At 40.9% G+C, this 144,179-nt stretch overlaps 2 protein-coding genes across 4 annotated transcripts; both read left to right on the top strand.

Moving 5' to 3' along the window:
- The first annotated feature begins 3,758 nt into the window (after nt 1–3,758).
- Nucleotides 3,759–4,316, top strand: LOC148790381 (uncharacterized). Its single transcript, XM_088892278.1, has one exon. The coding sequence runs from the start codon at nt 3,759–3,761 to the stop codon at nt 4,314–4,316; it is 558 nt and encodes a 185-aa protein (XP_088748404.1).
- A 20,151-nt stretch (nt 4,317–24,467) lies between these two features.
- LOC104587870 (GTP-binding protein-like protein) lies at nt 24,468–107,616 on the top strand. 3 transcript variants are annotated; one of them, XM_088891366.1, is made up of 11 exons: nt 24,468–24,782; nt 25,303–25,491; nt 25,621–25,674; nt 30,978–31,088; nt 31,760–31,822; nt 31,955–32,209; nt 44,827–44,973; nt 45,062–45,089; nt 45,658–45,728; nt 65,023–65,082; nt 107,551–107,616. In XM_088891366.1, the coding sequence occupies exons 1-11, from the start codon at nt 24,552–24,554 to the stop codon at nt 107,554–107,556; spliced, it is 1,215 nt and encodes a 404-aa protein (XP_088747492.1). In that variant the 5' UTR covers nt 24,468–24,551; the 3' UTR covers nt 107,557–107,616. The 3 variants fall into 3 exon arrangements, with proteins under 3 accessions (XP_088747492.1, XP_010243927.1, XP_088747491.1); XM_010245625.3 differs by lacking the exon at nt 107,551–107,616 and adding an exon at nt 82,443–83,051; XM_088891365.1 differs by lacking the exons at nt 65,023–65,082; nt 107,551–107,616 and adding an exon at nt 82,443–82,840.
- Nucleotides 107,617–144,179: the final 36,563 nt, after the last annotated feature.

Here is a 144,179-nt window from a genome sequence, read left to right as displayed (position 1 = left end):
AGCAGCTGATCCTAAATCAGCAATAGTCCATCGACAGACTAGAGAGCCAAATAAAACAGCTGGCGAAAGCCAAGGCGATGAGAGAAGTAGGGCAACTATCGAATTAACCGATTGCGAACCCTAGAAATCAGCCACCGGGTTTTCCTCCACAGTAGATTCAACCACCTCCTAGGAACCCTGAGGTTGAAAATACTAAGGTTATTATAACCTTAAGGAGTGGGAGGATTTTAGAGGACCCGTGTGAGGAAAAGAGAATTAATGAAGAAGAAAAAGAGAAAGAAAACCATAAGTTGGGGGGGAAAGAAAAAGGAAAGGAAAAAAGAGACTCGCAATGAGGAGAGCAAGGAAGTCCATATTAACTTCCCTTTCCTCAACGCGATCCAACAGATCCCGGCTTATGCCAAGTTCTTGAAAGAGCTATGTACTCAAATGATGGAGCCATGACCAGACCCACAAAAAGTGATGCTCTCGGCAAATGTTAGTGTGACACTCCTAAACCAACTTCCCCGAAAGCTAAAACACCTGGATGCTCCTCTCATAAACTGTGTCATCTCTGGAATCACCTTCGAGCATGTCCTATTGGATCTTGGCGCTAGTATAAATCTGCTTTCTTCTATTTATGATAGGTTCAGGATCAGAGAGTTAAAAACTACTCCGATAATTCTGCAATTCGCTGATTGGTCGGCCAAGACTCCTCAAAGTGTTATCGAGGACATCATTGTTAGGGTAGAGAGTTGTCACATTCCATTGGATTTTATCATCCTAGACATGCCCCCAACCGAGGAATTGAACCATATCTCGATAATTTTAAGATGTCCGTTTTTAGTAGTGGCCAATACAAACACCAACTATAAATTGGGAGAAATAGACATTTCATTTGGAGAGCAGAAAACCCTGTTAAAGGCTTTTATTGCCTCTAAGCATCCAAACCTAGGGGAAGAAGAGTGCAAGATAGATGTAGTTGATGATCTTTTAGATGCCCTGTCTGCCCCTTGGTTAGTCCAGCTGAGCCCTGTTTGTATGAAGATTAAAGTGAGTCAGACAGTGTAGATGGAAGAAGTGTGTGAATGTGTCCGACTAAAGACATTAAACTTAGCGTTGGTTGGGAGGCAGCCCAACGTAATTTTTAGTTTTTCTTCTTTTAGGATTTGAGCTTTTTCTTTTCTTGATTCCAGACCAGGTGGTAGACCTTGAACCCCTCAAGAAAACCTATTAATTGTTCCCTTTGGCCCAAGCCCTTTTTACATCAGTCTAGTTATGCCATTGGGGACATTGGCATTTAAGTTGGGGGTAAGGAAAGAGAGAGAAAATTAATACATATATATATATATTGAAAAAAAAATTGTAAAACTAAGCCTTAAATTTGTAGAATTAAAATTTCATTGAAAATTATAAAATTTTTCCATTAAAAGAGATTCCCAAACGGAAAAGGTTTAGGAAAAAGATAAAAGAATAATGAATTCTGTAGAAATTAGTAGCAAGTGATAGGAGTCAAAATTTGATCTTATTTTAATATTGTCGAAACCGTTTAGAATTTTGAATATACTCCCAAGTTTGCCCCTGCCAAGATAAGAAGAGAGAGATTGAGAAATTAGACAAAAACTTCTTCAAAATTGTTAGAGATAGTGAACTATCCTGAACTGTGCTTCTACAAAAAAAAATAAAGAAAAAGAAAAAGAAAGAGAGAGAGAGAGAGAGAGAGAGAGAGAGAATAAAAGGTCAATGGACACCCTAGACTTAGTAACCGGGTCTCTTCACCTAAGTCAAGTGTCGAGATTCGCGTCAAATGGAAAAGGGAATGCCAAAGACACTCACCTAACACTTAGAAACCGGGTCTCTTCACCTAAGGCAAGTGTCGAAATTCGCGTCAAACGGTAGAAGGTAGCAATAAAAAAAATGTGCAATCAAGTTCAGGGGTAGAAATCCACTGTAAGAAATGATAAGAAAAACACATGTCTGATTTTAAGAATCAATCTCAACTTATCAAGACAATCTGCAAACGAAAGGGTAAATAATATTTTTAAGCCAAGTTTCTGTAATATTCAAAACATGACAGTTTTACCCCTAAAACCCAATACCGATCTATATAGAGTTTGAGAATGATGGAATCAGGATGCTTGACTAATTCTGTCAGGGAGGATCTTGAGATGGGAAAGATCTCTATGATCAGTGTAATTATAAGGTTGCATTGCTAAGGGACTAGCAATGTTTAAGTTGGGGGTGTGATAACTCTGCATTTTGATGCCTTAAGGGCATCAATTCAAGGGTATTTTCGGACATAGAATAGTCAAAATGTATTCTTTTTCCAATTAAATGCAATGTTGTGGCATCTAAGGATCTTTTGTAAATTCTGGGGAAAACTGGAAAGTTATCATGGCTGAAATGCAGATTTTGGGAAGCAGGTGTGAGGTCTAACTGAGAAAGGGGGTGCTTTTTGTGAAAAACTAAAAACATGAGAGCACCTCCTAGCTGCTAAACCCAGTTTGGCGCCCCTCTTACTGTATTAGCATGCTCCCCACACCTTAGCAAACCCTAGGACGCCTTTTAACCCATTCTTTTCACTCTTAACAAACCCTAGCCACCCTTAACAGATAAATCCTTACCTTCCATCCCTTCTAATCTCCACCATCCATTCTAGGGCACTCTCGTTTTAGCATTCTAACCCTAGGAGCCACCTAACTTCTAATCTACATCATTCAGCCTTTAGACATTAAATCTCAACCTTACATAATATCAAGTGCCTTCTCCATTTCTTCTCAGCCTTAGGAACACCCTAGAACCATACTAACCCTTCATTCTAAACCCTAGGGCACCCATATTTTTTCTAAAACCCAACTTCCACCCCCGTATTTCTCTATAAAAAGGACCCCAGGGGCCCTGGAGAAGGGGTTGGTCAATTCACCCAGTTAACAAGCCTAAGGTTTCTTGAGGAGTTCAGGGGTTCTAGAAGGGGAGGGTGCCCAGATCTTGTCAGGAGGGGTTTCTGCATGTTGTTCAACCATTCTGCAACTACTGCCACTGGATCTGATCAACCATTGTTTTCTTTTCTTTATTTTCTTTTCTGTTATTTTTATTTCTACAATCTTTTAGATTTAATTAAAGTTCATTTCTCTGTTTTACAGATCTGAATTCTTTCGGTTCAAGGCTAAGGTGTCTCGAGGGTTTCGAGGGTTGTAGAAAGGACGGACGCCCGGTTCTTGTCAGGAGGGGTTTCTACAAGCTGTCTGGCCGATCTACTGCTACCACTACCGGATCTGGAATCTGGATTGTTTTTTTTATTTCTTTTATTTCCCTTTTTGATTCTCATACTTTATTAAATTCTAATTTTTATTTGTTTTATTTAAATTTGAACATTTAATTTCAGAAATAATAGATTTTATTTTCATATTTTCTTCCATTACCGACCGCATTCTCTTGTCTGGATCTAAGCATATATTAATTTTTCACTTGCTTCCCTGTGGATACAACCCGTTCTCACCTATTTACTACATTAGTAGTTGTTTGAGAAACAGAAAAATTTACAAATAATTAAATTGGTGTTCCGAAGTGGTTAACGACACTCTTTTGGACACACCAGGGAGCTATTCAAATAAGTCCACATTAACGTCCCTCTCCTTGATGTGATCCAACATGTACCGGCCTTCGCCAAGTTTCTGAAAGAGCTATGCACTCAAAAGAGGGAGACACGATCGGCCCCACAAGAAGTGATGCTCTCGGCAGATGTTTGGGCGGTCCTCCTAAACCAACTTCCCCGAAAGATGAAAGACCTAGGTGCTCCTCTCATAAGCTGTGTCATCTCTACAATCACCTTTGATCGGGCCCTATTGAATCTTGGGGCCAATGTAAATATGTATTCATCCATCATTTATGAAAGGTTCAGGATCGATGAGTTAAATACCACCCCGGTAATTTTGCAACTCGTTGATCGGTTGGTCAAGACTCCTCAAGGTGTTATCGAGGATGTCATTATCAAGATAGAGGATTGTTATTTCCCTGTAGACTTTGTTGTCCTAGACATGACCCCAACCGAGGAACTGAACCATAACCCGGTAATCCTAAGACGTCCGTTTCTAGAAACGGCCAATGCAAACATCAACAATAAATCGGGAGAAATGGACATTTCATTTGGGGAGCAGAAATTCCAATTAAATGTTTTCAATGCCTCTAATGATCCAAATCTAGGGGAAGATGAGTGCAAGATAGATGTAGTTGATGATCTTTTAGATGCCCTATTTGCCTCTTGGTTAGATCAGTCTGAGCCCTATTTGTATGAAGAAGAAAGTGAGTCTGAGAGTTCAAATGAAGGAGGTGAATGAATGTATCTGGCTGAAGACGTTAAACTTAGCGCTGGTTGGGAGGGAACCCAATGTAGTATTTTTTTTGCTTTTAGGATTTGAGTTTTCCTTTTCTTGATTCGAGACCAGTTGGCAGACCTTGAACCCTTCAGGAAAACCCTATAGATTGTTCCCTTTCGCCCAAGTCTTTTGCAACATCCTAGTTATGCCATTGGGGACAATGGCATTTAAGTTGGCGGAGAGGAAAGAGAGAGAAAAAAATTTTCAAAAAAAAATTGATTCAGAAACTAAGCCTTTAAATATGTAGAATTAAAATTTCGCTAAAAAAAGTTAATATTTTTTCTATTAAAAGAGATTCCCAAACAAAAAAAGTTGAGAAAACTAATAAAAGAATATTGAATTTTGTAGAAATTGGTAGCAAAATAATAGGAGTCAAAATTGGTCTTATTTGAATATTGTCGAAACCATTTAGAAATTGGAAAATACTCCTGAGTTTTCCCCTACCAAGATAAGAAGAGGAAGATTGAGAAATCAGACAAATTCTTCAAATTATTAGAGAAAGGGGACTATCCAAAACAGTGTTTCAAAAAAAAGAGAGAGAATAAAAGGTCAATGGACACCCAAGACCTAGTAACCGGGTCTCTTCACCTAAGTTAAGTGTCGAGATTCGCGTCAAACGGAAAAGGGAATGCCAAAGCCAATCCCCTAACACTTACTAATCGGGTCTCTTCACCTAAGGCAAGTGTCGAGATTCGGATTAAACGATGGAAGGTAGCAATAAATATATAGTAGAAATCCACTATCATAAATGATAAGAAGAATACCCACCTGATTTTAAAATCAATCTCATCTTATCGATATAGTTTGCAAATGGAAGGGTATATAAGATTTTTAAGCAAAGTTTCCGTAATATCCTAAGCAAGACAATTTTACCCCTTAAGCCCAATACCGATCTATATAAAGTTTGAGAATTCTGAAATCAAGATACTTGGCTAACTTTGTCAACGATGATTTTGCAATGGGAATGATCTCTTTACTCAGTGTAATTTTAAAGCTACATTGTTAAGGGATTAGCAATGGTTAAGTTAGGGGTGTGATAACTCTAAAGTTTAATGCCTTAAGGGCATCATTTCAAGGGTATTGTCGGCCTTAGAATAGTCAAAATATCCCATTTTCCCAGTTAAATTCAATATTGTGACATCTTAGGGTCTTTGTGCAAATCTTGGGGAAAACTGGGGAGTTTCAAGGCAGAAATGCAGCTTTTGGTAAGGTTGTGTGAAGTCCAGCTGAGAGAGTGGGTGTTTTTGTGAAAAACTAAGCACAGGAGGGCACCTCCTATCTGCTAAACCCAGAATGGCGCCCCTCCTATTGTATTAGCATACTCCCCTCTCCTTAGAAAACCCGAGGATGCCTCTCCACTCATTCTTTTCATCCTTAACAAACCCTAGCCGCCCATAACTACTAAACCCTCTCCTTTTCTTTTCAGCATTAGGATCACCTTAGAACAATCCTAACCCTCCATTCTACACCATAGGGTGTTCATATTTCTGCAAAAACCCAGCTGTCGCCCCCTCTTTTTCTTTAATCCCAGTTTTATCTGTCCTTCTCTATAAATAGGACCCCAAGGGCCCTGGAGAAGGGGTTGATCAATTCACCTAGTTCATAAGGCTAAGGTTTCTTGAGGAGTTCAAGGGTTGTAGAAGGGAAGGATGCCCAACTCTTGTTAGGAGGGGTTCCTACAAGACGTCCAGCCAATTTGCAGCTACCGCTACTGGATCTAATCAACCATCCTTTTCATTTTCTTTCATCTTATTTTTATTTCAGCAATCTTTTAGATTTAATTTCTATTCGTTTGTGTGTTTTGCATATCCGAATTTGTCTATTCAAGGCTAAGGTGTCTCAAGGGGTTCGAGGGATGAAGAAGGGAAGGGCACCCAGATCTTGTCAAGAGGGGTTCCTGCAAGCTGTCCTACAATTCTACAGCTACCACCACTGGATCCGAATTTTGGATCACTTTTGTTGATTTTAGTACTCTTTTAATTTCTGAATTTTAATTATTGTCTAGTTTAATTCCAAACCTTTAATTACAGCATTAATAAATTTTATTTTCTGATTTTCTGCAATTTCCAATTCCATTTTCTTTTAATTTGTTTGGAACAAGGAGAAATAATAATTTTTCCCTCGCTTCTCTTTGGGTTCGACCCCTTCCTCACCACATACTACGTTGTTTAAAGTTATGTGAAGATAGGAAAAATTTATAAATATCTAAACTGGTGTTCCGAAGTGATTAACGACATGCTTCCGCCAACACCCTAGATGCACCACATACAACATTCAGAATGTCAATTGGGAACTTCTACTATAAGATTATGCCCTTTGGCCTGAAGAATGCTGAAGCCAAATACCAGAGAGCGATGACGAGTGTGTTTCATGACATGATGCACAAGGAGATTGAGTGTTATGTAGATGGCATGGTGTTGAAAGCAAAGAAAAGATAAGATCATTCCGATGTACTTAGAAAAGTGTTCACTAGATGCAGGGCTTTCAACCAAAGGCTCAACCCACTAAAGTGTGCGTTCGGAGTATAGTCTGGAAAGTTTCTGGAGTATAGAGTTTACCTAACCGGGATCCACCCAGATCAGGTAAAAGTGAAAGCAATACTGGATTTACCCCCTCCAAACACTAAGTCACAACTAAAGACCATCTTAGGGAAGGTTTCCTACCTTAGAAGGTTTATCCCCGGCCTAGCACATGCAGCAATGCCCCTGCTAAAGTTGACCAAGAAGTGCATAGAGTACAAATGGTTAACAGAACATTAGAATGCATTTAACTAGCTGAAACAAACTTTAGCCAGAGCACCAACCATGTCACCTCCAAAAGGTGGTCAAGAGTTTAAGGTGTACATTGCATCACTCAAAAGCCGTAGGATGTCTGTTAGCTTAGGAAAATGATGAGGGTGTTGAGTGTCTGATATACTACGCCTGTAGGACCTTGAAACCGACAAAAAAGAGCTACTCCCATATGGAGTAGCAATGTTTGGCGTTAGTATTTGCCACCCAGAAGTTCAGACACTACAATGAGCAGTCCCATCAAGTATTTCATAGATATACCTCCACTCTCAGGAAGACTAGTCAAATGGATGATGTAATTAAATGAGTATAGCATTGAGTACACCCAACCAAAGGCGGCTAAGTGCCAAGCGGTTGCAAACCTCAAAGCTGCCTTCCCTACCAATGACAGCTTCCCCATCACTAAAGAGGTACCTAGAAAACTACCAATCATTGTAGTAGTAGAAGATGGAAAATGGACCCTGACCTTCAACGAAAGTAGTACAAACACCTACATAGGAGCTAGAGTCATAATGACTTTGCCTACCGAAGATACTAAAGCCAATTCCTTCAAGTTATAGTTCCCCTGTTTGTACAACATAGCAGAGTATGAGGCATTGGTATTGAGCCTAACAGTAGCTAGGGATTTTGGGGCAAAGAAAGTAAAAGTAATAGGGGACTCTAAACTACTGATTAGGCAAATGGATGGAAGCACCACAATAAAGGAATTGATGATCTTGCCATATCGAACACTGATCCAAAGGTTAACCAGGGACCAAGAAGTAACCTATGAGCACCAAAAAAGAGCAAAAAATATATATGCCGACGCATTAGCCACACTAGGGTCAAAAATACAGCCTGAGTGAGAATCCAATCAACATAACAATCCAAATGCACTGTAAACCATCAACAGAAAGGTTAGGACACTGGGTTGAAACAAAAGACAACATTAAAAAGGATGATTGGAGACACTACATAATACAAAAGTTGAGTAACCCAACAGAGGCGATATAGGATGGCAAAATCTTACTAAGGCTCAGTTTGGAAAGAGTACAAATGCAAATATGTACATCGTAATACAAAATAAAACAAACTCAGCCTAAGGTTCCAACTAGTGAGCGGGGTGTCATACCATAGAAGAACAGGTGGAGTCAGGGAAAGATGTTTGAGACCCAAGGAGGCAGAAGTAGTTTTAAATGAAACTCACAAATCTTATTATGGAGATGTAACTACGACACTTTATAGGAGACTTCAGAGGTTGGGGTATTATTGAGCAGAGATGAAAACAGATGTAGCCAAAACCCAAAATGATTTTAACAAATTTATACCAAAGGCAGACAAGAACATGTGCCTTACAATAGGAGATATAGATTAAAGAAACATGTACATAGATTACATTGAAAACAACACCACACCAGACGACCCAATTATGAGGAGAAAGCTCTTAGCAAAGGCTAAAAGATTCTATGTACATGATGGAGTGCGTTATACAGAAAGTCTTACACTGGGAAACTTTTGCGATGCATAGCCGATGAGGAAAATGAAGAGGCACTGGATGCAGCCATAGCTCTGAACAAGCCTCACACCAAGGACAACTAGCCTTACACAATCACATCTTGCACCTACGATTCTATTGGCCAACAATGTTGGAAGACACCCAGAAGCATGGACGAAGGTGCTACAAATGCCAAGTACATGTCGAACGAATACATCGACCAACCAATGACCTCCGCTCCATTATCACATGGTGGCTTTTCCACACCTAGGGGTAAACCTGTTAGGCAAAATACACCCACCTTCCAAGGGAAGGGAGATACATCTTATGGATGGTTGAACCATGTAGGAAGGTTGGGCGAGATTTCAAAATTTCTTTCTCCCTTCCGAGAATCCTATTCCCAGTTTTAAAAAAATTGCATTTTTCAATGATTGTTCTTGAAACAAACCGAACCAGATCTGAACCAAAGATTAGGGAGAGAGATACCTGATATGGAATCCACGCAAATGCTCCTCCCAAAGTAGGTGCTCACGCCCAAAGAGAGTGTCAAATCCATCCTCCACTGAACATGACACAGCTTAAGATCAGGCAGGATCAGCAAGGAGGTTCTTTAATAAGAACTCCAATTCTTCAGCAAGAATCACTTCAAGGATGTGAGCACACCTTCAAGATTATTTCTTCTAGCAAGAAATAATATCAAGATCAAATCTTGATCAGTCCAAAATGGAGAACAAATAGGGTAGGTGGCGGCAAGAACAGAGGGAGAAAAGCATAATTGAGAATGTTGAGGGCTCTGTGAAAAGAATTTGCCCTCCTATTTATAATCCTCTTTTGGATCAGCTTCCTAATCTGAATAGGAAAGAATTCCTTTGATTGAAGTCTGTATTTGAATCTGGACTCTTGAATGGATAAGACTTATCTTATCCATCAGTTAATCCAATTCTGATTATAAACCCAATTCGCCACCTTTTATTCAATCTAATTAAATATCCAATTCGATGTGGGCTTTTAAGGCCCATTAAGCTTTCAGGCTCACTTCCTTTAACTGCTAGCTAACTTGGTACTCTTTGTATGCTGTGGGACCCTAGCATTGATCTCCACAAAAACAATATAGGTTCAGCCCAGCCTCTATTACAAGGCCTGGCCGAATAAACCCCTAAACCCATTAATATATGCTCTTAGTGGGCCCAACATCTACACTAGATGGTCCCTGAGTCCAACCACCTTATGAAGGCTCAGGGACGGACTTATGTGAGATTATCCCATTAGGTTTATTATCCCTAAATGGTCTTACACTTAGCATCTCAGCCCTTAAGGATCAAACACTGCCCAACAAGAGACGACCTCTCCATTGGCTGCAATGTATTGTGCTACACTCTCTACTCACATAGATCCCGAGAATTAAAACATTTTGCAAACAATTGGAAACCATAATATATATATATATATATATATATGTATATCTCTATATAAATATATTTTGCAAAAACAAATTTCAAACACATTTGAAATTCACTGCTGCTAGTTTAGGTTTCCATCTGAGAGAGTGCATTCCTCGATCATTCACTTTGTCCAACAAAGGGGTTGATCCTGTCACTACGATCACCCACTCAGGTGAATTCTCGGACTGTCCCAACATACCCAGGTTTTGACCCCCTCTAAGGATCTCACTGATTGGCATATCAAAGACAGCCCAATCCGACAACTAGTGCAGTATCATAGTCGAGTGTAGGGGTCAGGTGTAACATTCCAGTTTTGCCCATCTATCTCCAAGGTCCAGGGCAATATTGGAATTTGGTCCAATTCAGGGTTTCAAGAAAACCAACACTAAATGTACCTCAGGTCTCACCCTGGCAGCTGAGATAAGCCACCCCAACCAACTTGGCGACACATCAGTGTCGGCCTTGGCTATGAAGATTCTAAACTAACACGAGTCTCATAAGTGTCCCCAGATCTGTCCAACGGCTATGAAGATTCTAAACTAACACGAGTCTCATAAGTGTCCAGTTTAAGGGTATTACACAGGATAAATCTCCTTTTGTGGGCATGCTTATTTCCTCTAATGGCTATTCCATAGCATCACTAGATTCTTGCATGTGTATGGGAGGCACATGGACCTCATCGTAGTATTCTACAATTTCTTTGTTCTACTCCTACTGTTTCAGGTCAATTTTAGTACCTTTTGTTTCTATTGTTAATTGTATGCATCAATGTAGCACGTCATACCATTGATTCTGATGTGCTCTATTTTGGTTGTTCACAGTCTTTTTTGCGATGAGATCGTCGCGATGTCCACTTGTAGAGATGGTGCGGAAAAATAGTTCTGCTTGAAACATCATCAATGTATCCATTTTTTTGAATTGTGAAGGCATATGCATTTTAGAAAGGTTATCGAGCCATATGTACAATGATCATTCTTGGTTAAGCAGTAGATGCATGCATAGCAGTTATGCGGTTTTTGTAGAAAAACGCATGTGTGGTAATTGAATTGATGATGGCAGAATAGCCTACAACAGATATCTAATGATATATACATATTTATTGACAAACATTAATTGTGCGATGATACCTCAGGGATGGCTCTCTTGGTGGCTAGTGTGCCTTCTCGCACTCCTCTATGATATAGTAGTTTTTTCCATCACCATCGGTAACTTTAACACATCTTATTCTTTTCTTCTTCTTCCGACGTGACAAGGGGTTCGCTCGTGTGGCTGGTCAGCTACACTCCATGTACTTGGGCCACTCACGCCTCACCTTCGTCAGTTAACTCGGTGTTGTAGATCACATCTAACAGGTTGGCCTCTATTTTGTCAAAAGGGATGTGTCGTCGGGATCCTCTCCACACACCCTCTGTGTATCGCCTTGATGCATTGGTGGTACGTGCATGGGTAACTCTGAATGGTTAACATTGAATGGTGAGGATCCCACATGCAATGTTAGGGTGTGTGGGATGCTCACTGCTCCATTGAGTTACTAGTTGCGATGGGATCCTCACCACAAGCTCTAAAAGGATATGGGTAACTCTAAATGGACGAGGAATGATCAAACCATACCTAATACAATCTGATTTCTTCTCTGTGACACACCGTTTATTTGTGGTGTAGATGGAGGAGGCAATTGCGATACAATTCCATTGTCCTTTAAATAGTCCATGAATTCATCAGAGAGATATCCACCTCCTTGATTTAATCAAAGGGTTTTGATCTGTTTCCCAACTGTTTCTCAACTTGTCTAAACTCCTTAAACTTTTCAAAAGATTCAAACATATGTCTCACTAGGTATACGTAACCATACTGAGAATATTCATTGGTGAAAATTATGAAATAACAATGTTGATTCCATGTCCTAATATTCATAGGACTACATACATCTGTATGTATAAGGATAAGTGTGCTTGTAATTCTTTCAAACTTACTTGTAAATGGCTTTTTACCATCTTGCCTTGGGGGCAAGACTCACAAGTTGGTAGATCTTCCACTGTGAGAAAATCTAGAGGACCGTCCTTCACCAATCTTGTGATACATTCTATATTAATATGGCCAAATTGATAATGCCAAAGGCACGTGGGATTAACTGTATCATGTGTTCTTTTCGTGAGGATGTGTTCCGATATAGTTCCGATCACATTTGTTTCTAGAAAAAGATGGAGAACATAAAGATCATTCTTAAGTTCTCTATGAGTAAGGAATTTGTTATTCAATTTAATTATAATCTTATTACTAAACAAAATAAAATAACCATCCTTACACAACTTAGAAACTAAAATCAGATTTTTTCTAAGTAAAAATGCATAAAAACAATATTTTAATGTAACAATTCATTCTCTTAATATTAAATTTATTGTTCATATAGCAGTAGCTGTAACAGTTGCAATCATCCCCAATTAAGCACAACCCCGTCATCATTTAGCCTTCTGCTTTCTTTGAACCCCTGCAATGTGTTACATGTATGATTGTAAGCCCTAGAAGCAATACACCATGATGCAAAAGTAACCAACATATTGGTTTCTATGACAAGAGATTTGAAATTAGCTTCTTTGTTCATACAGGATTCCAAATACTGTGGACAATTCCTAATCCAATACGCAGTCTACTTGTAGAAGTGACGTTCATCATATGACTTGTTTCTCTTCTACTTCCTTGGTTTGTTTCCCTTTTCTAAGGCCTCTTCTTACCCTTACTTTTCTTCCTTCCAGATTTTCTACCTTCACCAAGCATGGATATTGGCTTGTCCTTCTTAATATGTTATTCGGCTCTTTGCAATAAATTTTTTACCTCCTACAAGTTAACTTTTTAATTGTTCATGTTATAGTTCATGACAAACTGAATGAATGATGAGGGTAAAGAGTTAAGGACGGCATCAATCTTGGTGTCATCGTCAATGAAGGCATGAGAGATCTATCATATGGATGGTCGAACCCTGCAAAAAGGTAGGGCAAAATTTCAAAAATTTTCTCTCTCCCATCTGCGAATCACTTGTTGTTTTAGAAAACTGCTTTTCAAAAATCAATCTTGAACCAAAATCGAACCGGATCTGAACAAAATCAGTAGGAGAGGATATACCTGATACGAAGATGCAGTATCTCCCAACGAAGGTGTTCACGCCCAAAGAAAAACTCCAAAAACTGCTCCCACTGAAGATGACACAGTGAATGGTGGAGCAAAATCAGCAGGGTCCGTCCAACGAACCAAATTCTTCAACAAGAATTCAATGGAGGCAGTGAGCACGACTTCTGATCAACCTTTCTCCAAAGACTGATATCAACACACTTCTTGATCGCTCCTACAAAGGATGGAGATCGAACTGGCTATGGCGGCAATTGGAGAAAATCACAAGGAGAAGATGGCGCAGTCACACTATTGTTGTCTTCTCTCTGGGTGCTCTGAGATCTGATCTCTGAGATTTCTGGGATGGGCTGAATGGTTCGCCCCCTCCTCCTTTTATAGCCTTAAAGAGAGCTCCTAATCTCATTACGAGTTTCCTAATCCAAATCTTTATTTCGATAAGGAGTTCTCTTTAAGAGATAAGGATAAGCCCTTATCTTATCTGCAGATTAGATCAGCTCTCTCCTAATCTCATTAGGAGGTTTCCAGATCTGGATTCTCTGAGTGGATAGGGTTAAGACCCTATCCTATCTACTGATTTAATCCCAGATCCACCCCCTTATTTAACTAATCAAATTAGCCCAGTTCAAAATGGGCTTTAAGCCCAATAAGTTTAAGTGCTCAAACTGCTTCCAAACTGCTGCCCAATTGGGCTTCTTTGTATGGCGTGGGACCCAAACATTGATCTACACATCAGCCACATGGGTTCAGCCCAGCCTTTGTTATAAGGCCTGGCCGAATTCACTGAAAAGATAGTAAACCCCTTGAAGCCCGTCACATGGACTCCTAATGGGCCCAACACTTACACTAAGTGGTCCCTGGGCCAAGCCATCTTATAAAAACCCAAAGACTGTGGGCAGATGCAAGATTAGCCCATCAGGTATTACCCTCAATGGTCTTACACTCAACCTCTCATCCCATAATGATCATACACTGCCCGACAAGAGATGACCTCTCCCTCGGCTGCAAAGAACAGTGTTGCACTCTCTACTCACATGGATCTCGGGAATTAAAACATTTTGCAAACAATTTAAAGCCATAATATATATATTTATATCTATATATAAAATATATTTTACAAAACAAATTTCAACGATTGAAATCAACTGCCAGGAGTTTTGGTTTCCATCAGATAGAGTGCATCCCCAATCATTAACTTTGTCTAACAAAGGGGTTGATCCTATCACTATGATCACCCACTCAGATGAATTCCCGGACTGTCCCAACATACCTAGGTTTTGACCCCCTCTAAGAATCTCACTGATTGGCATATCAAAGACAGCCCAATCCGACACCTAGTGCAGTATCATAATCGAGTGTAGGGGTCAGGTGTAACTTTCCAGTTTTGCCCACTAATCACCAAGGTCCAGGGCAATACTGGAAATCTGGTCCAGTTCAGGTTTTCAAGTAAACCTACACTGCATGTACCTTGGGTTACACCCTGGCAACTGAGACAAACCACCCCAACACTTGGCGGCACAACAGTGTCAGCCTTAGCAGGATAAATCTCCCCAGACTTATCCAACGGCTGTGAACATTCTAAACTAACACGAGTCTCATAAGTGTCCAGTTTAAGGGTATTATACAGAAACACACCACTATAATATGAATCAAATATGTACTTTATTCATTTACAATAAATGTCATAATGTACATCAATCTGATTGGAGCTAAGGGCATACACTGTCTAACAGTCAAGTTGGCAGCCAAGAGCCTCCAATTCATTTATAAAACCTATCATCCGCATGACATGGTCATCAACTAGTGATGGGAAGAGAGATCCACCATATGGATGGCCAAACCTTGCTGGGAGGTTGGGCGAAATTTCAAAAATTTATTTCTATCTTCTATAAATCTTATTTCCTAATTTAGAAAACTGCATTTTCAAGGTTCGTTCTTGAAACAAACTAGACCACATTTGAAACTAAAAGAGGGAGAAGAATACCTGATACGGAATCCATGCAAAAGCTCCTCCCAATGTAGGTGTTCACACCCAAAGAGGTCACCAAAACCACCCACCATCGAAGATGACACGGCTTATGTTAAGGCAGGATCAGCAAAGGGGTTCTTCACTAAGAACCCAAAGTCTTCACCAAGAATCGAATAGGGAGTATGTGAGCACGACTTTAGGATGTTTCTTCTACCAAGAAACAATATCAAGAATTGTCCTTGATCACTCCAAGAGGTGGATATTGAACTGGGTAGGGCGGCAAGAATAAAGGGAGAAAAAGATTGTAGAAAAAATTGCTTCTTTAAGAAGAATTCACCCTCCTATTTATAACCTTCTTCGGATCAGCTTCCTAATCCAATTAGGAAAGAGTTATTTGATCCACATCTTTATTTGGATATGAACTCTTAAATGGATAAGACTTATCTTTTACCTAATCCTAATCAAATTATAAACCAAAATTTGCCCATTTAATTAAATCACTTAAGCCCAGTTCGAAATGGGCTTTAGGCCCATTTAGTCACATAGCTCACTTTCCCTTTAAATTCTGCCTAGTTTGGCTCTATTTGTATGGCGTGGGACCCTAGCATTGATCTCCACAAAGGCCATATGGGTTCAGCCCAGCCTTTGTTACAAGGCCTTGCCGAATTCACTACTGAAGATAGTGAACTCCTAAGTCTATCAACATGGGATCTTAGCAAGCCCAACATTTACACTAAATAGTCTTACACTTAACCTCTCAGCCCATAATGATCAAACACTGCCCGACAAAAGAAGACCTCTCCCTCGGCTGCAAGGTACAATGTTGTAATCTCTACTCACATGGATCCCGAGAATTAAAATGTTTTGCAAACATTTTGTGAAACCATAATAAATATGTATATCTCTATCTAAATATATTTTTTAAAACAAGTTTGAATTCAACAAACCATAATATATATGTATATCTCTAAATAAATATATGTATATCTCTATATAAATATATTTCACTTTGTTTGACAAAGTGGCTAATTCTGTCACTATGATCACCCACACTGTCTCCAAGGTGTAGGGTATAACTAGAAAATGGTTCGGTTTTAGAGTTTCAAACAAACCCACATTGCAAGTTCTTCAGGTCTCACCCTCGTAACTGAGACAAGCCACCCCAACCCACTTGGCAGCACATCAATATCAGCCTTGGCAGGATAAATCTCCTAGATCTATCCAATGGCTATGAAGATTCTAAACTAACACAGGTCTCATAAGTGTCCAATTTAAGGGTATTACACATAAAACACACCAACATAACATGAATCAATTATGTACTTTATTCATTTATAAAAAAAATGTCAAAAGGTACATCATTCTGATTAGAGCTAAGGGCATACTGATAACCCTTCATTTTGATGCCTCAAGGGCATCAATTTAGGGGCATTTTCGGCCTTAGAGTAGTCAAAATGCACCCTACCCTTTTCCCATTTAAAATCAATAATGTAACGTCTAAGGGTTTCTGTGCAAATTATGTAGAAAATTGTGAAGTTTCATGGCTGAAATGCAGTTTTTGGGAAGCTGGTGTGAAGTCCAGTTGAGAGAGGGGTGTTTTTGTAAAGAATTGAGAACAGGAGGGCGCCTCTTATCTGCTAAACCTAGTTGGCGCCCATCCTTCACTATTACCATGCTCCCCTCTCATTAGCAAATCCTAGGGGGCCTTTTTAACCTAATCTTTTCCTCTTTGGCTAGCCTAGCCACCCCAGATGTGAAATCTCCATCATCCACTCATTCTAATCTCCACCATCCATTTTAGGGCTCTCCTTTGTAGCTTCTTAAACCCTAGGGTGCCACCTATTCTGCTAATCCTCACCATTAAACCTCAGCCACTCCCTCCATCCTATATCCCAACCATTCAATCTAGGGCACCACATATTCTTTTAATCTTAACCATTCAACCCTAGATGTTCTTATCTACACCCTCCATTTCTGGGCGCCCAAATCTCAGCCCTACATAATATTGGGTGCCCTTTTCTTCCATTTTCAGCCATACGATCACCCCAAAACCATCTTAGCCATCCATTAGAAATCCTAGGGCATCCCTAACTTTAATAAATCCCATTTGCCCCCCGCCCCCCATCTTTCTCCCTATTTCCAGTTGTGTCCATCATTCTCTATTAAAAGGGTCCCAGGGGCCCTGTAGAAGGGGTTAGTCAGTTCACCCAGTTAATAAGGCTAAGGTTTCTTGAGGAGTTCAAGGGTTGTAGAAGGGGAATACACCCAGATCCTGTGAGGAGGGTTCTTGCAAGCTGTTTAACCACGCTACAACTACCGCCACTGGATCTGACCAACCATTCTTTTCTTTTCTATTATTTTTATTTATGCAATCTTCTAGATTTAATTCTTGTTTGTTTATCTGTTTTGCATATCTGAATTTTTCTGTTCAAGGCTAAAGTATCTCGAGGGGTTTGAGGATTGTAGAAAGGATGGACGCCCAGTTCTTGTCAGGACGGGTTTCTGCAAGCTGTCTGGCCGATCTGCAACTACCGCCACCAGATTCGGATTTTGGATTACTGTTATTTATTTCTTTTGTTAATTTCAGTACTCTGTTAATTTTTGAATTTTAGTTATTGTCTTGTTTAATTCCAAATCTTTAATTTCAGCATTAATAAATTTTATTTTATTATTTTCTGCAATTCCCAATTGTATTCTCTTTCCCGTATCTAAGTACGTAACGGTTTTACCCTTGCTTCTTTGTGGATACAACTCGCTCTCACCCATTTACTGCGTTAATAGTTGTTTGAGAATCAGAAAAAATTTATAAATGTTTAAACTAGTACTCTGAAGTGGTTAATGACACGCTTCTGAACACACCACATACACTATCTAACTACTAGTTGCCTTTCGGTCATCATCATTGTCATCAACAGTTTGAGGACATTTTTGTCTTGCAGAATGATTTTGCTCCTCATACATGGTTTTTAGACTATACAGGATATCTTTAAAGATATCAATTTTGTCAAATTGCTATCGATAGAATTATCCAAGGAGACTATGACATAACACCAGGCAAGAGAATTTATCTCTTTCTATTCATTATACTCCCTCCTTTTTGCCTCAAAAGCCCTATCACCCGGATGTTCCGATGCTAGGTTTTTGGAAACCTTGTCCAATTTCTCATACATGATCAATAGGTTTTGGTTATGAAACCAGTCTGCATAGTTAGGTCCTCTCAATTTGTTGTCATCTAACAATTTAGCAAACTGTCCATGTGCCATTTCTAATAAAAAGGCATAATTAAATAGCCACAACCATAATATTGTTTCATTTTATCTTTATAAAATGGACTTTTTTCTATGTTTCATCTCTATTTGTTTATATCTAAGATTTCCCTCCTATCTTAGTGACGATGACACAATTCATGTCCTTAGAAATGTGGGAAATCACATAGGTGCATGGGGCCAACTGTTTTAGCTGCATAATTCCACCACTTTTTGTGAAGAATCACATATCCACCCATCTAATGAGCTTTCCCTTTGACCTCCATCAAACAAGGTTTATCGCCATTTTAGGTTAAACCTTTCTAACTGGTAAGTACAGACCTGTCATATCGGGAGCCCCAAGATACCGTGGAAGAGTCTTCCATTTTAGGATAGGCCCCTTCCACTAGTCTATGACGCTCCTATCATTTCATGAAGCAATCTCACTAACTGTCTCAGTGAAATGGATAATCCAATTTTATGGTGCATCTCCACCAACAACTCAGCTGGTTTTCATGCTAATGATGGAAGGTTTTTACAGAAAATCATTTTATGATATTCCCTATCTCATTGCATTTATATTAATCATGAGGGGATGTATATATTAGCCCCTAGGTCATATTTAAGCCATACCATAGTGGTTCCCACTGACTTTCATAAAGTTAAATTCAAATGGGCCCTTAATGAGCTAGGGTTCCCGTGAGGTTCTTCTTGGGGAGGAAGCTATTGAGAGGGCCCATTAAAAAAAAGGAGATCATGTAATGATCCATGGGCATCATGGCAATGATGTGCATTTAGACATGATGTTCGTAGAGAGTCATATAAGTCAATACATGGGCCAAGCACTTATAGCCCATGAATGAATCACATACATTCAACACATCACATACACATACATAATTGATTTATATCAATTTAAAACTTGTAAAACCCATATCCATTTAGATTAACACATGATCATCTCTTCAATGGACCAAATTATCTAATAATTTTATATTGGTATATGGGTTAAACTACAAAAAGTAGTCCATGGTGAAATGGGATAATCTTTCTTTAATCTAACATAAAAGGGTTTTTAATATGGACTGAATTGGTCCATGCAATGGGCCATCAAACCCTTGGACTCAAATCAATTTTGGGTCACTGTTTAAGTGACCCAAGGGGTTGTGATTAGACCTCGAAGAACTATAGGTTCAACCCAACAAGATTGGACCAAAACTACGTTATATCAGCCTAGGGTTTGGTATCCAAAACATGCATCAATTCACATAGGTAATGTTATGAAATTCTCAGTTATGATTCACAATTAATATCAACAAATAAACATTAGATAATCATAAATAAATGGCTAGGGCTGATAGTGTGGTCCAAATCCAATCCGGACAAAAACTCCATCCCTACGAAACTGCAATCTATAGATCAATCTCCATCTGCAATCTCTATCATCTCTACAAGCTCCAATGATTTCTCTGATGTAAAAAAAAAAAACCTAATTTCTATTGCTTACATAAAAAAACCTAATACATTCTTTATAGAAAAGAAAAATAATTAATTACAGACCAAATAATAAAATTAATTAATTTGGTGTGCACCGACCTTGCCACCATCAAGAGTTCGATTTCTTTCACACTTTTAGCCCAAGATTTGAAGAAACAATAATAGAACAATTATACAATATATCAGAATATATCTATAAAAATTTCAAATCATTGGCCCACTCTAAGAACCGAATTCCTAGAGTTTTCTACTAACTACTCAAATTGACTAGACTAATTCTTATCGATTTGTGTTTTGGTTCAAATCTAGTTTGGTTCAGTCCAAAAGCAGAACCTAGTGCTATGATACGACTGTTTGAAGTGTTATGATCCATCATATGGATGCTTAACCATGCTAGATGGTTGGGCGAAATTTCAAAAATTTCCTAATCCTTCTAGGAATTGAATTCCCTATGTTTTGATTATTGCATTTTTCAGGATCGGTCTTGCTCTAAACCGGACCAGATTTGAAACCCATCAAAGAGGGAGATTTATACCTGATATGGATACCACAAATATAGATCCCAGGGTGGAAGTTAGGAAAAACTTATCTATATCAATCCTAGACACCTGAGGTCGAACTAGAAAAAACTAGGAGACAAAAGGGTGTGGAGAGAACTAGAAACTACAAAAATATGAAGTTGTCTGGATTAATTAGAAATATACCTTATCTTCTTATAATATTATGTGCTCCATACCCAGATCCAAACACAGATTCATCCCATGTCACATGACAACTTAAGATGCCATGTAATAGCATAATTAATCATATTAATTATGGGCCTTATGCCCATCAGCTATAAGGCTCACGACCCAAGGGTGTTGCATGGCCAACTTAGGCTTGATTTGTATGGCATGGGACCCCATGATGATCTCACATAAGTCCACATGGGTTTGGCCCACCCCTTGTGAAAAGGCTTGCCAAATTCATTGCTAAACGTAATGAACCCTTGAGCACATCACTATGGGTTCAATATGAGCCCAACATTTACACTTAAATGATCATTGAATTCATATATCCTATGAAGACCCAAGGATAATGGGCTTAAGTAAAATAAATCCCATAAGGTAATCAGCCCTTAATGGTCTCTTACACTTAACCTCTTGGCCCATAATGATGAAACACTACTTGACAGGGAAGGACCTCTCCCCCGGCTGCAAGGTACAGTGTCACACTCTTTGCTTAGATGGATCCCGGGAATTAAAACCTTTTGCAAACATTTTTCATAAAACATAATATATATATCATATAAATATATTTTGTAAAACTAAATGTCAAACACAGTTGATATTCACTACCGACACTTTAGGTTTCCATCAAAAAGAGTGTAAGCCCTATTATTCACTTTGTTCGACATAGGGGTCGATCCTATCACTATGATCACCCACTCAAGTGAACTTCAGATTGTCCCAACATACCTAAGTTTTGACCCTTAATGGATCTCACTAATTGGCATATCAAAGATAGCCCAATTCAATACTTAGAACAGTACCATAATCAAGTATAGGGGTTATGTGTAACTTCCAGTTTTGCCCATCAATCTCCAAGGTCTAGGGCATAACTAGAAAATGGTTCGGGTTCAGTGTTTCAACCAAACACACACTGCATGTGCTTTGGTTCTAACCCTAGCAGCTGATACAAACTGCCCCAACTTCTTTGGCAGTACATCGATATCAGCATTGGCAGGATAAACTCCCCAAGTCTATCTAATGACTGAGAGCACTGTAAACTAACATGAGTCTCATAAGTGTCCAATTTAAGAGGTAGTTTCACAATAAATGTATATCAACATGAAACAATAGTGTACTATTATTCATTTATAATAAATGTATTTATACATCAATATGATTGGAGATAAGAGCATACATTGTCTAACATCATAAGTGTGATATTGGTTATTAAGATTCTATTAAATTTTAATTTTTTGCTACATAAAGATTTACAAGATACCACTAGAATCTTTCATGATCATCAATGTGTATGATTATTTTGTTTTTTAAAATCAAAAGCAAATCTATACTCAAAGATCTCTAAGGTTCTTTAAATTTACCCAAAAATGTCTATTTTCTATTGTCCTACTTTTTTTGGGTAAAGCTCTTGTCCTACTTACTAAATATTATTATCCTCATGGTATCAAAATAGTATAAAATGCCTTTGTGTTTGTACATAATGTGTTAAAATAGCAATTCCATTTTTTAAACCCTAAACTTTAATCACATAAATTCAGAATAAGTACTAATAATTCAGAATAAAGGGTTCCTAAGCAATCCTAATGAAGGGGATGCTATTTCTAGATTTTATTAATAATTTAAAATGAAGTCAACCAAGAAGGAGAGACATAAATTCCTTACCCCTTGAAAACATCAAGTTATAAGGAGATCATCCCCTATATAATGCCTTGAACAATTGGATAGGCTTGAAGGTGGTTAGTGGGTTAGCTAAATTGGGTGAGTAAAAGTATGACAACTTAAGTGGGACATGATGCCAGTGACTAGACTTGTTATTTCGCAGGGTAGCCTGGTGGGTTGGCCCGACCTGACATGTTCTTGGTTGGGATTTGATAGCTAGGATTTTAGGTCCGCATGTTTGGGCTTGGGCACAAAACAGTAGGCCTGACCTTTTTCTAGGCCGGGTTCAGACCTTTCAAATGTTTTATATGATATCAAACATATTTTATATAATAAAAAATATATAATACATATGTTTTTCTTTGTTCCTCTTTTCTTTTCTCAAGCCATAATGAGTTCTTTCACTATTTGGGTTTTGAGGTAGTTTAATATAAATATATTAGTTTTATTATCAAGTAAGGATAAAAAAAATCTTCTTGCCCAATTTTTTAGTTGGGCTTTAGGCCTAGGTTTAGGGTCCAAACTTTATATGAGGGCCAGGTTCAGACTCAAGATCTAGGCCTGATGGTCGAGAAGCAAAGCTTGGTCCAACCCGTGAACATGTTTATTAGTGATGTGTAGAGATTAGGGATTACTTTGATTTTCTTATTTTAATAATAGTTCAATTGTATGCAAAGCATGTCTATAGTACTAGTGTTAGTATATGGATGAGTTTAGTGCTATCATCGGAAGATGTTCCCAATACACAGTAGGGATGTGCTGTGGGACGTTGTGGGGCGGAGATATGAATTCCCCATTTGTAGGGGGTTAGTTTAGAGAATCATGGGAAGTTGGAAGTCAATATGAGTCTATGTGAAAGTGAAGAATAATAGAGGTAATTTTAATTCTTATCTTTATCAATTGGACTGCATCACATGTGTGTCTCTATTAGTAAAGCATGTCTATAGTAGTAGTGTGTCTTTTTTTTTTTTTTTTTGGTATTTGGTGCAATGTATCATTAATAACTTCCCCTCGACACCTTTTTCCCCAAAGTGTTGGTTGTGGGATTTGATTCTGCATTGACGTTGGAACAAACCAGCTAATACACCAATGAGCCAGCCCTTGGTTGGTGTAGTAGTGTGTCCGTCGTTGGATGAATTTAGTGCCCTATTTGTAGGAGGTCAATTAGTTAAGAGAATCATTAGGAGTCAATATTATAAGGATCATTTTGAAAATTATAAATTCAAGAATTTTATACTTGAATCGTTAAATTTTATATTGTAGGTTTATTGTCTCCCTCAAGCTCCAAGTAGATCAAAATTGTTATTTTTTTTTATGAGTAAAGACCAAATTTCTACTACTAGGAACATAATAGACATAGAACTAATGAAATTTAGGCAATTCATTGAATAGCCAAGAGAGAAAGAGAGAATTAGTGGCATGATTAATTAGAACTGATTGGAGGAGTTAATGAAAAAGAGAAGGAGAGATAATTAATGGTGAGTCAAGGTTTTTAAAATCGAACTAGGCAATGAATCGGTTAGGGGTCCGGTTCCCAGGTCAAATGGTCCGAACAAACGGATGGCCCGTTATGACAAAATTAAAAAAACATTTAAAAAATAAAACCGGCCAAACTGTTTGAATGATTCGAATCGTTCGAACGGTTCGATCACCCGAGTCAGCGGTTTGCTGACCAAATCAACGATTTTTGGGGAAATAACGGTTATGGGGTAAAACGGATGACTGGTTCATGGTTTTCTGGTTCGACCTTCCGGTTTGGTTTTGAAAACCATGTGGTGAGTTAACGATCGTGCGAATTAAAAAATAAAAAAAATCATTGATAGTGTCATTATGACATGGAGTAAAAAAACTCAAAAAAGTAGACATTTCCGAGATCAAATAAGCCCCCCACAATGTCTCACAACATATCTCCACTTTGTATTGTATATTTGGATCTTTCGATGATGACATCATCATTTCTAATATTATTATGGGAGATATTCTCAATACATGGCGGAGATGTGCTGTGGGGCTGACATTTCCTTGCTATATACAGATATTTTATTTTTCTTATTTTTCAATTTCAATATTATTCAGAGGAGGCAAGAAAAATTTGGCTGTCTATGTTCGACAACCTGTGCTGTCCAAAGGTTTCTCCCAACGTGACACGTTAGTTTATTTTTAAGGCAGGGATTGTTTTCTGTAAGGTACGAAATGGATTTCTTTTCCCTCGCTTTTTTTCGGGGAAAAAATATCCCCTCCACACCAACACCGTGAACTTTGAAGCAACAATGGCGAAAATCGCTTGCCAGCACCTTATTCCCATTTTGGGTTCCCCTCTAAAGTATTCTTTCTGCAAAACCCACTTTCTACAATTGCGGAATTCCACAGGAAATGCTAATCTCATCGACAGACCTGTCTTTAGGAGGCGATTCTCTTCTTCATCAACGATAAGCATGAGCTTGAAAGCTGGCATCGTAGGACTTCCCAACGTCGGGAAATCTACTCTCTTTAATGCTGTCGTAAGCACCTTTTTCCCATCTCTCCTATCTCCTCGTTTCGAATTTCATCTAATTACAGGGATTATTGCATTCCCTTCTGGTTTGTTTCAGTGAGGCTTGCTGGATAGAAATGCTGTTTGAGTTATTTCTCAAGAAATTAAAGAAGTTTTGTTCATATCCAATCCCAAATAAAAAAAGAAGAAATACAAAGTACCCATTTAGATTTTCTGATTGAAATTGATAGGACAGAAATTGATAGTTTACGGTTCTGAAGTTGTATGTCTGCTGCCATTAGTTTGTATTAAGTTTGTGCCTAGATTCAATACCATTTCCTCTTTCTAACACACACACACACGCACAGTCATTTCGTAAAGTGGTTGTTTTACCTATTTCTTTCATGTATTAATTACCCATGAAAATAATTAAATGTTGTGCTTGTTCGTCATTGAATTAGTTCACTGTTAGACGCGTCTGTTAGGGCAGCATAAATAACATTCCTTGTTCAGTAATTCTAAAATGACTGATTTATAATACGATGCAGGTTGAGAACGGAAAAGCTCAAGCTGCTAATTTTCCTTTTTGCACCATAGAGCCCAATGTTGGGATTGTTGCAGTTCCAGATCCACGTCTGCAAGTGCTTTCTGATCTCAGCAAATCTCAACGTATTGTCCCTGCTTCTATTGAATTTGTAGATATTGCTGGGCTTGTAAAAGGAGCCAGTCACGGGGAGGTGACAACTTTTTATTGGGTTCTTAATTTTCTGTGGAATTTCCTGGTTTGGAAGTTTAGTTTTGCATTTTTCTGGTTAATCACTTTATTCTTTCCACTTTTTTGAGGTATTTCCTTTTTTCCATTACAGGGGTTGGGGAATAAATTCCTCTCGCATATTCGTGAGGTTGACTCAATACTTCAGGTTTGCATATCTTTTTATACATAGGCACTCCCAAGCAGCTACCTTGTTGGTGAATCCTGTAGTTGAAATTTTAGATTAGGAACTCCAACGAACAGGGTTTGTCTCATGCCCAACCACAATGGGCAACGATGACTTGCCTCGTCACAGTAGGCCATTGTTTTCTTCTAGGAAGAAGAGAAGAAAGGAAGAAGAAGAGAGAAGAAGGAAGAGAAGAAGAGAAGAGAAAAGGAGAAGATAAAAGATGAGGAATTACAAGCTTGCCCCTGGCGGCACACCCTAATAAAACAATAATAAAAAGCAGTAAACAATCTGACCACACTCTTAAGATTGACAACATAAACTATAACAACAGAAACAATTAACATATCTATCATGCCCAACTTGTCACATAACTCATTATGTCACAAGTATAGAAGTCCCTTTGTGAGAACATCAGCCAGCTGCTCCTTGGAGTTAACATAAGGAGTGCAGATTTCACCCTTTTCTAATTTCTCTCTTCTGAAGTGCTTGTCCACTTCAATGTGTTTTGTCCTATCGTGTAGGACAGGATTAGTAGCAATGTTTATGGCTACCTTATTATCATAATAGAGAGACATGGGGCTATTAACTGGGAACCCAAGCTCTCCCAGTAAATTCTTCAACCAAAGTGCTTCAGCCACCCCATGTGCCATAGCCCTATACTCAGCTTCAGCACTAGATCTTACAACCACATTTTGTTTTTCACTCCTCCACGTCACTAGATTTTCTCCCACAAAAGTGCAGTACCCACATGTAGATTTCTTGTCATCCACAACATCTACCCAATCGGCATTTGTATAGACTTCCACTTTTAGATGGTTGTGCTTATGAAATAGCAAGCCGGTTCTTGGATACTTCTTTAGGTACCTAAGAATTCTTTCTGCAGTCTCCATATGTGGTGTCTCAGGAGAATACATAAACCGACTTAGAACACCAACCGGATAAGCTATGTCCGGGCGTGTTATGGACAAGTAAAGCAATCTTCCCACTAGTCCTTGAAATTGCTTCACATCCCTTAGAACTTCACCATCATAATCACCCAATTTATGATCAACATCCATAGGGGTGTCTGTTGGTTTTGCACCTAGCTTGCCTATGTCTTGTAGCAGATCTAGGATGTACTTCCTTTAAGAGATGAAGATACCCCTTTTTGAGAAGACAACCTCAATCCCAAGAAAGTACTTTAGGGGACCCAAATCTTTCACCTCAAATTGGGAGGCCAAGAACTCCTTCAACATTTGTATTTCAGAGCTCTAGTTCCTTGTAATGATGATATCATCCACATATACTATCAACACAACAACTTGTTCCTAACACCTTTTAACAAAGAGAGTGCGATCAAATTGACATTGTTTCAATCCTACCTGTTGAACTGTCATATGAAATCTGTTGAACTGTGCTCTAGGAGATTGTTTTAGGCCATAGAGAGACTTTCTCAACTTGCACACCTTATTCTCATTTCCTTTTGCACAGAAGCCTGGTGGTTGGACCATATAAACCTCCTCCTCCAAATCACCATCTAAGAAAGCATTTTTTACATCAAGTTGATCCAATTCCCAGTCAAGGTTTGCAACCAATGATAACAAAACTCGAATTGAATTCATCTTTGCTATAGGGGCAAATGTCTCATCATAATCAATGCCATAAACCTCTACTACCTTTGCTTTGTATCTTTCTACTGTTCCATCAGCCTTGTGTTTTATTGTAAAAACACCCACTTGCACCCCACAGGGTCTTTCCTTTTTGGAAGATCCTCTAACTCCCAAGTGTGATTCTTAGTGGGTAATGGGGTGTTTGGTAGTACATGATCTGACTCCCTTTCTGTGAGCAATCGGGATGTCAAGATCATCCACAATCGAAATGGGAATAGGGGAATCAATAGGGATAAGGGTGCCCAACACATTTGGACTTACCTCCCGGGAGTCTAATGGCGTCGGTTACATAGAATCTGGTAGCTCTACATCTTTAGGACACTGTTGGTCTCTATGATGTGTATACAGAAAGACCCAAAATGGAGCTGGATCTGGAAAAGAGGGAAGAGAGACTTGGCGAACCTACTTTTCCTCCTCTGTACTACTCTCCCCCTGAGGAGAAGCAGGGTAGAATGGTTTAGACTTGAAGAAAGAAACATCCATAGACACTGTTGGTTTCTACGATGTGTATACAGAAAGACCCAAAATGGAGCTGGATCTGGAATAGAGGGAAGAGAGACTTGGCGAACCTACTTTTCCTCCTCTGTACTACTCTCCCCCTGAGGAGAAGCAGGGTAGAATGGTTTAGACTTGAAGAAAGAAACATCCATAGAAACTGTTGGTTTCTACGATGTGTATACAGAAAGACCCAAAATGGAGCTGGATCTGGAATAGAGGGAAGTGAGACTTGGCGAACCTACTTTTCCTCCTCTGTACTACTTTCCCCCTGAGGAGAAGCAAGGTAGAATAGTTTAGACTTGAAGAAAGAAACATCCATAGAGACAAAGTACTTATGACCAACAGGATCAAAACACCAGTACCCTTTTTGAGAGGAGGGGTACCCAAGGAAGATACACGGAATAGATTGAGAGTCCAATTTCCCATGAGAAGGAGACAAATCATGGACAAAGGCATGACAACCAAACACTCTCATAGGGATGAAAAACAGAGGGGACTGAGGAAACAACAATTGATGGGGGGACTTGTAGTTCAATACTCTAGAGGGCATGTGATTGATGACATATGCAAGCAAGAACAACATCTACCCAGAAACGTTTTTCCACATTCATATGCAACATCATGCCTCGTGCTACTTCAAGAAGGTGTCTATTCTTTCTTTTAGCAACACCATTTTGTAGCATTTTGTTGTGGTGTTCTTGGAACTCCTGTGAAGGGTTCCATGGGTTTCTTGCACAGCAACACCAACTAGGGTTTCCTTGGTGTTACGGCCAAGAAAGAACCCAAAGAAATCACAGTTTGAGATTTCTGACTAGTTTGATTTGGTTCTTGGCTTCTCGCGCTTCACAGTTCAAGAAAAAAGTAATCTGATGAGAAGAGATGAATTCTGAGAGAGAAGAGTCCTCCTATTGCCTAGAAGTATGCTCTGATACCATGTTTTCTTCTAGGAAGAAGAGAAGGAAGAGAAGAAGAAGAGAGAAGGAAGAGAAGAAGAAGAGAAGAGGAAGAGAGAACAACTGTTTGGGAGCCAAAAACTTAGGCTGGCGACGCTTAACCTTCTATTTATATTAATAAGATGAAAAATAAAAGATGAGGAATTACAAGCTTGCCCCTGGTGGCACACCCTAATAAAACAATAATAAAAAAAAGCAGTAAACAAGCTTACAACACTCTAAGACTGATATCATAAACTATAACAGCAGAAACAATTAACAAAATTCAAACAACAGCCATGTCACCAAGACATTTCATTATCCTAAGAACTTAAGAACCTTATTCCTAACATGTGACTGTGAGCAAGCTTGAAAAGTCCATAGCCAAAGACACACCATGTGAGAATCTTAAGTAAAAGGGGAATCCTAATCCCAAAAGATCCTCATTGGACACGTGGGAAAACCCTAGTAAGGCTTACCTTCTAAGCACCAGAGAATTGTGATCCACTTTCCTAACGAGAAAAGTCTTTATTTATATGTTTCTCATTATAGCTTTGGTAGCCTCTCTATAAAAGGGAGAGATTGAAGGTCTTTGCATGAGATCAGTCTCAAGAGTCCCTTGCCCTTCTAGCCTTCTAACTCCTTCCCTCCCGCTACACTGCAATTCCCTTTCCTCCGATGCCCCCCTTACACCCTCCTTCATATACATCCCTGGTCATCCTTTGTCTTTCAAGGAGACTATCCCTTGCTGCCTGACCACCCTGCTCACATTAGAATCTCTGGTTTAACTTGATCATGGAGATGGCCGCCAAAAGAATCGACCTTTCCCTTGGTCGAGAGGAAGAGCCTATTGACAATGAAGGATTTACCCAAAACATGGGAACTGAAGTGCCTATTCCCCTAGAATCGAACAACCACGCAGACATAGAATTTGTGTCCCACAAAGTCTATGACTTTGAGGAGCACTTCGTTTGCATGGAACAGATGCAAGCCAAGATGAGACACACACTACAGTTGCTCTTGCAATGTACAGCCGCACCGGAGAACCCTTATTTCCCCCAGTCGGTCCATCCACTTAGCCCTCCGTCCATCCTAGGACCACTGAACTAGAACCCCATGACCTTCTTCAGCAAAATACACGGGTCAACCCTACCCACGGGAAACACTGCCCGGACACTCCATCCCTCCGGCTCTTCCATTCCACCCCATTGGTCATGACTGAGAATGCTACCCCTCCTGAAGCACCTATAAGCCGCACAGAACTGCGATAGCATTTGGCGGCCATCTCCATGTGGTCATTGTTTTTGTTTGATATGGTGGCATGAAAGTAAATAATTTGATATTTGGTGATAAATATAAAAGGGGAAAAGTATAATAATGATTACTTTTGTTTCATATGGGGTGTTTTTATTAGTGGGTTTCTGTTCAAGCCTAGCTGAGCTCCAACATGAGTTTTTGAGCCAAGCCAAATTTGAGCTATAGCATTTCTAGCTCGAATCGAGTTTGAGCTCAAACTTGAGCCCTATTGTTTTCTGCTGAGACGAATTCAGCTCGGCTCAGCTCAAATCCATATAGTACTTCCCTTCTATCTCTATTCACTCTAACATTCTTAAAGGGTAAAACACACTTGAGGAGATCGCTCTCTTGGTGTGTTACAATTACAACCCTTAGTTCTTTTATGCAAATTTTTCCTAATCATTGCTGTGTTAGGAACATTTTTTTTTTCCTTTTTTTTTAGTTTTTAGATCCCTATATGCTTAAGAATATCACAAAAAATTAGGAGAAAAGACAATCCATTTGTGAGATGTATCTGTTTCACTTAAAATGTTCAGAGTGAACATATTTTAATCTCAATTTTTTGTTTTAATGACTCAAATGTTACAGCTAAATTGATGTTATGATAATGTTTGCCCCCAGTGATCAAAGGTCCTGGATCTGCCACTGTTTGGGGGATTAGAAGATGGGTAATGACTAAAGAGACCTTATTCAACTATTTATACTTAATGTAACTGGAGAAAACATTATAAAAGTACCTCCTAGTTATATCTTAACATTACTACAAGTCCCATTTGCATACCGGCATGCCATTTTCATTAATGAACTTTGTAGTCAAAGCTATGTTTTCAGACCTTTATTCTTTTTGTTACCTGTCCGTTTGATAGTATTGATTCATAGATGTCAAGACAATTATATGATGTTTCAGGTAGTGCGCTGTTTTGAGGATAATGACATTGTTCATGTAAATGGAAAAGTTGATCCAAAGTCCGATATTGATATCATCAACTTAGAGCTAATTTTCTCAGATTTGGATCAGGTTATAACTTTCATTGCACAACCATAGTTAATTTCTTCCATAAAATCTATTTGCACAACCATAATTTCTTCCATAAAATAATATAAGATTGTCTACCTACTGAATGGCTCCTGAGAGAGCAGGTTCTAACTTCAGATGATTTAAACGTACTCCCTAGTGAACACTACCTGCAATAACATTGCTACTCCACATATCTACTATATTGTCACCAACTTATGTTATAACACTATCTCTTGCACTCCACTAGTGCTAGTAGTGTTCACTAGGGAACATGTTGATTCCAGTAAAATTTTGTGATGGAAATGGAAATATGTTGTGGAAATATTAGGAAATTTATAGACATTTTAAACCACTATCCTTCCAGTAGTATTTTCTCTGGTCATTTATTCAAAAATTTTAGACAAAAAAACTCAGTTTATCAAATGACTGAGTTCACCACATGTCAGTGGTGAAATGGCATTGTAATTTATGCATTGAAAAATTACATTCCTTTTATATTAATGGATGCTTTGCATCTTTTTTATTTTTTCATCTTGGACATATTTCAAATATCTCCTTAGTGTTAAAATGAAAAAGAAGTTAATGCTAATCCCTTCTATTGATTTTGTGCTTAGATAAAACCTTCTTGGATAGTTAACTGATCTAATTTAAATCTCTTATAAGAAATGCAGATTGAGAAAAGAATAGAGAAACTAAAAAAGGGCAAAGCAAAAGATTCACAATCAAAATTGAAGGTAAAGTCTTCATCATTGCATTCAAGATACTCTGTAGGCAGCATGTAATCATTTTTTCCTTGGTTTATACATATTCAAGTGCTAGAATTAAAGAGCTTCTTAGATTTGAGTGCAATCTTCCATAATTTTCAGGAGGAAGCAGAAAAATCTGCTTTGGAACAAATTAGGCAGGCACTTATGGATGGAAAACCGGCACGTGCAGTAACTCTAACAGATTTTGAAAAGGAATCCATAAAGAATCTTTGTTTACTCTCAATGAAACCAGTCATATATGTAGCTAATGTAGCAGAATCTGATCTTGCTGAACCTAATGATAATCCTCATGTCAAAGAAGTGACAAAGCTTGCATCTGACTTACAATCTGGACTAGTAACAATCTCAGCACAGGTATGACATATTTGGAATTCTCATCTCTTGGTTCTTAATTAGGAGCATTGTCAAATGCATCCTCAATATTTGTGATATACCCCTGGTATTTGCTCCTTTTTACAGTATATGATCTTTGTGATCCCATCATAAATTGAAACATCCACCCAGAAAGTAGAAAATAATTTGAAAACTAAACAATGGCCAGACATCTTCACAAGAAGGGACATGTAGAAGAGTAAGCTTTTATGTTTATATTTGTTGGGTATTAGTGGGCTGTTATGTTTCTTTGTTGGGCCTGTTACTTATAAGACATTTTAACTGCTGTCTCTTAAGCAGGGGCAGCCTTGTAATTCTGCCTTTTATTGTATAAAGTATATGAGATGGGGTCTCCATTGAGTCCTGCGATCTCTTCTTCCCAATCTCTCTTCTTTTCTCTCTTATCCTCTTCTCTACAGTTTTCTACTTAGTTTTCAGTGTTGCAACTACTTCTTTTCTGATTCAAATACATAAAAACTATCAAGACTGAAGTGTTCTTGGATTGACAACTTCATGTTTGCCCTGTTAAGGCTGTTTGGGGGGGGGGGTCCTATTCCTAAAATCAAATCTTTTTGCTGGGAGGTGGTGCATGGAAGGATCAATACTTGTATCTTGCAAAAGAGAAGGCTGAACTGTTGTATCTCTCCTAGCATTTGTTTTCTGTGCAGGGATAGTAGTGAGAATGCTTGACAATGCTTCGCACTTGCAATTCTCCCTTTCCTGTGTTGATGCCATTTGGGATGATTTCTTCTCTCTTTTTGGTTGCAGGTGGTATCCCTCTTCAGATGTAATTTTTTTTTGGTTCAGCTCCTCTTTTTTCTCGCTTCTTAAGAAGAGGGGTTAGAGATAGGTGAATTTTTGAAGATAAAGTCTAGCTAAAGAGGTCTTAATTGAAACCATTATGATTAGAGTCGGGTATAAGTGTTGAACATATTTGAGTTGGTTTCCTATGATGACATTGAAAGAAATTGGCAAATCATTGCTGGCTCTTATATGGCAAGATCAAAAGAGTGTATTCCTTGGAAGTCTCCACAGTTCCCACACCTGAACCTGAACTTTGATGGCAATCCAGGAAATTCAGGGGTAGGAGTTTTTAGGCACTGTGATGGATCTATAGTAGCCCTTTGTTCGGGGCCCATTGGGTTTGGAAACTCTACAAGCGCTGAACTCTTGGCAGAGTTACAAGGCCTGTTGTAAGGGAGCTTAAATTTCAGAAACATCATGGTGGAAGGGGATTCTAAAGTAGTAGTGGGGTGGTTGAAGAAAAATGCCATGGGAACTTGGACATACAGATAGATAATAGTGGGGATTCTAAAGTAGTAGTGGAAGGGGATTCTAAGAGAAGTCAGGGCACTAGCGTCAGAGTTGAATGCTACTTTCATTGGATTCCAAGGGGTGGCAACAGGTTAGCTAGACAAGGGGTAAACAGGGAAGACTTGTATTGGGTAGAGATCCATGGGGAATCTTATGTTTATTGTCTTTAGGATCTTCCTGTCATTAGGAATTGATTCAAACTCTTTAGCTACTGCATCTTCTGCCTCAATAAACTGCCCAACTCTAGCTGAATCAGAAAAAAAGTTCAAAACTCAGTAATATATCTCCAAAATATTGCTGATGTTTGTCTTGATTACTCATTACAATTACAAATATTAGAGGATGTCTAGGAAAATGTTGCTGTATTGAGATTTTTATTGAAAATCTTCTTTAAGATAAATCCCAAATCAGAAATTTCTTTTCTATTCTTTTTTCTTGTTTTTCTTGTTAAGCTCTAGAGCAAGTATCAACTACTCCACTCTGATACTATTTTGGTTAAATGATTATATTTTATCTAAAAATTGATTGAATTATTTACTTCATCATAAAATATTAAAATGTGTTATTTTGCGGTTTACCCATTTTATATTCTTATTACAAAAAGGTAATTATGTCAGTTATCTAAGTACTAAAAAAACTATTGACCCTCTGAAAATGTCAATCATATTTCAACCTCTTTAATAAGATGGCTAGCAATGGGTCTGGACATGCCAGAATTGAGCAGGAAGTGGGTCATAGAAGGAACTTGAAGATGGATGATCAGAAGAGAAGATATTCAGTTAGATTAAAACTTTCTTTGGAGACTGTTGTGGAACTTGAAGACCAAGTGGTCATGTATCTTGGGCTTTCGTTTTTTTACTTATTTATTTATTTTTTGGGGGAGTGGTTTAATTGAAGAGACATAAGAAGAGGATAGGATGAGGCATGAAAAGGAGGCTGAAGCTTATCAGAATTAGGGAAGCTGAGGCAAGTATGCAATCTTCTAGCATGGAACATGAACATGGCAAAGCCTAGTTGAGAAACTAGCCAGAGGAAAGCAGGAATGCGGCTTGTGATGTTTTGGACCATAGTATTGATAGAAGTAGAGGCAATAGCTAGTTTGATAGAGGAATTCTGAAGAGTTTAAGGAGTAGGGGAAGAGGTGGTAATGTGAAAAAGGTGATTGATCTGAGCGTTGGTAGAAGGGTCTGTTTGTCAGGGATGTGGCTTGGGTTTAGGATATGGGGAGAGATTCAAGAAAAATTGGTGTCCTACTACAAGAGGTTGTATATGGGGAGAAATTGGACCTGGGTGTCAATGGGAGATTTAGAGCCAAGTCAGCTAAGTGGCAGCTCAGCAGTCTGGTTAGAAAGGGCCGTTGAAGTAGCAGAGGTAAAGGAGGCATTGAAGAAGATAAATGGTGACAAAGCACCAAGTCCAGATGGATTCAACTTCCAACTTCATTAAAAGCTGCTGGTACTTCTTACAAGAGGACTTGGTGCAGATGTATAAAGAGTTCTGGGAAACTAAAAGCTTAGATAGAGGAGTAAATGTAACAAGCAGGCTGAAGAGAGTGATCAAGGAGGTGGTGAGGGAACCTCAGATGGAATTTGTAGAAGGAAGGCAAATTCTGGATGGGATTTTGGTGGCTAGTGAATGCATTGACTCAAGAATTAGAAGTGGAAGACCAGGTCTGGTTTGTAAGTTGGACATAGAGAAGGCGTATGACCATGTGGAATGGGGATTTCTGGAGGAGATGCAAAGGTTGATGGGGTTTGGGGAGATTTGGAGGGGCTGGATGTATGGGTGTATTTCATCAGCTTCTTTTTCTTTGCTCATCAATGGGGTATCATCTGAGTTCTTCCAAGCCTCTAGGGGTTTTAGACAAGGGGATCCAATCTCCCCTTTGCTGTTTTTTAGTGATGGAAGCTCTAAATCTGATCATGAAGAAAGGAGCTCAGAGGGGTTGGATTGAAGGCTTTAAGGTTGGACCCGAGGGACCTTGTATGTCTCACCTTCAGTATGCTGATGACACCTTAATCTTCTTAGATGCTTCAGTGAACCAAGTCCTGAACCTCTCAGAGCGATCCTAACTAACTTCTTAGATGCTTCAGTGAACCAAGTCCTGAACCTCTCAGAGCGATCCTAACTAACTTTGAGATGCTGTCTGGACTGAAAGTGAATCTAGAGAAGAGTCTACTGATAGGGGTTGGAGATATAAGTAGGGGGGGAGATGGATCAATTTGCAGGGGTGCTGGAATGCAGAGTAGGGGAGCTTCCTTTTATGTATTTAGGGCTTTCGGTGGGGTCAAAAACAGCAGCAATTAGCATTTGGAGGCCACTATTAGAAAGAGTAGAGAAGAGTTTGGACAGATGGAAGGCTAAGTACCTATCTTTGGGTGGGAGAATCACACTTATAAAGAGTGTCTTGGCTAGTTTCTCAACTTACTACCTGTAAATATATGTAGATCGATACCATGGAATTTATGATAAGAACCATGAACAGTAGCTATGCAAGGGATCCTATTCGCGATGAACACCACAACCAAATGAAGTAAAGTATCTGTGAAAACCATGACAACGATCATTGATCAAGCTATCAGTAAATTTGATGAGCCTTTGCAATAGCACGGGAGCATTCTCTGAGGCAGATATAAGTCGTTCACACCTGCGATGAGCATAAAACATCATCCACAACACACGAAAACCACAGTTAATCTTCTTGCTGATCACAATGAGCTGCGATGACTTGTTCTGAGGCTATTGCCAAGCTGTTTGAACTCGTCGATTGTTCTGAGATTCCACTTATGACATGTGGCCATAGGAAGACCCGAGAGGAAGTAGCGAGTGCGCTCCGTGCATGACCCCTCAAAGAAAAGGAAACCATGTTCTTAAAGGATCTCGCTTAACATGTGGTGAAACCCCAACAGGGTCTATCCAATAACAAATAAAGAGCCGAGATTCCCTTACCCAATGAGAAAAGTCCTCTTTTGGATGTTTCTCTTTATAGTCTCGGGATATCCTCTATTAAAAGAGGAGACACAAATCACACTGTACGAGTCTTTGACCCCAGAATCCTCTGACCGAATTCCCTAGTACTTCCCTAAAGTCTCTTTTCTTCCTCAGTAAGCCAAACTCACCCCCTATACATTTGACCATACCCCAAGGAGACCATCTTCGTCCTTCAAGGAGACCAGCTCTTAACATCACACCATATCCCATCTACATTAGAATCTTTGGTTCATTCCTTGATCACAGGAGATGGCTGCAAGGAGAATCAACCTCTCACCAATCCCCGAGGAATAGCATGCTAACCCTGAGAACCATAATGTGGACTCTAAGGAACAAATTCTTTAAGAGTAAAGTAACCATGTTGACATTGGAATCTTCTCTCACAAAGTTTATGAATTTGAAACCCGGTTAAATCGCTTGGAACAAACGCAAGTTGAGATGAGGGACGCCCTACAATTGCTTCTTCAGTGGACAACCATGCCAGAAAATCCACCCTTCACTCTTCGCTGGCCCATCCACGCTACCCTCTAATCGCTTAGGGGATCCCATGCCTGAGGTACCCAATCTTCATCCACAAGGAGGCGGTTACCCTCCCACAGCTAGCATTGCTCAAAGACCCTAATGCCCTTGTCATTCCTGATCGGATGCCAACAACTATGGTCGGGGAGCGGAGTGTCGCCTCCGTTGGGACACCTGTCAACCGAATGGAAATTCGAGAGTACGTTCAGGGTCACATAGAAGCTAGCTAAAACAAAACCCAATCCGCCTATGTCCTCTAGAAACCTTACTTAAACCGAATCCTACACTATCCTTACCCTATTGGGTATGCTCCCCCATAACAATGGCCCTTGTACAACGGACAAAAGGGAAGCCTGCAAGAGCACATGAGCAAGTTCGAAGACGCCCTGGGGGGCTTCGCCTTGGATGGTGACCTTAAGGTTCGCGAGTTCTCAAAGCCTCTTACTGGGCCAACTTATTCATGGTTTGTCAATCTGACCCTTGGAAGCCTGGACTCTTGGGGGGAGCTTACCGCTAAGTTCATGTCTAAGTGGTTCACTTTGGAATGTAGGCTCACCATGGCTGATCTTTGCAACATTGAACAATGTCTAGGAGAAGATCCTTTGGTTTATGTCATGCGTTTCCAGAAGCTTATCCTCACCGTGCTTGATGAACATGCCACTGAAAGGGGATTCGTACTCGGATGCATCCTGCTTACCGGATCGAGATCGAGAACATTGAACTCGATACCTTTAGCCAACTCTAGAAGTGTGTGGAAAGGACTGCAAGAACTGCCACCACACCTGGACCTCAACAAGCTAATCCCAGCTTGACCTACCAGTGACATGAAGCATACGCCATTGATTGCAAGCCACGAAATAGCTGGGGACCCAGTCACACTCCATATTTCTGGCCTGGTAGCCAAGGGCATTCATCCTGATGACAACAAGGTCAGAGCAGCCAAACTCACCCCAAAGTCACAACTCCTAAGAATGATTCACAACTTAAAACCTTTCTAGGGAAAGTGTTGTACCTTAGGAGATTCATCCTAGGGTTAGCACCAGCCACTTCTCCCCTCAAGCTGACCAAGAAAGCTACAGAGTTCAAGTGGTTAGAGCAGCATGAATAGGCATTTGAACAGTTAAAGCGAGCACTAGCTAAGGCTCTCACAATATCTCCGCTGTGAAGCGGATGAGAGTTTCAACTCTACATCGCATCTAATTTGGAAGCCGTAGGATGCTTACTAGCCCATGAGAATGAGGAAAAACAAGAATGCTTGATTTATTATGCTAGTAGGACACTTAAACCGGTGGAGAAGAATTATTTCCATATGGAACAACAGTGCTTAGCCCTGGTGTTCGCTGTCCAAAAGTTAAGATATTACATACTAGGATAGAAATTGATACTTGTAGCAAGAAATGATTGCACCTTGGTGTTCACTATCAGGAAGACTTGTAAAATGGATGATACAGATAAGTGAATACAACATCGAGTATACCCAACGCAAAGCCATTAAATGTCAAGCTGTAGTAGACCTTGTAGCAGTCTTCCCCACAAGCGACTAATTTGCTATTTCTGAAGAGATACCTGGAGAATTGACACTCATCACAGCAGTAGAAGACTCCTTCGCTTACGGGGTATCCACACCCTAGAAACCTTTGCCAAGATCCATCGCCTTCACTTCTTGGAATTGCTTAAGCAATTCCACCGTATCCACAGTTCGAACATAAGAGAGAAACATACAGACTTCTTGGACTGATTTCTTTTGCTTACGGGGTGCCATCTGATCAACAAAACCCCAAACCCTTGAACAAGAACTCGAAGCAGTGGAAGAAGGGGAAGCCTGAGATCAAAGTGCTGCTTGCACTGTTGATTATAGAAAGACAAAGTGGGGGGGATACTGTCCCCACTTCCCTTTTTAACATCAAGCGACGGCTCTTTGGGTCGAGATTACCAAAATACCCCCCAAAAGGCACGTATGCTTTTAAACACTTAAATAAAAGCTGCAACCACTGCTGTAGTACCAATTGGCCTATCACAGTAAACCCAAACGGACGCTAATCAAAATCAACCCTTACAACACGAATTTAGGCAACATGTCCTCTCCCCCAACCAATCTGATACGCAGGGGGGCTGAAGCTTAAAAATTTCATTTACACATCTCTACTCCACCCCAAAGGCACTGTTGATATTACATACACAACTTGAAAGATTTGTAAAACATTACAAAACAGAAATACTGGCACCAGCAAAAAAAGAGAGAACTGTTTTAATTTTAACTTTGACAAAAACGCAGAACCATCAGAACCATTTTCTGATATTCGCGAGTCCTTGACTTGCGATGGGATAGCCAACCCTCTCATCCTCAATTCCTTAACTACAAAAAACTATATCATGGGATAAGAGAAAAAAATTGCACGATTTGCTGGGGGGGGCGCTAATTGTAAGTATATGTAGATTGATACCATGGAACTTATGATAAGAACCATGAACAATAGCTATGCAAGGGATCCTATCCGCGATGAACACCACAACGATCACTGATTGAGCTATCGGTAAGTGCGATGAGCCTTTGCAATAGCACGAAAGCATTCTATGAGGCAGGTATAAGTCGTTCACACCTGCGATGAGCATAAAACATCTTCCACAACACACGAAAATCATAGTTAATCTCTCTGCTGATCACAATGAGTTGCGATGACTTGTTCTGAGGCGATTGTCAAGTTGTTTGAACATGTCGACCGTTCTGGGATTTCACTTTGATGTGTGGCCACAGGGAGACCTGAGAGGAAGTAGCGAGCATGTGTCGTACAATACCCCTTAAGGAAAAGGAAACCCTATTTGGTAACAAATAAAGAACTGAGATTCCCTTCCCCAATGAGAAAAGTCCTTATTTGGTTGTTTCTCTTTATATTCTTGGGATCTCCTTATAAAAAGAGGAGACACAAATCACACAGTACCTCCCTAAAGTCTCTTTTCCTCCTCAGAGAAGCTGAACTCACCCCTTTATACCTCAATCTTGACTCTGATCATATATCATCTTCGCCCTTCAAGGAGACCACCTCTTACCATCACTCCATACCACATCTACACTACCTTTCCTTGCTAAGAGTCCTTAATGAAGTGGCTATGAAGATTCAGAAAATTCAAATAGACTTTTTATGGGAAGGTGTGGGGGGAGCCAAAAAATATCACTTGGTCAAGTGGGAAAAAGTGTGCAAGCCAAAGGAGGGGGGAGGTTTGGGGCTGAGTAGGGTAAAATTAATAAACAAAGCGCTTCTAGGGAAATGGCTGTGGAGGTTTGGGCAAGGGAGAGAGGGAGGCTCTATGGAGGAGGGTGGCGATTGGGAAATATGGTGTGATAAGATTTGGGTGGGAATCAAGGGAAGTAAGTAGTTCCTATGGGGTGAGTGCTTAGAAAGGAATCATGAGCTTCAATCAAGAATTCAGAAATTTGGTCAAGTTCAAAGTGGGGGAAGGCTCTAGAGTGAGGTTTTGGGAAGATGAGTGGCTTGAGATCGGGAAGTTAAGTGAGGTGTGCCCAAGATTATACAAGTTAACAGAACAACAAGTTTCAATAGCCCAATGCAATGAGTGGAGAGGGAAGCAACTGATCTGGAATCCGAAATTCAGAAGGCCTCTATTAGACTAAGAAACTGAAGAGTATATTATTCTTCTGGAAAAATTAGAAGGGACCAGCATTTCTAGATGTGCAGAAGATGGTCTTGGGTGGAAAGAATGTAAGGAAGACAGATTCACAGTTAATTCATTCTACAAAGCATTAGTAAGAGAAGAAATGGGTCCAGACCAGATAAAAGGAGTATGGGGTAACCCAGTTCCCCCAAGGGTAGAAGCTTTCGCCTGGCTGGTGGCACATGACAGCATTCTCACCTCTGATCACCTGAAATCTAGGGGATTACATCTGGCCAACTGGTGTTATTTATTCAATCAGGAGGAAGAAACAGTCCTCCATTTGTTCTCATGCAGCATAGCAAGCTTCATACGAAAGTTCTTTTCCTACCTATTTGGGATGAGTGTCTTCCAACCAAGACTCCAGTAGAGATCTTCTCTTTGTGATCAAAGCTCAGAGGCAGTAAGAAAGCAAGGATTATTTGGAGTTGTGTCCCGTTTGCAGTATGTTGGTCTATTTGGAGGGAGAGAAACAGAAGAGTTTTTGAGAACAGGTCAAATAGCATGGTAGCTGTAGTAAGCAATCTGATCTTAGAATGGATCCTCAGACTCCCAGATTTTGATCAAGTCTCCAAAGCCGATTTGTTGGAGAACTTCTGAAATACCCTTGACTTACAGCCTTGTAATGAAGAATGCTTTTCACTTTGAAGTTATGAGAATGTATCTAGTGTGTCATCTAGACAACCAATGGTGTTAAGATGCAATTCTTTTTCTCTTTTAAAGAAATTTCTTCTTGATTCTTCAAAAAAAAAAAAGAGATGAAATAATGGAATTAGAGTTCATTTTGATGTTACCTGTGGGTAATAGTGTGATACTTATACTTTCTCTTTCTTTTTTCTCTGTTCTCTCTTTTTCCTTTAAAACTAAAAATGCACTCTTTCTTCTCCTTCTTTTCTCTTTTCAAATCTGAATTTCTTCCTCTTATAATTCAGATCCTTATTTTTTTTTTTGATAAATAAATTTCATCAACTTTCATAAGAATCAAAGAATAACATCTGTTACAAGCATCCCAGTGCGAGGCGCGAGGTGCAGCATCACTCTTTAACAAAAATATATAACAGATTTACAAATGGGCCCAGTACATCTGATCCCTAGTTACCCCTTGCTTAGCTAGAAAATCAGTCGATGCACTGGCCTCCCTTTCCACCCACTGTATAGTTAAAATCATTTGTTGTGTGAGCCATTTCAACTTCATTTCATTTCTGTAACACCAAATCACTGAATCTGGGTTCTTTAGCCAACCCACCACCACCTTGGAGTCCCCTTCTATCATCGATTTCTCCACTCCTAAATCTTTTGCAATCTGAATGCCTTGTGGGGCTGCATATAGTTCTGCCTTTAAAGAATCTCCATGTCCCATTGGTCCTGAAAATATAGCTCTTAAGTTTCCTTGCTTGTCTCTTACAGCCCCTCCTATGCCAGACGGACTTGGGTTGCCTTGGCTGCTCCCATCAAAGTTTAGTTTCAGCCAATCTTCAGTGGATTCCAAACCGACCTTGCTTTGCCTTGGCTGGTCCCATTCAGATCCTTATTTCTCCCTCTTGTTGCTACCATGTTCATTCTGGTAGGACTTTCTTCTTGTGCTATGTCAATCATGTATTTTGGTTTGATGGTCTGCTAATCTTGCAATATCACATCAGAGAGGCTAGAGCTTTGTTTTCAAGAATGAAGAACTTATTCCAACGGATTCCAAAGTAGACTAACTTGATGTCAGATGCCTTAGTTGGGATTGGGATGAGGTAGAGTGATGCAGTAGGCCTGGAACAAACTATCACAAGAGAGAGAGAGAGAGAGAGAGAGCTGGAACAAACTCTTCATCTCTGCCAATGTGGTGATAAGATATTCACTTCTATTTTCTATTTGTTGCTCAAGAGTTCTCCACCATACTTAAGCAATACCTGCACATTTCATGCATGCAAATCTAAATCTTTGTTTTTCAGACATATCATGCCAATTGAAATATTCTAGTATAGCAATCCAATTAAAGAATGCTTGCCGACCTTCATCTCCCTTGAAATTAGGCACTTCCCTTTCTCTTCTAACATTCTTGAAAACCTTACTCCTATAGCCAACATTACCAGATCTACTTTCTTCCACCAATTTCTCAAGTAAATCAACCATAAACCCTTCATATTGTGAGTGGTGTGGTAAGGCTACGTACGGGGGTCTCCTTGAAGGACGAAGGAAGGCTGAGGGCAAAAGAGTAGGCTAAAGGCTCTGAGTGACAGAAACGTAGAATGATGTTCTCGTTATGAGTTAGACCTCTATTTATAGGGAGAGATCCTGAGGTCCCGAAAGGGAGGAGCCAAAAGCGTTTGACTCCCATTAGGAAAGGGAATCTTCGATCCGGTGTCAACTGTCAGGGAACACCGCTAGGGTTTTGCCACGTGTCTTATGAGATATCTCAAGGACGAGCTTTCCTTTCGTATGAGGATTCTCATAATACACGTATGCTACTTCCTTTTGCGAGTCTCCTAGACTGACGTGGCACGAGTGACGTCAATACTAATCTCACATGTCTTCTAATCTCATTGGTTGCTCCATCACGTGCGGCGTTAGTGGATCATGTGCATTTTTGTTTGTCTCTGGCCTGCGATGGCCTTGAGCTCATTGCAAACTCGCGGTAGTTTTGAGCTCATCACAGGTTCACGACGACTTTATGCTCATCGCGAGCCTGAGGTGGATCTGAGCTCATCGCAGCCTCGCAATAGCTTTATATGCTCATTGCAGGCTCACAATGGTTCTGAGTTTGTCTTTGTCGTTGCGGTTTTGGATCTATTGCAGGCTTGCGGTGGTCTTGAGTTCATTGCAAGCTCATTCTTGTGGCATCAGTTTAGCACCTTCTGTGCCACCATAGTCGTGGCAATCAACATATACCTAACATATGGCTCAAAAACCCTATCATCATTGATTCTAAACCCATGGGGTTGTTTAAATGATACCCTAGGCCCATAGTAGTCAGTTTGTGAACATGGTGACTAACCATTAGCTCTGATACCAAAACTGATGCAATAGGGCTGGAACAAACTATCACATGATAGATATAGAGAGAGGGGTGGAGAAAGAGATAAGAGAGAAATCCCAAGGAATCATTCTAGAGTTTGTAGGAATCACTCCATATAGCAAGTGAGCTCTAAAGAAATCTTCACTCATTCATTAGCTTCAAAAGGAAGAGAATACATCTATTCATAGAGTGACTTGTGTGGTCCGGAATACTGTTTACCATAATTACAAAAAATGCCACTCCTTTTCTTGTGCATCAAGAAACACAATAACTTTCTATCTACTAATGCAAATAAACTTAAAATTGAAAGACAAACCCTACTAAACCAGAGGAAGAAGATGTTATAGCCTAGGCCTGCACAGGACTAGTTAAGATGACGTAAACACCCATACTGTCCAAATATACAGAGATACAGAAAATTTCAAATCTGATTCTTCAGCTCCCGCATTAAAGAGTGATTGATTTGGAGATCTACTTCTCCCAGCTAATTATCTTTTTTCTTTTTACTGTGTATGTGTGATGATCTGTTTTTAAGTCTTTTAATGTTTTCTTTCTAAACAGACGAAGTGGTGGCCAGAATTTTCCATTTTCTTTTTCCAGAATTCCCCTGGCCCCATCCCCATTTTAATTTTCAATTTGTCTAGAAATATTTGCAATATACACCCAAATTATTCCTTTTTTTGATAATTACCCAAATTATTCCTTTTTTTTTGATAATTACCCAAATTATTCCTATTTCCTCAGGCAGCATTTTCAAATATCAAGATTTCAAACCTTGATAAGGAGACACTTGTCAGATGACCATTTACTTTTCTGGTAAAGGGGAAAAACCTTTGAAGGTTATCATGTAATCCTTTTTCTATGACCTACAAGTCCAACTCTTTTTGGGATAAACGTGTAGAAAGGTCATTACACTGATCCCAGCTATTGAGGGTCTTGGAGGGGTAGACTGGATATGCTGAGACTAGATAATGAACATGTAAAAATGCCATTATGCAATATTCTGATCTCTTTCTGGAGTGAATATGTAATTAACATTAATGTTGCACTTGCTATTGAAATTCACCAAATATTTTGTGCCTAGATACTAATATAATTGCAGGTTGAATCCGAGCTTACGGAACTTCCAATTGGAGAAAGGGTTGAGTATTTGAAGTCTCTTGGTGTAAATGAAAGTGGTCTTGGAAATCTTATTAGAGCAACATATGGCCTGTTGGGGCTACGTACATACTTCACATCTGGAGAGAAGGTGAAATGGACAATCCTGCAAAGCCATAAAATCAGTTATCCTTGACTTCATCGAAACCGGTTAAAAAATTTGTTTCTTTTATTTGCAGGAAACAAAAGCATGGACAATACTTGCTGGTTTGTTTTATTTGCTACTCTTTGCGTTATACAACAAAGATTAGAACATTGGTAACAGTGAACTTTACTAAAAAAGGATAAAAATATTGGTACGAGATCATTTGAATTGTATCATGAGCAAGGTTCAAAGTATTGCTACTTATCTGTGTGTATTCGACCAATGTGTATCAGTTTTCAGGGTCACCGATACACTTGGTATAAAGAATTTAAGATGTTTATGTTTTCAAGACTCTAATATGTGATGTCAGGTCTCCTGTCAAATTGTCAGACCAAAAAATAAAAAGAAACTCTTGATACACAAAATTGAGAATATCGATACTTTGAACCTTAAATCATGAGTATGAATGGTTAGATGACTTGGTGAAGTTGGTTATTAATTGAGAATTTTTTTGACTTGGACCTAATCTAATCTAAGTTTGAATTGGCTTGTATCTTTATATAAATGAATGCTAGAAAGTGTGATGCAAACCAGAAATGGTGTTGACTATATAATTTTTTTTGTCATTTTTTTTGAATCCTTCTCTTTGAGTAAAATCTTTTCTGTCTGTCATATTTCTTTGATCTACAGGAATGACAGCACCTCAAGCTGCTGGAATTATTCATTCTGACTTTGAGAAAGGCTTCATTCGAGCTGAAACGGTTAGAGATACCATAGTTTTCTTTCAATTTTATTTTAATTGAGCATTAGGCAGGTTTTATTTTTATATTTATCTTATTTTCATACACTATTGTGATTTTCTGATTATTGAAAATGAAAAATGAATACATTTACATATGAAAACTGCAAAAGATAAATCGTCACTCTAAACTTCTAAAGTGATGCACATGTTTGAGAATGTATATGTAGCTAACCATCTATCCCACTGAATTTTAAAGATCTAATGTTATTCTTATTCTCTTATTGTATCTGATACTTAAGGTAAAGTTCTGACAAAATTTGAACTAGCATACATGGCAGTTGGCCCCAAGGACATTTAAGGAAAGAAATAATGAGGAATAATTCAGTCACTCAGTAGGCCTTCACATAATTCTAGAAATTCTGTCACACAAATGGGATCGTTGAGGGGTGTTTGGGTGGTATCAACCATCACCAGTAGCTTCAACACCTCCATCTTTAGAGTCATCTCATTGGACGCAGATGGTGGGAAAATACCAAATGATAGGAAACTGTTGAGTCATTGCCCAGTACAGGAACCACTTTGAGGGGGTTCACCTCCACAGAGAAGGAAAGAAGAAGAATCAGAAAAATCTCTCTCGCATGCTTTTATCCTCTCAAGACTACACTTTATACTATTTTATTACAACCATTATTTACTGATTGGTTCATAACCGATTCTGACTTCCCATGTGCAAATTCCAACTGATTAAGCTGATGTGTCCTTCAGCCTCCGAGTGTACACAAAATTAATAGGGCGACGGGCCTGGGTCTCTCCTTCTGCCGCTGGGTGGACATCTGCATGGGCCTTCTCTTGGGCCTGAGTCTCAGCTGGGGATGGTGGGCCTTGTGGGCTCCCAACAATTGCCTCCCCCTCGAGAGCAACCTTGTCCTCAAGGTTGAAAGCAGGGTGCTGTTGTTTGATGTGAGAACAGGATTCCCAAGTTGCACCATCCAGAGGAAATCCAGACCAAGCAATTAAAACCTCACGTATAAACTTCTTGCCCCTTTTGACCCAACGATAATCTAACACCTGGATATTTCTTCTTTTTTCTTCTGTTCTGTTTTGTTAATGGGCCTGTTAACATCAATTTTATTTTGTTTAATTAGCTGGCCGCTCAATTAAGGGCTTACTTGTAATTCTTAAAATTTAGTGATTAATTTTTTAATGAAAGGATTAGGGGAAGGCGGGGTAGTACGGACAACTCTTCTCCTCACTCTGCTCACAACTAAACTCTTCTTCCCTCTTCTTCTTCTTCTTGCTGCTGCTGCTTCTATCTCCTTTGTTTTTCCCCTTCTTTTGATCAGTTTTCTTATTCTTTTGGGACTGTTTTTCTTCTTGGTATCAGGGCAGGTCCCTTTTTTCCTTTCCTTTTTTTTCCCATACACAGTGTGTGTAGAGAGCTGAATCAAATGGTGGATTGAAGAAGATATATAGCCTAGTTGGTAGTGGTTTCTTGGAGAAAAAGGAAGATATCCTTTCATATTGTTAACAGTTTTGTTTTTTTGCCCCCAAATTCTAATCAACTAGAGAGTTCTAATTGTGGGTCCCATAGGAAGCTTCACCTTGACGCTCAGTGGCTGAAGGGGCTATTTTTGATTACCTTGAAGATCGATCCAAGCTTTGCATAGTTCTGTGAAGCCTACAAGGAGTGGCTGCTTTTTTTCTGTTTCTCCCAGGTTTCGAGTGAGATGCAGTTGGCTGTTAGGGATTTGTGAAGGTTGGTACTTGGTGTTTGTTATTTCCTATCTTCTTTATTTGTCATTTGAAACTGTTTTAGGAGTTTGAGGAAGATGGATGCTTCTGGAGTTGAAAATAAGATGGGCTTAGAGTTCGAACAGGTTCCGGGAGCACCTGTAGACTCTTTATTGGCTGTGACCACAGTCAAGTTTGATGGGACTAACTATCTAGCATGGTCATAATTAGTAAAGATACATGCTTGTAGTAGAGGCAAGTGGGGATATATTTCCAGGAGCAAGAAAGCACCGAAGGAATATGACCCATCTTATGAGAAATGGTTACAAGAGAATTACACTATTATTGGGTGGTTAGTGAATTCGATGCAACTGCAAATTAGTTAGCACTATTTGTGGATGTATTCTGCTAAGGAAATATGGGGTAGTGTTCCTTAAACCTATTCACAAAAACTGAATGTGGGTAGGGCTTACAAGTTAAGAAGTGATGTGAACAATCTAAGGCAGGGGGAGAAACCTTTAGCAGTCTACTTATCAATGCTGAAATCCTTGTGGCAAGAGATAGATCTCATGGAAACAGTTGTCTAGGAAAGTACAAATGATGTAGAGACATATAGAAAATTAGTTGAGAGGAATAGGGTTTTTGAATTCCTGACAGGGTTGAATCCAGAATTTGATATTACCAAACAGAAAATCCTAGCTAAAGACAATGTATATTTGTCTCAGACTTATGCCATGGTGAGTAGTGAGGAGAGCAGGAGGATGGTTCAAGTTCAAGGGACTATTCCAGTTGACCATTTTGCTAATATGGGGTTGAAATCTAAGATGACTACAGGTGGTATAGGGAAGAATGAGGTTATATATGAATACTGTAAGAAACCAGGACATAAAGGATAAATGTTGGAAGCTACATCTAGACCTTATTCCACCATATTTTCAAAAGAAGGTAGAAAATGGGAAGACCGGGAGTGCCAATGCAGCCACAGTGCCAGATAATGACAGGAGTGCCACAGATGAGAAAGCTGCTAGTGAGTAGTTAGCTGTTATGAAGGTGGAGTATGAGAAATATGGGAGGATGATCAACCACCTTGAGAGTGCAGCCACCTCCTCCAACTCTTCAGGCAATCCAACTACGTTTGTATTTGCTGATTCAGGTATATGTGCTACTACCTACCATGTAGCCATCTTAGGTAATCGTAGGATCCCTTGGATTATTGATTCAGGTGCTTTCAATCATATGGCCAACGTTTCTACTATGTTTAGCTCTTATGACTTACTTTTTGGCCATGATAAGATTACCCTAGCCGATGGCTCTCTTGCTCCTATCTCTGGCAAGGGAGTCATCAAGGCCACTGACTCTCATTCCCTTACTTCTGTCCTTCATGTCCCTAAACTGCATACTAATTTGATGTTAGTGAGTAGCTTAACTAAATCCTTAAACTGCAGTGTAACCTTCTTCCCTTCTTATTGTGTTTTTCAAGACTTGAAGTCTTAGAAAGTGATTGGGAGTAGCCATGAGACGAATGGAATATATCTGCTAGATACTCCTGGACAAAGCCAAGGACAACCTGAAAGAGTTGCTTTTAGGTTTACTTCTTCAGAGTCTTTTAGTCATGTCATGTTATGTCATTTTCGTTTGGGTCATTTATCCCTAGAGTTGTTTAAGGGAATTAACTTGTCTAGTCTTTATTATGAGTCATGTGAGTTATCAAAACATTGTAGAAGCACTTATCCTTTACGTAATAAGACAGTTGTGGCAAGATCAACTGCAAAATCTGAATATAGAGCCATGGCACATGGAGTTTCAGAGCTTCTCTGGAATCGCTCCTTGTTAGGAGAGATTGGTGTTGAGGCAGAAGAACCTATGATGCTGTACTGTGATAATCAGGCAGCAATTAACATTGCCCACAACCCAGTTCAACATGACAGGACAAAGCACATTGAAGTGGATAGGCATTTCATAAGAGAAAGGGTGACTTCAGGGGAAGTTTGTCTTCCATACATTGCTTCTGATTTGCAGCTTGTTGATGTTCTCACAAAAGGTGTTGCAAGGAACAAGTTGGAGCATGATCTACGCAAGTTGGGAATGTGTGACATTTACTCCCAACTTGAGGGGGAGTGTTGAGTTGGGCCGATTTCAAGTTATTGGGCCCAATCATTTATTTTATTTTTAAGTTGTTAAGTTAGGAAGTTATTGGGCTGTAGACCCATTAGTTTATGTTTTTATGTTGTGACTATTCAACTACTTAAAGTAGCCACCCTACTAAGGGCATTCTTGTAATATTTCATTATTTTATTTTAAGTATATAATTCCAAGAGGGGTTGGCGGCCAGATCTATTCAATTCTGGCTTCATCCCACTCTGTTTTCTTCTTCTCTCTCTTTCTCTCTTGCTGAAACCTTTTAGTATCTTCTACTTTTCTTCACAAAGTTTACATCAGAATTAGTTATCAGCAACTTCTACTACCATCAAATACCATGCTGATGGCACCATTGAAAGGTACAAAGCTAGGCTGGTTGCAAAAGGTTATACTCAAACATATGGGATTGACTATCTGGAGACCTTTGCTCCTATTGCAAAAATGACATCTGTGAAAAATGCATTTTTGAATGGAGAATTACATGAGGAGGTCTATATGTCTCTTCCACCGGGGATGTATGAGACATATATGATGGGAAATGTGTGCAAGTTGAAGAAGTCTCTTTATGGACTTAAACAGTCACCTAGGGCATGGTTTGAAAGGTTTCGGGCTGCCCTTGTTAACTTTGGCTACATACAGACTCAGTCTGATCATGCCCTCTTTGTGAAGAGGAGAGGTTCTTTGGTGGTATATCTTATTGTCTATGTTGATGATATAGTAGTGACTGGTACTGATGTAACAGGGATTAATGATCTTAAATCTTTCCTTCATACCAGTCCCCTTCTCTCCAGAAACCACTAACAACTGGGCTGAAATAGGTGTCTTTAACTATTCATACGATTCAGTTTTCCATACACACTGTGTATGGGAAAAAAAGGTGAAAAAAGGGAAAAATGAGCCTGCTCTGATACCAAGAAGAAAAACAGCCTTTTGAGAAGAAAGGACTGTTTAGAAAGATGCACAAATCAAAAGAAAGTAGCAGAAATCAGAGTTCAAGAGGAGAGAAGAAGAAGAAGAAGGTGGTGGCAACTTGGGTTTAGAGAGATATTTTCGAACATAATCTCTTCTCTTACACCCTTAATTCTATTTCATTAAGTTAAACTTCGGTAATTTACAGAGAAGCCCCTAGTTGGGCAGAAAATTAAAAAGACATAACATAAGAAAGAATAAGCCCAAATTAAGGTCCATTACAACAAAGAACATAAAAGATAAACATTCTATGGGCCATTCGGCCCATCTTCTCTACAAAAAACATAACAAGAAAGAAATAATAAGAAAGACACTAATGGGCTAGGGCCTATTCGGCTCAGTCTCTCCACAACCTCTATTAGGGAAGCACTCCCAATCCATACTCCCAATCCACAAGATGACATTTTATCATATCCCAATCCACAAGATAATAAGGTTTCTCTAAATCTAAGCACAACCCCACTCCTCCCCACTCAGCTTAATTCCCCTATACATTGATTTGTAATAAGAATCCAATTAATAGTTTGTCTCTCTTAAACAAAAATGCCCTTGGAAATGAGTTACGAGAAGGAAAGACTTTTTTACTTCTTAGGGAAGCACTTTGGCAATGATTTTATATAAGCTAGTAACCAAATTAATGGGCCTAAAATCCTTAGGGTGCCTTGCATCTAACTTATTAGGGATTAAAGTGATAAATGTTGCATTTATACTTAGAGTGACAATCCCTTGATGGTGGAACTCTCATTAAACACTCTTAACAGATCATCTTTCAAAATGTCCAACAATCTCAATAGAAGGCCATTGTGAACTTGTCTAACCTTGGGCCCTTGGACCTATTCCTAATGTCCTCCAGTACAAATTTCCATTCCAACACTTTACAATGTTCCCTCCCCATTATTGGCAAATCTAATCGCTCAACATTCCATCTTCCATCTAAATGGCCTTCTATAGCAGATTTAAAATGATCCATAAAAGCTTTGTCTACCTCCTCTTGTTGTGTGATGATTCAACTACCAACCTCCAACCTATAGACAAAATTTCTTCCCTTAGTAAAGTATCCTCCAATTCTATTTTTAATCTCCATGTCTCGCTACTTTGTTCTTCATTCAGTTGCCCTTACTCTTTCTTTTCTTGCCTCCAGCCTACCAAAGTGGGTTAGATTCCATTCCTTGATTTTTACCTTCACATTTTGTAATTTCCTATGTAATATCTTACCTTCCTATATTACTTATTGTCCTTGATCACCTGGCCATCATTTACTTTTTGTAGGAAACCTGGATGAGTGAGCCACTTTTTCTTAAACTTGAAAGGATAAGGTCCTCCCACATCCCTCAGTCGAAAAATGCAAATAGGTCAATGGTATGAAGTGACTTTAGGGTAGGAATGGCAATGGGCGGGGTGGAGCTGGGTTTCGCTTGCCCCGTCCCCGACCCTGAACTCAAATGCCCCACCCCTTCCCCGCCCCGAACCCCAGTGGGGCTGAAAATCCTAACCCCATCTTCGTCCCTATGGGGAATAGGGATCCTTGAATTTGTCTTTTGCCCTGGTCATTCCTACTTGTATACTTACAAATTTATTTATTTTTTATTTTTTCAAACCTACCTATAACTAATTTATATTATGTGATATAATATAGTATATAATATAATACAACATTATTAGAATATATTAATGATTTTATATATTATGTTATATAATATAGTCGGGGAGGGTTTTAGGCCAGGGTTAGGGCGGGGTGGACAAATACCATCCCCGCTCCGTCTCTGATCCCTAGAGCTTCGGGTTTCCTTTAACCCGGCTTGAACCCCAATCAATGGTCCAAAAACCCACCCCAACTAGGGCAAGGTGGACCGTGGATAATCTTTCCAATTTAGGACAAATGGGATTCTCTTGAAGATTAGACCATGTACATCGTGTTTGTCCAAAGGAAGTTTCCTTAAGCTCACAAGTCTCAATAAAATTATTGAACTTTTTCATGTTGGTAGTCACTGAATCTTCCCACAAACTGTTAATGTCTTCTAAATCTTCCCATAACAAATTTCTCTCTCTATAAGAATTGGGTCCATAAACATTTGTTAGTGAAAGCTGAACCACTGTAGTCGAAGTAGCAGAGAAGAGGAGAAGAAGAAGAGATGCTGAAAATGTCGAACTATTCTAGCCAGTCGACCAGTTCTTTATTTATAGATGAATATAGTACAAGGTACAAGAAATTACTGGGATGCCCCTGATTAGTGATGGGACACCCAGATGACTTAAATCATTAAACAGGATTAGGCCCATTAACACAAGCCCAGTTACAAGATAAGTTAAACATAAGAATGGGCTAATAAGAACTCTTATCAGCCGAACATCACTCTAACATTCTAACACTCCCCCTCAAGCTAAGCATAGATATCAATCATGTTTAGCTTGCCAAGTATGTCCCTGAACTTCGTTGATGCCAGCCCTTTAGTTAATACATCTGCAATCTGCATCTCTGATGGAGTATAAGGCACACAGAGTTCTCCTGAAATAATTCTCTCTCTGACAAAGTGTCGATCAATTTCAATATGTTTTGTCCTGTCATGCTGCACAGGATTGTTGGCAATGTTGATAGCAGCTTTATTATCACAATACAGCTTGAGAGGACCCTCTGTCTTGATACCAAGCTCATTAAGGAGAGTCCTGAGCCATAAGAGTTCAGCAACCCCGTGTGCCATAGCCCAGTATTCTGCTTCTGCACTTGATCTAGCCACAACATTCTGCTTCTTACTACGCCATGTGACTAGGTTTCCTCCCAAGAATGTACAATAACCTGAGGTTGATTTTCTGTCTCCAACAGACCCAGCCCAATCAGCATCAGTGTAGGCTTCAATTTCAAGTCTGCTGTTTTTTCTGAATAAAATTCCTTTCCCTGGGCAAGTCTTCAAGTATCTGAGGATTCTTTCCACTGCTCTCATATGAGGGGTCTTTGGTGAGTGCATGAATTGACTGACAACATGCACTGCATAGGCAATGTCTGGCCGAGTAAGGGAATAAGTATATCAGTTTTCCTACCAACTTTTGGTACCTTTCCTTATCACAGTATTCCTCACCCATTGATTCTTGTAATCCATGGCTTGGTTCTATTGGAGTGTCTGCTGGCCTACACCCCATCATGCCTGTTTCCTCTAGGAGATGTAGCACATACTTTCTTTGACATATGTAGATTCCTTCTCTTGATCTAGCAACTTCAATTCCAAGAAAGTATCTCAGATTTCCCAGGTCTTTGATCTCAAACTCTGAAGCTAAGAACTCCTTCAGCCTCTTCATCTCTCTCACATCATTTCCAGTAATCACCATATCATCCACATACACAATGAGTGCTGTAAGTTTGTCATCCTGTCTCCTTGTAAACAATGTATGATCTGCACTGCTCTGAGTGTACCCTACTTTCTTCATGGCCAAACAAAGTCTCTCAAACCATGCCCGGGGAGATTGCTTCAAACCATATAATGCTTTCCTTAGTTTACATACCTTCTTTCCAACATCATATCCAGGTGGGGGTTCCATGAATACCTCTTCATGAAGATCACCATTTAGGAAGGCATTCTTCACATCCAGCTGATGAAGTTCCCAAGAGAATTTTGCTGCTAGTGACAGTAGAACCCTGATTGTGTTGAGCTTTGCTACTGGGGCAAAGGTTTCCTTGTAGTCAATTCCTTCCCTTTGTGTAAACCCCTTTGCCACGAGTCTGGCCTTGTACCTCTCAACTGACCCATCTTCCCTGTGCTTTACTGTGAATACCCACTTGCACCCAACAGTGCCTTTCCCTTCTGGCAGGTCCACCAATTCCCACGTCCTTGCTTTCATTAGGGCTTTCATCTCCTCATTCATGGCTTCTTTCCACCTTGGATCAGATGCCGCCTCTGAATACCTGGAAGGGACACATACAGAGGAAAGAGCAGACACAAAGGAATGATAGGCAGGGGATAAGTGTGAGTAAAAAACATAATCGGCTATGGGATGCCGAGTGGTACAAGAACGAACAGGCTTACGGAGAGCAATAGGAAGATCCAAATCTGAATTGAGTGAATCAGAATTACCTTGGATTGCAGAGACATTGATCTGAGTTCAACTGGTTGCAATCATGAGGTTGAGGGGCCTTCTTCCTTCTACTGTATGTAAGTATCTCTTTCTCTTGTTTACTGGAACCTTCAGAAGTATCAGCCGAATCTGGAGAAGCAACTGGCACAGTGGAAGTCTCACTAGGTTGACCCGGAATGTTATAGCTAGTAGTAGTGGAAGGTGCTGAAATGGGAACAAAAAGGAAGGGAGAATGAGAATCCTCTTCCAACCCACTACTCTCCCCCTGAAGAGGATTCTGAGAAGACTCGAAATAGGGTTGAAACTCAAAAAAGACTACATCCCTGGTGACATATTTTTTCTTGGAGACAGGATCATAACACTTATACCCCTTCTGCGTAGGAGAGTACCCCAAAAATATTCCCTTTGTAGCCTTAGGATCCAGCTTGGTCTTCTTTGGATCTTTCACATGTATGAAGCATGTACAACCAAAAACCCGCGGGGGAAGAGGAAATTCTGGAAGAGTGGGACACAAAACAGAGAAATGGGTCTTCATACCCAGTACCTTAGATGGCATCCGATTTATCAGGTATGATGCAGTGAGAACAGCTTGAGACCAATATTGCTTGGGCACATTGTGCTGGAAAAGAAGGGCTCGAGCTGTCTCCAATAGATGTCTGTTCTTGCGCTCAGCGACCCCATTTTGCTGAGGGGTGTAAGCACACGATGATTGATGTAACATGCCTGCATCTTCCATGAATGAGTTCAGGGATCTTTCAAAGTATTCAGCAGCATTGTCTGAATGGAATTGCTTGATCTTTTTATCAAATTGTGTTTCAACCATCTTGCAAAACATCATAGTTATCCGGGAAACTTCTTCACGTCCTTTCAATAGATAAATCCAAGTGCACCGAGAATAATGGTCAATAAAACTGATGAAGTAACGGAAGCCATCAATGGAAACAATGGGTGAAGGACCCCAAACATCAGAATGAACCAAGTCAAAAGGGGCATGAATTTCATTACTAGAAATTGGATACATTGATCTACATTGTTTTGACATTTGACACACATCACAAATTAAACTTTGACTCGAAATGCCCTTACATAATTCGGGAAACAACATTGCTAAGGAAGAAAAGGACAAATGACCTAGCCTAGCATGCCACAAGTGCAGCCTAGCTATTGACTCCACACTCTCCGGACTAGTAGTAGAAGCTTGCATGGCTGAGCTGACATCTTCATCAAAGTAGTAGAGGCCCCCATACTCATGACCACTCCCAATCGTTCTCCTCGTCAATCTGTCCTAGAAGACACAATGAGAAGGAAAGAAAGTTATATTGCAGTTCAAGTTTTTTGTAAGCTTTGAAACAGACAACAGATTTGAGGTAAGACTAGGAACATGTAGGACTGATTTAAGAGAGAGATCCTTGCTTAGGTCAACCACCCCCTTTCCAGAGATGGTGGAGAGGGACCCATCAGCTACTCTCATCTTATCCTGGCCAGACAACAAATGATATGTGGAGAATAAGGAGGACATATGTGTCATATGGTCAGTGGCTCCGGAATCAATCACCCAAGAGGTAGAATTAATGGAACTAGATGCACTAAATGCAGAGGCTGTACCTGATTTGGCAAGAGAGGTGGAAGCTAAAGAATTGTTCTTCAGACGGGCTAATGCCCGACTGAGAATCTCTACCTCACTAGCTGTGAAGCCCAAAGTACTTGGTCCAGAAGAGTCGGCAGCCTGCCTTGCGGTGGAAGATGACACTGTCTGAATACTCTGTGAGTTGTCACTACTGTTGTTGGTGGCAAGATTCCCACTTGCTGTGTGGCCCTTCTGTTGCCTTTTGTCCTTTCTCAGAGCAGCTGGCTTCAGATGAGGGTACAGGACCCAACATTTCTCCTTTGTGTGTTTCTCACCACCACAATGTGTACACTTGAGGGACTTCTTATTTGAAAATCTATTCCCCTTAGTGGAGACTAAGGCTGAATGCTCTCCAGGTTGTTCTGTTGATTGTGTCTGGGAGTCAACTTGCATCTCCTTTCTCCTTACTTCTTCATTCCTCACCAGGTAGTAGACATGGTGAAGCTCAGGTAATTCATCTCTCCCTAGAATTTGTGACCTTATACCTTCATATACAGGGTCAAGACCCGCCAGAAACTTGAAGGCTCTGCCCTCCTCAATCTGCTTATCATGCCTCCCCTTATCATTAGCATTTTCCCAATCCAAAATCAAATGGTGGTCAAGCTCTTCCCAGAGGCCTTCCAGTGTTGCAAAGTAGGTTGCCACGGACATGTCTCCTTGCCTTGGGGCTGCAATGTCTTGGTTCAGCCTGTAGATTCTAGCATTGTTCTTTTTCTGGCCATATGTCTTAGATACTTTCTCCCAAATTTTAGCAGCTGTGGAGAAGTGATGAACAGTTCTGGCCACCCTAGGAGTCATAGAGGCCAGCAACCAAGACATGACTGTGGCATTTTCCTTACGCCACACGGTGTATTCAGGACTGCCAATTTCTGGTTGTTTCTTGTCTCCATCCAAATAGCCAGTGAGGTCACGAGAGGTAATAATAAACAGTCTTGCTGAGACAGACCACTCTCTAAAGTTATACTCATCCAATAGCACACTTGTAATCTGCAAGCTATGCAGATTAGGGTTCTCCAGGTTTGAAGACCTTATAAGAGGTCTGTTATCTTTAGAAGAAACTTCACTGGATAGTGATGACATCCTAACTTCGGTCAAGGAGTTATTTACAGTACTGTTGGTGGTTCTGGTTAGGGCTGGCCGAAGTAGTCACAGAGTTCACAGTGCTGATAGCACACAGATAGGCTTCACCTCAGAGTTCACAGTGCTGGTAGCACACCGGATAGGCTTCACTTGGACTAAACCAGTTCGGGTACAGCAGCAAGAAAAAATTCTGTAACTGAACCAGTTCACAGAGCTGGAGTAGGGCTGGTAACCGACCTGGAAATGATCAGTAACTGAAGTCGCCACAGTCTTGTAAAGGTTTTTCTGAACCAGTTCTGATGCAGGTTCTGATTAGCTGAAGTAACCTCAGCAGGTCCTGACAGCTCGCAACACAGTTTCAGACTTGCCGAGACTGTCACAGTTCTGAAGCAGCTCTGTTACAGCAGCAAAAAGTGTTCTGGGCTGGTAACCGACCTGTGCTATGTAGACTCCACTTTGCACCTCGAGTACTGCTACTGTAAAGGGAGTTCCCCTCCTTACAGACAACACTAGGACTGCTGAAATCAGACCTCAACTAGGTCTGTCCTATACAGACCTCTTCTTAGCAGCCGAATAGCTGCTAACTACTAGAAACTAGTAGGACTCCAGCTTCAGGGTCTTACCTCCCTTGCGCCCTACAACCAAGGGAAACCCTAGGTCGAACCTTGTGTTGTTCTCCTGCAACCCTAGGGTTTCACAGCAGCAACCCAGATAAAAAAAGGTGAACTACAGCAAGAAAGATGAGATGGCGTCGGCAGTAACCAGGAAAGTGCTCAATGCTCTGATACCATGAAAGCTGAACCACTGTAGTCGAAGTAGCAGAGAAGAGGAGAAGAAGAAGAGATGCTGAAATTGTCGAACTATTCTAGCCAGTCGACCAGTTCTTTATTTATAGATGAATATAGTACAAGGTACAAGAAATTACTGGGATGCCCCTGATTAGTGATGGGACACCCAGATGACTTAAATCATTAAATAGGATTAGGCCCATTAACACAAGCCCAGTTACAAGATAAGTTAAACATAAGAATGGGCTAATAAGAACTCTTATCAGCCGAACATCACTCTAACATTCTAACAGTTAGGACCCACACAAAATAGTAATAAACCAATTCTCCAATCATCAATTTCTTGTTGGTTCTTGTAGGAAAATACTTTTAAAAACTTCTGATGATTTTAATGAAATATTGAAAAGTTTTAATAATATTCTAAAATTCCAGAACTTTAAATATATAGTCTATCAATGAGATCTAAAATATTGCCAACATATTGGTAAAATATTGGGGATATTTCGGAAAAAAGATTCTTGGAAGATTTTGTATTGCCACCTAGAAAATGGGGATATTTTGAGAATATTTTGCCAAATATCGTCGTCATTGCGAACCATGTTTTCAGTTATTATGCTGATAAAGTTTAAAAAGTATAGTATTGCTTTTTGGAAATGCATTATGGAGAACTTTTTCTTTTGCAGTGTAATAATGCATGTTGATATTTTAAACCTTGTTCTATCCCACTTTTCCGTTAATGTCCAATCCAAACAAAGTCGTAATGAAATGATATTTAGCCTACTAGAAGGGAAAAAGAATCATGTTGAAGGGCAAACTGGATTTGCATTCTGTTAGAATAATGTTAAAAATAACTTAGTTGCAGATGTTAGGGCCTGTTTGGCTAATTAAAGTGTTTTTTTATTTCGTTTTTTTTTTTTCTGTTATGTCTATTATTGTACTCAGGGGCACAAGGGTCTTTTCCCTTGTTATTTCTGTCACCCTATATATAGTAAAATAAACACTGGCGCCGCCAGTACTGTTACATTGCAAACCTTCTCTCTTCTCTTCTCTCCTCTCTTCTCTTTTCTTCTTCTCTTCTCTTCTCTTCTCTTCTCTCCTCTCCTCTTCCTCTTATCTCTGGCCGGCTACACTGTCAAGATGGTATTAGAGCGGGAATGCTGATTAAAAGAGAGCAGATCGAACAGACTAGCAGAAAAGAAATCTGATTCTGGACTACAGAATAGCTACAACTGGTATAGTTCTCCCTATTTTTCTCTTCTTTACTCTCCTTGGTCATGTGCCGAGTGAAAACCCTATGAATCTGGGGCGGCTGAATGCTGTCGAACCTGTGTAACCCTAGTTTTCTTGGATCGTGTGATCCTGTTCATGTGTTAAGACAACTGTAGGTCAATGATGACCTGTCTTCTCAATGGTTTGCGTTGACTATAAGTAAGAAGGATCTTTCCTGCTGATTAGTGGCTGTTAGACATTCTGGAATTCTGGTAGGTGGGGACTGATAAAACTATACAGGTCTGAAATCTGCCGAATATTACCTCAGTTTTTGTCCGGAATTTGGTACTGTTCGTGCTCAATCTGGTTGGTAAACCCGAGTGTGTGGGTGTGAACTGAGTGGAACATTGTTTTGTGGAGTAAGGAGGGGTCCTAAGTCCGGTGTTTGGGACTGATTAACTGCTTGACCATGTCGACTGAGAATTCTGCTACTTCAGAGATCTCAGGGAGCCACAATGGAGTGAGTGGGGGAATGGATATGAGCTTTCCCATGGCTGTCATTCCCTTTGATGGTCTGAATTACCTTGAGTGGTCTAGGGGGATAAAACTCTACTTCACTGCTAGGGGGCGAATAGGATACATCAATGGGAGAGTAAAGGAACCGAAGTATGGAAGTGCTGAGCATGATAGGTGGAACCAAGAGAACAGTATGGTGATGTCTTGGCTCTTGGTTTCAATGCTGCCACAAGTAAGGAAGACTTTTATGTGGGTTGAAACTGCTTGTGAGATATGGGAACAAGCGAAGTCCACTTATTCAGAACAGAGACACTATGCCAAGATATATCAACTACAAGCTGAATCTTCTACTTGCAAGCAGGGGGAGAGGAGTCTCTTGATGTACTATTCTGATTTGACATCAATATGGAAAGAACTTGATCACTATCAGAATGTGAATTGGAAGTGTGATGAAGATGCAAAGGCCTATAAGTCACTTGTATCACAACAACGAGTGTTTGCCTTCCTCCTAGGGCTGAATTCGTCATATGAGTTTATCAGGGTACAGATCTTGGGTAGTAAAGACTTGCCATTAGTCCAGGAGGTGTATGCCTTAGTGCAGTCAGAAGAAAGCAGAAGTGTGATGAATGGTGTAGAAGGGGAGTCAGTTGCCCTAGCGGTCCGGGGAAATTCAGATACAAATGTCGGAGGTGGCTTTAAAAGGGGTGACACTCAGAAAAAATCAGAAGATAAAAGCAAGCTTTGGTGCACTCATTGCTAGAAGACACGACACACTAAAGATACATGTTGGGATCTCCATGGAAAACCTAAATGGGCACAGGATTTGGGTAAGAAGTCAGCACCGGATCAGGGCAAGAAACCAGGCCAGCAGAATCAAAAAAGGTATAACTCAGCTAATATGGCATCGACAGAGACTAGTCCTTCCGTAACTCAGGAGAGACATCCCGGTTCTGACCCTAAGGAAGATATTATCAACTCCTTTTGTGAACATTTGGAATTGTATGGTAGGACTCTCCGCCAGGTAGATTCTGGGCCTACTCCTACCTCATTTGCGTCTACATCAGGTAATGCCACAGCCTTCCATGTGTCATCTCATACCACTGATTCACCTTGGATTATTGACTCCGGAGCCTCAAATCACATGACCGGTAAGTCAAATTTGTTCTAGACATATAACCTTCTCTCTGGGAGAGATAAGGTAAGACTGGCTGATGGTTCTTTTTCTACCATAGCTGGCCGAGGCACCATATCTCTCCCACTTGGCCTTACTCTTCCTAATGTCCTGCATGTTCCGAAATTACCTATTAATTTGCTGTTCATTAGTAGTCTTACTCACTCTTTGAACTGCTCAATCACCTTTTTTTCCGTCTTCATGTGTGTTTCAGGATTTGACCTCGGGGAAGACGATTGGTAGAGGAAGCATGGTGGATGGTCTCTACGTGTTGGAGAATAATGCTGGTCTAGTGGCGACTGAGTCCACAAGTTCGTCGAGTGAGAGTCATGCCTATTTATGGCATAGTCGTTTAGGTCATCTTTCTTTTGAGTCGTTAAAAGTTATGTTCCCAAAGTTGTTTGAGTCCTTGTTAGTGAGTCAGTTACAGTGTCAAACTTGTCAGTTGAGTAAGCATTGTAGAAGTTCTTTACCTTTACGAAATAAAAAATCTGAATTTCCATTTCATATTGTTTATTTTGATGTTTGGGGCCCTGTTACTCTACCTACTGCGGTTGGCTATAAGTATTTTGTTACTTTGATTGATGATTATTCTCGATACACTTGGGTTTACCCTATGTGATCTCGAGATGAAGTGCCACAAATTGTGAAAGATTTTCAACGCATGGTGTTCACTCAGTTCCAAACGGAAATTCATATCTTTCAGTCGGACAATGCAAAGAAATATTTCCATAGTGATCTCACGAAGTTCTTTGCTTCGAGTGGGTCACTTCAGCGAAGCTCTTGTGCCAGGACACCCCAACAAAATGGTGTGGCTGAACGAAAAAACCGTCACCTTCTCGAAGTTGCTCGTGGCTTGCTGATTCATATGAATGTGCCAAAACAGTTCTGGATGGATGCAGTATTGTGTGCGACATATATCATCAATCGCATGCCCTCTCGGCTACTATAGTAAGGCCCCACATAAGCTCTTGTTCCCTACAGCCCCGCTGTCCACCATTCCGATGCGTGTTTTTGGGTGTCGTTGTTTTGTCCACAACCTGTCACCTACTCGTGGTAAACTTGACCCTCGGGCTATTCCTTGTGTTTTTCTTGGTTACCCTTCATCTCAAAAGGGGTATCGTTGCTATGATCCCATTGCCCGCAAGTACTATGTTTCCATTGATGTCTCATTCTTTGAGAGTCAACCGTTCTTCTCGGTTTCTCCTTAGGGGGAGAGTAGGGTTGAGGAGAAACAGGCGGCGACTCAGATTCAACTACCTCCTTTACCCGATCCTCCTCCGTTCCGGGTTTTTCATCGTCGCCATAAGAGCCAGCAGAGTTCAAGAGCCGTGGAGCCGGACACTATGCAACCAACATCATCGGATTCACCCGAGGCAGATCCATCTCATCAGCCAGGTACACTTGCTCCCATTGCTCCTTTAAATGTTGATTCACCTGTCCCCAATGATCTTAATATTCCTATTGCTAAGAGAAAGGGTGTTAGATCTTGTACCACTAATCATCCTATCTCTAACTTTGTGTCCTATGAGCATGTTTCACCTTCATACCGTGCCTTTCTCTCTTCTGTGGATAGTGTCCCCATCCCTAAGACCGTGGCAGAAGCTTTGTCAAAACCTGAATGGACAGATGCAATGCAGGAAGAAATTGATGCCTTACACAAAAATGGTACGTGGGAGTTGGTAGATCTTCCTGAGGGGAAGGAACCAGTGGGGTGCAAGTGGGTGTTCACAGTGAAACACAAAGCTGATGGAATTGTTGAAAGGTACAAGGCTAGACTGGTAGCAAGAGGCTTCACACAGGTATATGGAGTGGACTATGCAGAGACTTTTGCTCCAGTAGCGAAGATGAACTCTATCCGGATTCTCCTTTCCTTGGCAGCAAATCTTGACTGGGATCTTCACCAATTGGACATCAAGAATGCCTTCTTGAATGGTCACTTGGAAGAGGAAGTGTACATGACCCAACCCCTAGGGTTCTGTGCCAAAGGCAGTGAACAAAAGGTGTGCAGGTTAAAAAAGTCCCTATATGGGTTGAAACAATCACCTCGGGCTTGGTTTAGTAAGTTCCATTTAGCAGTCCAACAGATGGGATTCAAACAATGCCAGTCAGATCATACCCTGTTTGTAAAAAGAGGTGAAGGTAAAATTGCAGCTCTTATTGTGTATGTGGATGACATAGTGATCACAGGAGATTGGGAGGCTGAAATCCAGAGACTAAAAAAATTCTTAGCTACTAAATTTGAGGTGAAGGATCTAGGCCCCTTACGATACTTTCTTGGAATTGAAGTTGCTCGCTCTCACAAGGGCATCTTTATTTCCCAACGGAAGTATGTACTAGATCTACTAGAAGATACAAGCAAGTTGGGGGTAAAACCATCTGATTCACCTATTGAACCTAATCACCATCTGGGAGACAGTTAGGGAGAGTTTTTGAAAGATGTAAAGATGTTCTAGAGACTCGTGGGGAGACTTCTGTATTTGTCTATGACCAGGCCTGATATTGCCTATGCAGTGGGTGTCCTTAGTCAATTCATGCACAGCTCGAGGACAACTCACTTTGAGGCTGCAGAGAGGATCTTGAGATATCTCAAGAAGTTTCCTGGAGCTGGTTTGTTGTTCTAGAAACATAGTCACTTAAAAGTGGAAGTATATACTGATGCAGATTGGGCAGGAGCAGTCAATGACCGAAAGTCTACCAGTGGTTATTGTGCCTTTGTAGGAGGAAACCTTGTCACATGGAGAAGCAAAAAACAAAGTGTGGTGGCTAGATCTAGTGCTGAAGCAGAGTATAGAGCGATGGCTCATGGGGTTGCGGAAATCATGTGGATAAGAAATCTGTTAGGTGAACTGGGTTTCACAGTAAGCAATCCTACGTCACTCTACTGTGACAATAAAGCTGCCATCAATATTGCTTCTAATCCAGTTCTGCATGATAGGACGAAACACATTGAAGTGGACAAGCATTTTATTAGAGAGAAACTTGAAAGTGGAGAAACTCGGAAGAGCAACTTGCAAATATCTTCACCAAAGGTCTTCATCATGTGCGGCACAAAGATTTGTGTGACAAGTTGGGCATGATTGACATCTATGCTCCAACTTGAGGGGGAGTGTTAGAATAATGTTAAAATAACTTAGTTGCAGATGTTAGGGCCTGTTTGGCTAATTAAAGTGTTTTTTTTTTTATTTCGTTTTTTTATTTCTGTTATGTCTGTTATTGTACTCAGGGGCACAAGGGTCTTTTCCCTTGTTATTTCTGTCGCCCTATATATAGTAAAATAAACACTGGCGCCGCCAGTACTGTTACATTGCAAACCTTCTCTCTTCTCTCCTCTCTCCTCTCTTCTCTTCTCTTCTTCTCTTCTCTTCTCTCCTCTTCCTCTTATCTCTGGCCGGCTACACTGTCAAGACATTCCTTGTCTATCTTCAAATAAATTTTATTGGTGGTCTGCAAAAGACTGACATTTGATCTCATATGGCTGAATATTTTCCCACTAGTGGCAAATGGTGAACTTAACAAAAGCTTCTCTTTAGGGAAGTGGCTGCAATGCAAAAATATGATCCATTGAGAAATAAAGTGAAAGGATAGAGATTTGGGCTGAAAATATGATCCATTGAGAAATATAGTGCAACTTGATGGAAGCATATTTGAACCCAAAATGTTTCAAAGTTTGAGCAGCTTTGTAGTTTTTATATATTTTATTTAGTTACCCCATTGGCCTTGTAATTGCTAGAAACCTTAAAGAATCCACCTAGACATCCTTTCTTGTGTTCAATAGTATGCTACAATTGTTTTGCCAGTTTATTATTTGCAAGAAAAAATGTTCAACTGTCCAATTAATTCTTGAAACCTGGTTCCAGCTATTTGGTGTTAGCACCTTTGAGCCAGCAAAGTTAAATAATGTATAGAATACATCGTGTAAGGGATTGCCTCTTGGAGTTTGGTTTCTTGATTCTGCAATCGCTTCCTACCCTAAAATGTTTTTAACATGCAGTTTTTAATTTTTGCATGTTCACAGGTTGCTTATGATGATTTTGTTGCAGCAGGTTCATTTGCAGCTGCAAGAGAGAAAGGACTTGTGAGTTGGTGTCCTATTGTTACCTTACATTCTCAAATGCAGACTTACTATCTATTTAATCACTTGCTTGTTTTCCTCCAAGGACACTCCTCCAAAGCAAATGCTATGCATAATTAATATTCACATGTGACCAAGAGATAAGTCAATGTGTGAACTCCGTTACCTTGGTTGAATAATTCATAATGAAAGAGAGATTGAGGAGGATGTCATCCATAAAATTAGACTAGGATGGGCAAATTGGAGGGGTGCATCAGGAGTCTTATATGGTAGGAGAATACCACTTTAGCTAAGAGGAAAAATCTATGAAACAGTTGTAAGGCAAGCTATGTTGTATGGGGCAAGGTGTTGGGCAGTTAAGAAACAACATGTTGAAAAAATGAATGTGACAGAAATGCAAATGCTTAGATGGATTTAATGAAGTCATACTAAGGAACCTAGATGAAAGTTGGAGAAATGCTGTTCTTGTAATGTGTGGTAACTTCTCATTACCTCATTGATATACTATTTTATTTATCAATGAATCTTCTTTTTCTATTATTACCAAAAAAAGTAACCTAGGAGTAGCTCTAATAAGCGATTAAATGAGGAAAAGTAGAGAAATATGGTTGGTCACGTGCATAAAAGACCATCTACGGCATTTGTTAGGAAAAGTGCTATGTTACAAGTTGAAGGGGCTAGAAGAGCTAGGGGCAGACCAAAAAGGACTTGGGTGGAAGCAATGAGAAATGATTTAAGCACCCATAATGTAATAATGGATAGGTCACTGAACAGAACGGAATGGCAAAACAGTATTCATGTGGCCAATCCCAACTGTTATGCCAAGGCCCAACCTCATTGAGTATTTTTTTAATATCAGACTATATTATAATTGTCAAGCCAGATAAGCAATTCTAGGTGAGTTGAATGCCTAGGAACCTATACAATAGAATTTTACAAGGAACAAAACCGTAATCTCTGGTCAGTTCCCTAGTTTCATTTTCCAACCAGCATCACATAAATTGAAAATATAGCAATGCTCTTAACTAATAACATTAATTTTCCTCTTAGAGCATGCTTATCCAAACCATAATTGAATTTTAAATCTACCAGTTTCAAAATTTTGAACACAAATTTTCAAATCTGTCATGGCTAGGTCATGATGACCAGTTCCAAATGCTATCTTGTCTGGGAATGTCATTTGAACCTTCAACAAAGTTGCAGAAGACATGAGAGTTGGAAACAAAGAAATTTATCAGGGAGGAGAATGGTGCCAGCAATTGTGACACAGAAAATAAGGGATCTGAGGAAGGGTGCTGTCCTGATGGAGGGACAAGTATGGTCAGGCTCAAAGGATTCACCGATGGAGTCATCTATGAAACAAGAAGCTGCAATAGAAAAATGAAATTAGAAGCAAAAATAGGGATTGCAGAGTGGAGAGAAAGGCAAGCAGGAATGGATAGTATGTCTAGCTCCTTGAAATTTTCATTCTATGAAAGAAACAGATGATGTGTACCCAAAATAAGGAATGTTGGGTGCATAATTGTCAAGGCGTTGCCTAGGTGTCGCCTAGGCGACTAGGTGCCCTTGGCTGGGTACCTCGCCCAAACGCCTTCACTTTTAGCAACTAGGCGCCCTTCTAGGTGACTAGGCACCTGCCTAGGCAATTAAGCGCCCGCCTAGGTGACAAAAATGACAAGGCGGGCACCTTTCATAATATCATTTGTATTGCTCTATCTTATTAATGTATGTGCTAATACATTTTTTTATGTGCTATATATATCAATTATATTTTGTTTTAATGCTTTACTATTGAAATTTAAAAGATCAAAGGGTTTTGAGAAGAGAAAAAGAAAGAAAGAAAGAAAGAAAAGAAAAGAAAGGGGAAAGAATCAATAGAATAATATAGTTCTTTTTTTCAATTCTCTCTCTAATTAAATAAGACAGAAACTCCATCCTTGTTTTTTTTTTTTTCTATTTTACTTTCCATCTTGAATATTTATCATATAAAGTTAATAACCTTCTTTAGCTGCTAATTAATATGAATTTGCTCTATTAAATACTTTTATAGTAGTATTATTTTTGAAAATAATGAAATTAATATATGTAAAAGATTTTATCTTTTAGGTGTGATGATTTGCCACATTTTTAGAGGAAATTTAATGTTCTTAATAAAGAGAATTGCTATTTTTCAATTAACATACATGCTGAGTGGTATATAAAACTAGGAAACTAGCCAAAAGTCAGTTTTTCATATTATAAAATTTTTAAGCGACTAGGCGCCCCCGTGTCGCCCAGAATCGCCTAGACGCCTTGAAAACTATGGTTGGGTGTTGAAGCCTCAAAGTATGGTTGGACAGGGAGCATGTTATTATCCACTCTGAATCATAGCTTATCTAAGTCTCTTTTTAGACCAATTGTGTAGGCCCAATTGTCCAATTGTGCTGAAATATTTTGTGAGCCTATAGTAGAATCCACATAAGTGGGTTGCAGGCCCTAAATTAATTTAAACGGTGGTTGGGCTCCAATACAATTCATTGAACATGTAAGGGGCCTGTAGTAGAGCCCATTAAAATGGGTATAAGTCCTAAAACAGTTTATGTGAGTTAAGAAAGGCCTGCTTAAACTTATGAGGTGTCCTTTGAATGGGATGCCACTTGTCTTTGTCAAGGAAATGCCTAGGCAACAAGGCACTTGTGGAGGGTTGCATCAAGTACATGGTTCCATGAAATACTTTATATTAGTTTTTTGAAAATAAAATAGTAAAATAGACATTATTAAACTAAAATATTCCTTTTGTGGGTTTATGTACTAGCTTCTTTTTATTGTTTTCTTATTTGTTAGGGTTCAATCAACACACATGTTGGTATTTACTGTCTTGAACCCTCAAAGACATAATAATTTGAACCAATAAACCAGGAACTTAAAATTTTGTCCAATAAATACATTCTTCTTCCACCTTTCCTTTTCTTTTCCTATGACTAAAAACAGGGGCTTAGCCCCTATATTTTGAATTTCTTCTCATGGACCTAGGGGACTACCCTAGTATTCATGATTTATATTTAAAAAATTCATTGCCTAGGCAGCTAGGCGAGAAGGGAGATCACTTTGGCTGTTTGGAAAAAACAGCCTGGGCTGTTTTGGGAGCCTCTACACATGACACATTAGCTAATTCAGGTCCTCATTTGTCTTTTCAACTAAAAAAGTATTGAGTGTAAATACTATTTTACACACTCATTATGAGATGCCATTCGTAGCAGGCTCCCAAAACAGCCCTGGCTGTTTTTTACAAACAGCCAAAGTTTTTCTGGTGAGAAGGTGCTCCCCTGTTGCCTAGCCTTGCCTTGATGCCTTGAAAACTATGGAGAGAGCTCTTCTCCATCCTTAAACCTCTCTTTAAGTGGGGGACAGTATAGAAAGAAAGATAATGGGGAAGGAGGTGAGGTATGGGAGGAAGGGGAGGAGACAGATGAAGGAATTATTGATGAGGAATAGAGGGGAAGTGATTTTTGGAGGTTGAACTTGAAGATGTAGCTGGTTTTATTTATTGTAAGGGGCCTAAGAGATGAAAGGAGGAAAAAGGTAGTTAGGAACATTATGAGAAATCAAAATCCAGATGTGGCGCTGTTGCAAATTTTGAAACTGGAGTCTTTTGATATAAGAATGAAGCTTGATCATCTGAAAGGACGGTGGTGGCTGTTAGCAAATCTGTTGCAGTTTAGATTCTTGTATTACCAAAGTTCAGATAAGTTACTAGTGGGAACCTGTTAGGTCCCAGAAACTTTACACACAATTCTCAGACTCGCAGCAGAATTCACACAACTCAAATATCAGCAAAGAAACTGGTATTCATTCAGAAGAAAGGAAGAACAGTAACAGTTGGTCGGTTCTTCGAGAGACTGCCGGCTCTCCCAATCACTCACAGTATTCTTCACTCAACAAAAGCCTACCTCCCTCATCCCCCAAAGCCCCTTCTTATACTCTTCTTACAGCATAACTGACTCCCTCAATAAATGCTCAGCTGGCCAAGTTATAAATGCCCACACTCTTCTTATTCCTAACTGACATAGCTATAAATGCCTCAAGACCCTCCTTATTCCTTCCAGCCATAATTGTCCCCATGTTCAATTATTTCCCCCTTTAGCCGAAAGCTGACCTTTCCCCTTCCTGGCATACGTAAAGTTAATTGGGGGCCTATCATTACCCGCCGCCCAAAGTCTAACCTTGTCCTCAAGGTTAAAATGAGGAAATTGGTCTCGAAGTAAGTCAAAAGGCTCCCACGAATCTTCAAAATCAGGCAAGTCCTGCCAATGGATAAGCAGTTCCGAACCAGTAACTCCGGTTATAGTGGATGGACGCACCCCTTTAATGGCCGCAGGTTCCACAAGCATTTCCATATCAGCCGACAGAGTGGAAGGAATCACGGGAGAAGAGATATGATTGCCAATCGCCTTCTTGAGTTGCGAGACATGAAAAACTAGGTGAACCCTTGCATCTGAAGGAAGTTGAAGTTTATAAGCGACAACGCCAATTCTTTCCTCAATAGCAAATGGTCCATAAAAACGAGGGGCAAGCTTTTCATCGACTCGGCGAGCTAGAGACTGCTGGCGATAAGGTCGCACTCGCACATACACCACATCCCCAACATCAAAATTCACATCACGTCGGTTCACATCAGTCGAGTCTTTCATCTTTTGTTGTGCACAGTGTAGATGAGCACGCAACTCCCTAAGTATAGCGTCTCGCTGAAGGAGAACAGCTTCAACATCAGCATTAGCCGTAGAGCCAAGCTCATAGCGGATTAATGGAGGAGGATCGTGCCCATAAACCACCTTGAAAGGTGTCATGCCAGCAGCAGTGTGAAAAGAGGTATTATAGCTGTATTCTGCCCACGATATCCAAGAAGACCAGCGGGAGGGGGAATCAGCCGCAAAGCATCGCAAATAAGTCTCTAAACAACGATTAACCACCTCCGACTGTCCATCCGTCTGAGGATGGTAAGCTGAACTACGACGCAATTCTGAACCTTGCAGGGTAAAAAGCTCGCGCCAAAAGAAACTCAAAGACTTTATCACGATCAGACACAATTGATCGGGGAATGCCATGTAAACGGACTATGTTGTGCAAGAAGGCCTGAGCAACCGTGAGAGCTGAGAAAGGATGACTGAGAGGGATAAAATGGGCATACTTGGAGAGACGATCTACCACCACCATAATTGTATCAAATCCCTTCGACTTAGGAAGAGCCTCAATAAAGTCCATAGCAATATCCTCCCAGATCTGTTCAGGAACGGGTAAAGGTTGTAAGAGGCCAGCAGGGGACATGGCTTCATATTTACTGTGTTGACACACATCACAGGCCTGCACAAACTCCTGGACAAAACGCTTTATCCCCTGCCAGTAAAATTCAGCTGCTATTCGCCGATATGTCCGGCGGATACCAGCGTGACCCCCCACAACTCTAGAATGAAACTCTTTAAGTAAGAGGGGAATAAATGGGGAAGAAGCCGGCATAACCAGTTTACCATGATAACGAAGGTGATCTCCAACTAAAGAGTAGGCGGGATAGGCAGCTGGATCATGCTGAATGGCATGCTTAATGTTGGCCAAAAAAGGATCAGCATCAACTTGCTCCTTAAGGTCATCAAAATCAAGAAAAATAGGCATAGTATTATCAGTACCTGGTTTGTACTGAATCTCAAAATCATAATTCATAAGCTTAAGGAGCCACTTATGATGCTCACCTTCGACAACCCACTGCTCCAATAGATACTTAAGACTACACCAGATGCATCTGTCTCGATCAAGAAGGGTTGGGAAAAATCCGGAAGGGCCAACACAGGTACGGTCGTCATAGCCCGTTTCAACTCCTGAAATGCATTCTCAGCTTCCACATTCCATGAGAAGGCGTCCTTTTTAAGCTGCTGCGTCAATGGCCACACTATTTTACTGTAGTTACGCACAAAACGGCGATAATAGCCTGTTAGTCCCAGAAAACCGCGAAGAGCTTTAAGTGAAGATGGTTGAGGCCAATCAACCATGGCCTGGATTTTAGAAGGATCAACAGAAACACCAGCCACACTAATAATATGACCCAGGTATTCAATGCTAGGCTGAGCAAAGATACATTTCTTTGAGTTGGCAAAGAGACGGTGGGCGCGCAACACAGAGAAGACCTGTCGAAGATGATCCAAATGGGCAGCTTCGGAAGCACTGTAAACCAGAATATCATAAAAAAATACCAGCACAAAGCGACAGAGGAAATCATGGAAGACAATATTCATTAATGATTGGAAAGTCGAGGGCGCATTGGTGAGACCGAAGGGCATGACAAGGAATTCGTAATGGCCCTCGTGGGTGCGAAATGCAGTCTTGGGAATATCCTCACTGCGGACCCGAATCTGATGGTAGCCCGATTTGAGATCAATTTTGCTGAAAATAGAAGCACCATGAAGCTCATCGAGAAGTTCTTCGATAATCGGAATGGGGAATTTATTCGGAACCGTAGCACGGTTAAGGGCTCTGTAATCCACACAAAAACGCCAACTTCCGTCTTTTTTCTTGACTAAAAGGACCGGGCTCGAGTAGGGGCTTGTACTTGGCTGAATAATACCCGCAGCTAGCATCTCAGAAACAAGGCGTTCAATTTCATCTTTCTGGAATTGAGGGTATCTGTAAGGACGAAAAGAGATGGGGGAAGTGCCCTCTTGCAAGACAATAGCATGCTCCGTAGCCCGTGTAGGGGGTAAGCCCGTAGGCATATCAAAAATATCTTTGAACTCATCTAGTAAAGCGGAAATTGGCGGGGATGTAGGCAAGACAGAGTTCAACGAAGAATCCACTACCTGCAATTGTTTTAGTTCTAACCAAACCCCTTGTCCCTCATGTTGTAAGTTACGCATCATAGCGTGCAAAGATACCTGAGAAGAACAGAGAGAAGAGTCGCCCTGCAATTTCACACGGACACCTCCCAAATTGAGCTTCATAGACATGTTGCCCCAATTCATCACTGAGTCCCCGAGGGATGCTAACCAAGGAAAACCAAGAATGACATCCGTAGAGCCCAACTTTAAAGGAAAGAAATCAGCAATGACATCCAATTCGGGTAAGTTGAGGCAAACCTGACGGTAGACTCCAGAAGTTCTCACCTCATCGCCATTCCCTATCTGAACTCCAAACTCGTGTGTAGGAGTGCGGGGTAATTTCAATTCTTCCACTAAAGCTTCGGAGATAAAGTTGTGGGATGCACCCGAGTCTACCAATATGACCACCTCACGTGACAAAATGCGTCCACGCACCTTAAGGGAATTGGCCGCACACAATCCAACTAGAGATGAAACACAAAGCACGATTGATTCTGGAGCCGGAGCAATTTCAGTGTCCCCGGAGGTGCTGTCCAGACTAGACGCATCAGAAGGAATTTCCTCCACATCATCTTAAACCCATAAAACCTGAAGTGATTTCTGAGCACAACGATGTCCCGGACTGTATTTCTCGTCGCAACGGAAGCATAGACCCTTCGCACGTTTCTGCTGCATCTCTTTATCAGTCATCTTTTTGAAAGCAGGAGGTGGGGCCTATCATTGCGTAAGCCAGGAAGGGGAAAGGTCAGCTTTCGGCTAAAGGGGGAAATAATTGAACATGGGGGAAATTATGGCTGGAGGGAATAAGGAGGGTCTTGAGGCATTTATAGCTATGTCAGTTAGGAATAAGAAGAGTGTGGGCATTTATAACTTGGCCAGCTGGGCATTTATTGAGGGAGTCAGTTATGCTGTGAGAAGAGTATAAGAAGGGGCTTTGGGGGATAGGGGAGGTAAGCTTTTGTTGAGTGAAGAATACAGTGAGTGATTGGGAGAGCCGGCGGTCTCTCGAAGAACCGACCAACTGTTACTGTTCTTCCTTTCTTCTGAATGCATACCAGTTTCTTTGCTGATATTTGAGTTGTGTGAATTCTGCTTCGAGTCTGAGAATTGTGTGTAAAGTTTCTGGGACCTAACAGTAGTATCAGAGCCCGTCTTTCCTCGGCCATGGTGACAGCTAAGGAAGTGGCATCGCAGGTGGAGGGTTTCGAAGAACGCTTGACTTCTCTGCATTCTGAATTTCGTGTGGAGATGGATGGCTTACGTAATGAGATTCAGTGACTCGATCCAGAAAAGGTAGCAGCTGGACTATCGAAGATCTCGTCTCTGGAAGGAGGCGTTCAAGATCTGGTAAGACGTTTTGATCTGTTGCTTCAGCAACAGACCTTTTCGGCTCCTTTGTCTACAACTGACATAGCTATAAATGCCTCAAGACTCTCCTTATTCCCTCCAGCCGTAATTGCCCCCATGTTCAATTATTTCCCCCTTTAGCCGAAAGCTGACCTTTCCCCTTCCTGGCATACGTAAAGTTAATTGGGGGCCTATCAGAACCTTAGGGAAAATTTAGGGAAGTTTTTTGAGTTTTCAAATGGAAATTGGATATGCTGTGTAACTTGGATATGCTGTGTAACTTTTTTTCTTTTCTTTTAATGAAATTTTTATTTTACTATCAACAAAAAGTTATCTAATCATCTCCCTCTTCTATATAACCCTGCTTTTGTAAGGAAAGGGGCTAATGCCATTAGTCCATTATAATAACTTTATTTTAGCAACAAGAAAAATAAAATGAGAAGAAAGAGAAAAGGAGGCGTGGAGAACTAAGGAGTGAAAAGGAAGAAGTCTAGCCTAAGTCTTTTAAAGTAGAAGAGAAGATGATCCTTCATCTCTTCACCATTATATCTCTACAATCTCATCTACAAGGAAGGTTATGTTCCTCCGTTCTTCTACTCTCTTGCTCTCTCCATTTGTATGGGGAGACAACCATCTACGACCTTGTTCATGAAACTTGGATGATGATGGTCCTCTATAATTAATTCATAAATTTATGCAAAATTCTTATTCTATGTAGTGAGAAAGGCTATCTACAGTCTTGTACATGCAACTTGGCTGATTACAACCTTGCTTGAATGTTATATGAAAATGTTATCTATCTGTGTATTTGTTTTGGTTTCTTTCAAGCTACAGAGGGATTATATACTGAAGCTTTTAATAGAAAATTCTACAGTTAAAATCTATTTAATCTTTTCTATTCATTTGCACATTTAAGCTAGAATCAGAAGCTTGACTCTGCCCCTAGTATAACTGTAATTATGGGAATATCTATAAGACATCCTAAATGGGGCCTACCCAAATACTAAAATCCCATTTACTCAGCTTATACCCCTGGTCCCAAGCCCAAATAAATGAGTGTTGTGTCAGGTTGGAAGCTGACATTACAACTTTTGCCAAACTCTTATGGTCATGGAGTGCTCATAAATTCATAATTTAACAATGGGATATACCATTAAATAGAATGGAATAGCGAAACGGGATTCATGTAGCCAACCCATATAGTAAGGATAAGGTTTCGATGATGATGATAATGACTAGGAGATGGATGTAGTTTACAGTAATGCTACTTCACGTCATCAATTGAGAATGTTTGGGTTATAGTTTACTGGTCAAAATTGTTAACTAAGTTGAACAGAGCTGCTTCGAAGAGAAAAGGAAGGCAGGAGACATGGAACACTGTTACATTTATCAAGTCACATAGAATCCTATATTTTCAGTTAAAGAGAAGCAAGAGAGAAATATTATTTTGGAGTACAATTCTATTTTCTATTTGTTGGGTACATGTAAAGAAAAATAGAAGAATGCTTACTTATCTTGTAAATTAGCAACAGGAATCATTAGATTCTGACTACTTTTAGAACTGAAAAGTGAAGACAAATAGTATGCGAAAGGTATAAGAATGAGAAGATGAAGAGAATATAGGATGGAGGGAAAACAATAATCATGGGGTTCATGTGTAGCCCCACTATCTTTTATATTAACTACTAAATATAACCAGAAGTTACAAATATACCCCTACTAGTTATATAAAGAAAAATAACAAAAAATAACCATGGAAATGCCTAGTCTACTCTCTATTACAAACTTATAAACCTATCAGTACTCCACTTCAAGCCGGTCATAGTTGTTAATCATGCTCATCCTCATCTTGCTTACGAAATCATCAAGCTTTGACTTGATGACATCTTTAGTGAAGACATCTACTAATTTCTGTCCTGAAGTCAATAATGGAAGGCACTTCTAGACGGCATACTTTCTTAGATAAAACACTTCTTAGCTTAAATGTGTTTTGTCTTATCATGTTGTATTGGGTGAAGAGTTTATAACAATACATCAGCATTGGTTTAGTAGAATGTTTAAAATAAAACAATAAAGGACAATGCAAGAAATCTGGAATAGCAGTAAGTTGTAGCAAAAGAAAGGAGAGAAGAGAAGGAGAAAAGAAAAGGGGAGAGTTAGAGAATCAGTCCAAGTCGTGGGGACATAGAACACTCTGCCGAAAAGGAAAGAAATACTTAAAGATCTGAAATATACGTTTAGATCTGGAAAAAAATCTTCAGTCCTTGTTCTAAACAGTGTTCTACAGTCTCTTAACACCCATAAAAGACTTCCAACACTTACCAAGGCATACAATCATATCAGATTTATCACTACACTTTCTATCAACACACACCCCTCCAGTTATCATATGATCATCAAAAATACATAAAGGAGCGTTCACAAGGCCTTCAAACAAACCATACCTGCATCTGGTCACCTGAAAGTTGTGACATGCACAAGGTTGGATTTTTCTGTTCAAAATTTTTTCCAAAATTAGGGTTCAAGAACCGAAGAATTGGATAGGGGAGTAGCAAAATCACATGGGAGAAAGCTATCTTTTTCTCCTCAAAATCGATTTTGGGATTTGAGCCATATCAAATTAGATCCAAAACTAAGAGAAAGATTGGAACTTTACCTGATAGAAGAGTCCTCACAAGTGCAAGAACAACTGTGGTGTTCACGCCCAAGAATCCGATCTCCTCTTTCTAGCAATTCAATTCGGTTGAAGTTGGTTCAACCTTTGATATTGAATCACATGATTCCTTGACAACAAAAATGTGTTTGGCTACCCAAATCATGTCTATTAATGGAGGATTTTATAAGTCGATGATCCCAAAAAATTGCCTTCTTGAAGGTGGTTCAAAGGAGGAAGAAAGTGGTTCAAAGCTCGGGTTTTTGGACTAATTTGTGTTGTCTAGAGTGCCTGAACGTGTAATCTGTGCTACCAACCTCTAATGGTTATTTAAAGATTTCTATTAAGTCTCTAATAAACCCTAGAAAAGTCCCAATCCAATTTTGTTGAAGATAAAAAAAAAAAAGATTTATCGAAACAAAAAAAGAAGATACAAGGAGGGTGATAAGAAATCACTCGGAAAGAAAAGCCAACCCAAAGAAAACCCCGATGAGACAAAACAAACCCAAATCAACCAAATCTAGAACCAAACTAAAATAAGACCCAACTAACGAAAGCCCCTTACCCACAACAATACAATACGAGACAAAAAAAGATGAAAGAAATGGGAATATCAAACCAGCCCAATGCCCAACAAATACCCAAGCAAGACACCCAAACCCCAAAATGCCGCTTCAGGCATCTTTCTCAGTTTTTTTAGTACAATTTTGTTGTCGTTTTTTGACTATTCCTTTGGGTTTTTTTACGAGCTTGTTAGGTCCCATTCCGAATAGACCACCTTTTAACCTTGTGAAAACCTTAGAGACTAGTAATTGCTGTTGTGTTCTTTTATACTTTTGACTTCTAAATCTTTTAACTGCATTTAGATTTCCCACCGCTGCTTCAGGATTCCCTGCTGGCTTTTGACCCCTGTATTCAACCACCACCCCCTCAACCTCTTCTTCTGGCTTCTCTATGATATCCCCACAACCTATGGCAATCATTTCCACCTCTTTCCTTGTTGAGTTATCACAATTAGGATTAACCATTGGATCTGTCATACCTTCGTTCTTCCCAAATGTTTCCTCCACAAGTCTAAAGGCTTCTTTTGTGAATTTCTCCCCACCTAGAAAAAAATATACCCAAAATTTTTTCCAAGGCTCAGTTTGGAAGGAGTACAAATACAAATATGTAGAGCGCAAAACCCTGTAATTTGTATTATTTTGTATGTATTTGCACTATACATATTTGTATTTGTACTCTTTCCAAATTGAGCCCAACTTTCACTCTACTATTCACCACTTCCTCAATGTTAGCAGTCTTCTCTATATGGCTTCTCTATGATATCCCCACAACCTATGGCAATCATTTCCACCTCTTTCCTTGTTGAGTTATCACAATTAGGATTAACCATTGGATCTGTCATACCTTCGTTCTTCCCAAATGTTTCCTCCACAAGTCTAAAGGCTTCTTTTGTGAATTTCTCCCCACCTAGAAAAAAATATACCCAAAATTTTTTCCAAGGCTCAGTTTGGAAGGAGTACAAATACAAATATGTAGAGCGCAAAACCCTGTAATTTGTATTATTTTGTATGTATTTGCACTATACATATTTGTATTTGTACTCTTTCTAAATTGAGCCCAACTTTCACTCTACTATTCACCACTTCCTCAATGTTAGCAGTCTTCTCTATATGGCTCTCAATAGTCATCGGTTCCAACTCATTTTTCTCCCTTGAATCCGCTTCCATCCCTCCTTTCCAATCTCCTCTAATGAGAAAGTTTTGTACTTTTTCCTTTTATATTTTTTCTAACCCTCTCCCTCATTCTTACCTTCTTCACCTTCACTTCCCTCTCCCTTAATCCCCAAATCCTTCTTCCCTCCTGTTTTCTATGAAGAAGAAGGAAGAGAAGAAAAGAAAAAGAGATGTGAGAGAGGCAAAAAAAAGTTTTGTTGGCAGCGCCAACCCTTCTATTATATACTAGGGCGATCAAATACAAAAGAAAAATTACAACAGTGTCCAAGTGGTCGACTATTAAGAAATCTCTTTCGTCAAGTAGTTGACTACTAGGAACAGTATGCTGATAGTAGTCGACTACTAAGAGCAATATGTTGATAGTAGTTACTAAGGATAAGGCTACAAACTAGGTCTCACAACACTCCTCAAGTTGAGCATAAATATCTTTCATCCTCAACTTGCATAACAGTTCCATAAATCTTGTCTTGGTGAGGCCCTTGGTAAGAACATCAGCAAGTTGTCTTGTAGATGGCATTAAGAGATGCAAAGGTCACGATAAACAACTCTTTCTTGCACAAAGTGTCTATCAATCTCAATATGCTTTGTTCTAGTATGTTGGTCTAGGTTGTTAGCAATGTTGATTGTAGCCTGATTATCACAATACAACTTTAGGTCCAGTTATTCTATCTCCAACTCCTTTAGAAGAATCTGGAGACTAGAGCCAAAGTAGTTCAGCAACACCAGGGGCCATAGCCCTATATTCAGCATTGGTGCTTGATTTTGCAACAACAGTTTGTTTCTTGCTCCTCTAAGTGACTAGATTGGCACCTATGGAGGTATAATATCCAGATGTAGACCTTTTATCTCCACGAGAACTTGCCCAATTGGCATTAGTGTAGGCTTCCACCTCTATTTTGTAACATTTCTTAAACAGTAATCCCTTCCTAGGACATGTCTTCAAGTATCTTAAGATCATTTCTACTGCCCTCATATGTGTAGCACGTGGAGCATGCATAATTTGGCCAACCACATGAACTATATATGCAATATTAGGTCTTGTGAGGGATAAGTAAAGCAAATTTTCAACTAACTTTTTATATCTCTCTTTGTTAGGATACAGTTTTGCATCATCTTCCTGCATCCCATGATTTTGCTCTATAGGAGTGTCTGTTGGTTTGGCTCCTAGCTTCCTTACCTCTATTCCCAAGTAATATTTCAGAAGTCCCAGATCTTTGATTTGAAACTTCGAGGCTAAGAAGTCTTTCAACTTTCGAATCTCATTCTAATTATCTCTTGTAACAACCATGTGATCAACATAAACAATCATTGTTGTTAGTTTTCCTTCATTTCTTTTATAGAACATGTGATCAACACTGCTTTGCTTGTGCCCAACAACTTCGTTGCCTTGCATACTCTTTCAAACCAAGCCCTTGGAGATTGCTTGAAGCCATATAAGTCCTCCCTAGCTTGTATACCTTTCCTCTCATGTCATACCCTAGAGGAGGGTCCATGTAGGCTTCTTCTTATAGATCTCCGTTTAAGAAAACATTCTTAACATCTAACTGATGTAGTTTCCAAGAAACATTTGCTGCAAGAGAGAGTAGCACCTGTATAATATTCAATTTGGCAACTGGAGCAAAGGTCTCCTTATAATCAATCCTTTCCTTTTGGGTGAATCCTTTTGCAACTATTTTGGCTTTATACCTTTCGATGGAACCATCAGCCTTGTGTTTGATTGTATATACCCACTTGCACTCTATAGTGCTTTTCCTGGCCGGTAGATCCACTAGCTCCCAAGTGTTGGCTTTTAACAAGGTTTTCATTTCCTTATCCATAAATTCCCTCCTTTTAGGATCAACACTAGCCTCTGAGTACTTGGAAGGATTAGAGACAATGGACAAGGCCAACACAAAAGCCTCTGAAACAAATCTATTAATAGGACGAAAAGTGTATGAACGGACTAGTTTCCACAAGGCAATAGGAAGATTTGAATCAGGATTAGAGGAATAATGGGAGGAGCAATACCTTGGCCGGAATCTAAAGTTCTCGATTGGTCATAGTCATTCATTGGTAGGTCTTTTTCTCTCTCTCTCTCTCTTCGATAAACACTTAGTTGCCTTTCATCATCAAGGTCAAGACCAGTTGCCTCAGGACAAGGAATAACACCACGAGGAGGGTTTTCATCACTTGTAGTCTCCACTGGACAAGAGGAAGAAAGTTCAACATGAGGAGGGTTTGAGGAAGTAGGAGAGGTAGGAGCTAAGACAAAAGGGTTAGCTTGTAAGGAACTCTTCCACTCCACTAGCATCCCCCTGAAGAGGATTCCGAGGAGGCTTAAAGAAGGATTGTAACTCACAAAAGGTGACATCCTTGGTGATGAATTTCCTTCTGGTAGTTGGATCAAGACATTTATATCCTTTTTGTGTAGGAGAATAACCCAAGAACACCCCACTGATTGCCTTTGGATCCAACTTTGTCCGTTTAGGATCATTAACATGAATAAAACATACGCAACCAAAAACCTTAGGAGGCAAAGAGAACACAACTTGCTTTGGACACATGACATAAAAAAGGGGTTCTCATCCTCAAAACCTTGGATGGCATTCGGTTGATGAAATAAGAAGCTATCAAAACAACATGAGACCAAAACTTCTTTAGGACTTTGCTTTGAATCATTAGATCATGAGTAGTCTCAAGTAAATGTCTATTATTCCTTTCCGCAACTCTATTTTGTTGTGGCGTGTAAGTACATGATGATTGATGTAAGGTCCCTTCATCTTCAAAGAACACATTTAGAGAACTCTTGAAATATTCAACTGCATTATCTGAACGGACTTGTTTAACCTTCTTTCCAAGTTGTGTCTCAATCATCTTATAGAATACCATAATGATTCTAGGTACTTATTCTCTTTCTTTCATCAAATAAATCCAAGTGCATCTTGTAAAGTGATCAATAAAACTAATGAAATGCCAATAACCATCCATGGAAATAATGGGTGAGGGACCCCAAACATTAAAATGAATTAAATCAAAAGGAGCATTAGCTTCATTACTGGAACATGGATGATTTGTTCTACAATGTTTAGACATTTGGCACACATCATAAAAGGACACCTTCTCAAACAACTTTGGAAACAAGACTCAACAATGAAAAAGACGAGACCTAATCTGGCGTGCCAAAGACAAACCAAAGTACTAGACTCCTTGTATTCACTGATATTATTAGACTGTCTTAAGAGCTGAACCGATGTCTTCATTGAGATAGTAGAGACCTCTAGACTGACAACCACTCCCAATCGTTTTTGTTATTCTAGAAACTGAAAGTAAGTTGGTATTAAAATTAGGAACATGCAAGGTAGACTTGAGAGAAAGAGTTTTTCCAAGTTGGATATCACCTTTCCCATGAATAAGAGATAAACAACCATCTATCACCCTTTATCTTGTCTAGAAACCAGATGATAAGATGAGAATAAGAGTTGTTGATCATGTGTTCAGAAGCTCCTGAATCAATAACCCAAGGGTTTGGGAAACAAGACTTTCAATCGAGCCATAGCTTGATTGAGAATGTCTATCTCTTTTGTCGTGAACTCAATAAAGCTATTTAAAGGAGTAGTGGTCTGTCCTATACTAGAAGAAACACTAGTAATTCCAGTTTTATGCATTCCAACCACCATATTTGAGCTTTTTACGTGTCCGTGGGCTCCTGAACCTTTACTTGGCTTCTTATCCTTAAGGCTGCTGGTTTTAGATGGGGGTACAAAATCCAGCATGTATCTTTGATGTGTTTCTCTCCACCACAGTGAGAACACTTCAGATTTTTCTTGTCTCTCCCTTTTCCACTCCTTTGGGTAGTAGAAGCAAGAGCTGAGTGCTCCATTTGTTGTGTGGAAGCCTCAACATTCATTTATTTCCTTCTAATTTCCTCATTTCTGATTAGGTAGAAAGCATGTTGTAAGCTAGGGAGTTCATGTCTCCCCAAAATCTGAGATCGAATGCCATCATATGAAGAGTCTAATCCAGCAAAAAATTTAAACACTCTCATCTCTTCAATTTGTTTCTCATGCATTTCCTTATCTTCAGAATTTTTCCAGTCAATGATGAGATGGTGATCAAGTTCTTCCAAAGTCCTTTGAGGGTAGCAAAATAAGTAGCAACCAGCAAGTTTCCTTGATTCGAAACAGCAATATCTTTTCATTATGTTTTAAGTTATGTGATAATGTGGCAATTCTGTCTTGACTTTTTTAGTTCACTTGTCCCATACTAAGTAGGGGCATATTTGACCATGTACTCTAATTACATTATAATAGAGATTATGGTTGACTAGTAGGGTTTAACTCATTAGTTTAACAGCTTCTTCTTCTTCTTCTCTCTCTCCTCTCTCTCAGAACAAGACTGGTTTGAACCATTAAAACAGGGCCAAACTCTCCAGTTACCTTTTTGGACAGCAAACAGTTCCTAAATCTTCTCCCAACCAGGTGAAAACAGTTGTAGATGATCAACAATTTAGCGGTCCATACGCTGCTGATCCTAGAGCATGGGTTGAATGGAGAGAAAAAACGAAAATAACTTGGCTTTGATGCCAAGTGAAGAAGAAATAATGAAATGTAACCAATATAGCTTCTCGGCCCAATATCTCAACAACTCTGTATACGACCTTAAATTAACTACAATCAGTATTACAAAATACTAGTGAGATATAAGGGGGCTTATTGTGCACCACCTATCATGCAATGTCTATGTTATCCATTTTTCCTGTTTTTGTTTGATGGAAATAACTGACATTAACTGCTCTTTTGAATGCAGTTAAGATCCGAGGGGAAAAGTTATGTAGTGCAGGAGGGAGATGTAATGCTCTTTCGGTTCAATGTTTGATCTGAATGCCGTTGGAGAACTAGAACTAAATATCAAGAAAAAACAGGGCACAATTCTATTTATTCACGGCATTTGAAATTTTGGGATGAATTGAGGTGACAGGTGATCTTGGAAGCAGGGTTGGCTGACTGCAATATGTATCACAAAGAAAATTACAATTTTTTCTAGTACAATGAATTTACTCGGGTCTATTTCAAAATTTTCGGTTGTTCTGTGAAAAATTGGAAGAAATTTTGAAAACAAAATGATGATTGAAGGGTTTCGGTTAGTTTGTTCAGTGGTCACTAATTTCACATACCAAAGCAAAATGGACATTATGGTTTCAGGAAGCATTCTTTGATATTTATCCAATTATTTGTTTCAGAAAGCATTGTATTGTAATAATGTTGAACGATAGACACTATACCAAAGCAAAATGGGTGAGGACGTGTCTACTCAGTTTTGTTCTAAATAGAATTTACATGTGTGATTATTTTTGTCAGATTTCACATACTTAACCCATTTCATTTTGTTATATCAAAAAACTTCATGTTATTTTAGTTACTAGTGATTTTTTTTCTTGAGAGCAGCACTTTATACATTTTAATGTTTTTTATTGTCTTTTTGGTCCGAAAGGCATCCCCCGCCTATTAACACTATTATGATTGTTTTGTATGCCAATGCATAATTAGCAAATAAAAATTATATTATTATAATAAATAAAAAATGTAGATTAGCTGCAATGGACAAGATTCTATTCTATATTTTCATAAGCTGAAGCTGCTAAGTTTTAGATGATTATAAATAAATTATTTACATATAAAAAACATAATATAATGGTTTTTATGAAGTGTGAGTTATTAGGACAAATTGGTAAAAACTGAAAATGTTAGATAGTTGTATGTCTTTAGCTTCAATCAGAAATATGTACATTATGAATTTATTGTAAATGAATAAAATACACATTTGATTCATGTTTTTGTGGTGTGTTTCTGTGTAATACCTTTAAATTGGACACTAAATGAGACTTGTGTTAATTTAGAATGTTCATAGTTATTGGGTAAGTCTGGAGAGATTTATCCTGCCAAGGCTGACACTGGTGTGCTGTTAACTGTTGGGGTGGTTTATCTTAGCTACTAGGGTGAGACCCGAAGCACATGCAATGTATGATTAATAGAACCTTTGAACTGGACCAGATTTCCAGTATTGCCCTATACCTTGGAGATAGATGGACAAAACTGAAAAGTTACACTTGACCTCTAAACTCGATTATGATACTATACTGAGTGTTGGATTGGATTGTCTTTGATGTACCAATTAGTGAGATCCTAGCGGGGGTTAAAACTTGGGTATGTTGGGACAGTCTGAGAATTCATCTGAGTGGGTGATCATAGTGATAGGATCAACCCCTTTATCAAACAAATGTAATGATCATGAATGCACTCTTTTTGATGGAAACCAAGGCTGCCGATAACCGATTTTAATTGTTGAGATTTTGTTTTGCAAAATATATAAAGATATATATTTTGCAGAGAGTGCAACACTGTTCTTTGCAGTCGAAGGAGAGGTTCTCCATTGTCGAGCAGTGTTTGATCATTATGGGCTGAGAGGTTAAGTGTAAGACCATTGATGATAATACTTGATGGGCTAATCTTACATATGTCCACAGTCCTTGGGTGTTACAAGGTGGTTTGGCCCAATGACCACTTAAGGTAAGTGTTGGGCCCATAGATCCCATAAGATGGGTTTCAAGGGGTGCACTGTCCATAACAGTGTCTTCGGTCAGGCCTTGTAACAAAGGCTGGGCTGAACCCATGTGGCTGATGTGTAGATCAATATTTGGGTCCCACGCCATACAAGGAAGCCCAACTGGGTAGCAGTTTGGAAGGCTAAGTGAGTACATAACCTTAAATGAGCCTTAAGCCCATTTCGAACTGGGCTGATTTGATCAGTCAATTAAATGGGGCGAATTTTGAGATGGATCAACTAATAGGATTAGGCCAAGACCCTATCTACTTAAAGAGTCCAAGATTAGGAGATGGCTTATCTGATTTGCAGATAAGATAAAGGTTCTCCCTTATCACTTAAAGGGACTTCTAATCCAAATATAATTTTGATCAACAGCTTCTAATCCTATTAGGAGTTGATTCCTTTAAATCTATAAAAGGAGGAGGGGGCGACAACCTTTAGACATGCAACCTAAGACTCTTGTCTTCAGAGCTGAAATCACAGAAGATATTTCTGCAACCTCTGCAAAATCTCTCTTGCCGCCTCCTTCCTGTCGCCGCCATTACCTCCAGTTCGATCTCCAGTTCTTGGGAGAAATCAAGATCTGATCTTGATACCAATATTTTGGAAAAAGATTGATTGAAGCTGTATTTATAAGCCATTCAGTTGATTCTTGCGAAGGGTCAAGTTCTTTTGAAGAACATTGCTGATTCTGCTCCATCCTGCACTGCGCCATTTTCAGTGGGAGCAGTCTTTGGATTCTTACTTGGGCGTGAACACCTCCATTGAGAGATACTAATTCTCCGTATCAGGTACATCCTCCCTCCTACTCCTTTTGGTTTAGATCTGGTTTGGTTCATGGTTCAAGATTGATCATTGAAAATATGTTTTTCTAAAGTAGGGAATTCGATTCCTTACAAAGATGAGAGAATTTTTTTTGAAATTCGCCCAGTCCATTCCACAAGACTTAGGCATCCATGTGATGGATATCCCATCCATTCAGAAAAACGATAAAAGATAAAATATGTATGTTGTAGGTGGGGACTGGGGAGCTAACTTAACCTGAAAGATGATAGATGGCTTGAGAGGGAGGAAGAAGAAAGGAGAATTATAGGAAGATTCAACGGAAGCTGTGGAAGGTTGGGGGCACGGTTTGCTAGGGTCTAGTATTTAATGCATGAGATGTTTAAGCCTCCTCTATTTATAGAAAATAGTCCTCAAGAATAGAATAGGAAATCACGTAACAAGAAAGGGAATTAGCGGGAAGGTCTGTTATTCGGTTACAACCCCCCTTCTAAGAGCCTTTCATGCCCTAGATGTTTGCTTGAAACATTAAGGGAATCGTGTTTTGCATTGTGATAATAGTTTAGTGTGTCTCACCATTGTTGTGACTACATGTACTACCGGGTTACAATCTCTTGTCGCTAGCGCATTACATTCACTACAGGCTTGGGAAACCAATCCCAGGTAGTGCCTTCAAGGCTAACACCTAGGTTGATTGAGCGCTAGATCCCTCACAATGCACCACAACGCAGGGATCGTTGAGACACCATATGGGTAGATTCACTTTAAGCCCTATGGTGTTGTAGATTGCCTATAATGCGCTACAACGTAGGGGTCATGGAGAACTTATGGGCAGGTCCATCTCTTTGATTCCTATGCTGCCATAGATCTCACATAGCATAGAATCCTACAGAGACAACGGAGAAACCATACAAGCAAATCCACTTTAAGCCTTATGCGGCTGTAAATCCTCCACAATGCACCAAAATGCATGGGTCGCAGAGAAACCATATGGGCAGATCCATCTATTTGAGTGTTCCTATGCGGCCGTAGGTGTCACACAACGCAAAATTCTACAGAGACCACAAAGACACCATGAGGGCAAATCCACCTTTTAATAAATGAGCTCCATGTTGCTATTGGTCTAACACAATGCAGAATCCTATAGAGACCACGAAGACACTCTGAGGGCAGATCCATCTTCAAATGAGCTCCATGTGATCGTAGGTCTCACATGGTGCAGAGTCTTGTAGAAACCACAAAGACATCATAGGGGTAGATTAGACCTGTTCATGCTGGCTCCACCTAGTCTGTATTAAATCGGGCTTGAACAAAATTTTAAGCCCGTGGGCTTGGGCTCGGGCTTTAAAAACTGGGCCTGATTATTTTTTGAGTCGGGCTCGGGCTTCCCAAATAAGCCTGGCCCGAGCCTGAGCCCAACCGGATAATATTAAATATATAACAGAAATATAATATATGTTAATAATACATTATATATATATATGTATATATATATATTATGAGAATAAAATTAATAGAAAAAAGTATCATATATATTAAATGTATAAAATATTTATAATATATAATATATTATTAATATTATATAATTAATATATATTATAAAATACCTATCAATGTCAGGCTTCGGGCTCAGGCCCGGGCTTTAGGCTTTATATAGGGCTAGGCTCGGGCTCAAGATCTAGGCTTGATGGATGGGCTCGGGCATAGTATTTTTTGTTTATAAAGAGGCAAAGCCTGGCCCGACCCATGAACAGGTCTAGGGTAGATCCATTTCCTAGTAATTGGCCAGATGGGAGGAGAAACGACTATGAAAGAAATATCCATACTCTCCTATAGGCCCTTGATCCAAAACCTCACCAAGGACCTAGAGGTAACATATGAGCACCGAAACAGGGCCAAGAATAGATGAGCTAATACACTTTCCACTCAGTCTAAGATTCATAAAGTGAAGAACCCATCACCATAATCATTAGAATGCAAGATCATCCCTCGATAGACAAGCTAGTCCACTGGATAGAGATAAAGGATCAGGTGTGGGAGGGTGACTGGAGGTTACCCATAATATAAAAGTTACAAAATCCAACCTCCATGACATGAGACAAGGTGTTGCTGCCATGCTAGTTAGTGCACGAGGTACTTTACCACAAGAAGATGGATGGGGTGAGGGCCTGATATCTAGGACCCAAGGAAGCAGTGATGGTGTTAAGGGAAACTCATGAGGCCTACTGTGGGGATATCACCACCACTCTCTATAGAAGGTTTCAATGCCTAGATTATCATTCGCCTGAAATGAAAAATGATGCAGCTAAGCTACAACATGATTGCGAAAGATGTATCCTAGAGTCGAACAGGAAGGAGTGCCTCGCAGTGGGTGAGGTATATTGGAGAGAAGTATACATCGCATATCTAAAACATGGCACAGTGCCCATAGAAACCATACTAAAGAAAAGACTCCTGTCCAAAATCAAGAGGTTTTATTTGCAAGAGGGGTTGCTATATAGGAAGTTATACACAAGACAACCTCGGTGATGCATCACAGGGGATAAAATAGAGAAGGTCCTAGAGGCAGCCACCCGCCACTCACCAAGGACATTTGGCCCTATACAACCATATCCTGCACCTAGGCCTTTACTGGTCGACCATGTTGGATTCACCAACCAGCTAATGAATTCCACTCAATAGTAGCACCTTGGATTGTAGAGAAAATAAATCCCCCATCTAGGGGATACTTCATCATAGTATTCACAAACTATTTCACCAAGTGGGCTGAGGCGATTCCCCTTTGGAGTGTAGTTGTAGAAAATGTGGCAAACTTCATTAGGCAATGCATCGTTCATCACTTTGGCGTTCCTATAAGGATCTTGAGAGATAATGGACTGTCAATCAAGAACCAGGAGGTCTGTGATTTGTTAGGCGAATATGGAGCAAGACTAAGAACATCCACTACCTATTATCCACAAGGAAACGGGCAGGTAGAGGCAACCAATAAGACTCTATTAAAGATGTTAGTAAAAAGGGTGCTGATGGAGGGTGATTTGGCCCGACCTCGTAGCATGGGGACACGTGTGCGTGACCTGGCTCAATGAACAGCTCAACCTGACAGCACAACCACGACTCGACGGGAGAGACACGTCGAGTCCAACGCTATCCACTCAGCAGGTTAAGCGACTCGCCGAGGACTAACACCCGGCTAACCTTGACTTTCACCAAGTGTGGGAGGTCCTGAGCTCCTCCTAGGGCCCGAGCTCCCCTTGAGGCCCGAGCTCTTCCTAAGGGGCTCTGAGCTCTCCCTCCCTAAGAAGGGAGCACCCTGGTTTTCGGCTAAGTATCCCGAGGGAGACGCACCTCGGGATAGCACCGCCACCAATGCAGGCACCTCGGCACCTCGGTGCCAAGACAAACCTGCCCCAGGTAGTCTGGTGCACAGTAGCTCAGCAGGCTATGGGGAGGCATGCTTGACATTTGTATTTGTCGGACCCAATGGCATGGCTTTGATCTCTTGCCAGGCGGCGTTCCGCCTGCCATGCGGCATTCTGTTTGCTGTCTCTAAAAAGCATGGCACGTCAGTCAAGTCCGTACCTGGCAATAGTACTCTATAGCAGCAACCTGCGCCTGCCACAAGCCCTGGTAGTAACGGCTAAGGTAGTGGCGGTTATGCCAGGTATGATCGAGCTCCAACATAAAAGAACTCCAACTCTCATGAAGCAAAGGTATTGAAGCTTAAGCACTTTCAGCACTCTTACTCTCGGTTATTTCCTTGAGATTTCTCTAGTTCTAACTTAGCCATCGGAGCGTTCCCACTGGGAAAACCCCCCGGGAACCCTTCACCTTCTCCTTCCTCTCAGGTGCCGTCCGTTCTAGTCAGAAGCCAAGTCACAGCCAGTTAGGAGTGCCCAGATTGTGCAACATCATTTGGCGTCGTCTGTGGCAAACGCTTCCAAAAGCCTCCCTCCGATCTCTGCAAAACCTCTCTCTCTTTTACTCACCAACACCACCAACATCCATGGCTTCTTCTAGCAACTCCGAATGCCGGAACACCCCAGAGGAGCAACTCCAACTGCCCACCGTTTGCATCAGGTAGTTCATTGTCCCCCTCTCTGCGGATGGGATTCCTAGCCTAAACACGCTTGCAACGGTGGCACCCGTATTTGTTCCGCCGCCCCTTGCAGTCGGGACGACCTTCGCCGAACCCGCCATTCTCCCTCCGGTGGCCGGCCAAGGCCAACTTGAAGACTTGATGCAGTGCATGCGGGCCATGCAGGCCCAGATGCAGCAGTTTCAACAACTCCAGTCTCACCAGCAGCAAGTGCTACACGTAAGGAGCAGAATAAAGAAGTCCCCAATTCCAGCAGACAGGCAAAGCAGCCGCAGAGGCAACCGCCAGATGAGAGGCCAGTCCAGGGAACCATCCACGTAATCGTCGGAGGATCGATTGTCGTGGGCTGCACTTCGGCAACAGCTCGGTCATCAACCCGCGAAGCTGTCAGATAAGAACTAAACCCCCCAAAGCGGCCAAGGGTGGAGGGGCCGACCTTCTTCACTGAAGACGATGCGCGAGGGGTCCACTACCCCTATGACGACGATGCGCGAGGGGTCCACTTCGAAGTCAAGTGCGTCCTTGTAGACTCGGGCAGTTCGGTGGATATCCTTTTCAAGGTAGCCTTCGATCAGCTTCAGCTCCCAGGAAGCAACCTGAAGCCTGCAAGCACTCCACTGGTGGGATTTAGCGGTGAGGAGGTCAGGCCTTTGGGGAAAGTCATTGTGCCAGTGGAAGTCGGTACCTGGCCCAATGTGGTAAAGCTCAATTACGAGTTCTTGGTGGTCGCGATCCCCTCTCCATACAACGCGATAGTAGGACGACCCATCACCCACGCCCTACGAGCGGTAGTCTCCACCTACCACCTGGCGATGAAGTTCCCTACAGACTTTGGAGTCGGAGTGGCTTGAGGCGATCAGCTCGAATCCCACAAGTGCTACGTGGCCGCCCTCAAAGGAAAGGCCAAGGTAGCTGAACGACCTCGAGCTAGGACGGCCTACGGAGCAACTTGCGGAGCGAGCTACGCCTACCGAGGAGACCATCCCCATCTCGGCTTCGACAGATGATCCAGCTCGGGTACTTCAGATCGGCGCTTCTATCGAGGAGCCCCTAAGGTCTCAACTGGTAAGATTCTTGCTAAAAAACTTAGACGTTTTTGCATGGTCAGCGGCATAAATGCCCGGTACAGACCCCAACATTATCACTCACAAACTTAATACTGATCCTGTAGTTAGGCCCGTTAGATAGAAGAAACGCAACCTAGTCCCGGAGCGATGAAGGGCAGTTGACGAGGAGGTCGGGAAGGGATGTCCATTACCCGAGTTGGGTGGCCAACCCCGTTTTGGTGAAAAAGGCTAACGGTAAGTGGCACATGTGCGTTGACTATATTGACCTGAGCCGAGCTTGCCCAAAGGATTGCTTCCCACTTCCCAGGATCGACCGTCTAGTTGACGCGACCTTGGGGCACGAGTTGTTGAGCTTCTTGGACGCCTATTCAGGCTATAACCAAATCAGAATGGACCCAACTGATGAGGAGAAAACCGCTTTCATAACCGAGTTCGGCCTGTACTGCTACAAGGTCATGCCCTTCGGGCTGAAGAACGCTGGGGCTACTTTTCAAAGACTTGTAAATAAATTGTTTGAGCCACTTGTTGGCACAAAAGTAGAGTGTTATGTAGACGACATGGTCGTCAAAACCCAATTTTCACATGAACTAATACAAGATTTACACTCAGTCTTTGAAACCTTGCATAGATTTAATATGAAGTTAAATCCGAATAAGTGCGTCTTTGGCATCACCTCGGGTAAATTCCTAGGGTTCATCATTAACCGGCAAGGCATTGAGGCCAACCCGGACAAAATCAAGGCCATCCTAGAAATGAGACCACCCCGAAAGTTAAAGGAGGTTCAGAAGCTGAACGACCGGTTGGCTGCCTTAAGTCGCTTCTTGTCCAAGTCAGCAGACTGCTGTCTGCCTTTCTTTAAGGACATAAAAAGCAAAGGCTTTGAATGGACCAAAGAGTGCCAGCTCGCGTTCGACGAATTCAAAAGGCACCTCGCCAGCATCCCAGTCTTAACCCGACCCGAAGTGGGTGATGTTTTAGAGCTATACCTCTCGGCAAGTGACGAGGTGGTCAGCTCGGTACTAATAAGAGAAGTAGATCGGGTCCAACGACCCGCCTATTATGTTAGTAAAGTGTTGCAGGGAGAAGAGACGAGGTACCCGAAGATAGAAAAGTTAGCCTATGCACTGGTTATAGCAGCCCGAAAGCTCCGCCCATACTTCCAAGCTCACACCATCACTGTCCTTACCAATAAACCTCTGAGGCAAGTTTTGCTCAAACCCGAGGTCTCGGGAGGGTTGACAAAGCGGGCCATCGAGCTCAACGAGTACAAACTCCAGTATAAACCGCGAACTGCTATCAAGGCCCAAGCCTTGGCAGATTTCATCGCAGAATGCACCTTTAGCTTTGAAGTCTCCAGGCCGGTAGAACACGAGGCCCCTAGTACGGGAGAGCTCGGAGTACCTAAGCTGGTTGAACTCGAGCGCCGTGAAGTAGCAACCAGCGCGACATCTCTCCTAGTTAGGCCAAGCCCGAACTGGTATGAAGAACCCTGGATCCTTCACGTTGATGGCTCGTCAAATCGGCAGGGCAGTGGAGCTGGGATCATTCTGTATGGACCAAGCGGTGTGAAACTGGAGTACGCGCAACACTTTGAGTTCATGGCGTCCAACAATGAAGCAGAATACGAGGCGCTGCTAGCCGAGCTGGACCTCGCAAGGGAAGTGAAAGCCAAGCACATCATCGTCTGCAATGACTCCTAGCTCGTGGTAAATCAGGTTCTGGGTGAGTACGAAGCTCGCGAACCAACTATGGTAGCATACCTACCCAAAGTAAGAGAGATCAGAGAACGCTTAGGCTGATGCCCTGTCGCGGTTAGCTAGCATGGGAGATAACAGCATGAGGACTGTGTATATAGAAAACTTACCTTGGCCTAGCATTCTTAGGGGGGCAGAGGAGGTCGCTCTCATCATTCAAACAGAGCCAAGCTGGATTGATCTGTTCACGAGCTTTCTGCTACATGGGGCCCTCCCCACAGATCGTAATGCTGCCACGAGGGTAGAGTGCCAGGAGGCCAAATATGTCATGATAAACGGACGGCTGTACCGAAGATCCTTCACGCTCCCCTACCTGCGCTGCCTACGACCCTCGGAAGCCGAGCTCGTCTTCCGCGACACTCATGAAGGCCTATGCGGTGGACACTTGGGGGGGCAGGGCCCTCTCTCAGAAAGCACTACGGCAGGGGTATTACTGGCCAACCATGAAAGAAGATACGACCGAGCTTGTCAAAAAATGCAAGAAGTGCCAGAAGCACGCTAACATCCACCACCGGCCTGCCGCCGACCTGAAATACCTCACTAGCCCATGGCCATTTGCACAATGGGGGATTGACCTACTCAGGCCATTCCCGCCAGCAACAGGACAGAGAAGGTTCCTAGTGGTGGTAGTGGACTATTTCACAAAGTGGGTCGAAGCTGAACCTCTCACAACAATCATGACTCAGAACGTGCAAAACTTCTTTTGGAAGAACATAGTGTGTCATTTTGGATTACCTAGGGTACTGATCTCCGACAATGGTAAGCAGTTCGAAGACATCAAGTTCCAAAACTAGTGCCAAGACATGGGAATTCAGTAGAACTTCACCTCGGTGGCGCACCCTCAGGCAAATGGCTAGACGGAAGTTACGAACAGGGCTATCCTTCGAGGACTGAAAGCGCGCCTGGACCGAGCTAAGGGACTGTGGACGGACGAGTTGCCCAGTGTACTTTGGGCCTACCGTACCACGAAAAGGACTGCCATGGGAGAAACTCCCTTTAACCTTACATACAGCACCGAAGCAGTCATCCCGGCTGATATTGAAGTCTCCTCGCTGAGATTAGAAGCATATGAAGACAGAGCAAACGAAGACGAGCTACGTACCAACCTCGACCTGCTAGACGAAGTACAGGACCTCACATACATCAGGACCATGGTCTATCAACAAAAGATAGCTCGGTACTATAATGCCAAGGTCAAAAAGCGAACTCTTCGCATTGGCGACCAGGTTCTCTGCAAGGTTATGGTGCCTGAGCCTGGCGTTGGCAAGCTCGGTCCGAACTGGGAAGGACCCTACCGAGTAAAGCGAGTACTCGGGGAAGGAACATACGAACTCGAAACCCTAGAAGGGAAACAAGTACCTCGGGCGTGGAATATCGTCAACCTAAGACAATATTACCCGTAAACCACCGAACTGAGTGAACCATGAGTCACTCCCTTCTACCCTTAGGGCCAATTCGCCGAACTAGCGACAACCTCGGCAACATGAGGTCCAGTCACCCCCTCTGTAGGGGCAGACTCCAAGAAAACGATTCGGAGTGACCACGACACTCCCTCCAGCCTAAGGGTCAACGCGCTAGGTTAACTGAAGACCTCGACGCTATGCATGACTCTACCGCCTTGGCAGTGTAGGCTTAGCATGCCAAAGACCAAGGGCGTCTCGAGAACGGTCTTTCCGGCTCCTAGCTTACCTCGGTATACACTACTAGAGGTAAACACCAACATAAATGGCCAAGCAGGCAGGTCGGGAATGCGCCTTACTATGTCTACCTCGGCTAAAATCTGATGATCACCCCTACTAAGTGCAGGAAGACGGTTCGGGGTGACAGCGGTAAAGGGTCGCTCATCTCAAGAACTAAATTCACTAATTGAACAGCTCGGATAAGACAAACACTCCGGCAGTATCAACCTTACTCTGGGCCTCTTCGGGGGCCTCCTCAGGGGTGTTGGCCAGGTCGGTAGTATCAACCTCCTCGTTGCCGCCCTCATCATTGGAGTCTGGGTCATCTGCGGCCTGGAGGGCCATGTCATCTATGATATTCCAAGTGGTGAAGGCACTTATGTCGAGGTCGGGGTACGCGCGCCTCATCCACCACCTGTCGAGCTTAAATCCCCTACGGTAGGCCTACGACATTACGTCGTCAAACCTAGACGACTTGATATAGTCAATGACGGCCTAGGTCTTCGCCTCCCCGAGAGCTTCGTCGAAGATCTCAGTGTTCTCCTTGATGTCGGCTTTGAGGTACTCCACCTCGTGCTCCAAGGCCCCCTTGACTTCCTTAAGTCCCTGCACCTCGAGCTGCGAAGCCTTCTGACCCGCCTTGAGACTCTCCACCTCGAGCTTCAGAACTTCCTGACCTGCTCTGAGCCTGTTCACCTCAGCCTTTAGCCTATCAATCTCGTGGGCCAGCTCCTCCTTCTCTAACAGCAGGGCTTCGATAAAGCTCTTCTGGATGGTAGCGTCACTCTCCAACTGGTGAATCTTGCCTTGAGCGGCCCTTAGCTCAGTATGAGCCGTGCGAGATGACTCCTCAGCAGCCAAAGCACGCCTCAGGTGTTTGTCGGACTGAAAGGTCAATGCGTGCACAACAGTGTTCACCTGGCAGACGGAGATTGGTCAGTACTAAAGAAAGAAGAAAGAAAGAAGGAGAAAGAGGTGGCTCTTAGAGTGTGAACTCACCACCATGGCGTGGGTTGCAGCGCGGGCCCCGAGCTGACCGGGGGAGAGTTCGGCCCAATCTACAACCTCCGCAACGATAATAGCCCTCCTACTTCTTTCAAGGCTGATATCGGGATTCAGGATGCTCTCTTCCTCCTCCTGAGTCCTCGAGTTGGATGCCGCCGTGTCTGCGGCACGATGAGCCGATCCTTCGAAAGCCTCGACAGCAGCCCCAGCAGGATTTGGGACTTCAGCGGCAACCCCGTCTAGCTCAGCGATCGACTCTGTCGCTGTTTCAGGCCCCTGAGGTGGTAAGTTCCCCTCCAAGTCTATCACTGGAGGGGCATTAGGGAGCTCGGGCCCCGAAACGAGAGCCTGTGGGGGCTCGGGCCCCGAAGAGGAGACCTGCGGAAGGTCGGGTTCAGGGTTGGGGTCCTTGGGGGTTCCACGCGCGCCTTCTTGGCAGTCTGCTTCTTCCTCTTCTTCATCTGGTGGAGGAGCCTCGAACCGATAATCCTCTCTTCCTCCATGGGACCTGCAACAGAGCCCAGCGTCAGTAAGCTCAAAGACACTAGGCTGATTAAGCAAAAAACTAAAGTAGAAATCGACCTACCCGGGCTCAAACTGGCCTGAATGAGCTTCCCCTCGGAAATGTAGTCCCTGTGATCGAACCCGGCCTGAGCCCATGAGTGAAAGGTCTCTCATGTCTTCTGGTTAAGAGCAATGCTGGGAGCTTGAGTGGCCACCCTCCAGTTGGTAAGGAAAGGCCACTCCGTGCTGCTCCGGACTACGAAGTAGTCTCGCTTCCAGGCTGGGACCTTGCTTGGGAATTTATGTAGCATTTTGAAGCCCGAGCAAGGAGACAGATAGTAGGTCTGCCCATTCTCGGGGGGAGCGCTAGAGGCACTCTTTTTATTAACAAGATGGAACAAAGGATATCTGCGTCCAAGGGGAAGTTACGTTCGAAACAAAGGGAGATGGTCCCGACCAAGTTCCGAATAGAATTAGGGTGGAGTTGGTCCAGCGTGATGCTGAAGCGCCTAAACACCTTGGGAATAAGGTGGTGGAGAGGGAGACGAAGCCCGCCAACAAGTTTCTCCCTAAAGATCACGATCTCATCTAGACCGTGCTCCCAAGGGAAGTTGCCGGTGGGAAGACTATACGAATACTCCTGAGGTAAGTTGAATTGCCGGATGAGGTGCTGAAGCCTTTCCCGCGTCATAACAGATGGACCGAACTGATCCGGCACCCGACCTCGACGAGAGGTAGACACTAGTTTACCCAAGGTTACCCGTGCCCCGTGGGAAGGCCGGGCGACGACAGGGTCACCCTGACCCGAGGTACCCACCTCGGGTTCGTCTAAGAGACTATCCCCGCTAGACATGGAATAGAATGAACTGAAAAAAGGAGAAAGGGAAGCTCGGGGACTCACCGGGAAAAAATGCAACCGAACTAGAAGACCCGAGCTGACGACTCCAGACGCGAGCTCAAGGTAGACGAAAGATACTTAATGGTGAAAGAAAATGACCAGGGTCCCCCGCTATTTATAGCTGCTGGGCCCAGGCACCAACGGCCACGATCGAAGCGATCTAATGGTCCTCAAGAAAACCGACTGCGAGATTCTCAATGCGAAATCAGTTTAGCGCGTTTTTTGGCGTCCGCGAAGTCCAGATCGTGTCACTTCCGTGTGTATGTTGTACGCAACCCAGGTTTTTCCTTCCGAATGAACCAGGCACCAGACCGGTCTAGCCAAACGAGTTGCCCGATAGGGTGGCATGAGTACCGAGCCAAATCCACCCGACGCACCGTGAACTCCCCGCGCTAAGTCACCATCCCCAGCACGGGGAGTGGGGGGCAATTTATGGAGGGTGATTTGGCCCAACCTCGTAGCACGGGGACATGTGTGCGTGACCTGGCTCAATGAATAGCTCTGCCTGACAGCACAACCATGACTCGACGGGAGAGACGCGCCAAGTCCAACGCTATCCACTCGGCGAGTTAAGTGACTCACTGAGGACTAACACCTGGCTAACCTTGACTTTCACCAAGTGTGGGAGGTCCCGAGCTCCCCTTGAGGCCCGAGCTCTTCCTAAGGGGCTCTGAGCTCTCCCTCCCTAAGAAGGGAGCACCCCGGTTTTTGGCTAAGTATCCCGAGGGAGAAGCACCTCGGTACAGCACCGCCTCCAACGTAGGCACCTCGGTGACAAGACAAACCTGCCCCAGGTAGTTTGGTGCACAGTAGCTCGGTAGGCTATGGGGAGGCCTACCTGACATCCGTATCTGTTGGACCCAGTGGCAGGGCTCTGATCCCTTGCCAGGCGGCGTTCTGTTTGTCATCTCTGAAAAGCATGGCACGTCAGTCAAGTCCATACCTGGCAATAGTACTCTATAGCAGCAACCTGCGCCTGCCACACCTGCCCTAGCAGTAACGACTAAGGCAGTGGCGGTTATGCCAGGTATGACCGAGCTTTGACATAAAAGAACTCCAACTCTCATGAAGCAAAGGTATTGAAGCTTAAACACTTTCAACACTCTTACTCTCGGTTCTTTCCTTGAGATTTCTCCAGTTCTAACTTAGCCATCAGAACGTTCCCACCAGGAAACCCCCTGGGAACCCTTCACCTTCTCCTTCCTCTCAGGTGCCGTCCGTTCCAGTCAGAAGCCAAGTCACAGCCAGTTAGGAGTGCCCAGATTGTGCAGCATCAGTGGCCGAGAACCAAAAAGATTGGGCCAATAAACTCTCTAGTATGCTTTGGGCATACCATACGTTGATCATAAACTCAAGCAATCCCTTACTCATTAGTATATGGACAAAAAGTAGTTTTGCCTGTAGAAATACAAATAGTGTCTGATAGGGTGGCCTATGTAATGGGCAAATGGTTCAAGATGGATGAGATGGATCAAATGATTCGCGATAGGTTGGAGGTAATGGACGAAGTATGAGAAAGGTGTTTGCCAAAACAAATCAAATATAAACAGCTCATGGTCTCCAACTTCAACAAAATGGTAAAGCCAAGGAGATTCAAAGAGGGTGACAAAGTACTCATGACAGCTATGTACGTCAGACAGGGGAAATCTGCCAAGAAGTTTGCACCCAATTTGGTTGGACCCTACATCGTGAAAGAAGACCAACCCATGGGATATATGTGTTATGGGACCCCTAGACGAATGAAAGAGATGAAACGATGAATAGGCACTAGTTAAAGTTGTACAATGAATGATCGTGTAGTAATTAGTGATTGGCAAAAACCTTTACATGCATTGTCATTTGTTACAAAAATTCAACAAAAATTTCTTTCCTTTGCATATACACACTATTGTCTATTGTTTATGACTAAGAAAATCTCTTGTTGGTTACATGTTCTTTGCATGAACACACTATTCAATAAAATGATAATTTTCTTTGCATATTACATTGTTATTTGCTGCTTGTATAAATCTGTTTTCGCTTACATACTATTTACAAATATTGTGTTTACCGCACAAAATCCTGGCAGCCCTAGACACTAATCTCATAAGACCCTAACAACCCAAGGTGATCACTTCAAACAACCCTTGCAACCCCAGGTGCTAGTCTGACATGACCCTAGAAACCTCATGCGATCATCTTAAACGACCTAGAAAATCCCAGGTGCTAGTCTCAAAGGACCCTAGCAATCCTAGGTGATCATCTCAAATAGCCTTGGTAACCCCAGGTGGTAATTTTACAAGACCCTGGCAACCCGAGGTGTTACTATAAAGCCCTGGAAACCCCAGTCACTACTTTCATAAGTCCCTAGCAACCCTAGGTGTCTATTGAAGGAAGGGGAAATCCATCATATGGATGACCGAATCATGCTGGATGGTAGGGTGAAATTTCAAAAAATTATTTTACCCTTCAAAGAATCGTATTCCCTATTTTAGAAAAATCATATTTTTCAAGGATCATTCTTGCACTAAAACAGGACCAGATCTGAAACCAAAAGAAAGGAAGAAGAATACCTGATACGGATTCCACACGTGTAGTTCCCAAAGTGGGTGTTCACGCCCAAAGAGGGTACTAAAACCAGCTTGCACTGAAGATGGCATAGCTTAGGTTGAAGCTGGTTCAGCAACACAGTCCTTCAACAAGAACTGTAATCCAACAACTTAGATTGAGCAAGGGAGGTGAGCACAAAATTATTCTGATTTTTCCTGCAAAATCAGAAGTGAGAACTGATCTCTATCAGTCCAAGAACTAGAGAACGAACTAGGTTTGTATGGCAGCAAGAGTAGAAGGAGAGAGAGAGCTGAGAGCAGTGTTATCTGTGAAGGGATGGGAGATCTATCAAATGGATGGCCGAACCATGCAGGGTGGCTGGGCAAAATTTCAAAAAATCTTTCTCCCATTCGGGAACCGTATTCCCTAATTTAGAAAAACTGCATTTTTCAAGGTTCATTCTTCAAACAAACCGGACCAGATCTAAAACCAAAAGAGGGAGAGGGATATACCTGATACAAAATATAAGTAACTCCCAACGTAAGTGTTCAGGCCCAAAGAGGTCACAAAAACCCACCTCCATTGAAGATGACACAGCTTATGTGAGGCAGGATCAACAAGGAGGTTTTTCAGCAAGAACCCTAATTCTTCAGCAAGAATCACGCAAGGGGTTGTGAGAACCAGTTTAGATTGTTTCTTCTAGCAAAAAACAATATCAAGATTGAATCTTGAATAATTCCAAAATGGTAATCGAACTGGGTAGGGGCTGCAAGATCTGAGGGAGAAAACTACAGAAGAAGAATTGTGTTAACTGAGGAATTGACCCTCTTATTTATAACCTTCTTTGGATAGGCTTCCTAATCCAATTAGGAAAGAATTTCTTGATCCAAATATGATATTTGAATCTAGACTCTTAAGTGGATAAGACAAATCTTATCCTCTTGCTGATCCTAATCAGATTATAAACCTAATTCGCCCCATTTAATTAAATCACTTAAGCCCAATTGAAAATGGGCTTTAGGCCCATTAAGTATGGGCTCTATAACAAGGCTTGGCTGAATTCACTGCTGAAGACAGTGAACCCCTGAGCCCATTAGTACGGGCTCTTAGTAGGCCCAACATTTACACTAAATGGTCCCTGGGTCTAACCACCTTATGAAGGCCCAAAGACTATAGACTTATGTGAGATTTGTTAGACAATTATGCCCTTAGATCCAATCAGATTGATGTACTTATTGACATTTATTGTAAATGAATAAAGTGCATAAGTGATTCATGTTATTTTAGTGTGTTTCTGTGTAATACCCTTAAACTGGACACTTATGAGACTCATGTTAGTTTAGAATCTTCATAGTCGTTGGATAGATCTGGGGAGATTTATCTTGCCAAGGTTGACATTGATGTGCCGCCAAGTGGGTTGGGGTGGCTTGTCTCAGCTGCTAGGGTGAGACCTGAGGTACATGTAGTGTGGTTTTTTTTGAAACCCTGAACCGGACCAAATTCCAGTATTTCCCTAGACATTGGAGACAGAAGGGCAAAACTAGAATGTTACACCATACCCCTGGACTCGATTATGGTACTGCAATAGGTGTCGGATTGGGTTGCCTTTGATATGTCAATCTGTGAGATCCTTAGCGGGGGTCAAAACTTGGGTATGTTGGGGCTGTCCGAGAATTCACCTGAGTCGGTGTTCATAGTGACAAGATCAGCCCCTTTGTCGACAAGGTGAATGATCAGGGAATGCACTCTCTCTGATGGAAACCTAAACTGCCGGTATTTCTTGGGCCTTCATAAAGTGGCTGAGAGGTTAAGTGTAAGACCATTGAGGGTAATACCCGATGGGCTAATCTTGCATCTGCCTACAGTCCTTGGGCCCTCATAAGGTGGATGGACTCATGGTCCATTTAGCTTAAGTGTTGGGCCCATTAAGTGCCCATACTGATGGACTCAGGGGTTCACTGTGTTCAATAGTGAATTCGGCCAAGCCTTGTAATAGAGGTTAGGCTGAACCCATGTGGCTGATGTATAGATCAATGCTAGGGTCCCACACCATATAAAGAGAGCCAAGTTAGCCAGCATTTAAAGGGAAAGTGAGCTATGTGACTAAATGGTCCTAAAGCCCATTTCGAACTGGGCTTAAGTCAGTTAATTAAAAGGGGGCAATATTTGATTATAACCTGATCAGGATTAGCTAAAGGATAAGATATGTCTTATCCATTTAAGAGTCCAGATCCAAATATCAGATTCAGATCCAAAGAAGTCTATAAATAGGGGGCGAGTTCACCGGTTTCATATACTCAACAAGCAGCAGAATTCTCCTCTAGTTATTGCCGCCCATACCCAATTTGATTTCCACTTTTGGATGTGATCAAGAATAGTTCTTGATATTGTTTCTTGCTAGAAGAAACAATCTAAAGTCATTCTAACCAGCCCCTTGCATGATTCTTGTTGAAGAATTAGGGGTTCTTGCTGAAGAACTACTTTGCTAATCCTGCCTCACCATAAGCTGTGTCATCTTCAGTGGAGGCAGGTTTTGGTCACCTCTTTGGGTGTGAACACCTACGTTGGGAGTTACTGTTATTCCATACCAAGTATTTCCCTACTTGCTTCCTTTTGATTTTGGATCTGGACAGGTTTGTTTTAAGAATGAACATTGAAAAATGCAGTTTTTCTAAATTAGGGAATACGATTCCCGGATGGGAGAAAGAAATTTTTTTGATGGATCTCCCATTCCTTCAGTGGTATCAGAGCCATGGTTTAATTCATGAACCAAATAAGACCTGATTTGAACCTGTGCAAATGGGCAGAATCGGTTCTACTTGATTTGTGTAGATTGATGTTTTTTTTGAGAATTCGGTTCTTAGTAATGGGGCGTATGACCTGAAAATTAATTTTTTATTATTTTGATTTAATCATGGAATGGTTCTATGATTATTTCGTGGATTTGTGGGTTGTATGTGTGATGGAGATCGAAATCTTTAGTGGTGCCAAGATTTGTGCACCTTGCTTTTTTCCTATTCTATTATTTTGGTCTATAAATAATTTTTTTTTTTTTTATTTTTAGACAAAATGTATAGGATTTGATTTGATGTAATTAATAGAAAATTTGGGTTTTCTATTTTTTTACATTGGAAGAAGTGTTGTTTCGCATGGAGGAGAAGAAGACATTTTGCCGGTTTCCAAATACTGAATTTGCTACCTGCGATTAACCTTTGTTTTACAGGTTTGAAGATTGTCCAAGAACATTACACTACAACCCTCTGATTTATTTTCTTGCTGATCTTGATTGTCTTTTTCAGCTGTAATTAGTTTTCAGATCATGTTCTTGAAATTGCATATTGTTTTGGACACCAAACCCTAGGCCGAATTTGACCTAGGTTTGGTCCAATCTGATTGGGCCGAACCCATGGTTCGATGGGATTAGTTTTCTGACCTAAATTAGGTTATGGATCAGGGGTTTGATGGCCCATCACAAGATGCAATTCGGCCCACCATTGTAAAACCTAGTTTTGGTGAATTAAAACTGCTTTAGCCCATTTTCAGCGTAATTGCTACATGGGCCGAACTGCTTTTTGTAGTTCCGTCCATATACCTAGATAGTGTTATTTGATAATATTATGGGCTTTAATGGCTAGATAATGTTTTAATTTTAATTAATTAGTGTTTTACAATGTATGTGATTGATTGGATCAATTGTCATGCATGTGTGTATGTGATGTGTGATGTGCTACGTACATGGGCCATAAGCACTTGGCCCATGTTAATTCGATAGTGGCTCTTTCGCACACCATGGTTGAATGCACATCATTGCCATGATGCCCTTAAGATCATTGGATGATCTCCCATGGGTCTTACATCAGCTTCCTCCCCAAGAAGAACCGTGCGGAACCCTAGCCCATTTAGGGCCCATCTAAATCTGACTTTGAGAAAGCCAATGGGAGCCACTTTGGTTTGACCTAAAAAAGAACTAGGGCGTAATTACTTGTTCCCCCTAGCAAAATACAAGTGCATGTGATAAGGAGATTCATATGATGAACTCTCTAAAGGCCTTCCATCATTAGCATGAAAATGGGTTTATCAGTAACGAGGAGATGCACCATAAAATTGGGTTATCCATTTGCTGGTGAGTCTGTTGAATTGTTTCATAAGATGATAGGTGCGTCATAGACCGATGTGGGAGGGGCCTATCCTAAAATGGAAGAGTCTCTCATGGTAGTTTGGCGTTCACGAATATGATGGGTAAGCACTTATTGGACAGAAAAGTTTAACCTAAAATGGTAATGAACTTTGTCTGGCTGAGGTCAAAGGGAAAGCTCATAAAATGAGTGGATATGATTCTTCATAGAAGGTGGTGGGGTTATGCAACTGAAACAGTTGGCTCCATGCACTGTATGTGATTTCCCACATTTCCAGCGACATAATCGTGTCTCTGTCACTGAGATAGGAGGGAAATCTCAGAGATGAACAAATGAAAATGGAACATAGATTAAAAGTCATTTCTATGTGATTAACATGAATTAATTTAGGTTGTGGACTAATAATTTGCTTTGCCTTTATCAGAAATGGCAAACGTACAGTTCGTCAAATTGTTGGACGACAACAAGCTTAAGGGCCCAAACTATGCTAACTGGTTCCGTAACTTTATTGGACAAGGTTGCTAAAAACCCTGCTCCGGATCATTCGGGTGATAGGGCTTCTGAGGCTCGTAGGAGAGAGTATCAAGAATGGGAAGAGAAAAATTATCTTGCCCAGTGTTATATCATTGCCTCCTTAGACAATTCGATACAGAGACAATTCGATCAGATCGAAGTGTCCAAGGATATCTTGGATAGTTTGAGGACCGTGTATGAAGAGCAGAATCGTTTTAGTCAACAGAAGGTCTTAAAGTTGTTTATGATTGCAAAAATGATTGAGAGCCAATAGGTTCATGACCATCGTCTAAAGATGATGGGTTATATCAATGAACTGGAGGTTCTAGGATTAAGGCTTGATCATGACACTAAAATTGGTGTCATCCTAAATTCCTTGCCTCCCTCCTTCAATCAATTCATCATGAACTACAGCATGAACAAGATAAATGTTAGCCTTCAGGAACATAACAATATGTTGCGGAGGGCTGAAAAACAGATAAAGAAGGATAAGCCGATAGCCATGCGGATGCCTGTCACTTTTGCAAATTTACCTGCCACTGTAAGAGGAATTGTACTTAATACTTGGAGACCAAGAAATAAGGTAATTTTGAACCTTTTGTCATAGAGACTGTTAGACAGTTGTATGCCCTTAGCTCCAATCAGAATGATGTACATTATGAATTTATTATAAATGAATAAAGTACTTATTTGATTCATGTTCCTGTGGTGTGTTTCTGTGTAATACCCTTAAACTGGACACTTATGAGACTCGTGTTAGTTTAGAATGTTCATAGCCGTTGGATAAGTCTGGGGAGATTTATCCTGCCAAGGCTGACACTGGTATGCTACCAAATGTTGGGGTGGCTTGTCTCAGCCACTAGGGTGAGACCCAAGGCACATGCAGTGTAGGATTAATTGAATCTTTGAACCGGACCAGATTTCCAGTATTGCCTTGGACCTTGGAGATTGATGGGCAAAACTAGAAAGTTACACCTGACCCCTAGACTCGATTATGATACTACACTAGGTGTTGGATTGAGCTGTTTTTGAAATGCCAATCAGTGAGATCCTTAGCGGGGCTCAAAACCTGGGTATGTTGGGACAGTCTGAGAAATCATCTGAGTGGGTGATCATAGTGACAGGATCAGCCCCTTTGTCGAACAAAGGTAATGATCGGGGATGCACTCTCTCTGATGGAAACCGAGACTGCTGGCAACCGATTTCAATCGTTGAAATTTGTTTTGCAAAATATATTTTATATGAGATATAAAAGTATATATATTACGGTTTCTAAAAGTTTGCAAAAAGGTTTTAATTCCCGGGATCCATGTGAGTAGAGAGTGCAGTACTGTTCCTTGCAGCCGAGGGAGAGGTCCCCTCTTATCGGGCAGTGTTTGATCATTATGGGCTGAGAGGTTAAGTGTAAGACCATTGAGGGTAATACCTGATGGGCTAATCTTGCATCTGCCCCCAGTCCCTGGGTGTTACAAGGTTGCTTGGCCCATGGACCATTTAGGGTAAGTGTTGGGCCCATAGAGCTCATGTGATGGGTTTCAGGGGGTGCACTGTCCATAACAGTGTATTCGGCCAGGACTTGTGACAAAGGTTGGGCTGAACCCATGTGGCTGATGTGTAGATCAATGTTTGGGTCCCACGCCATACAAGGAAGCTCAACTGGGCAGCAGTTTGGAAAGTGAGCACTTAATCTTATTGGGCCTAAAGCCCATTTCAACTTGGGCTGATTTGATCAGTTAAATGTGGGGTGAAATCTGAGATTGGATTAGCAGATAGGATTGGGTCTTAACCCTATCTACTCAGAGAGTCCAGATCTGAATGTGATTCAGATTTGGAAAACTCCTAATAGGATTAGGAGGGGGCTGATCTAATCTATAGATAAGATAAGGGTTTACCCTTATCACTTAAAGGGAATTTTGATCCAAATACGATTTGGATGAGCAACTCCTAATGGGATTAGGAGTTTATCCCTTTAAGCTTATAAAAGGAGAAGGGGGCGGCAACCTTTAGAATATAATTCACATTCACATCCTCTTCAGAGCTGAAATCACAAAAGAAAGAATTCAACACCTCTGCGAAAATTCTTTCTTGCCGCCTCCTTCCTGCCGCCACCATATCTTCCAGTTCGATCTCCTATTCTCAGTGGGAGTGATCAAGATTGGATCTTGATATCAGTCCTTTGTGAAAGGGCTGATTAGAAGAAGTGCTCACGTGCCATCCAGCTGATACTTGCGAAGGATCTTGTTCTTTTGAAGAACGCTGCTGATTCTGCTCCATCCTGCACCGCGCCATGTTCAGTGGGTGCAGTTTTTGGTTCCTTCCTTGGGCGTGAACACTCCATTGGGAGATACTATTTCTCTGTATCAGGTATATCCCTCTCCTACTGCTTTTGTTCAGATCTGGTCCGGTTCTTGGTTCAAGATTGATCATTGAAAAATATGATTTTTCTAAAATAGGGAATACGATTCCCATAGGATGGAGAGAAATTTTTGAAATTTGCCCATTTATTCTACAAGATTCGGGTGTCCATATGATTGATATCTCATCCCATCAGAGACCAATTTGTTGGTCACTTCTGTTTCCTGGTGTATTGACTCCAGGGCTTCTACTCATGCATGTAACATAGTGTAGGGGTTCAAGACAAGCATAAGGCTGAGTGATGGGGAAGTGACTCTTTACTTGTAGACTTCTGCAACACTTGCAGCTACAACCATAGGAACTATAGAATTAGTTTTCAGAGAATGAATCATTGTACTTAGAGATTGTCTTTATGTCCCTAAACTTTGAAGAAATTTGATTTTAGTTCCAAAATTGTGCATGGATCGTTATTTTATTTTGTTCAATAATGTGATTACTATTAAACGGAATAACAAATTCCTCGCATATGGAGAACTTGAGAATGGTCTCTATGTTCTTCATCCTTCTCTGGAAACAAACTTAACCGAAGCTACGTTGGAAATAATCCCCAAGAAAACATGTGAAATAGTTAATCCCATGTGCCTGTGGCATTACCGGCTTGGCCACATTAACATAGATCGTGTCACAAGGTTGGTAAAGGATGGTCCTTTAGATTTTCTAAGTATAGAAGATCTTCCAACCTGTGAACCTTGCCTATAGGGTAAGATGACAAAACGACCATTTATAGGTAAGCCTGAAAGATCTACAGACACGCTTAACCTAATACATGCTGATGTATGTGGTCCCCTGAATGTTAGGACACGTAACCAATACGTTTATTTCTTAACATTTACCGATGATTATTCACGGTATGGTTACGTGTACCTAATGAGGCATAAGTTTGAATTCTTTGAAATGTTCAAAGAGTTCTGGCAAGAGGTCGAGAAACAGTTGGGGAGGTAGATCAAAAACTTTGATCAGATCGAGGAGGTTAATATCTCTCCGATGAATTCATAGACTACCTAAGGAACAATGGGATTATTTCACAGTTAGCTCCTCCTGCTACACCACAATTAAATGGTGTGTTAGAGAGGAGGAACCGGACTTTATTGGATATGGTCCAATCACTTATTGTACACTCGGAACTGCCTGCATCCTTTTGGGGGTACACACAAGAGGCTGCGATATATGTCTGAACCGGGTTCCAACCAAATCCGTTCCTAAGATTTCGTATGAGCAATGGACCGGTAAGTGATAACTCTGCATTTTGATGCCTTAAGGGCATCAATTCAAGCGTATTTTTGGCCTTAGAATAGTCAAGATGTGTCATTTTCCTAGTTAAATGCAATGTTGCTAAGAGTCTCTGTACAAATTCTAGGGAAAACTGGGAACTTTTCAGGGCTGAAATGCAGATTTTGGGAAGCTAGTGTGAAGTCTAGTTGTGAGAGGGGGTGTTTTTAGCATTCTAACCCTAGGAGCCACCTAACATCTAATCTTCACCATTCAACATTTAGCCATTAAATTTCAGCCTTATATAATATTGGGTGCCCTCTCCATTTCTTCCTAGCCTTAGGATCATCATAGAACCATCCTGACCCTTCATTCTAAACCCTAAGGCACCCATATTTTTGCTAAAACCCAGCTGCCACCCTCATCTTTCTCTAATTCCAGTTATATCCACCATTCTTTATAAAAAAGACCCCAGAGGCCCTGGAGAAGGGGTCGGTCAATTCACCCAGTTACAATGCTAAGGTTTCTTGAGGAGTTCACGGGTTGTAGAAGGGGAGGATGCCCAGTTCTTGTCAGGAGGGTTTCTGCAAGCTATCCAACCAATCTGCAACTACCGCTACTGGATCTGATCAACCAGTCTTTTATTTTTTTCATTTTCTTGTATTTTATTTTTATTTATGCATTCTATTAGATTTAATTCTTGTTCGTTTCTCTGTTTTGCAGATCTGAATTCGTTCGGTTCAAGGCTAAGGTGTCTCAAGGGGTTTGAGGGTTGTAGAAAGGACGGACACACGATTATTGTCAGGAGGGGTTTCTGCAAGCTATCTGGCCAATCTGCAACTACCGCCACCAGATCCGGATTCTGCATCATTTATTTATTTATTTCTTTTATTTCCTTTGTTGATTCCCATACTTTATTAAATTCTGATTTTTATTTATTGTTTTATTTAAATTCGAAACATTTAATTTCAGCAATAAAAGATTTTATTTTCGTAGTTTCTGCCATTTCCGATTGTGTTCTCTTGTCCGGATCTAAGTATATATTAATTTTTCGCTTGCTTCCCTGTGGATATGACCCGTTCTCACCCATTTACTACATTAGTAGTTGTTTGAGAAACGGTAAAAATTATAAATGTTTAAACTGGTGTTCCGGGGTGTTTAACGACGCGCTTCCGGCGACACCAAGTTTTTGGTGCTGCTGCCGGGGAAGCAACGGAGAAAAAAAAATATTTATTTTATCCAGATCTGTTTCATTATTTTTTATTTTTGTTTTATTACTTGATCAATTATCTCAGTTTAATTCTTATTTCTCTTTGATTTTGCTGGACGGAATTGCAAAAGGTGTGGTACTGGAGCGTTGCGGGAGTGCGGGAGAGAAGATAAGAGAAGAGAAATTGGATTGCGTTTCAGGTGTAGTCGTCCCATTTTACTTTTAATTTTTTTAGTTTTTTATTTTTTTTGAACTCTTTTTTTGGTTGAATAGTGATTTTCGAATTTTTGATTAATTTTTTTAGATCCGATTTATTTATTTATTTATAGTATTATTTCTCTTCCATTTTGTTTCTAAATCTATTTTTCTTTCTTTATTTTAATTTCTTATTCGAATCTTTGTCTTATTAGGTTTGTTTTTTTTCTTTTATTTAAAAAAACAGAATTTTTTTTTGTTTATGTTATTTTATTTTATTTATTGCCGCATAATTTTCTCTCGTTTATTTTATTTTCAGTTTAATTTTTAGAATAGCAATTTTCTTGTTAGAATTTATTTTGGTAGTTGTTAATCTTTTTAGCAAAATTAATTCTTTTCTTTTCTATTTGTTTTCATTATTTGTTGTTTTATTTAATTCTTTTTTTAGTTATTTAATTAAATAGTTAATCGTTAAATAGGAAATTGTTTAAATTTTCGAATTTGAGTTTAAATTTCGAATTTGAATTTAAATTTAAATTTTAATTCAAATCTGAATTTGAATTTGAATTTGAATTTCAAATTTCAAAATTTAAATTTAAAATTTTGAATTAAAATAAAATTAAAAAAATAAATAAAATATCAGAAACAAATTAATTAATATTTTAAAAGTTTTGCACTTGCGTCCCAACATTTAGGGTTTCATATTCTAGAGCATGCATCATATAAGTTCATTTAATTGCTAAATTATCCTTGCTAGTTGTGAATGTGTTAGGTTTTCTTTTTATTATTTTAATTGTTCCTTTTGCTTAATTAGTTTGCTTTAATATTTTAAGTTATATTGCTGAATTGCATTTTAGAAATAATTGTTCATGCATTGTAATTAGTTGCATTGATTTTGTTTGATTGTTTTTGTTTCGTTAATCCATTTAAGGGCATCCAACTTAAATAAGATAAGGTGGGGGTTTCATCACCCTTGGCCAAAAAATCACCACCCTTCACGTGCGGTTCACCCTAACCCTAATTTAAAATTTGGATAGCAAGATCCTTTAGGGAGCCTCACATTTGGTTCAAAGGTGTGTTGAATTTTAGGGAAACTTGTGATTACTTCTCATAACCGGCGGTTGGTGTCTAAGGAAAGATGTTAAACGGCTATGCCTAAGCAGGTTTTGTGGTTACTTAATTAGGTCCTTGCGAGATCAAGGGGAGTTTCCCACATCCCCACCTCTTACCTAGCTAACCAAAGGAAGTGGTGTAATTCCAAGTGAACCTAAAAGGATTCACATTAGTTGAACCACTTGTTTAGGAAATCCTAGGTCAGCCCCTAGGTCGTGTGGTTGAGTTGCTTGCATTTTTTAAATTTTAAAAATTCAAATTTGAATTTAAATTTTAGTTTAATACTAACACTTCATCAAAAGTGTTAATTCGGATAATTGATCTTTTGTTCTTCCTAACATAACAATCTGAGACTGTTGTTTCAACTCACTGTTGCCTTCTCATATGCATACATTCTCTTGTATAATCAAATATTAACCTCGTCAAAACATAATCCTGTTGCTCCGTATCTAATTTTCTCTTCTTTCCAACAGACAAGAACAACGATGGTGCATTATGTGGTATGAGATTACATTTTCAGTTTTCATTGTGGTTGTGGGTAATAATAATATAATGGAGAGAGGATCAAACTTCAAACCCTTGCATCACCAATACACTATAGAGTTGCGTACCCACATCCTTAAAAAAATGAATGGTAGTTATCTGCACACAAATGCGGACAGCGGCCTTTGACATGACCAGACTAGAAGAAACACTAAGCTAAACATGATGCATAAAGAATTGATTTAATTCAGAATATATCCGAGATACTTGAAACTAAATAGAGTCATCAGATAAGACAGCCCGTGCACATTGGCTTGGACGGTCGGACCTGATTACTGAAGCACGAGGATTCCCTGGAATGGAATGGATCCATGCCCATGTAAAAGCATTAATGGCGCTCATATTTGGGGATACCATCAAGAGGTTCTATGCACAAAGATCCCAGAATAGAAACATCGATTTGTTCTATATCGGCATATTACCAAATTCATGCTGCAAATTTTGATTTAGAAACAATGCCAACTATCTTGCAAACAGGTGTGACGGTTCAGCCACCATCAGCGCCATCAGCATGCCATCAGCACGCCATCTAAGTGTCTTGGGCTGGGTCCTTGTACTCTTTTTGTAAAGGGGGGTATGACAATGTAAATTATGTAAATAGTAGTATGAGTGTTCAGTATTTTGATATATCATTCTGTCACTCTCCCAAAAGCTTAACGTACTCTTTGAGGGGAGGTAGGTAATCGAGTGAGCTCATAAGCGTGTAAAGGTTAAGCACGAGATCCCCTCGACACTGTACTATGTGCTTGTGCTTACCACTGATTAATACAATACAAGTTGCCTTTTGTCTAATTTGTGTGCATTCTTATTTCCTTTTGTGTGTTGTTGCTTGCATTTGTAGGCTTTCTCGACCCCATCGAGCGCCGCACGGGACCCCGTCGATTAGCCCTGTGACAGTTGGTATCAGAGCCTCGTTGACACTAGCGGTTGTCAAGCCCAACGAGTCCCTGTCGTGCCCCACAACAACACTAGACCAATGAAGAATCGTGACATGTGAGAGGAGATCAAGGAAGGGATTGTTAGACAGTTTTGTATGCCCTTAGCTTCAATCATTTTGATGTACTTTTGTTATTTAGTGGAAATAAATAAAGTGCATGTTTGATTCATGTTGTTTGGTTTAATTCTGTGTAAAACCCTAAAACTGGACATTTGTAGAGACTCATGTTAGTTTTAAATGTTCACAGCCGTTGGATAAGTCTGGGGAGATTTATCCTGCCAAGGCTGATATTGGTGTGCCACCAAGTGTTGGGATGGCCTGTCTCAGCCATCAGGGTAAGACCCGAGGCACATACAGCATGGGATTACTTGAATCCTTGAATCGAACCAGATTTCCAGTCTTGCCCTGGACCTTGGAGATAGATGGGCAAAACTGGAAAGTTACACCTGACCCCTAGACTCGATTATGACACTTCACTAGGTGCTGGATCAGCCTGCCTTTGATATGCCAATCAGTGAGATCCTTAGTGGGGATCAAAACCTGGGTATGTTGGGGCAGTTTGAGAATTCATCTGAGTGGGTGGTCATAGTGACAGAATCAGCCACTTTGTCGGACAAAGGGTAATGATCGGGAATGCACTCTCTCTGATGGAAACCAAACTGCCGGCAGTTGATTTCAATCGTTGGAATTTTGTTTTTGCAAAATTAATATATTTACATATATATGTACGGTTTCAAAATGTTTGCAAATGGTTTTAATTCCCGGGATCCATGTGAGAGGAGAGTGCGGCACTGTTCCTTGCAGCCGAGGGAGAGGTCCTCTCTTGTCGGGCAGTGCTTGATCATTAAGGGCTGAGAGGTTAAGTGTAAGACCATTTAGGATAATACCTGATGGGCTAATCTTGCACCTGCCCACAGTCCCTGGGTTTTTATAAGATGGCTTGGCCCAGGGACCACTTAATGTAAGTGTTGGGCCCATAGGGTTCATACGATGGACTCAAGGGGTTCATTGAGATTTTCAGTGAATTTGGCTGGGCCTTGTATTAAAGGCTGGGCCGAACCCATGTGGCTGGTGTGTAGATCAATGCTTGGGTCCCACGCCATACAAAGAAGCCCAACTGGGCAGCAGATTGGAAACTAATTAAACACTGAATACTTAATGGGCCAAAAGCCCATTTCGAAGTGGGCTGATATGATCACCCATCAATGGGGCGAATTTGAGATTGAAGTTAGCAAAAAGGATTGGGCTCTTAGCCTTATCCACTCTTAGAGACCAAATTCAAATCAGATTTGAATCTGGTAACCTCCTGATAAGATCAGGAGTAAGCTAACTCTATCTGGGAAAGGGATTAAGATTATCCCCTATCCAAATACTGATTTGGATTGGGATAACTCCTAATTAGGAGATTTCTTAATCAAGAAGAAAAGAGAGGAGATTTTCGAATGAACCAAGAGAGGGAAATCAGATTTCGATCCAAGAGGTTCTGGTAAGCAAGAAAGGTTCCTGCGAATTGAGATTAGATCTCATTCTCTCCAGAAAAGAAAACAGTTCAGCCTTTTCGTTTCTGGAAATCTCCTCCTGCCGCCGCCCTCTGCATTGTTGCAAGATTTGATCTTTGCAGAAAAGAAAGTCAAGAAACCAGTTCTTGACATCAGTCTTGCAAGAAAGACTGAAAGAATTCAGTGTTTAGTACATCCAGGGGATTCTTGTGAAGGATCCAGTGTGTAGGACGCACCCTGCTGGTTCTGTTCCATCCACAGCTGTGTCATCTTCAGCAGGGACAGATCTTGGAGCATTCTTTGGGCGTGAACACCAACTTTGGGAGATACTGCTTCTCCGGATCAGGTATAATCCTCCCATTTATCTTTTGGTACAGATCTGGTTTGATTAGGGTTCAAGTAGATCCTTGAATATTGTATTCTAAATTCAGGGAATATGATTCCCAGTTGGGAGAAGGTAGGAAATTTTTGAAATTCGCCCCACCCATTCCGCAACCTTTATGGCGTCCATTAGATGGATCCTACCATTCTTTCAGGGATCTCACGGGTTTATGATGAGGACGAGCCTAGAGGTAACTCTCCCAAAGACAAAGGCGTCAGCTTAAAGCCTAGCAAGCGTGACAAGTCAGTTGACAAGCTTGCGACCATGGACAAGTGCATCGTGCGCTGTGAAGCAATGGTTGGTGAAACTCATGACCGTGTGGACGAGCTTCAACTCAACCTTGAGACCGTAGCAGCGGTCGTAGAAAGATTAGAGGACCAGTCCGGTGACAGTTCCAACAGGCCAGACAACACACTAGAAGACCTGGTGAAGTGCCTACAGATCCAGCTCGACGACTAGAAGGGCGAAGTGACCCTTCTGAAGAGGCTGATGGCCAGTACAGCCAGCACACCTGCTGCTCCAGCCCCTCCAAAGATCAAAGTCCGTGAGCCTACCTCATATGTAGGGACCCACGATGCTCGGGAGCTTGACAACTTCCTGTGGCAAATGGAACTCACCGCCGTCGAGCTCGTTGAGGTGGCAGCCAAGGTGCGTACTGTTGTTATGTATTTTACTGATGTTGCTATGTTATGGTGGCACAGGAGATGTGCCGATGCGGAGCGAGGATTATGCTCCATTGATACCTGGTCCATGTTCAAGAGCGAGATAAAGCGCCAGTTCTATCCAGAGAACGTGGAGTACCAAGCCCGTCGGAAGCTCAAGAACCTAAAACACACGGGCTCATTGCATGAGTACGTGAAGGAGTTCTCCGCACTATCGCTCGAGATCACGGACATGTCAGACAAGGACTTGCTCTTCAACTTTATGGACGGTCTACAACAATGGGTCGAGCTTGAACTCCAGAGACGAGGTGTGAAGGACCTCGCCACAGCCATGGCCGTTGCTGAACAATTGGTAGACAATGGACGACCAAGCAAAGACGGCCCCAAACCCAACTCATATCAGGGCATAGGGAAGATAGGTGATAGGAAACCTTACTACGCGTCCAGGGGAGACTCCGGGCCAAGTAAACCCAACACTTTTAAGTTCTACAGGAGACCTAAAGGGGACTCTGGATACCGGGGTGGCTAGTTTGTGAAGAGAACACCTCCGACACCATGCTTCATCTGTGAGGGAAAACATTGGACTAAGGATTGTCCTAGTCGGGGGAAGCTCAATGCCTTGCTTGCAAAGCTTAGTGATGATGAGCACAGCGAGGAGGAGAAGGAATCAGAGGAGATAAGAATGGGGGCTCTACGAAGACGCAATGCAATGAAGAAGGCAAGCCCGCAAGGAGCACCAAAGTTCAAGCCGAAGGGACTGATGTATGTAGACATTCGCTTGAATGGTAAGCCCACAAGAGCCATGGTGGACACAGGTGCTACCCACAACTTTATCTTTATGGAGGAGGCATCCCGAGTAGAACTTGCACCTACCAAGGAAGTCGGATGGTTGAAGGCTATGAACTCTAATGCCAAACCCATACAAGGTGTAGCTCATGGGGTGGTCTTGCAACTTGGTGACTAGGAAGGGACGATAGACCTCTCAGTCGTGCCCATGGATGATTTTCAGGTTGTTCTCGGCATGAACTTCTTAACTCAAGTAAAGGCGGTGCCCATGCCCTTCCTCAACTCAGTGTGCATATTCGAAGATCAAGCTCATTGCATGGTTCCAGTTGTGCCAGAGACCACGTCCACCCCCAAGATGCTCTCAGCATTGCAACTCAAGGATGGAGTGCGGAAAGGAGAGACCACTTACCTAGCCACATTGGTGGACTCCGACCTACCTGACCCACCAACCGGGCATATCTCGCCAGCGATTACAATGGCACTAGAAGAATTCCAGGATGTCATGCCTCCCACATTGCCGAAGAAGCTTCCCCCAAGGAGAGAAGTTGATCACAAGATTGAGTTGGAGCCTGGAACCAAACCACCAGCACGCCCGCCATACAGAATGTCTCCTCCCGAGCTGGCCGAGCTACGAAAGCAGTTGAATGAGTTGTTGGATGCTGGATTGATTCAGCCTTCTAAGGCCCCTTTTGGAGCACCCGTCCTGTTTCAAAAGAAGCATGATGGATCTCTTCGGCTCTGTATTGACTACCGAGCTCTCAACAAGCTCACCATCAAGAACAAATATCCCACACCTTTGGTGGCTGACCTCTTTGACCAGCTCAGCAGGGCCAAGGGGATGAACACAAAAACAGCTTATGTTACCCGATATGGGTCCTTTGAATTTCTTGTCATGCCCTTTGGGCTCACTAATGCTCCAGCCACCTTTTGTACATTGATGAACAAAATATTTCATCCCTACCTAGACCAATTTGTTGTTGTGTATATTGATGATATTGTAATTTACAGTAGAACCTTGGAGGAACATGTTGACCACCTCCGTACTGTTTTCCAGGTCTTGCGGGACAACAACCTGTTTGTTAAGGAGAAATGTTCTTTCGCCACAGAAGAGGTGGCCTTCCTCGGCCATATAATTCGAGCAGGCACAATCAGCATGGATCCAGCTAAAGTCAAGGCCATTCAAGATTGGGCACCTCCCACTAGGGTCACCGAACTTTGCTCCTTCCTTGGCCTTGTGAACTATTATCGAAGATTCATCTCTGGATTCTTAGCATGAGCCACTGCCCTCACCAACTTACTGAAGAAGACTAGTATGTGGACCTGGAATGAATGTTGCCAAACAGCTTTTGATGATTTGAAGAGAGCTGTCTCGGCAAAACCTGTCCTCGACTTGCCTGACCCAAGCAAGCCGTATGAACTACACACAGATGCTTCTGACTTTTCCATTGGTGGGGTCTTGGTGCAAGAAGGACATCCCATCGCCTTTGAAAGCCACAAATTGAATGATATAGAGAGGAGGTACACTATGCAAGAGAAGGAGATGACAGCCATCGTTCACTGCCTCCGCACATGGCGACACTACCTGCTTGGCTCCAAGTTTGTGGTCAAGACTGACAACATAGCTACTAGTTACTTTCAGTCACAGAAGAAGTTGAGCCCTAAGCAAGCTTGATGGCAAGATTTCTTAGCGGAGTTTGACATGACTCTAGAGTACAAGCCAGGGCTGATGAACAGGGTTGCTGATGCACTTAGCAAGAAGGCCGAGCTTGCAGCACTATCAACAGGTGAAGGTCCATCTAAAAGCCAGATCAGACTGGACCTCATTGAGCGCATCAAGGAAGGACTCCAGAAAGACCCCATTGCTCAGAGCTTATTGACAGCTGCTCGTGAAGGGAAGACTAGGCGGTTTTGGGTTGAAGAAGGCCTTCTTTTGACAAAGGGAAGGTGGATATTTGTACCGAGAGTTGAAGACTTGAGGAAGACTCTCCTACGTGAATGTCATGGCAGCTTATGGGCAGGACACCTTGGGTGGCAGCGTACCTTGGCACTTCTACAACATGCCTACTATTGGCCTCATATGGAGCAAGATGTTCGAGAATACACAAGGACATGCCTGATTTGCCAGCAAGACAAGCCTGAGCGTGCCAAGCATCTTGGACTCCTACGACCTCTTCCAACGCCCTCACAACCTTGGGAGAGTGTTTCTATGGACTTCATCAGCGGTCTTTCTAAGGTGGGAGACTATGCATCCATTATTGTTGTTGTTGATAGATTTTCCAAGTATGCCACTTTCATCCCAGCACCAAATAACCTTTCAGCTGAAGACACAACATACCTTTTCTTCAAGCACGTGGTGAAATATTGGGGAGTCCCACAGAACATTGTTAGTGATCGGGATCCCCGATTCACTAGTGCTTTCTAGACAGAGCTATTCAAGCTTCTTGGTTCGAACTTGAACTTCTCCAGCAGCAGCCATCCAGAGTTAGATGGGCAAACAGAGTGAATGAATTCCCTCCTTGAAGAGTACCTCCACCATTTTGTATCAGCTACGCAGAAGAATTGGGTTCGATTGCCGGACATTGCACAATTCTCCGTCAACACACAGAAGAGCTCCTCCACCAATCAGAGTCCTTTTGAAGTCATCACCGGCCAACTACCAAGATGTCCGCACAACATCGTCAACGACCATCAAGGAAGAAGCCCTCGAGGCTTCACTTTCACTAGGGAATGGAAAGAATGCCTTGACATCACACGAGCCTCACTAGAGAAAGCCTCCAAAAGAATGAAGAAATGGGTCGATTTGGGTAGACAACCCGAGAACTTCCAAGTAGGTGACATGGCCTTAGTCAAACACCATACCCATTGCCTTAGGTTCTTTCGAAGAGTACACCCCGGGCTTATGAGAAAATATGAGGGACCCTATGAAATCCTAGCCAAAGTAGGAGCATCAGCCTACAAACTCAAACTACCTCCATGTCTAAAAGTACAAACTGCCTTTCATGTAAGCCAACTTAAAGCCTACCATGCCGATAGCCAAGATACCTCCCGAAACTAAAGCCAACGCCCACATCCATCCTACCAACCACCCAAGAACCGATCCCTCGACTCCATCCTCAACCATAGGTTGTCCCAATCCTCCCAAACATCAGGATGGGAGTACTTGGTGAAGTGGAAGGGACCTGCAGAAGAAGTCACCTGGGAGCTTGCAGAAGACCTCCTTCCGTTCGTAGTGAAGCTGGACGAGTACCTGAGGAAGAATCTTCGAGGACAAAGATTGAATTGAGTGGGGGAGACTGTGACGGTTCAGCCACCATCAGCGCCATCAGCACGCCATCAGCACACCATCTAAGTGTCTTGGGCTGGGTCCTTGTACTCTTTTTGTAAAGGGGGGTATGACAATCGCAATTATGTAAATAGTAGTATGAATGTTAAGTATTTTGATGTATCATTCTGTCACTCCCCTAAAAGCTTAACGTACTCTTTGAGGGGAGGTAGGTAGTCGAATGAGCTCATAAGCGTGTAAAGGTTAAGCACGAGATCCCCTCGACACTGTACTGTGTGCTTGTGCTTACCACTGATTAATGCAATACAAGTTGCCTTTTGTCTAATTTGTGTGCACTCTTATTTCCTTTTATGTGTTGTTGCTTGCATTTGTAGGCTTTCTCGACCCCATCGAGCACCGCACGGGGCCCTGTCGATTAATCCCGTGACACAGGGGCATTCTTTTTTTATCTTTTTAAATGTTTAGAATCTTTTACATCTGCCTATTGAATGGGCAATCTGTCACCTCATCCATTAGTACTAAGGTTCCACATTGGGTCGTTGAGAAGAAACCAACTAAGTTGATTAAGTGGTGGGGAAAGAAAGCAAGAAACCAAATAAAGCCACTTTTGACCACCAGAGGAAAAGATTCCTCCTTTTCAGTAGGCTGCACATAATTCAGCAATGCCTATATACTTAACTATGGATGATGTCTCTTCTTCTTATCTGCCACATCTATGTTTGCTTCTTGTACAACCCCATTCGTGATTTTGCATACTTCATACCTGTGTTTCCTGTTAAGCAAAAAACCTATATCCTGGATTGGGACTAGCATAAAGAGACAGATTTCCAAAATCCTGTAAGAGAAGTTTAAGCTATTCCCATCTGGTGATGAGTAGAGAATGGTGCCTTGAATAAATGATGGGGGGAATCAGATATTATTGGACACAAAAAGGTGTAGCCATGCAGATAGGCAAATAATAACAGCCTAAATACATTCATATATGCTAGTTTCAGTTGGTGGCTTCTTATGCTTATTCTATCATATTTTTATCATTCATATTGTTTTATACAGTTTTTCATGTTAACAGCCTGGCCTGTCTTGTTCCATCCTAGAAATTTCTAGGCCCAGACAACCATTTTTCTTGCAGGACTGACCCACTGGCCCGGAGTTTTATGTATATTTTTCTGTAATATATATTTCCTGTACACACAAACACAGAATATATCTAAATTACCCAGACAGCCATTTTCTTGCAGGCCTGACCCGGTGGCCCGGAGTTTTATATATTTTCTGTAATATATTTATATATATTCTGTAGTTTTAATTGTGAACTTAAATTACATAAATACCAAATATCCTCCAATCTATATAAATTTGTGCACGAGTAGGTGCCACCCCGTGGGCCTCTTTTGTCTAACAACATGAAAGGTAAAATAACTTCAAACAATATATATATACTGAACAAAAAATTAATACTACATATATGTAGAACTAAACTTCTCTTCAATGAGCCTAGGGAATCCTTTTGTGCCAATGCAGTGAAGGTCTTCTAGTGAAGGTTTTCTAGCTTGACTCGATTACTTTTATTAATTTGGCTAACTCTCTACAAAAGGAATAACAAAATAAAAAATAGTTAAATATTAATGTTTAAATTGACTCATGATAAATATAATAAATTACTCTACCTTTCCCTCCTCAGAGCACCAATAATGAACCAGTGTACGTGGTTTCCATCTATGCGATCATCTGGAACATTAGCAGCCATTTCTTCTTCCGTTTTACTCTCATCATACCCCTTTTCCTTTATTTCATTCTTCCATTGCCTCCACTTGTCAGATATAATTTGTAGGAGTAGCTTTTTTGTTTGCTCAGTGCATCTAGGCACAAATTGAAACTTTGACTATAATCAATGACACTAAATTCAGACTTATCATCATGAGTGTCAAAACTTAAATAAATAACTTAGATAATCTTAAACAACTTTTATACCTCTACAGTTGTCCACATATCATCTCTGTAAGTCTGGGGCATATCTTTCCATTTTATATAGTTGATAGGTGCAAATTGGGCCCTTCTTACCATGGTACCTGTACAACCCACAGTTAAGTTAGTGGGTACTTGTTAACCATTAGAGGGGACGATATCAGTGTACTATTCTTTTCAAACCGAGCCAAAGTTTCAAACTAAAGATTACAAATCCAAAACCCTAATGAAACAAAGCAGTGTACTAAGATAAATATGACCTCGGCTAATTAGTCAGGATTAGGAATATTATCATCACGAGAGCTTGTTCTCTAACTTGTCATCTGTACAACTAGCTGTACTTGCCACCATTTGGAGTAGCTTGGTTGGGACCTAGAGAACGTCTAGTTGCAGTTTAAACTCATCACATGTAAACAGGGCTGGAGTCAAGGGAGGGCCACAGTTTTGACAACTCTCTCTAATCTCTAATATAAGTTGGGGTGATGGGTGTGGGCCCTTACTAATGGAGTGGATTATGTATTTTGTCTCTGCCTATTACTAATGGTGTTTGTGAAATTAAAGATAGTGGAGCCATTTGAGGCAAAAGAAAATCAGAAAGATCAGGTGTAGATGACTGAAATAAATCTTGATAGTTGTAGGCTCATGGCTGTTCAGGATTCAGGAAGTTCAGACCTCAGGGTTCTGTCCAAAACCCCAACCACAAGGCATTTGGTTCAAATCCAATGTGCAGACTCTGTAACTAGTTACAGTGTAGCCTAAACTTTCAACCTGATTCTGGTATTTTGGACAGTGGATTTTGACAGAATTATCATTCTGAATGCCAACCAAGTTTCAGGATGCAAACCAAATGATCTCACAGTAGTTTAAATTCATCGGTCTGATAAGACTTCTCTTTGTCATTATCATCATTATATCAACAAGGAAAATTATTGGGAAAACATGTTCTTAGGTTAGGTGCCCATGAGCTGTCAACCTTCGAAACAGAATCACATTTAACATCTATACCCACCAATGTAATGGGCTACATTGCCTGTGGGCATGAGTGTTGAAAATTGACACATTCCAACAGCTTGCAGAGCATTTAGGTGTATGAAGATGTTTTTCTTTCTGGAATTCCAAGCACTATCCTTTGATCAAAGCACAGGTGAGATTCACCAGATCTAAAGAAAGATTTGCTGTTAGAGTTTGAAATCTTCCTTGGGTATTACTTGCTAAATGACACACCTTTTGTCTAGCAGAGTGTGGACATCAATCACATCTTTTTCTTGAAATCAATGAATGCTTATGTGAAGATGGTTGCAATTCTAATGCAAGGAACATAAACCATGCACAGGATGTAACCATTAACAATGCTCATTTTGGAATGGGAAAACTATATCTGATTAGACATGAAGTTCAGCAACAAACCAATTTATGCTACAGTAACATTGCCTAATGCCCCTGTACAAGAAGTATTACCCAAATACTAAAACTGATTTTATCTACAAGTTGCATAATATAAAGCAAAAGAATAATAAGAGATGCTTTGTTTTCAAAACTTCTGCTTTGTCCCCCCACTCCCCAAAAATATTACCCAAATTGTAGCAAGTGAAATGATAATCCTCAGGTTCATCTTTTCACTAATCCTTGTTGTATTTCAGCACTCAAGAGTTTCCTTTGACAGCCTTCTGGAGCACCAATACACTAAAAAAGATCTTGAGAAAATGTTTCTATAAACCCATGCTTATCTTGCAATGAATGAAAATATGGTCAGACTTATTGGATGCTGAACTTCTATTTATAAGACATGGCAAGACTAACTTGTAGATGCTGTGGCCCCATATGCAAAATTTGATAATTTCATGGAAATTACCTATATTACCTCAAGGTTGTGTTTGGACTTTGGACATAGCAGGTTACAAGGGCAGAAATGAAAAGAAAATTCCAGTGAATCACCTGTTGATACATCATAGATTCACATACAGGTATACAACATCTGGGTAAAAGTGTACAAGTTTTTTGCTGTCAGAGGTTGTTGTCCAACATAGCAGAATGTGGACTTTTCCCTGTCTGTTCTTTCTATAACAGACTAACTTAAAATAGGAATACCTCCTACCCATGGAAAATCTGGTGTTCTCGTGTTCCCTCTAAGGTTGCCTTTCTGGTATGGACTACTACCCTTGGATGCTTAACCATTGATTTTCTGCTTAGAAGAGGCATGAATGGGATCAAAACGTAGGGATCGTTTTTTTTTTTTTTTTTTTTTTGAGCAAGAAGATATTTAGAGATTGGTCTTTAGCTCTACCAGATTTTAAGGGGATCATCAAGTAAGATTTTGATTGTAACTTTTGGGTTTTATTTATCCATGATTGGAACTGCAATCTTTGTAATTTTGTTTCTCACCTTTTGTCTTTTTTTTTGGTGGTGATTCCTTATTACCCTTTGGATGTACCTTTTGTTTTTATTAATAAAATTTCCTTTTTATTTTATTACTAAAAATGAATGGGATCAGTGACAGGTGCTGTTTTGTGTAGTGAGTATTCTGAATCATCAAATTATATCTTCATTCTCTGCAACTTTACTTTTCAGCTTTGGGTGATGGCCCTGTCCGGTTTGGTTTTCAAACTTGCATGCCCAAATCCTTTCTAGATTTATTCCAGGGGTGGAGGATGAAGTGCTAAGTCATAGAGGAAAAGTTATGTGGAGCATATTTCCTGCAGCTATTATCTGGACTGTGTGTAGGGATGGCAATTTTTCTCGTAAAATCAGGGCCCCACCCTGTTCCGAATGGGGCAGGTTTTCCCCAATCTTAAATAGGGATGGGAAAACACTTTTGCCCCGAATCAGGGACGGGATGGGGACGGGGTTTGCATATAATTCCCTGAACCCGTCTTGAACCCGGTGGTAAATTATTAAAATATTCCTAGGTTTAGTATTAATTTTTAAAATACCCTTAAATTTTCTCAAATTTCAAAAACATAGGATCTCATAATCACATTCCTAAAATACCCTGAAATTCCCATAATCCTATATCTAAAATACCCTTGGAACTTGATGTATCTTTAGGTAATTTCTTCAGAACAGGGCAAATTCAGGGATTCCCTATCCCAAATGGGGGAAGGGTGCCTTGCTCTAAACTGATCCTGCCATCGGGGATGGGGCAAAGGATTTTGGCTATGAGGCGGGGACGAGGAGGGGGTGCCCCACCCTGAACCTGCCCTGTTGCCATTCTTGTGTGGAAAGAAAGAAACCAATGAATTTTTGAAAACAAATGTAATGATATAGGAATTGTGAAAAAGAATATTACAGGTCTTTTGTTTTCATGGTTAAGCATACACTATGAATTCCAAGGTGTCCAATTGTAGTGTTTCTTTTGTCCTAAGTAAGCAAGTGGGTGTCTGAAGGGAGAGACATTGAAGAGTGCTTTGGAGATAATAAGTCGGAAAAGTGGAAGAGAGGAAGCTTAGAGTTCTATCTCAAATTGAATATGTGGATGAAATGGTGACACATAGTGTGATGACAGAGGAAGATAGGAACTTAAGGTGGTCCCTAATGAAGGAGTTGGAAGAAATCCTGCTTAGGGAAGAAGATTAGCTGGTAAGTGTTTATTGTAATCACAGGGATGATACACTGTTTATTGTAATCACTTTGTTTTAGAGAGAGAGAGAGAGAAGTTTTTTATACCAATGAAGTTGGTAAGTGTTTTTGAAAGAATGGTAGGATCCATCTAATGGACGCCAATAAGGTTGCAGAATGGGAGGGCGAATTTCAAAAATTTCCTTACCTTCTTCCAACTGGGAATCATATTCCCTAAATTTAGAATACCATATTCAAGGATCTTACTTGAACCATAATCGAACCAGATCTGAACCAAAAAGTAAAAGGAAGGAATATACCTGATCCGGAGAAGCAGTATCTCCCAAAGTTGGTGTTCACGCCCAAAGAATGCACCAAGATCCGTTCCTGCTGAAGATGACACAGCTGTGGATGGAACAGAACCAGTAGGGTGTGTCCTACACACTGGATCCTTCACAAAAACCCTCTGGAAATACTAAACACTAAGTCTTTTTAGTCTTTCTTGCAAGACTGATGTCAAGAACTGATTTCTTGACTTCCTTTTGCTGCAAAGATCGAATCTTGCAAGAGGGAATGGTGGCGGCTGGAGGAGAACTCCTGGGACGAAGATGGCTAAACTTGCTTCTCTTCTCTCTGGAGTACAATTGAGATCTGATCTCAATTCGTAGGGAGGTATCCCTTGTCTATCAAAAAGTGGTTCGAAATCTGATATTTCTCTACCTCTTGTTTTTTCTCTTTTCTTCTTGATTAAGAAAACTCCTAATTAGGAGTTATCTCAATCCGAATCAGTATTTGGATAGGGGATAATCTTAATCCTATCTGCAGATTAAGTTAGCTTACTCCTGATCTTATCAGGAGGTTACCAGATTCAAATCTAATTTGAATTTGGTCTCCTAGAGTGGATAAGGTTAAAGGCCCTATCCTTTTGCTAACATTAATCTCAGATTCGCCCCATATGGGTGATCATATCAGCCCACCTCGAAATGGGCTTTTGGCCCATTAAGTGTTCAGTGTTTAATTACTTTCCAATCTGCTGCCCAGTTGGGCTTCTTTGTATGGCGTGGGACCCAAGCATTGATCTACACACCAGCCACATGGGTTCGGCTCAGCCTTTAATACAAGGCCCAACCGAATTCACTGAAAAACTCAGTAAACCCCTGAGCACATCATATGGACCCTATGGGCCCAACACTTACATTAAGTGGTCCCTGGGCCAAGCCATCTTATAAAAACCCAGGGACTGTGGGCAGGTGCAAGATTAGCCCATCAGGTACTATCCTAAATGGTCTTACACTTAACCTCTCAGCACTTAATGATCAAGCACTGCCCGACAAAAGATGACCTCTCCCTCGGCTGCAAGGAACAGTGCCGCATTCTCCACTCACATGGATCCCGGAAATTAAAACCATTTGCAAACATTTTGAAACCGTACATATATATATATATATATATATATATATATAAATATATTAATTTTGCAAAACAAAATTCCAACGATTGAAATCAATTGCTGGCAGTTTGATTTTCATTAGAGAGAGTGCCTTTCCCGATCATTACCCTTTGTCCGACAAAGGGGCTGATCCCGTCACTATGATCACCCACTCAGATGAATTCTCAGACTGTCCCAACATACCCAGGTTTTGACCCCCATCTAAGGATCTCACTGATTGGCATATCAAAGACAGCCCGATCCGACACCTAGTGAAATGTCATAATCGAGTCTAGGGGTCAGGTGTAACTTTCCTGTTTTGCCCATCTGTCTCCAAGGTCCAGGGCAATACTGGAAATCTGGTCTGGTTCAAGGATTCAAGTAATCCCATACTGTATGTGCCTTGGGTTTTACCCTGGTGGCTGAGACAGGCCATCCCAACACTTAGTGGCACACCAGTATCAGCCTTGGTAGGATAAATCTCCCCAAACTTATCCAATGACTGTGAACATTTAAAACTAACACGAGTCTTTATAAGTGTCCAGTTTTAGGGTCTTACACAGAATTAAACCAAACAACATGAATCAAACATGCACTTTATTTATTTCCACTAAATAACAAAAGTACATCAAATCGGATTGAAGCTAAGGACATACAAAACTGTCTAATAGTTTTTCCCTCATCACCAATTGGTCGGCCCCTTTCATCTAGTTGAACAACAATCTTCTCCTTCGCCGCCATATCCCACACCTCTAACATGCGTGTGGGACCTCAAGGCTTGTATTGAGCTAAAAACATGAAAGATGTGTAAATTGTATATGGGTTATAATAACTCGATAAACAAACTAAGGATTTTTATGTCAAATTAACATATACAAAATTATCAAATACCTTTAGTTGGCTGCCTTTGTGAGTATGCATCCACTGGTGCACTACCCTGGGTGGTTTGGCCCTCATTGTTGGGCTCAACCTGGGTAGTTTTCCCCTCATTATTGGACTCACACCCTTGTGGTTGAGCTTCATCTCTTCCGCGGGAACTCAATGAGACAATATTCAATCTCTTGCATTTCCCCATATTAACCCGTAAGGTGTAACTGAGAAGGATAACTGAGAAGGGCTTATAACAACTCCCCACCAGTTCAATTTTTTGTCAAAACATAAGATAAGGTAATGATATAAAAGAAGAAATGACCTAATAGAAGATAGTAGAAATGAAATGTCAATGTCATACAAATAAACCATACATGCTTTGCCAATCAAAAGAAGAAAAAAAAAACATTGTTTGTTTATTTAACTCTAAACCCAGTAGAAATAGTCAAACACCAAAATGCAATTTGAGAAGTATGAGTATCATCAAAGCATGTATGGTTTATTTGAAATGACCTAATAGAAGATAGTAGAAATGAAATGTCAATGTCATACAAATAAACCATACATGCTTTGCCAATCAAAAGAAGAAAAAAAAACATTGTTTTTTTATTTAACTCTAAACCCAATAGAAATAGTCAAACACCAAAATGCAATTTGAGAAGTATGAGTATCATCAAACAACGACTACAACTGCTAATTATTAACCAAAACACTTTGGTAGTAAAGTCAAGTACAAGGAATAGCAAATCATAGTAGTAAAAACATTTAATGGAATGTGACATAATTAAAAGAAATTCTCTTCACCATCATCCTCTGTCTCATTACCTTCATCTAATTCATCTTCTGCATTTGGTGTGATGCATAGTTCATCATCATCACCATTATCATCAACTTCCATCCTGATCCACTCATTTTGATTATGAGTAACATCAAATGTGTCTTTGACAACTTGTTCAATTGGTTGCTCTGTGTTAACACATAACTCATCACCCATATCATACATATCCCTAACTTTAGCATGCATGACCACAAACCAATCCTTGTGACTCTCATCTTCAACATAAAATACCTTTTTCACTTGTGATGCCAATACAAAAGGATCATCAGTGACATCATTACCCATGTGTTTTAAATGATTAAAATTCCCGAGTGTGAATCCAAAACTATCTTTCTTGCAACCTCTATTGATATCAACCCAATCACATTTAAATAGCACAAGCTTATATCTACTAGAATAATCCAATTGAATAATGTCTGTCAATGCACCATAGTAATTGATTTTACCCTCAATAGGCCGCCTGTCCCGTGCACTAGCATAACTCATAGTCTTAACAGTCACAACAACCCCATTGTTTTGGCTTTTCAAGAACCTCTCACGATGTTTTGTGTAAAACCTGAAACCATTAATAATATAGCCAGAGTATCTTCTTGCCACTTCAATTGGACCACGAGCTAACCATCTAATTTCATTAGTAACTTGTTCATTCCCTTGCTCATCCATTCGTGCAACCTAATACATATTATAAATTATTGACGTATATACTTAAAGTGTAATAAGTAAGTAGGAAAACACATCATCTAAAATTATGCTTACCCTCTCACGAAACCACTTATGAAAAGATTGACTTTGAATCTTCTCGATTTCATATTGTGATAGGTGACGTCCACGAGTTTGTCTCTTAATAACCAAAGCATGTTGTCTACATTTAACATGCCATTAAAGGAAGTAAATCCAAAGATTATCTATACCCCTAGCAACAACAAGAAAGGGAAAAAAATCATGAATTATACTTACTCTTGAAATGGGGCAATCGCGTCATAGTTGAAAAGCACATATTGGTGTGCTTGTGTCAATATTTTCTTGTCAAGGACAACACGTTGCACCCTTTTTCACTTTCTTACATTAAAACCACGTCGCCCCTTTTGACCTAGTGGTCTTCTAGGAATATGTAATAGAGATGTCTCTGCTTCTAAATAACAATTGGGTTCATCATTTCGTCTAGGTCTGTTAAACCTAGTCTCAACTCCGAAAGGTATTGTGAACAAAAGTTCAAGAACTCATGTGCCAAATACCCCTCTACGATCGAACCCTCTGGATGTGCTCTATTACACACAAAGGATTTAAGTGTAAGAAGGTACCTATATGCACACAATTTGAAAAAGTGGCTATAAGTAATTTAAATTTTTAAACATTATAAGGTATAATTAGAACTATAAGAAGAATTAAGCTATACCTATTAATAGGATACATCCATCGGTAATGTACCAGACCACCAATTTTAGCCTCAGAAGCTAAATGAATTATTAAATGTACCATAACAGTGAAAAAAGATGGAGGGAAGATTTTCTCCATCTGGCAAAGTGTGATAGCAACCCGAGATTCAAGTCACTCAAGATCATGTAAATTAAGAACCTTAGAACAAATTTCCTTGAAAAAGCGACATAAATCAATTATAACTGAACCCACTTTATTAGGTAAAGACCCCTTTATGATATAGGAAGAAGCTCTTGCATCAAAACATGACAATCATAACTTTTGAGGCCTATGATCTTGCAATGTTTGAGTTGCACGCAACATGAGATATTACAAGAATATTCATTTGGAGCTCTTACATTCTTGAGAACCTTCAAAAAATCTTCTTTCTCTTTTGAAGTCATTTTGGTAATAAGCTCTAGGCAAGAATTTGGTATTACTACTAGGAGGTGTCTTTAGATGAAGTACATTTCTTATGACCATATCTTCAAGGTCACATCGTGCTTTATAATTATCCTTTGTTTTCTTCTCCTGATTCAACAACGTGCCAAGAATATTATCACAAACATTTTTTTTCTATATGCATGACATTAAGATTGTGGCACAATAGGTGATGTTCCCAATAAGGCAACGTAAACAAAATGCTCTTCTTCTTCCATGGTTGTGGCCCATCTACATTTGCATCTCCAATAGAGGATCCAAGGTTTTCCAATTGCCTTAACACTATAGTACCAGAAGGAGGCTTAGGTGCACTTCTCAATTCTTCAGTTCCATCAAAAGCCTTGCTATCATATCTAAACTTGTGGTTTTCCTCTAACCATCAACGATGGCACATGTAACAATATTTTTTGCTATGATTTAGCCATAAAGAGGCAGTTTCAAAACTACAAGAGGGGCATGCATATTTTCCTTTAGTACTCCATCCAGACAAGTTGGCATATGCAGGAAAGTCATTTATAGTCCACATCACTGCTGCATGCACTTGGCAGATTTCTTTTGTGAAATCATCAAAAGTCTCAATCCCAACTTCCCACTTCTCTACCAATTCTTCTATCAAAGGCTGCATTTATATATTCATCTTATTACCAAGACCTCTTGGACCAGGAACAAGCATTGAGAGTATGAAACATGGCTGCTTCATGCACATCCATGGAGGAAAATTGTAAGGTATTAATATGACAGGCCATGTGCTATGAGTAATGCTTATAGTCTTGAATGGGTTAAAGCCATCGGAAGCTAATCCTAGACGAACATTATGAGGGTCAGAGGCAAAATCAGGATATCGAGAATCAAATTCTTTCCAAGCTAAGGAGTCTGTAGGATGCCTCAGGAGTCCATCCTTAGTTTGACCCTCCTCATGCCATCTCATGAAGGAAGCAGTCTTGCAAGACATGAAAAGTCTCTGCAATCTTGGTTTTAGGGGAAACCAACACAAGATCTTTGTAGGTATCTTCTTTCTCTTTCCAGTTGTAAATTGTTCATTAAATTCTACATCTTTAGTGGTTGGTTTCCATCTTGAGCGCCCACACTCAGAACATGATTCGTCATTGTCCTTATCCTTCCAATACAACATGCAATCACCAGGACAAGCATGGATCTTTTCATACCCCAAACCTAAACCCGAGATGAGCTTCTTTGTATCATAGTATGACTCTGGTAACGTATTCTCATATGGAAATGCATCTCTTAGTAGCTCCAATAACATAGAGAATGATTTATTACTCCACCCATGAAGACATTTTATGTGGTACAAATGCACAATGAATGACAACTTTGTGTACTTTGTGCAATTTGGGTAGAGATTTTGTTAAGCATCTTTCAATAACTCATAAAACCTATCTGTAGTGCTCCCCCCTCTAGGTTGTCGAACACCTTGTTCTTCCATGATCTCCTGTGCACTCTCTCCTTCCATATTGACATCTCGACCCTCATCATATGCATTTGAAAAACATCTTGTAATAAACCACGTATGTCATGTTGAAACCTGCCCTCTTGCTCTGTAAGGCCACTAGTAGAAGTAGAAGCACTCAAATTCTCTCCATGAAAAATCGATTGAACATAACCTTTGAGAAAGCTATTAAAGATTAGATGACTAGAAACATTTGCCCTACTATGCCAACGTAGATTGACGCATTTGACACAGACACAAGATTTTCCCATATTTAGATGACCTCTCAAATGCAAAATTGAGAAAATTAGAAACCCCCCTAATGTGATCTTCACTTTGTCTTGATTGATTGCTTATCCACTTTTTATCCATTTGATGGGAGTAAACTAAAATAAAGAAGGATGGTAAAAGGTTATCCATTGGTAAGGTTAGTAATCAATAACAGAAAAAGGAACAAATACATGGGGTGAGGGTCATCATCATCATAAGAATAGTAACAAGTTGAAGGATGATCAAGATGGTCACAAGGATAATCAAATATACAACCCCCTCCACAAGCAAAAGATTGTGGCTTCAACCCATAGGGTACTTTTGCACTTCATTTCATTCAATATACACTCTGCCTAAATGCCTAAATCTGATTAAATGGATCTAGGACAAAGTTATGATATACCTAGATCCAATCCAAGTCTAAACCTCTTACACATCCTTTAAACCACTCAAATATATAATGCATATTTATTAATTTATAATAAATTAATAAATTTTACTACATTGAATCACATGTTTTGGTAGCCTAACAAAATTTTACTACCTTTCAAAATTCAAACAACTAGTGGACTTTCATCTAGAACATGCCTTGAAACTTGTGGACTTAGATCCGGGGCGAAACCTTGCTTGGCAGGAGCCTCGTGCATTGGGCTGCCCTTTCTAATAGGCCATGTGTGCAACCCTGCAGTCCAGATCAGTCTCAACCTATACCCAACCTTATATTATATCTTTTTAATGGCTAATCTTGTACTAGATATACTTCAACTCCATTCAATTATACTCATGCGGAAGATATGAAGGTCATTTAGAGAAGTTTGCTTAAGTGACTAAACAAGGTGACTAGCAAACCCTCCATTACTGGGGCAGTGGGGCCAAACTAGAGTATTTTCAAATTCAAGAGTATGCTTGAACTTCTTAACAAATTCCCTTGTTATTGAAAGTTTACACCTAAGCTGCTATTTGTGATCGATATGCAATGGTAAAATCTCGGCCTAGCAAGCAGGAGAAAGAGGACTCAAGTCTACAGCAGGGCAGCAGCCAACCTGTGCAAAAGATACTGAAGCTTAGTTCTGTATCGGGTCCATTCATTCCAAAACTTAGTAGCCTGAACCAACATCTGGTGATGACACTTGCTGTAATATGTGATATATCTTCTGTAGCCAAGGTTGGATCAAAATGCATGAGGCTTGAGACCACACCAAACTCTTTGAAAGAATCTTCTATTTGATGGAAATGGTTATACACAACCTTTTCCAAGGAAAACTTGAGTTGTGTTTTGCTCCTTGGAGGGTGTATACGCCCATTGTGCTTCCTATATTTGTGGCAAGTAAAACAAAAAGGGTGGATGAGTGGAGGCTGCTGGTTTAATGGAAATAGGGAATAGGGGGTATCTTCTTTGTAGTTTTACTATAGGTGGGTCTAGTTTGCAGTGTGGCCTGGTGGGATCCACATTAGTGCAAGAGAGCAGAAACATGCCCAAGACCCTAGGTCCAACCTTAGCATTTTGAGGGACATAAGATGACTTGTTTGATCACTCTTTAATTGTCCTTGGCATTTGGTAACCCAAACTGTACTATTAAGTGACACCCAATTCTAATTTTCTAAATTTATTTTGGCTCAATTAGTGTCACATCATTAAGACATTATTTTATTATTTTCTTAATGAAACCGTCACCACAAACACGAGTCGGATGTGTGCGGCGCCTTTGCGCCACCACATACTAAGGGTGGTGAAGTGGACTAAACCAAGAAGTCTTGGTTTTAAATTCAACACAGGTGGGGCTGTGAGAGGTGGTCGTGGGTTAATCTGGGATGCAAATGATGATATGCTCGTGGTCATGGCCTTCTTTCATTTCTATGGCATTGTTTCTAACACTCTTGTTGAAGGTCAATTTGAGGCTATGTGATGATCTTTGATTGGTTGGAGATTGGGTGGAATTGGATTCAGAGGTTCTGTTTTGGATGTTGAAGGGAAGAGATATTGGAGCTCAGAAGCAAGGTGCCCGGTAATCTTAGCCACGCCTTAGGTAGAATGCAGTCGGGTGGTTGATGCTTTAGCAAACCATAATTGTGACTCTAAGAGCAATTTTTTGTATTGACCAAGCTCCATGATAATCAGTCATCAAATGTTTGTGGGGAGAGAAGATTCTGTCTAAATTGAATGTAATGTCTGTTTTCAGGTTTGGGAATTGTGTGTTAACACTAATACTCAATCAAGACTGATGGATTTATCTCAACCTGTATGGTTGAACCTGAACCAAAATGCCATTAATACTGGCCCGACCCTAACCCAAGAGGATTGACTTCTATATCAAGTCAATGTGTGTTGAGTACCTAACAAGAGTTGTATTTGGTCATTGAATAGAAAGGTTGACTTTCAGATTTTTCTTTGTTTATTTCTTTTGGGGATAAGCAAAGACTGAAGTCAACCTCATATGATAGTGGTCATTTTATCAGGCTTTCTAAATTATCTAAGCATGTTATTTTGTTATTTTATACAGAAATGGATTGGAGGAACAAGTGCTAGAGAGATTGCAAAATGGAACATCATTAGTTTTTCATGTGAGACAAGTCTCCCCCTCCTTTCCCACATTTTAACACCAAAATAGTGTGATTCCACTTCCAAAGAATTGAGAAATGTAATCCTAGCTTTTTCCCATGTCATCTCATGGCATCCCACAAACCAAACATGGGAAGGGAAGAATATTCAAGAGTAATCCTTGTTCTCTTCCCACCCCACAAACAAAGCCTAAGTTCTATGCAGCACTTTTGATGGCCAAGTTTAAGCCAAGTCTAGAAAAAGCAAGCTGATGGTAAGCTTAACTCAAACAAGCATGCCGCTTTGTGATTTGCTTCCAGTTTGATAATAATTCCTTCAGACTTTATTGATAGAAAAAAAAAAATTAACTTTAGACTTTTTAGTTAATTCCAGCTAAACAAGCAAAAGTCTTTGTGGTTTGCCATCATTTTTAACTTATGGGTCTGTCTGGTTGTAGATTCTATGGGCTTTTGGTTCATTGATAATTGGCAATCCCATGGGTCCAGATTCACTAACAGCAAACAGAACCACACACTCCTGCAACTTGCTAAACATGTGGGTAATTTGAACCAATGTGTGAATAATTGGAAAAAGGAAGGGGTTTTCTAAAGCACTTTCTGTCAAATCTAAAATATCTAATGGAGGGGAAAAAACAAACGCCAAAATTTCCTACAAGGGAAGACATTGAAGAGCCAATGGTTCTACAAAAGGAAATTTGGTTTGATCTATCATTAAGGAATCCAAAACCTTCAGCATGGTACTACAAGAAAGGGGCTGAAGTTGTTTGAAGAGTGTTTCCCAGTTCTTGACCAGTCTATGATTGATGTTCTACAAGATGGCATAATGTAGTGGAGCAATGAAACTAAAGTTAAAGTTGATGAATCAATTAAAAAGATGTGAATACGTCGATAGCCACTATGAAGATTTACTAAGTAATGGAACAATTGATATTAACCTAAAAAAGGTGATGAATCAATTAAAAAGATAAAAAAGAAGTTTTAGATCTACAAGGAAAAAGACTCAAATCAACAAAATAATGGATATGGTGTAAATTGTCATTTAGGATTGCATTGTTTTGAAGATCTTTTCCTGGTTATGTTATAGCCACAGTTTATATTGAACTTTCCCATGAACCATTTTTGAAACTCCTAGCATCAATCTTCAACAAAACTCAGGAAGTAGCCCATGTAGAGAAATTATTTTTCTGGTTACAGGACACCATTAACACTAGAAAACAACCATTTATCTTTTCATACAAGAAAAAAAAACTAAAAATCAGAGAAAGTGATTTTTACCTCAATGAAATTCAGCCAATGTGTGAAAGAAATACTTGCCAAATGCTGATGTGCGATTGCGTGTGAACATCAAGTATCCTACTTTTCTTGTTACTTTTGTAGAGCTTCAGAGTGAGAGCTCGAGAGCTCGAGAGCTCGAGAGCTCGAGAGAGAGAGAGAGAGAGAGAGACGAATGGGAGAGGAGAGAGACAAAGAGGGTGCACGGGAAGGAAAATGCGCGGGGGAGGATCACATGCTATTTTTTTCTTTGTTTTTACTTTTAAGCTATACCAATAGACATAACCATCAGTATAGATATCCTTCACCGACAACCATTGATCCATCGGTATATATGTATATCTATACCGACCATTGTCCGTCGGTATATGGAAATTTTCTTGTAGTGTGAGATTTTGGAAAATGGATGTCAACACCGTGTTCCTAAATAGAGATCTTACTGAAGATATCTATATATAACAACCGCAAGGTTTCATAGCTGCAGGTCAGGAACACATGGTGTGTAAATTTAATTGATCCATATATGGACTTAAGCAAGCTTCTAGGAGCTGGAACATCCGGTTTGACTCTATTGTCAAACTGTTTAATTTTGAGCAAAATCCGGATGAGCCCTGTGATTACTGAAAGACTGTGGGAGATAAGGTTACGTTCCTGGTTCTGTATGTAGATGACATCCTATTCATTGGGAATGACGTAGGGATGTTAACTACGGTAAAAGTGTGGCTTTTATAGCAATTCTCCATGAAAATCTTGGAGAACTCTCCTACATCTTGGGTCTTTGACTCTATAGAGATAGATCAAAGAGGATAATAAGATTATCCCAGTCTATTTACATTGACAAGATTGCCAAAAGATACAGTATGGAGAACTCCAAGAAAGGAAATGTTCCTTTTAGGTACGGAGTCACTCTCTCCAAGGGTATGTCTCCCAAGAATCCCGAGGAGATTGAGGGAATGAGAGAGCTTCTCTATGCTTCAGCCGTAGGGAGCATCATGTATGCCATGTTGTGCACTCGGCCTGAAATTGCTCAGGCAGTGAGTGTGGTAAGTAGGTTTCAATCTAACTCAGGTCAGGAGCACTGGATAGCTGTGAAACACATACTAAAATACCTTCAAAGGACAAAAGAGTTTTGTTTGGTATTCGATGGTACTTCAGTACAGATCTAGGGGTATACTGATGCCGACTTCCAGTAAAACCTAAATGATAGAATGTCTACATCTAGTTACATCTTCACGATGGGGTCCTGCGTAGTAAGAATAACAGTCCACAATCCAAGCCGAGCACATTGCCGTAAATGAGGTTGCCTATGGATGAAGGGGTTCATCTTAGAATTTGGAATCCTACCACTGTTATGTGACAACACTATTGGTAGAGAGAACATCCAAATTCAAAAGGTAGCATCAACGAAGAATGTGGCAAACCCATTGACTAAGCCACTGACACTGAAAGTGTTTGAGAAACACGTGGAAAGTATGGGACTCCGGCTTGTACTCGATTGGACCTAAGTGCAAGTGGGAGCTGTTAGATAGTTATGCCCTTAGCTCCAATTAGATTGATTTACTTATTGACATTTATTGTAAATGAATAAAGTGCATAATTGATTCATGTTATTTTGGTGTGTTTTTGTGTAGTATCCTTAAACTGGGTACTTATGAGACTCGTGTTAGTTTAGAATCTTCATAACCGTTGGATAGATCTGGGGAGATTTATTCTGCCAAGGTTGACACTAATGTGCTGCCAAGTGGGTTGGGTGGTTTGTCTCAACTGCCAGGGTGAGACCTGGGGTACATGCATTGTAGGTTTTCTTGAAACCCTGAACCAGACCAAATTCCAGTATTGCCCTGGACCTTGGAGACAGATGGACAAAATTGGAATGTTACTCCTAACCCCTAGACTCGATTATGCTACTACACTAGGTGTCGGATTATGTTGTCTTTGATATGCCAATCAGTGAGATCCTTAGCGGGGGTCAAAACCTGGGTATATTGGGGTAGTCTGAGAATTCTCCTGAGTGGGTGATCGTGACAGGATCAACCCCATTGTTGGACAAAGTGAATGATCCGGGAATGCACTCTCTGATGGAAACCTAAACTGTTGGCAGTTGATTTCAAAGTATTGAGATTTGTTTTGCAAAATAAATTTATATAGAGATATACATATATTATGGTTTCACAAAATGTTTGCAAAATGTTTTAATTCCCGGGATCCATGTGAGTAGAGAGTGCAACACTGTACCTTGCAGCCGAGGGAGAGGTCCTCTCTTGTCGGGCAGTGTTCGATCACCAGTGGCTGGACCCAATGACCATTTATTTTAAATGTTGGGCCCATTAAGAGTCCATATTGATGCAGTCAGGGGTTCACTGTGTTTTGCAGTGAATTTGGCTAGGCCTTGTAACAAAGGCTTGGCTGAACCTGAAGGGATGAGAGATCCATCCTATGGACGCCCAAAGATTGCGGAATAAGGGGCGAATTTCAAAAATTTTTCTCTCCCTTCAACTGAGAATTGTATTCCCTATTTAGAAAATCATATTTTCAAGGATCAATCTTGAACCATAAACTAAACCAGATCTGAACCAAAAATAATGGGAGAGGAATATACCTGATACAGAGATGTAATATCTCCCAATGGAGGTGTTCACGCCCAAGGAAGAATCCAAAGACTGCTCCCACTGAAGATGGCGCAGTGCAGGGTGGAGCAGAATCAGCAACGTTCTTCCAAAGAACTTGACCCTTCACAAGAATCAACTGGACGACTTGAGTACAGCTCCAACCAATCTTTTCCCTAAAAGATTGAAATCAAGATCCAATCTTGATTGCTCCCAAGAACTGGAGATCGAACTGAAGGAATGGCAAAAGCAGGAAGGTGGCGGCAGGAGAGAATTCGCAGTATGCAGGAAATCTCTCAATCTCTCTTTCTTTAAGAGAAGAATGCTATTGATGTTGTTGTGTAGTAGGCTGCCGCCCCCTTCCCCTTTTATAATCTCAAAAGGGATCAGCTCCTAATCAGATTAGGAGCTGCTAATCCAAATCATATTTGGGTTAGAAGTCCCTTAGTGATAAGGGATAACCCTTATCTTATCTGCAGATAAGATCAGCTGTCTCCTAATCTAATTAGGAGGTTTCCAGATCTAAATCCCATTTAGATCTTGGACTCTCTGAGTGGATAGGGTCTAAGCCCAATCCTTTCAGCTGACCCACTTCAGAATTCGCCCCCTTTAAATGACTGATCAAATCAGCCCAGTTCGAAATGTGCTTAAGGCCCATTTAAGGTTATGTACTCAAAAGGCTTCCAAATTGCTGCCCAGTTGGGCTTCCTTGTATGGCGTGGGACCCAAGCATTGATCTACACATCAGCCACATGGGTTCGGCCCAGCCTTTGTTACAAGGCCTGGCCGAATACACTGTTAATGACAGTGCACCCCCTGAAACCCATCAAATGGGCTCTATGGGCCCAACACTTACACTAAGTGGTCCCTGGGCCAAGCCACCTTGTAACACCCAGGGACTGTGGGCAGATGCAAGATTAGCCCATCAGGTATTATCCTCAATGGTCTTACACTTAACCTCTCAGCCCATAATGATCATACACTGCCCGACAAGAGAGGACCTCTCCCTCGGCTGTAAGGAACAGTGTTGCACTCTCCACTTATATTGTTCCCGGGAATTAAAACCTTCTTGCAAACAATTTAGAAACCATACATATATACTTTTATATCTTATATAAAATATATTTTGCAAAACAAATCTCAACGGTTGAAATCGGCTGCCGACAGTCTTGGTTTCCATCAGTGAGAGTGCATTCCCGATCATTACCTTTATCCGACAAAGGGGCTGATCCTGTCACTATGATCACCCACTCAGATGAATTCTCGGACTGTCCCAACATACCCAGGTTTTGACCCCCGCTAAGGATCTCACTGATTGGTACATCAAAGATAGCCCAATCCGACACCTAGTGTAGTATCATAATCGAGTCTAGGGGTCGGGTGTAACTTTCCAGTTTTGCCCATCAATCTCCAAGGTCCAGGGCAATACTGGAAATCTGGTCCAGTTCAAAGATTCAATTAATCCTACACTGTATGTGCCTAGGGTCTCACCCTGGCAGCTGAGACAGGCCACCCCAACCGACTTGGTGGCACCACAGTGTCAGCCTTGTCAGGATAGGTCTCCCCAGACCGACCCACTGGCTGTGAACATTCTAAACTAGCACGAGTCTCATTAAGTGTCCAGTTTAAGGGTATTACACAGAAACATACCAAGGGAACATGAATCAAATATGTATCTTTATTCATTTACAATAAACTCATAAAGTACATCATTCTGATTGAAGCTAAGGGCATACAAAACTGTCTAACAGAACCCATGTGGCTGATGTGTAGATCAATGCTAGGGTCCCACGCCATACAAAGAGAGCTAAGCTAGCCAGCATTTAAAGGAAAAGTGAGCTATGTGACTAAATGGGCCTAAAGCCCATTTCGAACTAGGCTTAAGTGAGTTAATTAAAAAGGGGCAGATTCTGGTTTATAATTTGATTAGGATTAGCTAAAGGATAATATAAGTCTTATCCATTTAAGAGTGCAGATCCAAATATTAGATTTGGATCAAGAAACTCTTTCCTAATTGGATTAGATATCTGATCCAAAGAAGGCTATAAATAGGGGGCAAATTCACCAGTTTCATGTACTCAACAATCTATAGAATTCTCCTCTAGTTCTTGCTGCCCCTAACCAGTTTGATTTCCACTTTTGGATTTGATCAAGAATAATTCTTGATATTGTTTCTTGGTAGAAGAAATAATCTAAATTCGTGCTCACCAGCCCTTGCGTGATTCTTGTTGAAGAATTAGGGTTTTTGTTGAAGAACCACTTTGCTAATCCTACCTCACTAGAAGCTGTGTCATCTTCAGTGGAGGCGGGTTTTGGTCACCTCTTTGGGCGTGAACACCTATGTTGGGAGTTACTATTATTCTGTATCAGGTATTTGCCTACTTGCTTCATTTTGTTTTCAAATTTGGTCCAGTTTGTTTCAAAAACAAACATCGAAAAATGTAGTTTTTCTAAATTAGGGAATAGGATTCCTGGATGGGAGAAAGAATTTTTTTTTTTTTTGAAATTTCCCCCAGCCACCCTACCATATGATGGACCTCCCATCCCTTCAAGATTATCCCATTAGGTAAAAACCCTAAATGGTCTTACACTTAACCTCTCATATTCATCAAACACTACTCGACAAGAGAGGACCTCTCCCTCGGCTGCAAGGTACAGTGTTACACTCTCTGCTCACATGGATCCCGTGAATGAAAACCTTTTGCTAACATTTTGTGAAACCATAATATATATTTATATCTATACATAAATATATTTTGCAAAAAGAAATCTCAACAAGTTTTAAATCAACTGTCGGCAGTTTAGGTTTCCATCAGAGGGAGTGTATTCCCCGATCATTCACTTTGTCCGACAATGTCACTATGATCAATCACTCAGGTGAATTCTCAGATTGCCCCAACATACCCTAGTTTTGACCCCCTCTAAGGATCTCACTGATTTGCATTTCAAAGACAACCCAATCCTACACGTAGTGCAGTACCATAATTGAGTCTAGGGGTTAGGTGTAACTTTCCAGTTTTGCCCATCTGTTTCCAAGGTCCAGGGCATAATTGGAAAATGGTCTGGTTCATAGTTTTAATCAAACCCACAGTACATGTGCTTCAGATCTTACCCTGGCAGTTAAGACAAGCCACCCAAACCTTCTTGGCAGCACATTAGTGTCAGCCTTGGTAGGATAAACCTCCCTAGGTTTATCCAACAGCTGTGAAGATTCTAAACTAACACGCATCTCATAAGTGTCCAGTTTAAGGGTATTACACAGAAACATACCATATATAACACGAATCAATTATGTATTATCATTCATTTACAATAAATTTTTGGGAAGGCAACTAGCCCTAAGGGTTAATTATGAGCTTCAGAGATTTCTTGCCTTCGTGGTAGGGTTTTGGTCATCTCATGAGAGGGCTATCTGAGCCTTCCTATAGAAAGTGAGATATTAATAGTTGGAATAAGTCATTGCTTTTTAGCAAAGAGCCATTGTCAATGTACTAGATGGGTGAAGTTCGTCCTCTCTTAGACCATTGCATTTACAAGTTAGAAAAAGTTTTTTGCATTTATAAATTAGATAGGAAGCATACCTGATGTCGACAAAGCCCCCCAGGGGTTGCCTGGGGGTGTGAGTGCGCCTGGGGTTGCCATGGAGTCAAGGTGCAAGCCTAGGGTTTCCAGGTGATGTGAACGCTCTTGGGGTTGCTAGGGCCTTCCCTGGGTTGCCGGGGAAACTGAGTGCGCCTGGGGTTTCTAGGGAATGTGAACATGTCAGGGGTTGCTAGGGCCTTCCTGGTGTTATCGGGGAAACTGAGTGCACATGGGGCTGCCAGGGCCTTCCTGGGGTTGCTGGGAAATCTGAGTGCGCGTGGGGTTGCTAGGGAATGTGTTTGTGCCTGGGTTGCTAGGGCTTTCCTGGGGTTGCCGAGGAATTTGAGTGCACCTGGGGTTTCCAGGTTCTTCTTGGGGTTGTTGGGGAATCTGAGTGTGCCTGGAGTTGCTAAGGCCTTCCTGGGGTTGCCAGGGCATTCTTGGGGTTGCCAGGGCATTCCTGGGGTTGCCAGGGAATCTGAGTGTGCTTGGGGTTGCCCGGGCCTTCCCAGGGTTGCCATGGAATCTAAGTGTGCCTGGGGTTGCTAAGGCCTTCCCGGGGTTGGCGGGGAATGTGAGTGCAATCCTAGGGTTGCCGGGAGATAAGAGAACGCACCTGGGGTTGCAAGGGCCTTCCCAGGGTTGCCGGGGAATAAGAGTGCAATCCTGGGGTTTCCAGGAGATAGGAGTATATGATAGACATATATTCAAGGGTTCATATGCAAGTTATACTAATCAAAGCATTGTAACAACAAATAGTTTTCAGTTGATTACATACATGGACACATCAGGGCTTTATTGCTGGAACTAAGAAAAAAAGTAAACTTTATTGCAAAGTGTTAACTGTTAACATATGCATTAGGAATTCATCGTATTTATTTATAAGCAAAGTGCAATCTCATAAGAATGCTTAGTAAAAAAAGAAAACTTGTATAATATCTTTGATACATTTATCTTTAAAGTAAATACATGAGATAGTGGAATTACATCTAGTTCAATACTACTCGAAGTAAGGCTTCAACAAGTAGCCATTTATTGTTTCCTCTTGCTCTCCTGTATCTACAGTTTTTAACACATAATAACTAAATGAGTGAGCCTCTTTGATCATATATGGGTCGTCCCATGTTGGAGCAAATTTTCTAGCGTACTTGCCCTGTCTAACATTCAATGTTGTCTTGAGTACCTTGTCTTCTTCACTGAAATTCCTAGGTTTTAGTAGTCTGTTAAAATTTGTAGCTAGGGCTTGTTTATATTTGATCTATCTATGCAATGCCTTTTCCCTGATTTCATTTATACCCTTTAGTTTTTCTGTGAGGAATTGATCCATGTCTTCTGGCTTGATCCTTTTTCCCATCGCAAAGGCTACACGAGCGGACACCGCCCGTATCTCTACCGGCAACACTGCTTCTTGGCTGTACACTAGTGAATAAGGTGTCACATGTGTGCTTTTTCTAATGGTTGTGCGATAAGCCCAAAGGGTTTTGGACACCTTTTTTGACCAGTCTTTTTGATTATTGGCCACTATTTTGCTCAGCGTTCTCTATAAGGTCCTATTGGTGGCTTCTACTTGGTCATTTCCTTATGGGTAGTACGTCATTCATGTTCATAATCTTGCACCATACTATCCTTTTAGCATGGCTCTAGCACTTATGACATCTATGCACATGTTTTTGAGTGTCCTCTGTCATAGTGGGCCAATAGAAGCTCAAGTGTAGAATGTGATTGTATAGGGCTAACTATCCTTGGTGTGGGGCAGACTTAGAACTGTGGGCTGCTTCTAGTACCTCTTCAATTTTCTTCGCTAGCCAGACATCGCAAAGGTTTTCTTGTATGGGACTTTCTATATAATACTCCTTCCTAGAGGTAGAACTATTTAGCTTTGGATAGGAGCTTCCTTCAAAGTACTAGGTCTATCGGCAGTGCTGTCTTCTAAGTAGCTTTGGGTCAAGCCACCTTATAAAAACCCAAGGACTGTGGGCAGATGCAAGATTAGCCCATCAGGCATTATCCCCAATGGTCTTACACTTAACCTCTCAGCCCATAATGATTAAACACTGCCCGACAAGAGAGGACATCTCCCTCGGTTGCAAGGAAAAGTGTTGCACTCTCTACTCACATGGATCCCGGGAATTAAAACCTTTTGCAAACATTTTGAAACCATTATATATATATATACATATACATATATTTGCTGTAGGAGTTCTTTATTGACGAGCATGGCCCAAAAGAACCATTGAAGTCCGAACATAAAAATGAATTGTGTAATGCAAGAATCCATAGCTCCATTTTTTTTCAACTTTCCATTTTTATTTTTTCAAACAAAGAAAAGATTTTCTCACAAAAGAGAGAAATTTGAATCTTATCTTTTTTCGAAGCCACTTCCTTTTCTATTGATTCAACTGCCGGATTCGGGTTAATTGAGTCTAGTAAAAAAGAAAATCATAGTATTTTTTTTTGTGAATCAAGTGTTCAAATAAAGCTTGTCTCTTGAAGAATGAGTTAGATTATATATATATATATATATATATATATATATATATATATGTATATCTGTATATAAATATATTTTGCAAAACAAATCTCAATGGTTGAAATCGGTTGCCAGCAGCTTTGGTTTCCATCAGAGAGAGTGCATCCCTAATCATTCACTTTGTCCGACAAAGGGGTTGATCATGTCACTATGATCACCCACTCAGATGAATTTTCGGACTGTCCCAACATACCCAAGTTTTGATCCCCTCTAAGGATTTCACTGATTGGCATATCAAAGACAGCCCAATCCGACACCTAGTGCAGTATCATAATCAAGTCTAGGGGTCAGGTGTAACATTCCAGTTTTGCCCATCAATCTCCAAGGTCCAGGGCAATACTGGAATTCTAGTCCGGTTTAGGGTTTCAAGAAAACCCACACTACATGTACCTCAGGTTTCAAGAAAACCCATCAATCTCCGTATAAGTCATGGGATCCTCCTCACTAGTCGTGGCTTCCACCAAGTAACTATCCTGGTCATAGTCGAAACGAAATGGAGGCCTGGAAACCCGGGTAGATCTTCTAGGTTGGTCATTTACCGGAGCTTGTGGGACATCTCCCACTACCCCTAAGCTCTCCTCATCAAGAACAACTTCTTGACAATGATTGTTCTGGATGTAATCATCTTCCAAGAAATGGGCATTTTGACTATAGAACACCTTTTGTTCTCTTGGGTCATAGATTAAGTAACCCATAGAGCCTTTGGGGTAGCCTATGAATAGGCAACGGCTGGTCTTGGATTCCAATTTGTCCACACTCGTTCTTTTAACATGTGTCAGACAACCCCAAATCTTCAAGTGTCTCACACTTGGTTTCTTACCGGTCCAAAGCTCATAAGGAGTCTTCGGAACTGATTTGGTTGGAACCCGGTTCAGCATGTATATCGCAGTCTCTAATGCGTAACCCCAAAAGGATGTGGGGAACTCTGAATGTACGAGAAGTGATCGCACCATATCCAATAAAGTCTAGTTCCTCCTCTCTGATACACTGTTTAGTTGTGGTGTAGTCCCTGAATTCGTCAGACAGATACTCGTCACCTCGATCTGATCGAAGGGTCTTAATTTCTCTCCCTAACTGCTTCTCGACCTCTTGTCCGAACTCTCTGAACTTTTCAAAGGATTCAGACTTGTGTCTCATTAGATACACGTAACCATACCGTGAGTAATCATCGGTAAATGTTATAAAATAAATGTGTTGGTTACGTGTCCTAACACTCATGGGACCACATACATCAGTATGTATAAGGTCAAGCGTGCATGTACATCTTCCAGGCTTATCGTTAAATGGTCGTTTTGTCATCTTACCCTGAAGGCAATGTTCACAGGTTGGAAGATCTTCTACAGTTATAAAATCCAAAGGACCATCCTTTACCAACCTTGTGATACGATCTATGTTGATGTGGTCAAGTCGGTAATGCCACAGGCACGTGGGATTAACTGTATCATGGGTTCTTTTCTTGGGGATATCATCCGATATAGTTTCGGTTATGTTAGTTTCCAAAGAAGAATGGAGAACATAGAGACCATTCTCAAGTTCTCCATATGCGAGGAATTTGTTATTTCTTTTGATAGTAATCGTATTACTAAAGGGAACAGAATATCCATTCACACATAGTTTTGAAACAAATATCAGATTTCTTCTCAAATTCTGTACATAAAGACAACCTTTCAGTACAATAATTCATTCTCTGAAAATTAACTTTACAGTTCCTATAGTTGTAGCTGCAACACTTGCAGAAGTCCCCAAGTAAAGAGTCACCTCTCTGTCACTCAGTCTTCTACTTGTCTTGAATCCGTGCAGTGAGTTACACGCATGAGTCGAAGCCCCGGAGTCAATACACCAAGAAGTAGAAGTTACCAACATATTGGTTTCTATGACAAAGGATTCGAAATTACCTTGTTTCTTGGACTCCAGGTACTGAGGATAGTTCCTCTTCCTATGGCCGGCCTGCTTGCAAAAGTG

The sequence above is a fragment of the Nelumbo nucifera genome, chromosome 7, assembly GCF_055504915.1.
Source record: "Nelumbo nucifera cultivar China Antique chromosome 7, China Antique-T2T, whole genome shotgun sequence".
NCBI classification, from domain to species: domain Eukaryota; kingdom Viridiplantae; phylum Streptophyta; class Magnoliopsida; order Proteales; family Nelumbonaceae; genus Nelumbo; species Nelumbo nucifera.
Note: the sequence above shows the minus strand (reverse complement) of the source record. Positions and strands in the feature narration are given on the sequence as shown.

Bases quoted from the DNA above. Each gene is read 5' to 3' on its own strand.
- LOC148790381 (XM_088892278.1), top strand. From the start codon at position 3,759: ATGAAAGACCTAGGTGCTCCTCTCATAAGCTGTGTCATCTCTACAATC.
- LOC104587870 (XM_010245625.3), top strand. From the start codon at position 24,552: ATGGCGAAAATCGCTTGCCAGCACCTTATTCCCATTTTGGGTTCCCCT. The intron at 31,089-31,759 runs GTTATAACTTTC...TAAGAAATGCAG, and splicing joins TTTTCTCAGATTTGGATCAG to ATTGAGAAAAGAATAGAGAA. The intron at 45,090-45,657 runs GTTTGTTTTATT...TTTGATCTACAG, and splicing joins AGCATGGACAATACTTGCTG to GAATGACAGCACCTCAAGCT.